The sequence below is a fragment of the Salminus brasiliensis genome, chromosome 4 (assembly GCF_030463535.1).
Source record: "Salminus brasiliensis chromosome 4, fSalBra1.hap2, whole genome shotgun sequence".
Lineage (NCBI taxonomy): Eukaryota > Metazoa > Chordata > Actinopteri > Characiformes > Bryconidae > Salminus > Salminus brasiliensis.
The window spans coordinates 40,305,670-40,415,882 of NC_132881.1; the positions used below are offsets into that span (position 1 = coordinate 40,305,670).

The following is a 110,213-nucleotide window of genomic DNA, read 5'->3' on the forward strand; positions in this document are numbered from 1 at the left end:
TCCTCCTCGATCACGTTACTTCACTTAGACCCATGTGACGCGCCAGCTGACCAAACCTGCAGCAAAAACGCCAACAAACAAACAAACTAACAAAAATACACTGAAATCTGATAACAAGTAATGCTAGATCTAATGTTATTCTTAACACATATTACTGAGCACATACTAATTATTCAGTTCCCACTACTTATTCTTTAAGTAATAAATAATTATTCTGTATCTACTAATTATCTAGTACCTAATAATTATTCTATAAGTGTTAATTAATCATTCTACTATGAAACTATGTAATGTCAAGGAGTAGAAGAAGCCTATGTGGCCACATTCAGGCCTTGTTGAAAGGGTAAAACTAGTGTGACCCCCCTTTTTCCTTTTTTGGGGTCCATAAAGAGAAAAAGAGAGAGCAGGAGATAATTGACTGCCGCCTAAAATACGCCTAACACAACTGTAAATCCATAAAAATATACGCAAACATTTTTGCCACTTTACAGGACAATAAAAAAGCTAGCAACTTTCAGTGGTCAGTATAAAAATATTTTATTTCCATTTTGTCATTTTTGAGCATTTCTACAATATAAAGATCAACTGCCAGACTCAAATGAAATGTAAAAATGAAAGATAAATAAATAAAAAAAATAAACAACACATATACCAGGCTTTAGGACAGCAATAAAATCATCCACAGGACCATGTGGACCAGTGTCACACACAGTTATAACCTGTCACACACACCAGAAGGACTGAAACGTGTCCAGTGAAAGTTTGAAATAGGGTTTATTTTGCTTTTGTAATTTTTAGATTGTCAAAGAAACTAGAAAACATAAAGGAGATGACTGTATAGGTATTTTCTAAGGCTATTTATTGGACTTATAGTATATAAACATTAACTAATGTTGATGCATGTTTTAAGGTATTTTTGGTCCCTCCCATTCTCACACATAGACATTGGTTCTACAACGTAGGTCTACTTAAAGTCCCCCTGGCCCCCTGGATCCTAACCAAGATATGTCCATTTTAAAAAAAACAACAACAACAAAATATGGTCAGCCTAGATAAAAAAACGTAGGAAAGTTAATTAACCTCATTGACTTATTTAAAAACAATGACCGCTGAATATAACGCCTCTTACAGAAAAAGTGACCAGCCCCCCAAACTATTTAGTTTTACATTGCATTACAGGATTATATAATACATTTCTCCTATAAAACAGCTATTTGTAAAGCAACAACAAAAGTTTTGGGTCAGTGGCTTTATCTTGAAGCAGTTCAAATGTGTATGGAAGGTGAGGTATGCTTAATACAGCAAGATGTTTGTGACTGCAAGAGCTGCAACGTCAACTCTAGGTGGCAGTGTGTCACACAGAAGCTCAGTAATTCCTATCTGGTCAGTGACCCCTATGTGTTGCCCTGCAGCCTGTCATCACAATGAAAGATTAGATATCAGAGAAAGAATAAAGGAAGGTGGAGTATGTGAGAGGAGTAGAGAATAGAATTGGGGATACTCACCGCAATGAGGAATTGCATGTGGGACAACCAGTATGGTCAACCAGATGGCCAGCACCTGTGTAGAAGTTGGTAGATCATCTGTTTTTAATTAGGCCTACAGTATGCAAATAAATACACTGTCCCTTTGTGAGGCCCAGCAGTATGGTAGAGAATATCAACAGCACAAAAGCATGCCAAACACCAGAGGGCTTGAACCATGGAAAGGTACAGTCTTGGGGAAGTAAACATGACATCTTAAAAGGCCTGAGAATACAGTGGAGCTCAGTTAAGTCCATTGTAAAGACATGTCAAATATATGAAATCAAGGTAGATGTTTCAAAGCTGTGGTAGAAGATCTTACAGTCTGATACAGTCAGACAGACGTGGGAACATCTGACTTGATTACTAAACCTTACAAATCTGACAATGCACATCAGTCAAACAGCATTCCCGCTGGTGGCAGCATTATGTTAGTGGGATGCCAATCTGGACAGGACTGATGGTCTAATGAAGTTTCAACTGGAGAGGATGTTCCCCTTTCAACAGGACAAAATAAAATGTACGTCCTTCATTTGTCTTGACCTTAAACTGGACATCTGTGGCAACACCTCCACTCTCCACTGGAGAACTTTGGCAAAGAGATGTAGGCAGGACATCTGTGATATTAGAAAGAATTAATAGAGACCTATATAATTAAAAATCGATTTTTCTTTATTTAGTGGCTTGTGTTTCTTTTTTTGGTTCTGTCACGTTTATTGTACTGTGACTTGCAGAAAGGTGGACTGCAAATGAAGAATACTTGACTTCAAAAAGCTAGGTAACCCCATAGGCCACAATAATGTAAATAGCCCTTGACTGAGAGGGAAGCATAGCAGGTAAAAAAAAAATAATAATAATAAAAAAAATATATATTTCTATTAATCCCAGTACCTGAATTAATCAACAACCAGACTACTGGGCTACTTTAGACCATATACCAGCAGTCCATATTACAAGGGTTTGGCTTAACCGCTGGGATGTTAGAAAGTTATATAAATATTACACAGACAACACAGAATATGTCTAATGTACCTAACATAGCCCACATGAATTAAAGACATCTCCAGACTATTTTAATGTGACAAATTACAGGAACATGAGGAGAGGAGGGCATCCAAAGAAGAATATATATATATTTGTTTTTTTACTAATAATACAATATTTCACATTTTAAGATATAAAAACTTTCAGAGTTTATTCAGAGTGATGCCCATATGCCTGTCCAGAGATAAGATTATGAATTATAATTACGATATTACAGATTGAGTCCCTGTAGAGCACTGCTGTAAATGATGTATTATATTGTGCAGGCTTGGAAACACATAAATACCATAACATACTATAATGGTCATCTACTAATGAGTTATCTCTCATTTCTGGATATGAGCAGTACACGCAGTTGCTTATGGCCTCTGACCTACACCTCTGTTAATATTAGCAGAATAATATCTTATGTTACTAATTAATGACTTCTCTTCCAAAAAGAACCAATATAGCCACCTATGTGGCTCCATCTCAGTAAGTATGACCAGCAAGGCCAGATGAGCTGATTAGCTTTCATTATAATTCACTGTAATCTTAAATTTCGCTGAGCTCTTCAAAGAACATTAACCTTTATCTTTATCCAGTGCCTGAAAGTCCCTGTAGTTACTATAATAAGCCTTTTTTCATTAAGGAGTTAAAAAAGTCTCCAAATTTCCATATTGGACATTCCTTTAGCTCCTACATGCTCTATGAACTTGCCTAAGCGTGAACTATATAGCAGCAAGGTCGTATCACTTCTTTTGTCATGTCTAGCTCTTTTGGTCTCACAAACAGAACAGGTTCTGTTTCATATGTCTTAGTCATACTAAATGGAGTTGCTGGACATGAATGGGTTAAACCCTGGTAGAGGAGAAGGAGGAGGAGCAGGAATGGTCTGTAGGTAATGGGGCCTTGTGTTAGTCCCATCCCCAGGCAGCTACAGATAACAAAAGAATCACATCTTTGAAATATTTTGAGTACTTTCAGACACCATGGCAGTACAGAGACATTACTGAAGACAGTTATGGCCCTCTGACCACAACAATGCTGTCAGGGGGTTCAGTTATCCATCAACATGGCATTAGATTTCACTTCCACTGACTCACAATGGCATGTATCAGCCACACCAGATGATACATCCCACCTAATGTGATTATAGGACATCCATCAAAGGCCATTAATGACTGCATTAGTAAGGTTGTCAGTTGAAACTCAGTTGAGACACCGAGCAAGATTTCCATTTGATATTAAAGCTTGATGTGTCTTCTGCTGCATTATTGGCTATGAAAAAAAAACAGATTAGCACTACTGACATTAATCTCTTATTGGAAGCACATACAGATAACATTACAGTCTTATGCATTCCATAAAATTGCTTGGCTAAGTCATACACCAGTCAGCCATAACATTAAATTTGCTTGCTTAAAGAATACTTTGAAAACCCCATTTTCCACTCGATTTGGAAGGCAAATTAGCCAGCCTCCTTCATGTGAACTCTCCTATCACAAGCAATGACCCCAACACCATTTAAGAGAAGACTGCCGCATGTCTCCTGCAGCACATGTGAAGCCAGTCATCACCTCTTTTTGAACTCCCGCTGATGCAGCATCGCTAGAATACCAGTGCACTTTAAGGAAAGTAAGGCTCTACAGCTCTGATACAACAGCTAACAGATGCCTGTGCTGACATCAAACCACCCCTAAGATATTGTGCTCTCTCAGATTCCGGCAGCTGATGGCAAACAGCATGAACCAAAGCAAACCAAATGTGACAGTGGCAAGGAAAAACTCCCTTAAAGCTGGAGGAAGAAACCAAGACTAAGAAGGGGGGGGGGGGGGGGGGGTGGTAACACTATGCATGTACCCCTTCATGCCCCAAAACAGCCCTGACCCATTAGGGCATGGACTTCACAAGCCCTCTACAAGAAGGTGTGCTCTGGTCTCTAGCACAGAGACATTAGCAGCAGATCAATGACATTAGCAGCGGCCACCTGTTGTCCCTTCTTGGACCACTTTTGGTAGGTACTGAACACTGCATACTGGGAATATCCATCAAGACCTGCCAGATGTTTAGGAGGTGCTCTGACACAGTCATCTAGCCATCACAATTAGTCTTTTTTCAAAGGGACTCAGATTCTAATGCTTTTTTTGTGTTTTTAACACAAACTTCAAAAACTGACTGTTCACTTGCTGCCTAATCCCTCCCTTGACAGGTGCATGGTAATCAATGTTCTTTACCTGGCAGTGATTATAATGTCATGACTGATCTGTGTACACTCCACACATGACTGAACTGCACTGCACTGAATTAAATCAATGTTTTGTTTCCCAGAGGAGCAAATAATATAATATAATAATTCATAATAATTCAACATTAATAACATCAAGATGCAAGTCTTACAGTCACGTCATAAAGTTTGTGCTGTCCTGGTGAGATGACTGACGCTTTCTGGGGTTTTCTAATTGAAAAACACACCCCCTGGTTTGTTTAACACAGTGCCCTGAATGGTTATGGCACATTTTATATGCTCTGTTGTATTTCCAATATCTCAGCTGGAACTTTTTGGTTAGTAGAATGTTCTCGTCTTCATGGTAGTCCTCAATGTTTCGACTTTTGGTTCTTAGAACATTAAAACTGTCGAGTTTTCTGGAAGTTCCTGTAATCACCAAGCTTTCATGCATACATTAGCACATGTACATGCACGGATTTGTATATTTTTGTATTTATTGTATTTATTGTCTTTGTACTTACTGTCTATGCTAGCTGGCTTGTGTTTTGTCTATATTTACCAACTGTTGTATCCTGTCCTACCTATTCTGCCCTGGAGACTGCCCAGAGCCTAACAGTGTTTGGTTGTACTGTACAACCCTGTTTTACTATAATGGCAATAAAGCAGTATTAAATTAAATAGAGTTTTTATTTATTTATTTATTTGTTTGTTTGTTTTATGTTTGGTTGTTTATTCTCACAGTTGAATATGAATTTTCACATTTGGTTGGCATATTTTGAAAAGCAATCATTTGAACATTTTTATTATCAGTGTAAATTCAGAAAATATTTAATTCCATGTTTAATTAAATGCTATACATTACATTACAATAATTACAATACATGAATTAAATATTATTTATCAATGTGATATCACTGTGATTATCTATCAGTTTGATCAGTGTTATTATTGTACTGTATTGTATTTATTGTGGTTTTAAATTTGGGAAAGCTTCTTCAAATGTTTCCATAATGTTATTTTTCTGGGAATAATGTGTGAGAAAGTTCAAATAATGCTGTGATACAATCAGAACCAGAACCAGGTTTATTGGCCAAGTACGTTCACACACACAAGGAATGTGTTCAGGCTGTTAGGGACTCTCTAGTGTTAACAATATACAGCTACATATCATTTACAGACAATACACAATACACAGAGAACAATAGTGTGCACAGTATACAAACCAGTATTATTCTGTCACACATTTTCAAAACGTTCCTGGAACATAATTTCTGTAATGTTACAGACTAACCTGTTTAACACCTTTTTTTTTTAATTGCTGAATGTTCCTATCATGTTCTCTGCTGGCTGGGATGTTGTATTTAGTAAATCAATAGAAATAGTGCTCTGAAACTCGCAGAGTTTAAGCTTGTTTCCTGTAGACGGTTTGCAACTTGTTTTCAAGACAAATCAGTGAAATCATTTGAACAGGGTCAAATCTCTTACAGATGTCTACAGCTCCTGGAGAATGGACGTTGATCAGGGCAGTGATAACAATGACATAGGGCAAACAATTCCAAGACAGAGTGGACATGGGAGGTCAAGCATAGTAAGGAAATGAAGCCACTGATTTCGCAGCACAAATGAAAATAGTCCCCCTTGATAAAAAGAGAAGATATAGATCATGGCTTTTTATAAGGACCTATGGGAGAACTGAGGCTGCCCCTTTTTCTAGGATGGGGACAGTGTAGTGTTTACTACTCAGCAGGCGGGGTGGGGTGCTGCAGTGCTGCTACCCTGATGATCACTTCCTTTTTTTGTTGCAAGACATGTTGTTGTTACTGTTGTTAGAATTGCTACAGGAGACAGGATTTGCACCAAGGTCACCAGAGCTTGTGACAGGGCAGGTTCTTCCAGTTGCTTAAATGAACTTTACCGTTGTTCTGATCCCTCTTCTGCAGGGCTGTAAGGCTCCAGCCAGCCAACGAAGACAAGCGCGTGCCATTGAAAGAATGAACTTCAGGCGCGGGGGCGGGGGCGAGACTGCGCGAGAGAGGGTTCCTGTCAGTGCGGTTGAACACAATTAATAAATAAATACTTTCACAATTTTAATATTGGAAAGGATTTAAACCGAAGCTTTAAAGCTGCCTGATTAAAACCTGCGCGCTTCAAACAGCTGAAGTTATAAAGTCAGGAGGCTGTACTGAACACAGTGGGTAGAAAGTACATGTTTCAGAGTAAAAGTACAAATTAAAAATAAAAAAAAAAGTAAAAAGTAAAGATCTACACTGTAAACACTTGTATGGCGTTTTCTTTTTAAATAATTGTTCACAAAACCTTGTAAAATTACAGAAGTTTTCTGTAAATGAACAACCCAGCTGTTATATTATATTATATTATTAAATTATATGTATTTCTTATTTTTTACGAACGAAAACTATATTATTTATACAGCACTTCTGATATCTGCTTTCTGTTTTTTTCCATATTCATAATTTAAGTCTTTTTCTTTATAATTTTTGAGTAAATGTTATTAGTTTTATATTTATGTGCACACTGTAAAAACGGCCTGTAAAGTCAAGTATCCTCATTGAAATTTAATGGAAAAACGAAATATTTACAGGCATTTTATATGTCGTTTTTACGTTTTTACAGATTTGTATTTTTTTAATTGAACACCTTCAGAAAAGTGGCAGTGCTGGAGGCAAATACCTCTTTCCCATTGGCTCCTGGCAGCATTATTTACATACAGTAAATATCGTGAGTGTCAGAGAAGCTGTTAGACTCAGGTCTCTACAGGTTGTCCAGTTGAAGCTACAGAGGTAGTGAACACGGCCTCTGAATTGCCTGTAAATTAACATAAGATGTTTATTGGACAGATTTGTTCAGCCAGTCCTCGTCTAGGGGCGGGGTTTGTTGATGCGGGTGGGCGTGGCGTGGGGGATAGGTGTTAGGATAAGCGCTCGAAGTAAAGCTTTCTGCACGGAATTAGGGATTCCTGCCCGCTGCTGGTGAGTCCTCTGGCCTGTTTGGTTTGTTTGGAGTGAGAAGTCTGGGTTTCAGTTTATTTCAGTAAGATGTGTTACTTTAGTATGAGGTGTGTATTTTCTGCTCATGGTGAAAAACAGCGCTGTGTGTGTTTATCAGAGAGGGAGCTCAAAGCCTGGATGAAGTCTTCAGCGCTGATGATTTAGGGATGTTGTAGCTGTAGTTGGCTGTAAAGCTGTAGCTTTAAAATCATTCCGTGTTTTAAACATCTGGACGCTGGACGTGCTGCCTGAGGTCCCGCCTGAAGCCCACTCGTTTAGATGTTTATAGATAAGTGACGTAAAACGGACCTATCAGTCCATCTGCTCAGAGACAATCTGCCCTCCGTGGCATCCAGCGAGCCAACAGTTATGCATGGTTACAATGATGGTATTTGAAAAATACCCCAAGATTTCCCACCAGTTAATGAAATCACGTCCAAGCATTTGGGCAGTGACTCTATGTTCTGTCATTTTGCCTCTGTGCACCTCCTCTAATTCATTTGAAAAGCCATAAGCAAGATATGATCGAAGAGTAAAGTTCAACCACTTACTACTTACATCTATTTTATTACATAGGCCCTCTATATTCACAAGCTCAAAGGGAATTGAACAATTACCCGATAAGCAGTTTCATGACCAGGTGTTATCTGTTCCCTCATTATTTGAGGACATATGGATGATATTAAACATCTGGAGTTAGTTCCAACTGTTGAATTTGCACTTGGTAGCTGTTCATGGTCATGGTCATCCAAGTCTCAATATGGAGTCCAATGAGGTGTTCAAATTCAGCTGACAAAAACTAAACAGACCTATTAGAGAGATAGCAGATAGCAAATGAGTTGCCATTTTTAAAAATGGTACATTCTTTAAAAAAGAAAAGTGCACTGGCAATCAGGACCAAAGGCAACTAAAATAGATGATCTCAGAATTCTCTCCATGGTGAAAAAACACTCTTGTAGACTCTTGAGTCCAAAATTAAGCAATGTCCTCATAAATGCATACATACAGGCTTTACTTCAACATGCAAACGGAAATATGCAGAACAGAAATATTAAATTAGACCAAGAGAGAGGATCTATAAACCTCGCCAAGCCCTGGAACTGGAAGATTCTTTGGACAATTGTTTATTATTAGTAGTTTAGTATTAAGAGTGTTAAGAAGGAAAGGGCCCATGATCTGAAGCATATCACATCATCTGTCAAACATGGTGGAGGCACTGTTACGGCATGGGCGAGTGTGGCTGAGAATGGAACTGGGTCACTGGTGGTTTTTGTTGTTAATGTGACGGATGAAAAAAAGTAGCTGGATGAATTCTGGGGTGTACAGAGATATACTTTCTGCTTCCATTCAGTTAAATGCTACAGACAGTGTTTCTGTCTGGTGTACAGACAGATTTTTTTTTTCAAATTTCACAGTGACTATTTATCTAAGATAAATACATACATGTTGGATATGGGTCCTTAACATTTTGAGACCAAACTTCGTTCACTATTCAGTCAACTCAAATGACATCGATGACACTAACTGGAATTTCCTCCCATAGAAAAATGTGGAGATTGTGGATCCTTCTCTGCACTGCTTCTTTGGCAGGTAAGATAATTCAGTTCCTGATCAGTCCTAGACATTCAAAGATTCAACGAGTTACATATTCTTAGATTGCTTATAGCTTTTCTGTCTCCTTTGGGCTCATTTGTTGTACTAATTAATTAATCTTCCTCTCTCCCCTTAGAGTCACAAGCAATTAAATATGTGGATGTGTTTTTTGGACATCGGTTATCCCTCAAACTGTCGTCAATGATGTTAGGCTCACTGGAGTTTACATCTTTGGATGAATCCCAGCATTACACTGTCAAGTCCAGTTTTCTTCCCAGCAAACGGGGAAAAGTGACAGGATCTGGAGATAATACACGATACACTATTACCTATGTGAATTTTGATGATCAGGGAACCTACATACAGAAGAACTTCTGGAACAAAGTGACTTCTATCACCAAAGTTAAGGTTCTGCGTAAGTGACTTCGGTCTTTATCTAACACGTCCTGCTCACCTCTTTTATTCTTTCTCCACCCTACTCCCTTTCTGTTTTGTATCACACCTCTGTTTTCTCTATAGAAGCTTTACATTGATTCACTGTCTAATACTCCCCCTCCCAATGACTTTAAAGCCAGAAGATCCTACTGGAGTTGTGTGGCTGGTGAGACATTCAGCATTTCGCTGGACGGCATTAGGAAGGATGAAGCCAGTCTCAGGTTCTCCAATGAAAATGTGAACATCATGCTGGTGGAGCGAGGTTCATTTGTGGGGAATCTTCCTGACTACTTTGGTCGGATCAAAGTCACAACCACCAGTATCCAGGTGCTCAAAGTCAATGTTTCAGATGTGGGCAACTACACACTCTTTGATGGTCAGGATCGTAGGGCCGTGACCATCAGAATGTACCTCACTGGTGAGTTTCTACCTGTGGTCTCTCTATGGTTTCCTCTTTCTCTGTTAGTCAGAGTGATACAAGCAAAATCACAGGAATCTGCTAGTTGATCAGGAAAGACATGTTCTTTAGCTTTAAATTACTTGATTAGCGAAGACAGGTGCCTTCTTCAGCTTGATATAGGGTGACTAGACATCATCTGTTTCCCAGACATGTCATTTCGAGGTCTAAAAACCTGTCAGAGTGACAGAGCGAGTGAGTGAGTGTAGGCGTAGCGAGCACCCTGCTCATTCTGTATTAGTGCTCAGTAGACCTATCAGTGTTGTTTGTGGGCGGGATTTACAGCTGACCTCGGCTCTATCTCTCTGTCACAGTGTCTGTCAGTTCAGGTGAGTTCTGCAGCAGAGGCTACTACTAGTACTAACGCACTATCCCTGCCTATTGTCTCAGAATAAAGACAGGGTCTAAACGGTGACTGTTCTATTGCCCCTGGTGCTCAGATGGCTGTAAATGACAGGTTGAGGTTAGTTAATAGGTAGTTGCATGTTTTTTAAGGTATTTACGTCCCTCCAACCTCAAACACATACACATTCCTACAACTCCCCGACACAATATCCTAACCGCGGTGGACGCCTGTGTTTCCCCAGTGTCCTCTATTTTGAAAAGCAAAATATAGACACCCTAGTTTAGAATTGATGATTCTAGGCTGAAGTTATAAATATAAAGTTATATTAGCTTACTAACTGGCTAAGAGAGTGGATTACTGACTGACTGCCTAACCTTCTTGAAATGCACATGCGCAATAACTACTTTTTCTTTGCCTAGAAGAGGCATTTCCATTTAGCCACAAAGTTAACATGTATCTCTGCTGATGAGAGGAGATATAATCTTAGATAAGCTGAGGTTGGGTCTCTTTGCTTGAAATATTGTTGTAAAGGTGCAAAGACATTACTGTGGAATTCATACGTGTGTCGCTGGCCCTGCCCAGCATTGCTAACGCAGCATTAACATTCCTACTGCGAAGTTGACCTCACTACTATGAGGTCCTGGGCCCTTCACATGTAAAAACTAGTAAATATGTGGTCTACATCTTAAGACTGTGAGGGCAAGGCTGAATCCTTTACCGGACAGGGTCATATGAAATGGGTATGTGGAACATACTAGATGTTATTTTATGCCACAGAAGCCTTCAAAATAAAGAGCAGATATTTTAGTCCCAAACTGCACCTAAGTAGTCAGTGGCAGTCCAGTAAAGGTTTTTTCTTGTTTGCTTTAAAAATCTATTGAAAGCTCTGTGGAGAGGTTTATATTTTGCGTTTATGGACTAAAATATGTTGTAAAATATTCTAAACCTGTATTTACAGAGATAATAGTGGTATCCTGTAACAGTGCAGTGTTGTTAGAAACATTAGCCTTGCATGTATTGGTCTAGACTAACGAAGCATACTTATTGGATACCAAACATGTCTTGCCTAAATGTGCTGGAAATGGTAAATATCTGGAAGGTAATTGGGGGAAACAATGTATAATTAAAAAAAAATAAAAATAAAAATAAAAAAAATAAAAAACAATATATATATATATATATATATATATATATATATATATATATATATATATATATATATATATAAAATCTCACCCCCGTGATTGTTGTGTCATTAAAGTCAACATTTCTTGTAACCTGATAGACACTGATTCCTAGTAGATTGTGAAGACACACTTGAACAGGAGCTGAATGGCCAGTGATTGACAGTGGCTGTGTGTTGCCCTGCATGGATCCTTCACTAAAGAGAGGAGTCTATCTTTAGAACAGACTGTTATGACTGCCAAAGACTAAATTCCAACTGTTTTAGACTATAGCTACAGCTGTTAACTTTGGATTATTTTTGAAATATTGTCTTTAAACTATTCCTTAATCTTTAAAATCCAAACTGTTCCTGTAGTTTTTACTTTGCAAAATTCTGCACTCATCGTTTTTCTCCGTCTTTGTGTAGATCGTCATGGGGGCATTGATGCAAGTCCTCTTTTATCTCTTCTGCTGCTGCTGGGCATACCAGTTGGAGTTTGCTGTTGCTGTAGGAAGAGGATCTTTAAAAAAAAGAGCAGTCAATCCACTGCTATGACTACAATCCAGTCTCAAAATCTGGTTTCCCCTCCGGGACCACCGCCTGATTACATCAACGCTGTGGGTTCTACTGACCCAGGCCCGGTAAGATCCCAGCACTCAGGAGAGCAGAGTGATGCATATATATCTAACATGGCAACATGGTGAAATTACATGGCAACATGATTCAAATACATAGAATATCATGTTTTTTATGTTGACTGATTTGAGGTTTAGCAGTGGAGCAATAGTGGACGCACACTATATAATAATGGAGTTTAGATGATTAATCAATACTTAAAATGTGTCTGTGTTTGAGTCTGTGTGTTAGAACTCTATAAACCTCTGTAATATGCTTTTTTATCTATCCATCTAGATGATTTGTCTCGAATTGGCATAATGGAGTTAATATTGACTGCTAGCTGAAATGCTAGTCTTATCAGAACACTGTTTACATGCAGTCTCACATCTTGTAGTAGCCAATGAAGCTCACCAATTTAGAATCAAAGCATATTTTAGTGGAGAATTGGCCTAATTAAAGTTTGCTACCTACATAAAACTTATAATAATAGTATAAATTAAGGCGTTCTGAAGATTTATCATGCTTATGTTCTGTAGTGTCCCAGTTAAGCTCAGCTAAATCAACAAAAAGCTAAATAACTGCTCCCACCATTGTAGATAAATATATTTGAGTGATTTAGCATTTAGCATGCAAAGGTAGTTACGTTGTCTTTTATGATCAAAAGTGCTGATGAGGTTAAGAGTTATTATGACTAATATTTAGGTCTTAGGTCTTTAGCCTTACTGGTTTTAGTTTAAGTCTGTAGTTTATATTGGTTTTGATGTTTTTTCTAGTACACTCCTGGCTATCCTGCTCCAGGTGAGAGTGAGGTTTACCCTCCTCCCAACCCTGCATATCCGGCTCAGCCACAGTATAATGGGGAACCTGCTATGCCCCAGAATCCTGTGAGTCCCATACATATATTGGCACACACATATACACACACACACACACACACAAAGAAACATGTAAGAATTAAAACAGGTCTGTGTGAAGGTCAACATTCCTCTGAGGTGTTGCGATAGATCGATGAGTCAGCTACTGAGGAAAGATCCGGTTACTTATGTGGTTACTTATGCTGCAGAACGAACCTGCACTGGGGCAGTATAAGTTCAGGACTATATTTTGTGAACAGTTAAAATTGCACCACTTAATGTCCCATTATCTGTCAGAAATGCAGCCCCGCCTGTTGCTTTTGCAAAACCATCATGAAAGAAGTTTAGCCACCACTTAAGTACCCTATCGTTATGTTCAGGGTAATCTCTTAAAAAATAGCATAACATATTTAATAATTTACCATAAGTTTGCTGATAAATGCTTTGCTTCCACATGCACAGAGAGATTATTCATAGCTTGGGTATTAAAGGTAGGGTTAACAGAGAGAGCTGCAAGGGTTTGAGGTACAGTTGTAATGTGTGCACTGTGGTCAGGATCCCTGCGTGAGACAGACCCATAAACATGAGATAAACAGTGTTTGAGAATTAGTGTATGTTTTTCTTTCCCCCCGTTCCCACCCTTCCTTGAGCGTCCTGCTCTTTTCCTACATCAGGAGGGAAATGTAGTAGAACGTATCTACATAAATAATAATAAACATGTAATGTACATATAAAATAAACTGATTAGCCATAACATTAACACCACATCCTTGTGTCAACACTTATTGTCCATTTTATCAACTTCACTTGTTTTCCTTCCCCCTAGGATCTTCTGGCTTCCTTCCTCCCACCCCCCTTGAGTGTCCTTTTACTGAAGTAGATATATATATATATATATATATATATATATATATATATATATATATATATATATATATATATGTAGTATATAGTATATAGTATATAGTAACAAACATCAGGTAAAACAGAAGAAGGAACTATGCATTAACATAAACATGCATACAAACAGAAAAATAAAGTCAATAAAATTGTAAATGAAAGTGAGATGTTTACAAGATAATATTAATATGAACAAGAGGCATAAAAAGGTGTAATAGAGGCAGATGAAACATGTAGAGTAAAATACAATAAAGTACGGATTCCAAATAAAGTGGAACTAGCAGCAGTATGCTTCCTATCTAAAAGAATTCAGATGGTCTGCTGCTCGGTACGGAGCAGCAGAGGCGAAAGATCTATCACCAAGAGTCCGGTGACTGGTCTTTGGTACCACAAGCTGGCCAAAGCGCTGACGGCAGGGAGCAAGATTGACAATATAGAGTTAAAAGTTCAGAAACGTAAGCTGGTAAAGTGTTGTGTGTTGTTATAACACCTTATAAGTGATTCACGATAACACAGGTAACCAGTGTAGGTTTTTGAGTAAAGGTGTGATATGTTGGTGGAATAGTTGTATATCATTACTGTTGTGTAAAAAATGTGAATTTTACAGGAGAAGAAAAAACCCATCCTAACTTTTAACTTTTAAGTCTGTATAAACAGATTTGATTCCAAGTCATTTTGAAGGATTTTCTATTGGCACATTCATCATGAAATTCTGACACGAGGTAAAGAACACTGTTAGTTCCACATTTTGTCAGTTTTTTTACAAGACAGCAACAATACATTGCATATCATTGAAAACCATCTGCATATAAATAGGGCTGTGCACTACAATGGATTGTAAAACTGCAGTGGGCATCCCTACCTTGTGAAAGGTGAAACGATCCGAGAAGGCATTTCTTGTGTGAACTTCTCACATGTAATGTGACATGCTCAGAGGAAAGCGACCAGGATGGCTCGGGATTCAAACTCATGACTCCTGGCCTGTAGTAATAGCACATTAGACCACTGAGCCACTCAGAGCACCTTGGTGCTAAATTTCATGAATGGTTGAATGTTCAAATAAAGTGTAAATAGTTGTTTTGAGACAGGAGATGCTAAAGTATGCTAAAGTGAAAAAAATTACTGATATAATTAATGGAAATGTTTGCCTTTAACCAGCAGGTCCCTGCGTCTGGATATCCTTCTGACAAGCCCCCTCAGTTGACTGGCCCTCCATACAACCCAACTCCATACAACCCTGCTGTACGGTTCTCTTTCATTCATACATGTGTTCCTCCCTAATGAGAACTGTTCTGCTTGCATGTTCATGTTAATTATGAAATGGGTTTGTTCATATTGTATTAGTGGTATTATTGCAAAATGGAGGCATTTAGGAATCACAGCCACTCAGCCGCGAATTGTCCGACTACGTAAAGATAAAGAGTGGGGTCGCTGGGTACTGAGGACCATAGTGCAGAAAAGTCTCCAATGCTCTGCTGACTCAATAACTGCAGAGTTTCAGACCTGCTGTTAAAGCTGCAAAAGGGGACCAACTCCATTCTGGATTTAGAATAGGATGTCAAAAAAGCTCCTGTAGGTGTCCCAATACTTTTGTCCATATATATATATATATACTATAAAATAAAGTTGCTTAATATGTGTTTTGATTGAAGTTTGCTGACAAAGATGTCAAGTCCCATTAGAGATGTTTTGCCAATAGAATAAAATTCAGTGTAGCAGATAAACGTGAACCTATCATGCTTAATGCCAGGCAGGGACTGGAGGGGTATAAAGCTGTGGATCAGTAGAACTGTTCCTTGGAATGATGGTGCTCCATCCTATACATTTGGGATGAGTTGAGATGGGGTAGTAACCATCCAATCTCCTTACTAACTTTCTTGTTGTTGAATGCATTCAATGAATGAGCAGGTGTCCGAAAACATTTGTCCATTTATTGTGTATATACTCTTAACAATAAATATGTCATAGTGGTAGACAACATACATTTCCTTGCTGTTTCTGTCCATGGTGTGCCTGCTTGCTCTGTGCCAGTCGACAGGCAAATAAAGGCGAATGAACCACCTCCTACTCATCACATAAAGGAAGAGTAAAGGAAGGTAAACACGCTGGTGTTTTGTTCGGAGTGGTCTGAGTGTGTTTGTGATGTTGTGTTCTAGATGTACACACCTGGCTATCCCACTCCAGGTGAGAGTCAGGTTCACCCTCCTCCTCCTGACCCTGCATATCCTCCCCAGTCACAGTATGGTTGGCAACCTACAATGCCCCCTAACCCTGTGAGTCACACACACACACACACACACACACACACACACACACACACACACACACACACAAAAACATGTAAGAATTGAAAGAGTTCTGTGTGTTCCACATGTTTGTGTTAATGCATTGTTAATTAGCTGTGTGTGTGACTGGTTGTGCTTGCAGGGCTTTACTCCAGTGATGTACAGCGCCCCTGCTGGCTCTGAGACAGAGGGAAATAAACTAAAGATGAATGAAATGTCTGCTGCCACTCCTCTGCTCACACCTTCTCAGACTGAGGTAAGCAGGGGGGGAGGGTCAAAACCTCAACCCCATCTCTCCTCTTCTTTATACTTCCTGTTATATCATTTCTACATTTTATTTCCTGTAAATGGAGCTATATTATAAAGAAGTATGATTTATAAACTTTTTATTTCATTTATTATTAAGTGCTCGACTGTGCTTGTGCCTCTTACTTTATTATCAAATACTTTAATTATGGTCATTACTCAATGGCAGGGTATTATAATCCCTGAGACGCTCTAATTGCGTTTGGGCAATAATATAAAAATGAACTTAGTAAGGGTGAGAATCTCCACGATACAAGTTAATCATGATACTTTATCCACTGTGAGATTCTGAAACCTGACTGTTAAGACGTGCATGCCATAATTAGTGCACTTAGTCCAATACTATCAAAATGTGATAAAAAGAGAATCCCTGCATAGCAGGTCACCATTGTGATGATGTCATATGGCTGCACTGGACTCATTAGTAAAGCGTTTCTCCTGGATGAGGTCACTCTACAGCTTAAGCTTACAGGGCTGAATTAAATTTGAATTAAATCTTATATTCAGCTTATACTTCACTTACTGGAGAGAGAGAGAGAGAGAGAGAGAGAGAGAGAGAGAGAGAGAGAGAGATTTGACTGTGCAACAGAAATATTATATTATATAACATATTATAACATATTATAACATCAATTAGACATGCACAGTTTATTTAGACACTTTTTAATTGGACATGTTCACCACGTTTTTGTAGTTAAAATCTTTCTTTTAAATGCTTTTATATATATTATATATTTAACAATCCATTCAAAATTACACAGCGGCTCACTGGCTCATATTTCCGTTCTTGCCTGTTCAGGACGTTTAGGTTTAAAACCTGAGCTCTGCAAACATTTCTAACAATGGGAAGCAGGAGTTCTTGTGGCCTTGTTACATTAGTTTTCACCAGAAGTATTCAGTTCCGGTCCTGGAGGGCCTGTATAGGGCCGGTGTCTGCACAGTTTAGTGATTTTACAAACGTTTTTCCATCAATTTCCAACAAGATTTTTTGCTGTAAAGCATGAAAACATGGTCGTTTATATCAAAACATGACCAGATTCCTTCAAATACATTCACATCTCAGATGACATATTTGAGTAGTCTGGGATCTCTTGTAAAGCATTTGGCATGTGTTTCTGCAGAAGGTATGTTTGAGCAGGGAAATCACCAAACTGTGCTGAATATCTCATTGCTGTCATACAATCCTTGTTTTTCGTTTTTTCCAGTTAAAATGTATGAAATGTATGACTTTTTAAACATTCCATTGAAAGTTAGGACGTTTTTTTGGTCTTATGTAAAGTTATACGAGGTTTCTGTGTGACAGTGACAATATGTATATTGCTCCCGTTTTCTCAACACATTAATAATCCTTCATTTCCCCTGCTAGGTAGGACCTCCTCCAGCACCCTATACTGGCACAGACGTCCTCAACTCCTCCAACTCCACTCTCCAGTTCAACGTTGACACTGGAAAGAGCTCCACCTACAATTTTCTGTAGTCATTCCAGCCTCTGCTGCACCTCACAAAGCCGTCACCATAAGAGATGGAAACTCAGACAGAACTTTTTACAAACACTCGTTGTCTTTACAGTTTGACACTCGGGGTTGTCAAAAACACAGATTCTCACTCTTGTCTTCTCTTGTGAAGGGAGGGTAATTTAAAGTGAGTTCTGATTTTTTGATTTTACTATTAGGAGTTAGCATATCAGTAAGATAGATTGAATGGTGGATTCTTGAGTCCAACTCTGCTGAGAGTTTGCTGAGTCAAACTCTTCAGTCCAAAGAGTTGCCTGAGAATGAGACTATCAGACTCACTCAAGTTGAGGTTCATTTGAAGTGTTTACACATTTGTTGTTACTTTCTTTATTTTAAGTCACAGTGCATGTTTTTCAGTTACGAATGTATACCATTATGTGCATGCAGATAATTTTACTGTGTAAAGTGAACATATTGCACTCTGAATGACCTTATATGAAAGATTAGTTACAGTCTTGTTCTTGTCCTTGTAGGTAAGTTGTAGTTGAGGAATTCCTCTGCAGTGGCTTTATACCCCTAGTGGAAAAATGCACTTACCTGTTTTTAAAACATTTTATGATTTGTTGTATGTTAATAAGTACTAGAAAATGTATGTACTTATTAAACAAATGTTAAAAATACATTAATATATGCTTTCATCAAATTTAGATCTACATTTAAAGCATTTAGCAGACGCCCTTATCAGAACAAAGTACAAAAGTGCTCTGCTGTTTACATCCAATGCTTGCATGTAAACTTTGATCACACTTTTAAAAAATATTATATAGTATATTTGTATAAATACATATACAAACACTTTGATGTATACTTTTTTAATGTATACTTTTTAATCTAATTTAATATACTTCTTAAATACTATTGTACATTTTTGCAAAATGTATTAAATAAAATGTTACATAAAAGTATGTATTGAGGTATACAGTAATATAAAATGTTGTTTTTACCCAAATAAATGAAGTTTGTTGTATGTGAAACTGGATCTATCCCACATATTATTCTACTGTTTTGAGTCAGGTGAACATTTGTGATCATTTTACATATCTTCTAATAATTGAGTTTATTCAGTTGCCATTGACAAATAGACAGTGATTGGTCTTGGCAAGCTTAAAACTGGCACACACAAAAAACATAAACTGCACTGATGCTGGATTTAATCATTTCTCTCATATTGATGCTTTTAACCAGTTAACACTTCAGTAACTGGGTATGTGTAGAATACAACCTATTAAGAAAACCCACAACTTTCCCATTTTCTCTGTTGCTGTTCATATGTTAGTTAGGTAAAGTCAGACAGAGGTCTTCAAACCTTGATGTTGAATATTTCCAGGTCTGGATTTTGTATTCCTTGGTAGATGTTAATCCACATGGCCAAGAAGTTCTGTTCCGTTAACCTAACAAAACTTAACAAACTTCCAGCACTGAAAACTGGGTTGACCATCTTAATATAAATTAAATTAAAGTATATTTTAGTATGCTTGTAATACACTCAGTGTATAGTAGTGACGCAGTTGTATTACTTATTATATATGTTTAATCTAAGTTTATGTAAAATATGGATTTTAATACATATGCAGTAGAAATCTACCTGAGTATACTTAAAATAGTTCTATTTTAGCATAGCTTTACTGGAGCCACCCAGGGCTTGCTATATAGCAGAAAATAAAAAGGCATCATTTAATTTTTCTGTTTGATCCATCTGTTAAACTGTCCAAATATGCAGGTGTGTACATTAGTGGGATTGACTGCTAACAGTAATGAAACTTTACAAAGAGAAATAGTTGGAGATTTATCAGAGTAGTGCAGGATATGTAGTTTAATCCTACATAATGAAGCTGGTTGTTGTGGAAGAATGGAACAATGTGGTGGTGAGACCACTCCACATGGTCAGTTTCTCTGGATTTACTATGTATAGGCATGTGTTTGAATAAAATGAAAATTATTCCATAAACTATTACAACACTTCTCCCAATTTCCCCAAAAAATTGACTGATATTTAGAAAATGTGTTTGTAGATGTCACAAATGCTCAAAATAACAAAACAGTAACCATATTCTTATTCATATTTAAACAATATAATTTTAATGTAACAATATGATAACATTGCTGTTGGGTGACTTTATGCCATTCCTGTTGCAGAAATTCAATTAACTCTTTATTTGATTAAATGACTAGAATTAAATGACTGGAATTAAATGACTGGAATTAAATGACAGTCATATGTGCAGACATGCTGATTTAAGAAAAACAATTGGAGTGATCTCTAGACTTTTTGTCCAGAGCTTTGTATTTTACAGGAAGGTTCTTAGGCCGTTATTATCATATTTAGGAAAGTTGATTGGAAGTTTATAGATTTTTTTCTTTTCTTTTTTTTAACAGTGGACAAAGGTGTGCTGAGAGAGAAAACCCAGCTAAAATAGTTTGGTTAGTACAATGTTACATGATTGGTCTATTTATTATATGGGCTTTTGGTAGGCATCAAAAAGTACATTTTGTACAGTCAAATCAGGTTTATTGTTCCATCACTATTAATACAGGTGAAAAATGGAGTAAAAACATACAACATGCACGTCTCTTTTAGTAGTAGAAACACAAATATACAACTTAAAACACCGAATACAGAATATATACATGTTAACTAACTATATATACTCTTTACAAACACTATCCATACACTATACATACAATATATATTCACTATACTTACTCTATCCATACTCTATACACACTATCCATACAGTATACATTTACTATACGCACACTATACATAGTCCATCCATACACTATCCATACACTATACATTTACTATACACACACTATACATAGTCCATCCATACACTATCCATACACTATACATTTACTATACACACACTATACATAGTCCATCCATACACTATCCATACAGTATACACACATTATTGCACTGTTTAAATTCTACAGTTTTAATATATAATCTGGAAATGTTTACATTACTTTTTACATATAGAGAAGGGATAAGATGGGAATGTAAGTGTACAGTAGTGTGAGTGGGGAGAAGTGGGTTCAGCGGGTTCAGTGGGACTGAGCTGTTGGTCACAGTTACAGTAACTGGGGTTGGTAAAGATAGTAGATGTAAATGCATAATAGATGCATGTAAACGAACAGGTTTGGGAGCAGTTTTGGGTTACAGGACTGCAGGTCTGTTCATTCTCTGCTGGTCTGTTCATTAAAAGGAATTCCTCAGCCAGTCCCGTCTAGGGGTGGGGCTTGTTGATGCGAGTGGGGATGGGGATGGGGGTGGGGATGGGGGTGGGGCAACAACGCCCTGCTGGACGTGTTAGGATAGGAGCTCGAAGTGGAGCTTTCTGCACCGAGTTACTGATCTCAGCTCCGTTATAAGTGAGTATTCTGGCCTGTTTGGTTTGTTTCGAGCGAGTTTGGAGCGGGTAGCCTGGGTTTCTGATTATTTGAGTAAAGTGTTTCTTAGGATACAGTGTGTTATTCTTGCTGACGCCAGAAACAGCCCTGTGTGTGTTTTCCCGTCATTATCAGAGAGGGAGCTCAAGGCACTGAATGAGGTTTTCAGCTCTAGAGGATGTGCCGTGAGAGCGCTGATGGTTTGCAGATGTTGTTTAGGGCGGAACTGCCTCAAATTCACGAAGCTGCAGACTGGAGAGATCAACAGGATTTCCCCACAAGTGAACAGGCGAACAGCAGACTTTTCAAGCTGAGCCCAGCACGTTCACTTCTACAGCCTGCTTAAAACACACACACACACACACACACACACACACACACACACACACACATATATATATGCTATATTTACTCTTATGATCTTTTTTCTAAGATAAATATACTAGTGCATCTCAGAAAAATAGAATATCATGAAATGCATTGTGTAAATAGCAAAAGATGTTTATTTTATATTCAGTAAACATAAAGTGATACATTTCTTTTCTTTAAAAAAATAAGTATGTCAAATTATTAGGATGCTTCATAAGATCGAACAGAATACAATACAATACAATATAATACACTTTTGACAAAGGTGTGGCATGGAGGCAGTCAGCTTATGCCACTGCTTAGATGTTATTGAAGCCCATGTTGCTTTGATAGTGGCCTGGAGCTCGTCTGTATTGCAGGGTCTGGTGTATCTCATGTTCCGCTGGACAATTCTTAAAGGGGTTCAGGTCTAGAGAGTTGGCTGGCCAATTCAGCTCAGTAATATCATGGTCAGCAAACCATTTGGTAGTCGTTTTGGCACTGTGAGCTCTTCTGATAGATGGCTGTGTTAACTTTGGAGTTGATAAAACATAGTGGACCAACACCAGCAAATGACATGGCACCCAAAATCATCACAGACTGTAGAAACTTCAAACTGGACTTTATGAAATGCAAAATTTCCCTTGTCTGAAAGGAGAACTTTGGAGCACCTGAGCAACAGTCCAGTTATTTTTCTCACCTGTTCTCAACCCTGCTGCTTGTGCACCTTTTTCTACCACATTGTCCCCTTCCAGACAATTTTCTATTAATATGCTTTGATTCAGCACTCTGTGAACAGCCAGCTTTTCCAGCAGTGACCTTTAATGGCTTATCAATGATGATCTTCTCCATAACTGTGGTTGTGTGTGCTGAGCAAAATAATGTGAGATACTGGGGATAATATGAAATTGAAATAGGCTACTTTATATGGAATGATTAAATAATGAGAAAGGTTACCTTTTTTAATTAAATTATGAACAAAAATGAAACCTTTTTGTGATATTCAAATTAGTTTGGACTTGTTTCACTATTCAGTCAACTACAAATGACATCATTGACAACAACTGGAATTTCCTCCAACAGAAAAATGTGGAGATTGTGGATCCTTCTCTGCACTGCTTCTTTGGCAGGTAAGATTATTCAGTTCCTGATCAGCCCTAGACTTTCAAAGATGCAGCCTAGAACATGCGATTACACAGTCCAAGACTAGTTGTCTTTTCATGCGATGCATTCGGAAGTAAATTAGTTTACCAGTTTTTGGTGAACTGAATGAAAATTGATGCTTACAGAGTACACCTGCTAGTTAGGTACTCATCAAATAAAAAAAATTAGTTACATTTTCTTAGACTGCTTAGTGCCTTTCTGTCTCCTTCGTCCTAAAATCCAGTACTCTTCTTCTCTCTCTTTAGAGTCACAAAAAACTGATTATGTGGAGTTGCCTTTTGGACATCAGTTATCGATCAAGCTGTCGTTAACACGGTCAGACTCACTGGAGTTTACCTCTGTTGATGAATCCCAACATTACACTGTCAAGTCCAGTTTTGTTACCAGCAAACGGGGAACAGTGACAGGATCTGGAGATAGTAGGCGATTCATTATTAGCTCTGTGAATTTTGATGATGAGGGAACCTACATACAGAAGAACTTCTGGAACAAAGTGACTTCTATCACCAAAGTTAAGGTTCTGCGTAAGTGACTTCGGTCTTTATCTAACACGTCCTGCTCACCTCTTTTATTCTTTCTCCACCCTACTCCCTTTCTGTTCTGTATCACACCTCTGTTTTCTCTATAGAAATTACAAGCTTTACATTGATTCACAGTCTAATACTGACCCTCCCAATGACTTTTAAAGATAAAAGAGGCACCCGGGATTGTGTGCCTGGTGAGACACTCAGCATTTGGCTGGACGGCATTAGGAAGGATGAAGCCAGTCTCAGGTTCTCCAATGAAGATGTGAACCTCATGCTGGTGGAACGAGGTTCACCTGTGAAGAATCTTCCTGACTACTTTGGTCGGATCAAAGTCACCAGCAGCAGTATCCAGGTGCTCAATGTCAATGTTTCAGATGTGGGCAACTACACACTCTTTGATGGTCAGGATCGCAGGGCTGTGACCATCAGAATGTACCTCGTTGGTGAGTTTCTACCCGCTGTTCTGGAGATGGTTACCTCTTTCTCTGTCGCTCAGGGTGATGCTAGCAAAATCACAGGATTCTGCAAGTGTTACAGAACTGGCAGTTAAAGGAATATCTGATCAAATGATCATGATCTATCACTGGCCCCAGATAGAGTTGAGCAGAAAAGACATGTTCAGTATCTGAAGGTTCCTTTTTTAGTTTGGAATGAGAGATGCTAGGCTAACATTGCTAACAAACACTGGACTTTTTCATATTCATTTATTTGCTTTAAAACAATCTGTCAAAAAAGATACATCAACAGGTTTGTTTAAAAAATAGTTTAGTACTAAAGTAAATCGCAATGCATTCAAACAATCACATCAGTTTATCTGATCGAGCTTTGAGTGGGTTGAGAAACATTTACTGGCATAGAGATAAGATCTAAAGAAGCAAACATCTGAGTCAGTGTTCATATTACTATGATTTTTCCCCAAAGCTGTCCAGTGACCTAGCCTAAGCATTTGGGACGCTAAATTATCCCAGAAATATTTGCGATAAAAATATTACTGTCATTTAAAAACCATTTTATGCCACTGATAGACTGATAATATAAAAGCAAATAAAGTTCTATTACATCCAAGAGCAGTGAACTTTTTATCATTAAGAATATTCAGACATTGGAACGGTATTGTACCAAATATCTACTGATTGTAACTAAATTATAGATAAATAAAATCCACACACAGGCTCATGTTAATGGGCCCTGCTTGCTTAAAAAGCCTGTGTCCCGCTGGCAGTTCAAAAGTGATATTACAAAGCAAGTGTTCCCACATTGAAGCTGTGGATTGAGGCTTTGAAAGTAAATTTGGACTCACTATTCCAAACGTTTTGGCTGGAATTATGCAGTCTTTAGGGAAAAACAGCTATTAGCTTGGAGTAACACCTCTGCTGCTCACAGACTTGAGCTTGCCGCCCACAGAGAGCAGACAAGAGAATATCATTGACGTCATGAAGTAAACACAGTGAGCAATATCAGCAAAAATGATTGCGGTCATGTCCATAGATTGTACGATAACTTAATTATTGTGACAGAACTAGTGACTAGCTGCACAGGTCTTGGAGGAAGCATGTCCTAGCTTGTGAAATGGGGAAGAGCTAAGCTGTGTCCAAACTGTGCCCTATTTACTTCATAGTGCACTACTTTGGGGTTCCATCATTTTGTAGAGGGTTAACATAGTGCCACATTTTCAGTGCACTATAATAATCCTTCAACCCCACAGTGTATATAGTGTGCAAATACTGTATCCTAGCAGATATGAAATACCCATAATTCACAAATGCACCACATTATTTCAGACAAGGTGTAGACCACAGTTTCAGACACAGCTCTAAATTGTGGGTAGAAATTGGCAAACACTAAACTAGGAGGAAACTGGGTGAAAATATAATACCACCCTTGTAATTGTTGTGTCATTACAGTCAAAATATGGCTTTTTCTTTTAACTGATTCCTAGCAGATTCTGAAGACACACTTAAACAGGAGTTGAATGGCCTGTGATTGACAGTGGTTGTGTGTTGCCCTGCATATATCCTTCACTAAAGACGGAAGTCTATCTTTAGAACAGGCTGTTATGACTTACTACTTTAGACTAGAATGTTAATGGACCTATAGCTAAACAGGGACTGCCTTGTTTTTATTGTGGATTATTTTAAAATGTTGTGTTTGGACTATTCCATAAATCTTTAAAATCCAAACATCACTCTATCACTCTCTATATGACTATATTTTATTTAATTGTTTTATTTTCTTTGCATAAATAAATGCATGGCTCCTCTTTGTGTAGATCATCATGAGGGCATTGACGCAAGTCCTCTCATGGCTCTTCTGCTGCTGCTGGGCATACCAGCTGGGGTTTGCTGTTGCTGCCGAAAGAAGATCTTTAGAAAGAGCAGTCAATCCACTGCTATGACTACAATCCATTCGCAAAACATGATTTCCCCTCCAGGACCACCGCCTGCTTACAACCACCCTGTGGCTCCTGTTGGCCCAGGCCCGGTAAGACCCCAGCACTCAGAAGAGCAGAGTGATGCACATATTGCTAACATGGCAATGTTCATATTTATATAAAATATATATCTGTGAGTGAATAAAATATATATCTGTGAGTTTTTTTTATTTTGACTGCCTTGAGGTTTAGCTGTGCAGCAACAGTAGACACGTGTGTGTGTGTATGTGTGTTTTCTTATGTGGGTGTATTATACGCAGTTATTATGCGCGTTAACTGACAAACTGGTCTGTTCACTGGCTCATTTTTTGTCTTTTAGAAAGCTTTGGTTTATGCTTTCTGAGGCTTCTGTTTTGCTGGTGGTGTTTAAGTGACAAAACCACCCCATTTTTACAGATAATATTCAGGGTGTAATACTGGAGTTCTGGGCCAAAGCTGAAATACAATATTTGAACAAAAGAAGTCAAGTTCTAATGAATACAGTATTTAAACAGAATAATCCAAACATTCCCCATAAAGAAAGAGTCAAATCCATTTGGAATCTGACTTATATGTGTTTGCTCTGACTGTGTTTGGGATGTTTTTCTAGATATACACACCTGGATATCCTGCTCCAGGTGAGAGTCAGGTTCATCCTCCTCCTCCCAATCCTGGATATCCTGTGCAGCCCCAATATGGTAGGGAACCTGCCATGCCTCAGAACCCTGTGAGTCTCATTCTTACACACACACACACACACACACACACACACGCACAAAGACGCATGTAAGGACATAAAAAGGTCTGTGTGAAGGTCAACATTCCTCTGAGGTGTTGCGACAGACTGATGTGCGTAACTGAAGGAATGGTTTAGACGTGTTTAATCAGCTACTGATCTTTTCCTGAGATAGTTTGAGTTGTTTGATAGTCACATACGGGTTCTGTCTCACAAAGCAGGATTTTTTGATTGACTAATTTTAAACATTTTAGGCCTACATTGTTATGGCAACTCATGCTGCACTGCTAACCTGTACTGCGGGTATATGAATCAACCGTGACGCTTGCGGTATTCGCTTAAAAAAAAAAAGCATATCATATGGCATAATATACACTATATATCCACATATTTGTGGACACCCCATTCTAATGGATACATTTAGATACTTTTAGTTATACCCACTGCTGAAACAGATGTGTAAATGCACACACACAGCTTGTCTAGTCCCTGTAGAGAAGAATAGGACTCTCTGGAGAAGATAAACATGAACAGCATGGATTGGGGTAGAAGGATATAAAGCTCCCCCATTCAGCATTGAGCTGTGGAGCAGTGGCACTGTGTTCTCTGGAATGATGGTGCTCCATCCTATACTTTCGGGTTGAATTGGGGAGTTGAGGATGAGGTAGGGTGGTAATCATCCAACATCCTGACCTTATAGATGCAATCAAGTCCTCACAGCAATGCTCCAAAATCTGCTATTGATCTAATTTACAGTATCAACATGAACATACTGTACTACTTTATTAATACACACAAACACCCAATTGTGGCATAGCTGGCATCTTAAAACTCACATTTATATGTAATTATTGTAATGTGTTTATTGTCTGTTTTGTTTATTGTCTCTGCTCCTTGTCTTGGGTTCTTGATCTGTTGTTCCGGCACTACTGTCCCATGTTTTATTACCTGCTACTGCACTGGAGATTGAACTCAATTGAATTCCTTCAAAGGGAGACACTTTGGCACCATGCCTAATGCCATGCCTGGGCTGGGGGCGGGGGGTTGGTAGTGGGTGATCATTCTGGCGTCCTGGCCTCACTGACGCTCTTGTTGCTAAATGCAATAAAATCCTCAGACAGGTCATCCAACAAAAGCAGAGTAAACTCTTTTTTGCCCTTGAAACTTGCCCGAAACTTGTCCATGGTGTACCATAAGTTACCATAAGCTGTTAAATGCTTTGCTTCCACGTGCACAGAGAGATTATTCATAGCTTGAGTATTAAAGGTAGGGTTAACAGAGAGAGCTGGAAGGGTTTGGGGTACAGTTGTAGAATGTGTGCACTGTGGTCAGGATGCCTTCGTGAGACAGACCCATACACATGAGATAAACAGTGTTTGAGAATTAGTGTATGTTTTTCTTTCCCCCCGTTCCCACCCTTCCCTGAACTTCCTAGCATTACTCTTTTCTTACATTAGGAGGGAAATGTAGTAGTGCATATCGTCACTGTACAATGAAAAACTCTCCAAAACAGCAACTTTACAGGAAAAACATTCTTAACTTTCAATGAAAAATGATTTTATTTATTTAAGTTATTTTGGAGCATTTCTGTTGGTCCATTTATCCTGAATAGTTACAGTGTTCGGATTGAGGTGGTACATAAATTCCTCTATTCAGAAGTGACAGAAGGCTAGAGCAGAGTGCTTCTGCTGTAAAATCATGAGATGTCTCTTAGTGTGTCAAAGGAAAAGAGGCTTTGAGAAAGATGCTTTGAGAATTGTGGGAGTTTTTTAGTGAACATTGCACATAATTTTATCAGGAAAAGTAACCTTTCAAAGTAATAATGGCACAGCTGGAAAAATAAAATTAGCTTTGTGGTTGAATAAAGATTTTGATCAGGGTAATTCAGGGATAATAGTAATTTGGCCCATTTCTATTGATCTCATTTGCTGTATAATACTGCAAATAATGAATATACTGTACTCCTTCATTAATACACGCAACCATCCAATTGTATTAGCTGTTTATTATTTACCACTGCACCAGAGATTTAACTTTCTCTAAAGCAGCATATGGCCCAAAAGTGTTATTACAAATTATAGAAAAACTATAGAATGTTTAGCAAAGAATAGCCCAACCAGTTTGTACAGACGTCCCTGTAGTTACTGAGTATTTTTAAAGGGTGTGAAAAAATGGGGTAAAAAGTCCTATTTATTAGGATTTGTTATTTGTAAGGCCTGACTATCAATTTTAATTGATATATATTGTTGCTGGAAAAGAGCTAATATTGAAAATAATGCTTATTCAAAGACCGCAGGGGGGTCTTGTCTTCTAGCTGAAATGTTAAGCTGCCTGAACTCCCGCCCATGTTCTTAAAGACCAGTCATACATTCCTCTCCCATTATCCTCCATCATTCGCTGAGAGCATGTCCTGTCTACGTTATCAGGCAAAAAGGATTGTTTTTTTCTGTATGATCGGAGACTGAACATTTGAATTTTTGATTTGATTGGTTATCCTGGATACAGCTGCTAGACGATCTTGGTGTGCTATTAGTTTGCCTGTCTTTTCACAACACCCCACTGGCCAACTGAGATTTGTTCCGTTTTTAATGTGAAAAGCAGGTGGTGAAGTACTGCATTCATAGACCACCTACAGATGCCTATGCATGCCAACACATGTACTTTGCCATAATTGTTGTAGACCAGCCCACATCGGCCACATGTGTTGGCATGCATAGGCTAGTGTCTTTGAGTGTTTTTTTGTCTGTTTGCCTTTTTAGAGTGTCTGCAGTGGTCTAAAAGTCTGAGAAAGGATAAGAGTTGTCTGATTTTATTGTCGGGGTTATTTTAGGATGAACAGCAGCAAGACTTATTGACTCTTTTCTGCTCGAAATAAATGACATAGTTACTTACTATGTTGCTTACTCAAGGATATGGAGCATGCTGAGGTTGTTTTTGATAAGGCGTATACAGTATGCCAAAATATACAAATATGATTTTAATGGCTCTGTTTGTCTCTAACCAGCAGGGCCCTGCGTCTGGATACCCCCCTGCCCAGCCTACTCAGTGGACTGGCCCTCCATATAACCCGGCTGCTCCTGCTGTATGGCTCACTTTCATTCATACACATGTTCCTCCCTAATAAGGACTTGTTCTGCATGCATGTTCATGTCAATTGCGGACAACGTACCACCAACATGGCTCCTCCTACACTTCACATATAGGAAGGTAAAACACGCTGGTGTTTTGTTCGGAGTGGTCTGAGTGTGTTTGTGATGTTGTGTTCTAGATGTACACACCTGGCTATCCCACTCCAGGTGAGAGTCAGGTTCACCCTCCTCCTCTTGACCCTGCATATCCTCCACAGCCATACAGTGGGCAGCCTGCCATGCCCTTTAATCCTGTAAGTCACACACACACACACACACACACACACACACACACACACACACACACACACACACACACACACATAAAAACATTTATTATTTATTATTAAAGTTCTGTCTGTGTTAATGCATTGTTAATTAGCTGTGTGTGTGACTGGCTGTGCTTGCAGGGCTTTACTCCAGTAATGTACAGCGCCCCTGCTGGCTCTGAGACAGAGGGAAATAAACTAAAGATGAATGAAATGTCTGCTGCCACTCCTCTGCTCACACCTTCTCAGACTGAGGTAAGCAGGGGGTAGGAGCAAGGTAGCACCACCTCAACCCCCCTCTCCTCTTCTTTTCATTTCTACATTTTATTTCCTGTAAAAGGATGTATATAAGTAGGAAGTGTTGTGATTTATTTATTTATATAACTTTTATTTCATTTATTTAATTTATTAATACAGCTGTTCGTGTGCTACTTATCAAATGAACTTTAATTATGGTCATTACTCTATGTCAGGGTTTTTTAATTCCTAAGACGTTCTAATTGCTTTTGAGCAATAATATAAAAATTAACTTAGTAAGGGTGAGAATCTCCATGATATAAGGTTATCGTGATACTTCATCCACAGTGAGATTCTCATATTTAAAGGGAAACCTGACTGTTAAGACGTACATGCCTTAAATACCGTACACATCCAATATTATCAAAATGTGGTATAAAAAGAAATAAAATTTTTGGTTTATTATTAAAAAAACATGACAAATCCTTCTGTAGTAAGTCACCATTGTGCTGATGCCATATGGCTGCACTGGACTATGGGGTCCTATCGGAAATTAGATAATCAGTAGTTTTTTTGGGGTCACTCTATAGCTGAAGCTTGTTAAACGTCTTCACTCTGTGGAGAGAGAGACATAGGGTACAGTTTGCTAGCAGAGAGAGTACTTATCTGTACTTGTCTGTACTTAATCATAAATCATGTATATTTGCTTGGTTTATACTAAATCATTTAATTAAACATGCACCATTTTGTACACTTTTTAATTGGACATGTTCACCATGTTTTTGTAGTTAAAATATTACTTTAAAAATATTTTATATTTATTATATATTCAACAATACATCAGAAATGATACAGCTGTGCCAGGAATCTCGAACACTGGCTCAGGGATTCTGATTTCCGTTTTTGTGTGTTCAGGAAGTTAAAAGGTTTAAACTGAGCTCTGAAGACATGTCTAACAATATCGCCACTGCCTGAAACCATCTGCTCACTAGAAAGAAGCACTGCCATCTTGTGGATTAGGACAGCATTTTAATATAATGTTAGTTTAACAGTGTTATATATATTATTGTGTTCAAATTTTAAAAATAAATTAATAACAAAATTTCTGAGCTGTGAACTAATATTGTAGTCATTACAAGCAAAACCTCTGCTAACACTGCAGGCATCAAAACTCGAAAACTAAAATCTGTTAATAATTTTATCTCAATTAACAACATAGTCGGGTAACCTAGGATGACTTGAAAATACCAACATTCGGCATGTGTTTCCTGTCAATCCTAAAGGTTAATCTGTTCATTGGCAGGTGTAGTACATAGGTGGGTTTTGATCAGGGAAATTACTGCTAAACAGCAGCCTTCCAGGACCAAAACTGCAGAACACTGCTGTACAAAATATACTTTTTGAGAAAATATCATCAAAATGTAACATAACATTAATACTAAAGACTGTGTCAAAAGCTAAAGCTCTACGAGGTTTCTGTGTGACAGTGACAATATGTATATTGCTCTCCTTTCCTCAACACAATAATAATCCTTCATTTCCCCTACTAGGTAGGACCACCTCCAGCACCCTATACTGCCACGGACGTCCTTAACTCGTCCAACTCCACGGTCCAGTTCAACGTTGACACAGGAAAGAGCTCCACCTATAATTTCCTGTAGTTACTCCAGGCTCACAGAGCTTTCACCAGAAGAGATAGGAACTCTGACATTTAGAACTTTGACATTCAGGTTCATGTTATGAATGGAAACCCAGACCCTGTTTAAACACTGGTCATTTCACATGTCTTGAGTATCAGGATTATATCTGGATAAGCATATCGGCATATCAGTAGAAAATGGATTGCATGGTGAGCTCACGGAACATGGGCTGCTTTTGTATAGTGCTGAGTCAAACTCCTCAGACCACAGAGCTGCCTTAGGATGAAGCAGCTATCAAACTCACTCAAGTTGAGGTTCACTTGAAGCTTTATAGCATTTTTGTTACTTTCCTTACCTTCAGTTGTTGTGAATTTAGAAATTTCTATTACAAATATGTACATTATGTGTATGCAGCTAGTTTGCTAGTTCAGACCATGCCCTTAGTTTAGGATGATTTGGGAGAAGACTGTAGAAGAGGGGGGAGAACTTAGAAGAGCTTTGGGCTGAAGTTCTGGTGGCTTCTGCTTTGTGGTAGGAAGCCAGTCCTCACTCTGACAAGTGGAGTGAGGAAAGATAGAAGACAGGGTTAAAAGCGAAGTGATGGGGTGGTGGAGGATTGTACAGACTTGTCGGACTACGTAGACAGGTAGTGATGTAAATTACAGGAATAAATTAGGGAGAAGGGGCTTAGACATGTTCCTCCTCCGACAGTTGTGTGTAAATGTAACATACTGTACTCTGATACTGTCCAGGAAAATGGGCATATCAAAGATTACACCCTGTTCCTGTTCAGGTGTAAAACACATAAAATACAATACGTAGAAGTACTGTAGACACAAAAAAAGGTTGTAGGCATAGTATTAAATTCTTTCTGATGCACTTAATAATTAAAGAGCATTGAGAGGAGAGTGGCTGTACGTTTACAGGTAAATATACCAACACTAACAGTTACAGTTCAGTTACAGTTTTATCTGAGCTAAATTAAAAAGGTGATGCTGAGTTCAGCACTACCTCACAATGTCCCAAATACAGCTCTATATCTCCAGCTGTACATACTTGACACATGTGGTTCTTGATCTTCTTACTGTAATGGAATATATACTTGACACTGAGTTGCCAGTTTATTGCCAGTCTTTGGACAAATCTCCTAAGCATGAATTTTGGAAGAGGCTGGATTGAATGTTGTAATGTACAGAAATGACTAAACCTGTGACCGGATTACAATCAAATCACTCAAATCACATTTGGAAGTGGTCAGAGACGGATCTTGCCACTTTTAATACAAGTGTAAACGGAATGCATTTTCTTTGATCGGATTCCATAAAAAAAAAATAATAATAATAATAATGTGAGTAATAATAACTGTGGATATTCGTGTGCTTTGTGTGTCTGCGTTTGTGCTTTTACTGCTGTGGAACCTCCACCGTTACTCTAAACTGTTCACAGTCTCCTGGAGCAGGACAATTTTTATGAGAAACCATTGTTTACAGGAAGTCAAATGGATTGATGTACGTGTTGGTTTGCTTTATAGGAGAGTAAAATCAGATCTCATCAGCCTTTAAGGAGCCTTTAAGCACAATGCTGTGTATCTCATCCTCAATTTTGAGTGTTTTTTACTGAGTAAGAGGGTTTTCTTTTTGACTGAATTTTCATTGTCCCATTTCATTTTATTCCATTTTACTTTATTTAACTCTAGGAATTAATATTATTTGTCTCTTGAGTGGTAAGAACAAATTCAGTCCTGTCCAGTTCTGACTAGTTTGGAAATAAAGTCTGCAACTTGAAACTTGACAACGTCACCACTTATCATAGTCTTTGTCTGTAGTCAATTTGAGACACAGGGTAGTGCTTAGCCCATTCTGAGACATCAGTCTGCACACCTGGTTGGTTGGTTTGATCTGCTTATTCTTGCCATTCCTTCTTGATTTGACCACAAACTTCTTCAGTCTACATGATCGCTGATCACTGATAGATTTAGCTTTTTACTCTATTCATGGAAAGAATATAATAGAAAAGGTATGTGCCCAGGACAATAGTCCAGGTTTCTGAGATTCACACCTTTAAAGTAGACAGACCCATTTCAGATGGGTTGTTTCTGGTAGAAAGGTTCATTCAATATACAGGAGTCGTATTCTTCATATTCTCTGTATAAATGCAATCTTGAGGTAATAGTAATGGATTGTCATACCAATATTTCCTATATGATTATGTAATCTGTGCTGTCATGGTTATCATTCACGTTTAATCAGTACCAGCAGTAAGACTGCTGTATATTTAAAACTGTAGAAAGTCTGTTACCTCTACTACTATTCAGAAGTACTGCACTAACAGTAGGATGTACTGTATGCCTTAATAACACAACTACCTACAACTGCCTAGCATTGTATAATGAACTCACTCAGAACTGCAGTTTCGTGACAAGTTCAGCCATATGAGTAAGTCTGGGATTTTAAGTGTGCTCTTTAGGAAATGTATACAGATTAGTGAACGTAATAAAGTGAATAGTTCTGCCTCAGCTGTGTGTTCCCTGTACTTCATTATATCCCTTTGAACTATAATCATGAATTGTAAATCACCTAAAGCAGCATTATGCAAGAAATGCTATGTCTTTCTCCTGGGCCCCCCTTACAGTCAGTTACAAGTGTAATTTGGGCTTTGAGTCACCCCTACAGGAGGACAAGCTTACATGTGTTTCTGGACAAGTTCAGACATACAGAACCATCTCTGGATGTAAAAAGAAGCTTGTGGATTGAGGAGCTGGAGTAATATTACAGGATTTTACACTGATATGACTCAGGTTACGCAGCGTTATGCAATTCTCACAAGTGTTATTCTGCCTGCTTCAGTAATGTTGCACAGTGCAGTTGGCAGCAGGCCGAGCCCGGAGTAGCAGCAGCAAAAAACAGCAGCAAACACCATTCCTCTAATCACAGTCAGATGAATGCAGAAACTATGAATGAGCAGGTGAACTCACACTTATTATATCTGTATATATTTCCATGTTATTACATTTCACGTGGCCATTTACAGTTATCAAAGCATTTCACTACTAGCTGTACCGTGTATGACCATATATGTTTAAAAAAAAAAAAAAAAGATTTTATTTGATTTGATCATATCAGCGGTGCAACTCTGGGACTGGCTAATGCAACAGGCAGTGAGCTGTGAGATTTATATTATATATAATCATATTAGTCATATGAAGTTGGCCAGCAGTAAAGGTCCAAGATTGTGTAAGATACTGGAGGAGGATGGATTGAAAATGTTTTGGAGATGCCAAGCAAGTTATTAATTTCAGAAAAATATAACTTCTGGATCTCCTCCTGTCAAGGGGAGAAAACTCAATAAGCCAGTATTTACAACACAACAGTATTTACTCATGATCCCCATTAACATTAAATTACATAACCAGGATAACCAGGACACAATGCATTAAACTCTTATCTCTTTAATGCATTAAACTCTCATCACTTCTATATGTGTAACACTTAGCCTGCATGTGCTAACTCACATTTGATTAATTAATTAATTAATTAATTAATTAAATTTTTTATTTTATTTCACTGACACTGCCAGTCACGACAAACACAGAACCAGTGTAACACTTTACTGGAAAACTGCAGTTCACTGGAAATAAAAATGCATGACAAGCTGCACCCATCCACCCACTTTACCATCCTATAGAAATTGCAGTGTGAGCTGGGAAGTCCAGCGGAAGGTGAACACGGGACACTGAGTTTAGTTGGAACTCGCAGGAGCGCCTCAAAATCGCAAAGTCACGTACCATCTCTATCAGCCCATCATATCCGCTGGCAGAACCCATGTCTGTTAAAGTCTCTTACAAGCTTCAGATATCTGTGTTTAATATGATCATAGGATGGCCAAAAAAATTAAGAGCATTGCTTAGAGCTAACATAGACTAGAACACTAGAATCAGTGGTGGCTCAGTGGTCAGAGTGCTGGGTTTGTAGGGTTCAATACATGGGCCCACAAAGCTGCCACTGTTGGACCTTTAAGCAAAGCATTTAATGTTTGTCCAGTATCAAGACAAGTACCAAGAAATGCAGATAGCAGCATGATTAGTGTGCAGCGTTTGATAAAACCACTCTCAAGGCTGCTGTGGACCTTTATTAAAAGTTTTAGAAATTTAAAAAAACTTCTGTTAGCAGCTAATTATGCCAGTAAAGTGTTACACTGTACATTTTACAATTTTCACGGAATAAACAGTTTCACTTAATAATTCCTGTATAGCTGTCTGCAACAACATTAAATGATAAAATTCATAGTTTTTTTTTTGTTTGTGGTAAAAATAAGCAGTACAGCGCTGTGAGCACCCAGTTAAAGCCTGAGTGAAGTGCACTGCTGTAATGGAGGAAATGTAATGTAACAGATGCTTTGCAAATGTTTAAATTTTCTAATTGCATTTGTATATTTTTTCAATTGTTTATATTTTAGTTTATATACACACATTACTGAAAATACTGTTAATTTGTAAAAAATCTCACTTAAGACATAGGACCATTTAACTGAAAAAAAAACCCCAACAGCCTTAATGTAATCACTGGTCTGAAACTACAGAAGACCAAAAACCAATAACCACAACCAACAGGCTTCTCAGCATCAGTGCTTGAGCAATTCTGCACAGCACAGTGTTCCTGGATGTGTATTGCATCAGATGTGGGTTGAGGGGTAGCATATGGGCATGCAGTGTGTGTGCTTACGCTTACCTTCTGTTCTCTGCACACTGTTTGATCTTTTTTTGGCCTCAGGCAATTACACAAATTAGTAATAAATTTCATAAATTATTTTACTCCGCTCATATTTGATAAATAAATCCATCCTTCTAAATGTATCTTCACTTAAATCATACACATTTTTACATGGTCTATACTGAATGTGCTATTATTGCATTAGTATTGTACGTTCTGTGAACTTCTCATATCTAATACTTAAGCCCTATATTCCAGATGTAGCCAATGTGGCCAGGACTGAAGTGATTTCAAATAAAGCCTTGTTGCATCATACCATTTCAAAATGTTGCTGTGGTTCAGATGGTGGGCTGTCATGTTTCTCTTCCCATAAATGGTATCTTATGCAATGTTTATTGCAAACTTTGCTCATGTCTATAATGAGACATGCTATCAGATTGCTCTCCTGAGGACTGTTCTAGATTCTTGTGCCACCTGGTTCTGTGAGTTTAAATCTTTTTTAAACCTTTTTCTGTTTATTTTGCTGACTCTGAAGCTTTGTAGTCTATGGAAAAGGGAAGTCCTCTGGGTCAGTTGGCCCAATCAAAGTCAAAGTCGAGTCAAAGTGAACTTCTATTGTCATTTAGACTTTACAGCAGGAGTTTCTCCAGGCTCCAATGTGCAAATATAACACAAAATAATTACACTCGACAAGTAGACATATCAGACAGCACTGACAGACATAACATATACACAGAGTAGAATAACATAAAAGCATATATTAAAAATGATCACACATACTAAGATTGCATTTGTTTACAGTGATTTTTGCACTTGTTTGTCTGAGTGTTTTGATCATTATAGTTATCAGTGTTTGTTATAACAGTCTTTTTAAGTACCATATCAAAACATTATTTTATTTTACCCTTCAAAAGACCTAAAGTCTATTGACCTATCTAAAGACTATCTAAAGTTACACTGAGGGATATAGGTTATATTAATTTGATCACTGTCGTTTTTGCAACTACCAGTAGTGCAAACATGTGGTGGTTAATTTTACACATTTTTGTGATGTATGAGAATGATGTAGATATGATAAGACTTTGAGATGCAGGAAGAAAATGCAGATATATGAAAATATTTAAAACAAGCAAACTAAAACATCTGTCCACCAGGAAACTTTGCCCATATAGCATCTGGCCTGCTCAGTTTCTCGGAATGCAGTAAAGGAGGAGTGACTACGGTAAGGGGTGGGTAACAGCGTCAGCTCCATTTTTGTGGGGTTTCGGATAAAAGCCCTCAGTGTCTCTGTAGCTCATAACAGAGCACTGTGAGACACCCTGCACCCTGCACCCTGCACTCCAGCTTCAGATCTGAGTGAGTATTCTGGCTCTTTGTTATTATTGACTGTGCTGAGTAGATCTAGAGGATGTAGCACTTCTGGAGGGAATTCTTATGAGCTGGAAAAAAACACAGCAGTTTCTTCAGCAGCTTCTTTTTTGGCAAAGAAAGTGTATTCATTTAAAAGACTTCGGCAGCATATGCAGAGCTAGAGCTAGTAAAGTAAAAAGGTGGTAGTTTTGTTGGAAAAAACAAGAGTGCATGAAGTTCACACATCGGTTTTGACAATGTAGAACATTTTTATATTCTCACATGCCTTTCATAGTGAAACAATATTTTATTGTAGTTTTGACCATGTGGTGTGTGATTTCTCTGTTTGTCCACATGTAGAACAATGTGGGGCTTTGGGATCTTGCTCTGCGCTGCCATTTTTACAGGTAAGATCATTTTTACAGTCCTGCACATTCATAAATACTAGCTTGAGGCTTCCTCTCCAAAGACAAGAGCAGTTTAAATGTAGGCAGTGCATTAGAAAGCTTTTTTCATAGTTAAGTTGTTTAAAACCACTATATACCACTTAACAGGGTTAGTTTTTGGCACTGAAATTATGAATAAATAAATCATAATACACAAGTTATGCATGTGCTACTACTACTACTAATAATAATAATTCTATATGTATATCTATGATTTAGTAAAAAAATCTGTAAAATATGTCAACATTTTGTGATAAATAGTCCAACAGAAATGCTCCGAAATTACTTGGAATAAAATCTTTTTACTTTGACTTCCATTAAAAATTTGTATACACAAGGGAGATGAGGTTTTCATCTAGTGCTTACCAAACCACATCTGTCTGGTTTTATTACTGTGTTTCAGTCTATAGCAGAGTAGGATTCTTCATGTCTTAAATAAATATGTTGACCTGAAATGTACCATCTTTCCTCCCTCCCTCTACAGAGTCCTGTGCAGATGAGACTGTGTTTTTTGGCCAAAAGCTAAGTGTTGCGATGTCTGCTATAGCGAAGAAACTGGAGTTCGTATCTGTGGATAAATCCCAGAATTACACTCTCTGGTCCAGCAGTCAAGGGCCCAGAAAAGGAAAGGTAGAACAATGGTCAAGCGGAAAGAACTTCATAGTTAATTCTGCCAGTTTTGATGATGAGGGAAACTACACCGAGTGGTCAGACAACTGGTCTTTTGTCACTACAGTAAAAGTTCTTTGTAAGTTTAAAGTTCTTTCTAAAGCCTTGTATTCTCTTCATTTTATATTCATACAAATTATATTCATACATATGTTATTATTTTGTATATTGTTTAATATTATATTATTATAATATTGTATTATTAAATATATATATATATTTTTAATAAGTTATTTAAATAGTACAAACTTTTCTTTGCGTCTAATATCCAATTTCCTGATTGCTTTTAAAGCCTTAATTGACACCAAGACATGTGAGGTTGGTCAAACTCTGACCATTTCACTGGATGGCCTTAGAAAGGATGACGCTAGTCTGCATTTTTCCAGTGGCGCTTTGAACCTCATGCTGGTGCACCAAGGCTCACTTATGTGGAATTCTAACTTCAAGGATCGGATTAAAGTGACCAGCAACAGTATCCAGGTGCTCAAAGTTAAGGCATTAGATGTGGGCAAATACACGCTCATGGATGGTAAAGGTCGCCCTGCCAAGATCACCACATTAAAAATCAATGGTGAGTTCCTGCCCTTAAAATCATCCCATCACACACTGAAGTCCCTGCAACAAATAGCATGGTCACCTTTAACATGTTTAACTTTTAATATTTTAATACAACCTTGAACATGACTCTACAAACACTGCATCGGCCCAAGAATAATTTTATTTTAGAGATCCAGGCTGGACGGGACACTATTCTACTGGTGTCAACTAGAATAGTTTAGGACTCATTGGTAATTTTCATTGTACAAGGTTAAATCTGGTCTCTGCTGTTGATATGAGCACAGACTGATATATGTGTTTATTTAATTACTTTTAAAAACCTGCTTAAACAAACCACATTTAATTTTAATCTTAAAATGGAATTGGTTCATTATATCTGTGAGATTTTAAAGATCATATGTTGGATTAAGGTTGTTCACTTTTCCTCTCTCCTCACAGACCCCTGTACTGGTAAAGTGGATGTGCAGTTTGGTCATCAACTGAGTATCAAGCTGCTGAAACAGGTGACCTCAATGTCATTGACACCTGTGAATAAATCCCAGAATTACACTATCTGGTCCAGCAGTGTCAAGCCCAATAGAGGAAAAGTGGAGGGATCAGGGAATAATAGGCGCTACGTTATCAACTCAGTCACTTTCGAGGATCAGGGAGACTACACCCAGCAGAACACATTCAAGAACGGGATTTGTGTCACCAAAGTAAAAGTTCTCAGTAAGTGAACTTGTTTTTCATGCCTCATATTCTTTCTGAACACCCCTGTTTTCTCTAGAATGGTTGCTCTAAATAGTAAAACTTACTGAGTCTAATATTTCATTTCCTGATTGCTTTGAAAGCCTCCACTGACACCAAGACTTGTGAGGTTGGTCAAACTCTCACCATTCCACTGGATGTCATTAAGAAGAACGAAGCCAGTCTACGTTTCTCCAGTGATGGTGTGGACCTCACACTGGTAACCAGAGGCTCACCTGTGTTTAATCTCAGGGACTTCTCTAAAAGGATCAACGTGACCAGTAGCAGTATTCAGGTGTCCAATATTCAGGTGGCAGATATGGGAAATTACAAAATCTTGGACGTTAAAGGTCGTGTGGCCAAGATCACCACTTTAAAAGTTATTGGTGAGTTCCTGTTAAAAAAATTGCATTAATTAGTAGTTATTACAATGAATTATTTTAGCACGTTTAAAGGTGAAGGAGGGAAGTGCATTAAAGTAATGAAGTAGTTTTAAGATTTTTAAATTATTGTATTTGTCTTTAGTTCCACACATTTACAATTACAGTCTTAAAACATGACTCTGCCGACTGCATTAATTCAAGACTGTATATTTTATTTATGAGATCTGAAATGGACACTATACTACTGGTGACTAGTATATATGTGATACATATCTAAGGTCTTATGTTGGGTTAAACTTCTTTATTTTTCCTCTCTCCTCTTAGACCCATGTGTTGCTAAAGTGGAAGTGAAGTATGGTCATCAGCTGAGTATCAAGCTACTAGTACGAGTCAACTCTCTGGGATTTACATCTATGGATATATCCCAGAATAACACTATCTGGCCCCAGGGTGACCGGTCCAGCAGAGGAAATGTGGCGGTTGATAAGAGGCACTTCACAGTTAACTCAGCCAATTTTGATGATCAGGGAGACTACACTCAGTGGGACAAACAGGATAATAGGATTTGTGTCACCAATGTAACGGTTCTCAGTAAGTGACTTCAGTCTTTATCTAGAATATCATACTTGTACCTCATCAGCTTCCTGTTTATATTGGATGTACTTTGAGTCTAATTCTTCCCTACCCAATTACTTTAAAAGCATCAACTGACACCCAGAAACTTGTGGCCGGAGAGACACTCACCATTTCACTGGATGGCATTAAGGAGAATGAAGCCACTCTGCACTTCTCCAACAAGGAACATGTGGACCTCATGCTGGTGAAGGGAGGCTCACCTGAGAGGAACCTCAAGGAACGGATCAGAGTGAACAGCACTATTATCCAGGTGCTCCGTGTCAATGTGTCAGATGTGGGCCAGTACGCACTCTTTGATGGTAAAGATCGCAAGGCCAAGATCATCACTTTAGAACTAACTGGTAAGTCGCTGTCATTAACACTGTCCCACCTCTGTGTAGCTGTCAGTATTATCATGTAATCAACAATGATTGTTTTCTTCTTAACGCTTCCTTCTCTTTGTGTAGAACCTGTCAACTGGAAGGCTGTAGGCATTGTCAGCATTATTGTCGTGGCTGTTGGGCTGCTGGGTGGTGTTGTTTTCCGATGCTGTTGGAAAGCGCGGAAAGGACCCGACTTTTCCAACGGAGTGCTCTGAGAAATTGCTTCTCCCAGGCTGGACACCCACCTGCAAAATACAGTCCTGCAGCCACTGGTCCCAGCATCCAGATAGAGCTGTCACACTTCTATACAGAAGGTCATAGTCATATAAATCATAGTAATGATTTATAATAGGCCTTAAGTATGGATAGTGTACTAGATACTGAAGCTCTGAAGCTTGTGTTGAACCTCAACACTCTACCGTGAAGGACCGTATTGATGCATGGTTCATTTTTTCAAGTCATACATGATCTCTGTCCAGGACACAACGGGATAATTGCTTTGGAAACTGAGTAAGAAAAAGGGAACCTAGCACAAGTTTCCATTGTTCCCTGTTTTGCACATTTTATGCTTTATGTAATAAAATATGCAGCGGGTCAGTGAAGCACTGGGCTATTGATGATAAGGATATGGGGTTCGATACCCGGGCTTAGCAAGCTGCCACTGTTGGGCCCTTGAGCAAGGCCCTTAACCCTCTCTGTCTCAGTCTGCTTTCACAGGCATTAGGAATTGAACAATAAAGCTAAATTTAGGGTAAACGTTAAGCTCTGTACCTTGTGTTCAGCAAATGAAGCTCAAATGGCCGTAAATCGAATATTATACATCGCTCAAATGTGAATACTTGATAAATATTGTTTGTAAAATAATGTGGTCCGGGAACCTGTAAGTTCAAGAGAATCTTATTTTTATACTGAGTGTAATTTTTAAAGAAATTACATGCTTTTAATAAAAAAAGAGAAAAACTATTTTACATGTGATTCTGTCTTAGCTGTGTATCTTCTACTTAATTTAATTCCTAGAGCCATGTTTATAAAGCACAAAGGATATTTACTGCACCACTTTAAGAAAAAAATATTAAAAACTGTGTATTTGTTAAAGAACATAGTAGAAATGTTCACATAAATAAGAAAAAATAGATAAGTACTCACTGGTGTCTGAAAACCGACCAATTTCAAAAACCCTGTCTCAGTTTTTTTAGCTCTAACTGCTACTTTACAACACTTACTATCAGAACCTCAGTGGAGCTTTCAGCTCATTAGCAGCTTGCAGACATTAGCAGTCTGTGTATGTCCACGGCACAGCTTGTCTAGTCCCTGTAGAGAAGTATTTAAAAAGCTCATAATTACCTGAACACACATCTTAACCAATTTGGAAAGTTATTTGGACAGTAAACAAATCCACGTCTTTTATGATTTCTACTGTTCTATCATAAAGACATGGACTCTGTTAATGGATTCTTCTTCTTTGCTCTTGTTCACCAACTCGGACATTCTCCAGAACCTTGATTTATGCCCCCAGATGGGTGGTGGCATCCCTCCTGGAAAGATGGCCAGCAGAATGCAGTTAAAAACAACGTCAGCTATTCTCATTTCTGTGGTGTTGACACTGGCTCCCGTGTAACTGATAATCAGGACAAACATGGCATTGGCAAAGGTGATTTGAGTGACACATCATTTATGAGATACAGGCTTTTGGGTGATTTCAGAACCAGCAGTTGGTCTCAAACATGGCAGAATGGACAGATGTCCTAGAGCTCCATTGCTAAGCGTGCTGGTGCTACCTCACTGAAATTAGTGTTTTTTACTGAAACAAGTCTTTCCAGAGTTGAAGTGGGTGTGCAGGGCAGGCGGTACTTAAGAACCAGGGCACAGTGTTACCACAGTCTTAATTATTTGTTAGAGAAGTGGGTTTCTTTTTAATTAATAAACACAGTTCTGCTCAGGCATAATTGTGTTACAGACTCTTAATAGAACCAGGTCTGCTGTCCTTGACTTCAGTCTTTTCCAAAATATTATATCATACATGCATTTCTTTACAGTGAAAGTTTAACTTCAGGTAAAAACATCTGTTGTTAATACATGGTGTGATTCTCTTGGATACAGTATCATGACACTCCTGACACTCAAAGTCAGTGTTTTTTTTTTAGATCATTTGCTTCACTTTTATTTACTCTTAATAGATCTAAGATTGCTAAATCACAGTTGCCCTCTACTGGCAGACTGGCAGAAATACTTAAGCACCTTGTATTAATTATGTAAAGAAAGTTCTTCTGGAATGTGAACTTTCTGGAGGCTTCAGAAAGTATGCCTTTTCTTATCAACTTCACTCTGATGCTGACTTTAAACAGAATTGTAAAACCTTTAGGGGAAATATTACCTTTTTGGATCTACGTTAAAACAAGTATGCTAAAATAATTCATGTGTTCAGGGTTGCACATGAAAAGAATACACTGATTATCCACAGTAAGATGAACTAAATCAATTCTTGCCAAAAATTCTTGCCATTAAAATACAGCAACTGTGATATGTATGCAATGTATTTTATTCATGTGTAAGCTAGCAATTGAGTCATGTAGTATTAAGAACAGTTTAAAACCTAAAAAACTAAAAAAACATCAAAAATGTGCAAAGTTAAACCTGCTGAAAAGGATAATAACAATATATTACAGATGTGTCGTGCCTGCCCCTGTTCTGTCATGTCTGCCTTTGCTTTGTGTTGCTCCTAAGCACATGGCTCATGTCCATTAGTGCTCCCACCTGTGTCTCCTTTGTAACCACACCCCCCTTGTTACACTCCCAGGTGTTCCTCGTAATCCTTCCTATAAGTACCCCTTTGTTTCAGCCTTCCTTTGTCTGGTCTCGTGCATGTTCATGTTGGCTTTATGGTTTGCTGACTTGGCCTGTTTGTGTGATTCCCATATTGTTTTATTTGGTAATCTTAGTGCTTATTTGGTTTCTGTTTGTTTTGTTATATTTTCCTCCATTAATGAATATCCTGCAAGTACATCTGTCTCCAAGCTTGACAAACTGTGACGAGATGTAGCCAAAGTGGCCGAGACAGAAGCGACTTCATGTAAAGCCTTGTTACATCATACCTTTTTAAAATGTTGCTGTGGTTCAGACGGTGGGCTGTCATGCTTCCCTACACATAAATGGTGACCTATGCAATGTTTATTGCAAACTTTGCTCATGTCTTTAATGAGACGTTTTAAAGAACTTCTGTTAGCAGCTAATTATGCCAGTAAAGTGTTACATGTTGCATTTTGCCATTTTCACTGAATAAACTTTCTATTTCACTTAATACATGTTATATTTTATTTACTCAGCTTCTCCACATATTTTATTAAATGTATCAGAATTTTCCAACATGGCTTAAACCCTCTCACCCAATGAATCTACTAATGTAGTTTTATAAGTATCTTATAAGTTTTATAAGATACATGAAGTCATTTTTGGAAAAATACATTTAGGTTCATTTTTTGTTTGTTTTATATGTCATTATGCAGCTTACTGAAAAAATGCATGACCCTTTAACCCACTTTACCATCCTATAGAAACTGCAGTGTGAGCTGGGAAGTCCAGCGGAAGGTGAACACGGGACACTGGGTTTAGCTGGAACTCGCAGGGGCGCCTCAAGATGGCAAAGTCACGTGACTTCACGGAACGCCTCATTGCGTCATGCCTTTACATTTTTTTTTTTGCACGCAGGGTGGTCGCCGCTAGGTGGAGACCCCAACACCAACCCGGGTCCGATATATACAGCATATACCTTGCTTACATCACACCATTTCGAGACATGCTCTCAGACTGCTCTCCTGAGCACTGTTCTAGATTCTTGTGTCACATTCACCACCAATCTTTTAAAGACTATGTTTGTTTATTTTGCAGACTCTGAAGCTTTGTAGTCTATGGAAAAGGGAAGTCCTCTGGGTCAGTTGGCCCAATCAAAGTCAAAGTCGAGTCAAAGTGAACTTCTATTGTCATTTAGACTTTACAGCAGGAGTTTCTCCAGGCTCCAATGTGCAAATATAACACAAAATAATTACACTCGACAAGTAGACATATCAGACAGCACTGACAGACATAACATATACACAGAGTAGAATAAGTAAGTAGCATATAGAATAAAACAGAAATTATTGCATATACTAAGATTGCATTTGTTTACAGTAATTATTGCATTTGTTTCTGAGTGGTTTGATCACTATAGTTATACCAGTGTTTGTTACAATAGTCTTTTTAAGCACCATATCAACACATTATTTCAAAAACCAAATGTAAAAGAAGAAATGAGCCCTATGATGAAAGACTCAACATCAATTCATAATCCTAATTAAGACCCTTAATTAATTGAGAGTCTATGGACCTGTTACACTGAGGGATATAGGCTGTAATTTGATCACTGTAGTTTTTGCTAGTAACTAGTAGTAGTACAAACACGTCTTGTGGTTAATATTACACTTTTTTATGTCTGATGTATGAGAATGATGTAGATATGATAAGATATGATGGGATGCAGCAATAAAATGCAGATATATAATAAAACAGCTGCCAGCTCTTGTCTTATGACCAACTGTTCATGTAATTCATGTAATTCATTTAATTCATTTTACACAATGCAATCAAATCCTCACAGCAAGGCTGCAAAATCCTCCCCTGAACTGTAGAGAGACTCGTTTTAACACCCTTGATTCTGAAGAAACAGTGCAGTATGTTCAGTGTGCGGGACCCAGCCAGAGACCACCGTCCACCAGGAAGCTTTGCCCATGTGGCGTCCGGCCTGCGGAGCTGCAGCTGGATGCTGCTCAGTTGCTCAGAATGCAGTAAAGGAGGAGTGACTACGGTAAGGGGTGGGTAACAGCGTCAGCTCCATTTTTGTGGGGGTTCGGATAAAAGCCCTTAGTGTCTCTATAGCTCATAACAGAGCACTGTGAGACACCCTGCACCCTGCACTCCAGCTTCAGATCTGAGTGAGTATTCTGGCTCTTTGTTATTATTGACTGTCCTGAGTAGATCTAGAGGATGTAGCACTTTTGGAGGGAATTCAGATGAGCTGAAAAAAAAAAGTGTGTCTGCTTCTCATTATCAGAGTGAACTCATGTTCAATCCATGAGGATGCAGATCACCAAACTACAGCCTGTAGAGATCAGCACGACCTACTTCTCATAAGTGAACGATTGCGCAGTAATGTCAGTTAATGCTTTTGCAGTGAGTTGAGGGGATTAGGATGGCTAGTTAATGTTATAATGACTGTCCCCGGACCTGACTTGGCCAGTGTAAGTAATCAGAGAGGGCTACTTATCTATCCTAGTGCGCCTGCGTGAGCAACACCGTGGAGGAGGGGGTGTGGAGCTGCGCTGGATGCACAGCTTCTTTTTTTTTTTTTAGCAATGAAAGTTGTATTTATTTGTAAAGTGTTTATTTAAAATACTTCGGCAACATATGCAGAGCTAGAGCTAGTAAAGGATTGTTAGAGTGGTAGTTTCGTTGGAAAAAACAAGAATGCGTAAAGTTCAGCAGAACACGACGTCCTGAAAACAACAGGAGAACCACACCTTAGTTACTGACTTTCTACTGAGCCCATTGAAGTATCATAGTAGAAAAATGTATTTACAGACTTACATTATACAATAATGTAATACAATATCATGTAATAATTGTAATAATTTTACATATCATGTAATGTAATAATTTTAATTAATTTTACAAATCCTAAACTCCAACTTGTTTAACTTGTAATATTGTTGAAGTTAAAGTGAAGAAATGCTTGTTTGACTTTTTGTTTTGTAAAATATACAACTCATAAAAATTCATAATGCATAATTTAATGAAGTCACTGATGTGTGTGAGCGTAGGTGTTAAGCTTGTTGCAGTGGATTTAGGGCAAAAAACACTGCATCACTGACTCTGAGATTGTGTTATCAGAACTCATTACTGTGTTCAGTCTGAACACGCTGCCTGTATTAATAAAAAAAAAACACTGACCTGCTGTCTTTAACTAGATTAACTTGACAATAAGTTTTGATACACATCAGTTTCGACAATGTAGAACATTCTCACATGCCTTTCGTAATGAAACAATATTTTATTGTAGTTTTGACCATGTGGTGTGTGATTTTTCTGTTTGTCCACATGTAGAACAATGTGGGGCTTTGGGATCCTGCTCTGTGCTGCCATTTTTACAGGTAAGATGATTTAATAAGCCCTGCACATTCATAAATACTAGCTTGAGGCTTCCTCTCCAAAGACAAGATGTTTTAATGTAGGCAGTGCATTAGAAACTCCACAGAAACTGTTAATTCGTAGTTCAGTTGTTTAAAACCACCATATACTACTTAAGAGGGTTAGTTTTTCCCACTGAAATTATGAACAAATAAATCCTGTGCATGTGCTACTACTACTACTACTACTACTACTACTGATTCTATATGTATATCTGTAATTTAGTAAAAAATCTTTGTACAAATGTCCATTTACATTTTTGGACATCATTTGAATGTGGCAGTTCTGTAAAATATGTCAACATTTTGTGATAAATAGTCCAACAGAAATGCTCAGAAATTACTTGGAACAAAATCTTTTTACTTTGAGATGAGGTTTTCATCTAGTGCTTACACAAACCACATCTGTCTGGTTTTATTACTGTGTTTCAGTCTATAGCAGTGTAGGATTCTTCATGTCTTAAATAAATATGTTGACCTGAAATGTACCATCTTTCCTCCCTCCCTCTACAGAGTCCTGTGCAGATGAGACTGTGTTTTTTGGCCAAAAGCTAAGTGTTGCGATGTCTGCTATAGCGAAGAAACTGGAGTTCGTATCTGTGGATAAATCCCAGAATTACACTCTCTGGTCCAGCAGTCAAGGGCCCAGAAAAGGAAAGGTAGAACAATGGTCAAACGGAAAGAACTTCATAGTTAATTCTGCCAGTTTTGATGATGAGGGAAACTACACCGAGTGGTCAGACAACTGGTCTTTTGTCACTACAGTAAAAGTTCTCTGTAAGTTTAAAGTTCTTTCTTGTATTCTCTCCATTTTATATTCATACATATATGTTATTATTTTGTATATTGTTTAATATTATATTATTATAATATTGTATTATTAAATATTTTTTAAATATGATATATATATATATATATATATATATATTTATATATATTTTTTTTAATAAGTTATTTAAATAGTACAAACTTTTCTTTGCGTCTAATATCCAATTTCCTGATTTTTTAAAGCCTTAACTGACACCAAGACTTGTGAGGTTGGTCAAACTCTGACCATTTCACTGGATGGCCTTAGAAAGGATGACGCTAGTCTGCATTTTTCCAGTGGAGCTTTGAACCTCACGCTGGTGCACCAAGGCTCACTTATGTGGAATTCTAACTTCAAGGATCGGATTAAAGTGACCAGCAACAGTATCCAGGTGCTTAAAGTTAAGGCATTAGATGTGGGCAAATACACGCTCATGGACGGTAAAGGTCGCCCTGCCAAGATCACCACATTAAAAATCAATGGTGAGTTCCTGCCCTTAAAATCATCCCATCACACACTGAAGTCACTTCAATAAAAAGGTATTGTCACATTTAAGATGTTTAACTGTTAAAATGTGAAGTAGAGAAATGCATTAAAGGAATTATGTAGTTTTAATATTTTAATACGACCTTGAACATGACTCTACAAACCCTGCATCAGCCTAAGAATAATTTTATTTTAGAGATCCAGGCTGGACGGGACACTATTCTACGGAAATATTTCTTTTTAACTCACACATACACTCACATACAGATAAATATGTGCATATGTATACATATATATATATATATATATATATATATATATATATATATATATATATATATATATATATATATACACACACACACAGACACGCACTATTTCATCTGTATATATATATATATATATATATATATTTTTTTTTTTTTTCTATTTTCTATATTTTCATATTTTTATATTTTATTTTTTAACTTAAATTTAACTTAAATGTAACTTATTCTATTTTTTTTTATTTTATTTTTCTTTTGCACTTTTGCACTTTACTTCATTAAGTTTAAATTTAGATCTTTATTGTATAGCTTTGATGTGGGCAGACTGTCAAAAAAGCATTTCACTGCAAGTTATACTGTCTATTACTATGTATGTGACAAAAAATTTAATTTGATTTGATTTGTTGTGTGTCTACTAGAATAGTTTAAGACTCATTGGTAATTTTCATTGTACAAGGTTAAATCTGGTCTCTGCTGTTGATATGAGCACAGAGTGATGTCTATGTTGTTTATTTAATTACTTAAAATGAAACCTGCTTAAACAAACATCCATTCATCCTGAAATGGAATTGGTTCATTATATCTGTGAGATTTTAAAGATCATATGTTGGATTAAGGTTGTCCACTTTTCCTCTCTCCTCACAGACCCCTGTACTGGTAAAGTGGATGTGCAGTTTGGTCATCAACTGAGTATCAAGCTGCTGAAACAGGTGACCTCAATGTCATTGACACCTGTGAATAAATCCCAGAATTACACTATCTGGTCCAGCGGTGTCAAGCCCAATAGAGGAAAAGTGGAGGGATCAGGGAATAATAGGCGCTACGTTATCAACTCAGTCACTTTCGAGGATCAGGGAGACTACACCCAGCAGAACACATTCAAGAACGGGATTTGTGTCACCAAAGTAAAAGTTCTCAGTAAGTGAACTTGTTTTTCATGCCTCATATTCTTTCTGAACACCCCTGTTTTCTCTAGAATGGTTGCTCTAAATAGTAAAACTTACTGAGTCTAATATTTCATTTCCTGATTGCTTTAAAAGCCTCCACTGACACCAAGACTTGTGAGGTTGGTCAAACTCTCACCATTCCACTGGATGTCATTAAGAAGAACGAAGCCAGTCTACGTTTCTCCAGTGATGGTGTGGACCTCACACTGGTAACCAGAGGCTCACCTGTGTTTAATCTCAGGGACTTCTCTAAAAGGATCAACGTGACCAGTAGCAGTATTCAGGTGTCCAATATTCAGGTGGCAGATATGGGAAATTACAAAATCTTGGACGTTAAAGGTCGTGTGGCCAAGATCACCACTTTAAAAGTTATTGGTGAGTTCCTGTTAAAAAAATTGCATTAATTAGTAGTTATTACAATGAATTATTTTAGCACGTTTAAAGGTGAAGGAGGGAAGTGCATTAAAGTAATGAAGTAGTTTTAAGATTTTTAAATTATTGTATTTGTCTTTAGTTCCACACATTTACAATTACAGTCTTAAAACATGACTCTGCCGACTGCATTAATTCAAGACTGTATATTTTATTTATGAGATCTGAAATGGACACTATACTACTGGTGACTAGTATATATGTGATACAAATCTAAGGTCTTATGTTGGGTTAAACTTCTTTATTTTTCCTCTCTCCTCTTAGACCCATGTGTTGCTAAAGTGGAAGTGAAGTATGGTCATCAGCTGAGTATCAAGCTACTAGTACGAGTCAACTCTCTGGGATTTACATCTATGGATATATCCCAGAATAACACTATCTGGCCCCAGGGTGACCGGTCCAGCAGAGGAAACGTGGCGGTTGATAAGAGGCACTTCACAGTTAACTCAGCCAATTTTGATGATCAGGGAGACTACACTCAGTGGGACAAACAGGATAATAGGATTTGTGTCACCAACGTAACGGTTCTCAGTAAGTGACTTCAGTCTTTATCTAGAATATCATACTTGTACCTCATCAGCTTCCTGTTTATATTGGATGTACTTTGAGTCTAATTCTACCCTACCCCATTACTTTAAAAGCATCAACTGACACCCAGAAACTTGTGGCCGGAGAGACACTCACCATTTCACTGGATGGCATTAAGGAGAATGAAGCCACTCTGCACTTCTCCAACAAGGAACATGTGGACCTCATGCTGGTGAAGGGAGGCTCACCTGAGAGGAACCTCAAGGAACGGATCAGAGTGAACAGCACTATTATCCAGGTGCTCCGTGTCAATGTGTCAGATGTGGGCCAGTACGCACTCTTTGATGGTAAAGATCGCAAGGCCAAGATCATCACTTTAGAACTAACTGGTGAGTCGCTGTCATTAACACTGTCCCACCTCTGTGTAGCTGTCAGTATTATCATGTAATCAACAATGATTGTTTTCTTCTTAACGCTTCCTTCTCTTTGTGTAGAACCTGTCAACTGGAAGGCTGTAGGCATTGTCAGCATTATTGTCGTGGCTGTTGGGCTGCTGGGTGGTGTTGTTTTCCGATGCTGTTGGAAAGCGCGGAAAGGACCCGACTTTTCCAACGGAGTGCTCTGAGAAATTGCTTCTCCCAGCCTGGACACCCACCTGCAAAGTACAGTCCTGGGGATCCTGCAGCCACTGGTCCCAGCATCCAGATAGAGCTGTCACACTTCTATACAGAAGGTCATAGTCATATAAAACATAGTAATGATTTATAATAGGCCAGTAAAAGTATGGATAGTGTACTAGATACTGAAGCTCTGAAGCTTGTGTTGAACCTCAACACTCTACCGTGAAGGACCGTATTGATGCATGGTTCATTTTTTCAAGTCATACATGATCTCTGTCCAGGACACAATGGCATGATTGCTTTGGAAACTGAGTAAGTTTAAACGGGTCAGTGAAGCGCTGGGCTATTGATGATAAGGATATGGGGTTCGATACCCGGGCTTAGCAAGCTGCCACTGTTGGGCCCTTGAGCAAGGCCCTTAACCCTCTCTGCTTCCCGGGTGTCACAGATATGGCTGCCCTCTGCTCCGGGTATATGCATTCACTGTCCCTGTATGTGTGTGTTCACTGCACAGATGGGATAAAGATGAAGGCCATATTCCATCTGTGTCCAACTCAAATGATGAATATATTTGTCTTGTCTGGTCTTGAGCTCAGCATCACATTTATTGCTTTAAAATGTTTTAAATCTCTGATGTTACCAATGTGCACTGGTTTTAAAGGCTCTGAGTGATTAACCATTTTGCAAACAACGCAAACATCACCACTTGGGACAACTTCAGTCTGCTTCCCCGGGCATTAGGAATTGAACAATAAAGCTAAATTTAGGGTAAACGTTAAGCTCTGTACCTTGTGTTCAGCTCTGTACCTTGTGTTCAGCGCCAATGAAGCGTAAATGGTCGTTCATTTTATATTATACATTGCTTAAATGTTAATACTTGATAAATATTGTTAGTAAAATAATGTGATCAGGGAACTATTTTGCATGTGATTCTGTCTTAACTGTGTATCTTTTCTACTTCATTCCATTCATAGAGCCATGTTCATAAAGCACACATGATATTTACTCTGCACAACTTTGAAGATTTTATATAAAAAATAAAAACTGTGTATTTCAGAATCAGAATCTCTTTATTTCACCAAGTATTTTACACATACAAGGAATTTGTCTTGGTGAGAGCAACACGTATGACAAGTAACAAAAAACACAGAACACAGTCTTAAACTAAAGGAAAATGACGCTAAACAATAAATAGGGTAGGGGATAAATGAAAAAAGTAAAAAGTACTAAAGGTAATAAAGAGCTGATATTTACAGAAAGTAAAGAGCTGATATTTACAGAAAGTTATTTGTTAAAGAACAAAGTGGACATTTTCACATAAATAAGAAAAAAGGTAGACTGTAAGTACTCACTGGCATGACTCTGGTAACTATCTGAAGTGGACCAATTTCAACAATCTCAGAGCCTCAGTGGAGCTTTCAGCTCCTTAGCAGCTTGCAGACAATACCAGTCTTTATAGGTCCACAGCACAGCTTGTCTAGTCCCTGTAGAGAAGTACTGCGAATAGAATAGGACTCTCTGGAGCAGATAAACATGAACCTATGCCAAGTGTGATGTGAGGGGTATAAAGCCCCCTAACTGTGGAGCTGTGGAATTGTGTTCTCTGGAATGATAGTGGTCCATCCAATACTTTTGGGATGATTGGGGAGCTGAGGATGAGATGTGGTGGTAATCATCCAACATCCTGTAATTACTAATTACTAATAACTAATCTTTCATCCATGTCTTTTATGGTTTCTTCTGTTCTATAATAAAGACATAGACTCTGTTAATGGACTCATTTTTCTTTGCTCTTCTTCACCAACTCTCTCTGACGTCTCTCCAGAACCTTCATTTTTGCCCCCAGATGGGTGGTGGCATCTCTACTGGAAAGATAGCCAGCAGGATGCAGTTGAACACCAGGTCAGCTATTCTCATTTCTGTGGTGTCGACACTGGCTCCCGTGTAACTGATAATCAGTACTACCTCACTACATTTTTTTTTACTGTGCTTCATGTTTTAGTGTTTTCCCTGCTCCCAACTCAACTGTCGGGAGCCAGAACTCCCAACAAATCAGAAACAAGTCTTTCCAGAGTGGAAGTGGGTGTGCAGGGCAGGCGGTACTTAAGAACCAGGGATTGGGACCTGGGCTACATTGAGATGATTTATCATTACTGCACTGCACATTTTGAGAACGACTTGTGGGCAAAGGGTCTGATAATGTCTGCCAGTTTGTTTTCTTTCTCTGCCTAAGCTTTGAACATTAAACCTCTCCTTTCCACTTTGGCCTTATCAGTTCTAACTTGTTCGTATTGTCTCTGCAGATTTTGGATCTGCTCTTCTTTTTCCCTTTGATTACAGTCTTTCTGTCTAAGCTTAACCATCATATCCCACTGCTGTGTCTCCATGTTCCCTTTGTTCTGCAATTCTTCATCATACTTTTGTCGCAGTTCATCCTCTTTCCTTCAGATGGCACTCTCCACCGGCTGATACATCTCATTCGTATAGAATGTGCCTCCATTCGTCTCTGCCATCTGCTGGATCTTATCAAACAGTTCCACAACCTGCTGTCGATTCTGGTTCACATTGCTGAAGACATAATAGCAGCCCCTGCACGGTTTGAGGAGTCCCTGTAGATCCTCACCAGCCTTCCTGATGAACTCCTCAATGGGCTTATCCTTCAGTTTGTCTCCATGAGTAAACAGGACCATCATATGCCTGGATGCTCTCTCTCCAAGAATAGCCTGGTTCCGTTCTACAGCTTGCTTCTCCTCCATGGTGAAACGGCCTAACGCAATGACAAGGAGGAAGACATGAGGTCCTGGAGAGGAGAGTGTGATGCACTCCACCAGCCGTTGCATTAGTGAAGTCTCTGAGAGCTCTGTGTCATAAAGGCTGTTCGTGTCAATGACTGAGATCCTGGTTTCCACCTCACTGCTCTTTTGAGACTGTCTGGTCACCGATTGGGCAGCAAAGTCCACTTTGAACTCGGGCCTGGTGAATGGTATTTCCTGAGGCCCTCTTTCCTGTTCCAGTCTTGCCAACCAGGACAATGCTTAGGTCCTCCACTGCCACAGATAAACCAAGGGTATCAGTGTGCCTGAAGTAGCACCTAACAGACTCGTTCATTGTATTTTACTGTGAATAAAATAACAGTTCTTAAGTGATTTGAAATGTTGAAACATTCACCGATCAGCCGTAACATTAATACCACCTGCCTAATATTGAGCAGGTCCCTCTTGTGCCACCACAACAGACCTGACCATTCAAGGCACAGACTCTGAAGGCTGTCGTGGAATAAAAACCCAAGAATCGATAAGGCAGACAAGAATATGCATTGAGTAGCAAAGTGTTATTGAGTCTGTTAGCAGTTCAAAACCACAGTGCAGACTGAGGTAAAAACATTTAACATACATATTTATAGTATAGATTAGGGAGTTGAGAAAAGGGAGGAGGAGAGGGTGTGCGTGCCACACTGACGTCTGAAGAGATACATTGTTCAGGTCGCTGTGACCCATAGGTCAGAGTGCTGGCGTCTGAGAGGACACATTGTCCGGGTTGAGAGGTTACTAGCAGGTCAAGATAGGCTGTAAATACGTCAGGTGCACTCCCAATGCAGCTGTAATCTATGCTAGGAAAAACAATAGTGTTTCATGGAAAGAGAAGAGTGATTTAACATATGCCGTATAGGCAGTTGCGAGGCCAACACATGATTATAGTTAGCACACACTATCACCAGGCTAAGCATGATTACAATGAATGAGTGGATTTTAAATTAATCTATTATGAATCAACATAAAATTATAATGTGGTTATAATATGTTTTTCCATAACAAGGCCTTCTGTGGTATCTGACTTGGCAGCAAATCCTGTAAGTTGTGAGAAGAGGCCTCAATGGATTACATTAATGAGCCTTATGTGCCCATGTCCTTTATTGGACCACTTTTGGTAGGTATGGTCCACTGCATACCAGAAAAGCACTTCTTTTACCACATAACCTTCAAGACTGTTCAACTGCTTTCTAATATCCCACCCCTTATTAATGTTTTTTTCCCTTCAACTGTCAGTGGTGTTAATGTTATGACTAATCAGTGTATTCCCAGATATACAGTAAATCCTTGTACAAAATGAGACCTACTTGTTGGTGGTTGAGGTTTGCTCCACTTTCTGATACAAATGTCATGATGATTGGCTGATGCTCTTGCTGTTAATAAATAACCAGTCTTAAATATTGGTTACAGATGTAGGTTCCTTTTAATTAATAAACACAGTTCTGCTCAGGCATAATTGTGTTACAGACTATTAATAGAACCAGGTCAGTTGTCCTTGGCTTCAGTCTTTTTCAAAGTATCATATCATAAATTATTTTTATTACAATAAAATAAATTGTACATTCCAAAAAAGGATGTACATTCTGTATAATGTCAGGTTCTGCAGGTAAAAACATTTGAGGCTATTAACTGTTGTTAATACATGGTGTGATGCTCTTGGATACAGCATCAATGCTAGTACCAGGGGTCACTGGGTGATTCGGATTTTTTAACTATGAGACACCCTCACCCAGGTGAATGGGTCCGGCCTGTACCCAAGTTGCCTGTTTTGGATTGTCTTATTTAATCCAGAGCCTTCTTGAGGCTTTTTCAGCTGCCTATGAGGGTTCCTCTGATGGCTTTTCTCTTGTGCTGTTCTAAAGTACCTGGAAGGCTGTAGGCATCTAGCACTACACCCTACCCCCTCCTCTGAGGAACAGTAAAAATAGATTTTTTGCTTTAATTTTATTTACTCTTAATAGATCTAAGAGTAAATCACAGTGTCCTCTACTGGCAGACTGGCAGAAATACTGGCAGAGATACTTAAGCACCTTGGATTAACTACATAAAGAAAGTTCTTCTGGAATGTAAACTTTTTGGAGGCTTCAGAAAGTATGCTTTTTCTTATCAACTTCACTCTGATTGTATAACACTCTGGTCTGTATTTCAAATGCATGACTGAAAGCATGATAAATCAGTGTTCTGATAACATGTGGGGGAGATTTGTCAGATTTTAGATCCAATTTTAGTGCCAAGCTTTAAACTGCATTCGTTATAATAGTATGGTAATGAATTGACCAACATACCTGCTTGGTTCTCCTGTCTTGAAGTTGCCGTTGTTAGAACATGCTAACAGTCTGATATCTGCTAGAGCTCTTGTTGATTTTCGCACCTGCAGTCTATGAAGTCTTGTTGTGACCTTGAATGCAAGATAATGCAGAATATAATACATGAACAATGTAGTTAACGCATCAACAGAATAACCAAAAATCTTCAATTTGTTCAATAATCAACAGAGAAAGGTGAGGGGAAGCGTGATAACTCTTAATCCTTTGTCTAAGCTCCTGTGGAGACAAAGATCCAGCAACATGAGACTCTATCTGAGCTCCTAAATACTCCTCCTCCCAGGTGTAGGCTTTTGTGCTTGACTGGCTGTGGCAGCCGCCTGCTGTTGCCCTCTGGTGGCAGTTGGTGAAACTTGCCTGGAGCCAGTTCTTACATTCTTCTATGGCAATTTTGGTTGCACCTCAACTGATAATTGGTTGAAGCACTTTTGGTATTTTGGTACTCTAAAATGTACAGAAGTGTAGCCCAGAAATGTATCTTTTACAGTGTAATTGTTCAACCATCCTAGCATAGCCAACACTATATATGGTAGGTCCAGTGGCCACTAAGTGCCACTCAGTACACCTTATAACATTTTCTAATGTGTCCACTGACAAACTCTTAGTGAATGTAATTACTTCCTACAGTATAATGTGTTTGGTCAAGGTCATATAAGACACTCTTCTGTTCTACAGATTTTAGAACGTCTGAAAATATTCTAGTGGGAAAAGCTGGCTGTGTGAAAAGTATCTCAAGCAATACCATCTTGGGTGAAGAGAAATTCACCTCATGTAGTTCCCGCGCTATGGCCAGGCGCTGTGACTGGTTTTATGGCCAGTGTTGTAACCACAGGGTCCATGTGGTGGACACTCCAGGGTTGGACTATCCAGAGGTGATCACAGAAGCTTCTCCTGGACATAGACTGGCCCGCTCTGGTGCTTCATGTGTTTCTGCTGGTTGTGGCGAGGTTTTTGGGGAGAAATGCAGAGACTTTACCATAATCCTCTTCACTCATGAAGACCAGTTAATGTGCTCGGGGGAGACGTTCCTCCGAAACAGCTCCTCCAAAGGTACAGAGACAGATATCATGTGTTCAACAACAAAGTCAATGATCCAAGCCAGGTTAGAGAGCTCTTTACAAAAATAGACAGAATGAGAGTTTTCCCAAAACCACTTTATTTATTATCCAAACAGACAAGTGAACCTGCACGAGTCTTCTGAGTTTATATTTAATGTTGGAAACAGTAAAATCCTGATTTCTGTGGTAAATTAGACAAGAATGCTATCAAATACTGCAGAAATATTTTAGTTTACCTTTTTTGAAAGGACCACATGCAAGCTTCTTGGATGGCAATGCCAGAAAAAAAGCCATTCTTCTGACCTAACCCACCCTATCCAGGAATATCTGTGAGATGGTCTGGAGAGAGTCCACTGGAAGATTTGCAACTCAGGCAGGTTGTACAAAGTAATCAATACGACTGGGGTAGTTAATAAACACATGTTGGATATGACCTTTTTGCCTCTTTACTGTGCTAGTATTTATGGAAATATCTGGAAAAAAAGACTACAGTTTAACAGTCCATTATCTAGAGACTTGTTGTAAGTTACCACTGCTTTGACATAAAGTGTGTTGTGTCCATAAAATAAACTTTTAGAGAACTTGAGTCGACCCACTAATAAAAACAAACATCTCAGTGTGACAATAAATGTGACCCTTTTATTAATAACTAAATAAATAAACCATCAGTTTAACAGCTCAATAAGGAAAAACAAAAAAAAAGTCATATACAGTTTATTGTCTAATTTTGCCTCATTATTGGTGCACTAGAGCCATGAGTCCGCTAATAAACTCTCTTCCAAAAAGATCCATGTTCAATTCATGCACACATTTGCCACTAAGGCCTTCATTAATGTCTTACAGACTAGTCAGTGTAGTTTAGGATACAGAAGCACTGCACATATTTACATCATCTAAAATGGCTATTCCTGATGTTCAGCTACACAGAGACCTTTTATTTAGTTCCTGAACCCTGTAGACATGTCTGTGAGAGAGTAATAAAGACAAGAATGCAGTTTGAGTGGGCTGAGAGAAATATGTGTGCAAATGATTTGGGTGATCACTGACATCAAGTGTTTGTTAGCAGTGTCTGCCTCATCTAGCTCCAGTTTAAAAATAAGAAAAAGAAGCACACTTTACACACCAAACATGACTTAGATAATCATGCACATCCAATTTGTCACTGAACCATTTCTACAAGAAAAATTATTTGCTCATATCATGCCTCAAAAAGGGGTAGAACAAATATTGTACGCAGGAGATACTATAACATAAAAATAGATCATATAGATTAAAATAGAGAACATTAAAACTGCAGATAGGTGCTAACAATTTAATGTAAGTTATATTCAGGTATCAGCAAATGTATACAGTTTGGAGTTTGAGCATATGAGGTTTTACTATGAGTTCTCTGATTATAGCAAATTTACTGCTGTATGATAGAAGCTGTGATAAATGCTTCCTTCACTTTCATTTATATTATGCCAGAGACAAATACTATATAACATTTGTTAAAACTAGCTGAGCCACCAAAGAATAGCCCCATCAGTTTTTACAGAAGTCCCTGTAGTAATACACCTTAGTGTGTAATAAGCCTTGGAGTGTTATGGGGTTAATCCTCCCAGAAGCCCCTCTTGTGCTGTAGGGCCTCGATAAGTTTATCTCTGAGTGTTTGCTTGGTTTGATACACTGGAAGCTGCAGCAGGGAATGGCAGGTAAGGGCCTCAGGCAAGTGATCTTGGGTGGAGTTTAACAGGGGGCAGACCCTCATCTTCACTTGGTTCATACCAAGAACAGGCACTCTGTCAAACCCAGTCAAAAACACTGTAAAACAAACAAGATGTGATGCCATTACAAGCTGTACTCTGTGCATTTAGAGAAACATCAAAAACTCTCCTCTGGATAAGGAACAACATTTATGTCCCTTTTCATCCATTTTATTTACCAGTAACTGAGAAACTGGTTTATGTGGGAGGTGAACCATTCCCAGCACAGAACTGACACTGACACTGTAGGTGCATGATAGTATGTGCGGCAATGGTGAGTGTGTAAAGATACAGCAGCGTTGCTGGGGTATCACAGCTAGGGTGACAGTGGTCCATCACCTAAAGACATCTAGCCAAGAACAGCTGTTGTCACAAGCTGATCAAAGATAAAGGGCTAGAGACAGAGATGTTGTAAAAACATGCAGAACTCTTGTAAAATGAGAAAAGTGACTCACAGAGGAAGGCTTTCTTGTCCTTGAATGACAGCTCCTCAAACACTTCCCAGAAAGAGATAATAGTTGAGTGTCTTGCATGGAACGATCCTTCATAGGTTACATTCTGTCCAATATAAAGAAAGATAGGCATTGTCAAACATAAAGCCACTGTTACTGTCAATCCTCACGCCTGCCGATCCTCTAAATATACAAATTAAGCACTGGATCAAGTCCCCAATCTCCCTAATGTGGAGACCACACCTTTTTGAGGGTTTCCCAGTCATATTCTTCTGTGCCCACCATCACTCCTCTCAGCTCCTCTGGCTGGAACAACTCCACCACGTCTCGGTCACACACCTTGTAGAAGCCCCTTCTGAACTCCTCAAACACTCGCTCCACTGACTTGTTCATGGCAAAATCCACATAGGCATCCACAAACGTCTTTCTGTCACAGAACAGTGGCATGCAGATTCCATTATAGAGATGAATAGTGATCTTTATGCAAGTATGTACTTCAAGGTTTCTTTAAGGGTCTTGTAGTACAGGCATTGGCACTACATTGAACCATGACAACCCAATTTACTGTTTGGATGCTTAAATGGTTCTTTGCCTCATTAAAGGAATGGACATAAACATACATATTTTATTTAGCTCCACTCTCTCTCAGACTATACCTGTCTCATAAATGTACATATCAAACAATTTCTACAGATCCCTCCTGTCTTTGTATATTCTATATTTTGTGTATATTTTGTTTGTATTTTGTATTTATTTAATGTAATTTTTCAACATTTTTCATGTTTAGTATGTATATAGTTTTGTCCTCCTGTAGAGCATCAACCTGAGCCTTGCCTTTCTTCATGGTAGACAAGAGTTGACATATGACATATGCCGTATGACAAACTACACCAGTAAGAGTCCTGGGGCAAGGCACCTAAAGCTACAGTTACCTGCCTGTAAAACATGATTTAACTAAAAGTTGCTCTGGATAAAATCAGCCAAATGTTTTAAACATTAAAAAAAATTTTCATTACAGCATCAAAAAGGTTCATTTATAGATCCTATTCATTTATAGGTACTATTGACCACCTTTATTTGATCTCTCTAGGAGAGGCTGTTATCTCTCTTCTTTTTCTCTTTCTGTGGTCTTTGTAGCAGATCATGGAGACCCTAGATGACCTTGAGTGGAGTGGAGGAGTGGTGATCCTTAGATCCCCTAGACATCTGACGCTTAAAAACTCTTTAATAGCTCTAAATAACAGAAATTGTATCTACATCTTTTTTGTGTGGCTTTTCCTTTTTATATGTTGCGGCCGTCTACAGGATGTTTCTACAAGTCTACAAGTGTTTCACAGACACTGTTGTTTATTTTAATTTCAAAACGTTAAACTAACTTGTTTGAGCTTGTGATGACCTTCTCAGGCTCATTCGGATCCAGGTCGATGTCTTTGTTGTCCCAGATAATCTACATTTCAAAAGACAAATAAAATATTACTGTAAATAATAGTAAATCATTTAAGAAGCTAGTCTTTCTTGCACATTACCAAACACTTACTGTGAAAGGCATCTCGGCGCTATGAACATCTTCATCGCTGTAGCCCAGTATGGACTGAAGGCTCCTATTTATAGAACATGTAATAGCCATTAAAGAATTAATTGTAAAAAGCTCAGAGATGGTGATAAAGGTCTAGGGGAATTTAATCACCTAGATCAAAGTTCAAAGTTCTTACTTTCCAAGAACAGGGCTGAATTCTGTTAGATCCTCAAGAGAAGGCTGGATGTTGACAAGCTTCTTGAACAGGGCTAAAGGAAAGGGCAGGTTCACCACACTGTTGTTATAAAAGGCCAGACCGCACAGGCACCCAAACAGATAGTACCTCTCCGCTGGCAAACTGGGCTGTTGGGATGAAAAGCCAAAGTGAAAAAATCACCTTCACAACATAGCTGGCAAAATGAACAGGAACTGTAATAAGGAAAATCATTGGAGTGTAATAAAATGTAGTATTAGTTGAAAAACTGAAAAGAAATGAAAAGAAAATGAGTTTGAACTGAGAGATGAACTCTGTTGCATACTCACAGTAACTATTTAAACTAGGCCTGTCCCAAACATGAACTAACTGATGCCCCCTAAACACTCCAAGGCTTATTGGACACCAAGGAGTATTACCCAGTAACAACAGGGACTTCTGTACTGGTGGGGCTATTCTTTGGTAAGTGTGTGATAACACTTTTGGCCTGCCAGTGAGACATGGGATTTTTAAGGGGTTAACTGTCATACATTATCACTAGGTTGTTCTTACATTAACAATGGATACACTGTATTACAATACATGTCCACTTGCAACTTTGCCTAATGGTGAAAAACTTAGGTAGTAGGTTTTTACTTTACCCAAATAAGTTTGGCCACCACATTGCTATTAACCAATCAGGTGAGAGTAGATGACAAACATTCAACTTAAACCAAAGGGATAGAAGAGCAAAAACAGCTAGTTTTGTCTATTCTTAATATATGCAACTTTTACATAGTATGTAACTGTTAACAGTGAAGATTTAGAGAAAAGACATTGGGTTGGATGTGGTTCACTGAGAAGCCCAAATTTAAATCAAACACAACTCATAGGTTACATGCTAAGGTACCTTGCTAGTGAGGTTAAGCAGACTAACTTGCAAGAAGACTGCACATTAAGCAAATTCTTTAATAAAGCATAAACATGTGTGTCATGTGAGCTTTAGTACAACATTAAACAAAAATAAGATGGCATATCAGTTTGTTTTCATGTTCCCAGATCTGTTAGATGTGGTTATCATTGTGTTTCTCATGGCCCACACATGTCAAACTCCAGGCTGTGTGGGCCATAACACTGCATCAATGATTCAACTGATTACCAAGGTATTTGTAAATTGAAATCAGCTTAGGCTAAAGGTTGTCTCTGTATATGTACAGAGTGAAGGTTATAAAGTGCAGAATATTGCCGCTGAGTGGAAGTACAAGGCAGGTGTTTTTTTTAGTAATGTGGATAATGAGTGTCTCTGTTGTACCTCAGAAGGAAACCAGATCAGTGTTTCTGTGTCGTTGTACATGAACATTTCAGATTCTGGCATCAACAAATCACGAAACACATTGTGGAAGAAGTCCCTTTTATTAACGTCTGTCTTTTCACACTTCTCAGAGTATATCACCTGCAAATCAACCACAAATAAACACACATATTAACATTATGACTACTGTAAAAGCCTTAGAGTCACTTTATGATTACGGATAAATGTAAACACACAATATTCTCTGCTCTTAGCGTAACCCTCCTGTTATTTTGCATTACACACATACTGCGTGTACTGGGCAATGTGATCCAGAAACTAGAGGCTACAAAGGGTAAAACTACAAAATGTATATGTATATATATATATATATATATATATATATATATATATATATATATATATATATACATATATATATATATATATATATATATATATATATATATATATATATATATATATATATATATATATATATAATTGAGACATAATATGATTTTCCAATTTCTTCCAACCACACGTGGACAGGCACACAGGCGGAAATGTACATGCACACAGGAGGAAGAGAACTCCAGAGCTCACTTCCATACAGGGGCAAGTTAATTCCAAGGGCCTGTGACTGTTAGGGGCCCTAACAAATGTATTAATTCATTATTAGTTGAGTACTTTTGCCACATTGTGGGGCCCAGCGTTATAGCTTTTCATAGGGCCCAAAATCACAGGCAGTGCCCCAGCTTTTATTTGGCTTCTATGCAAAAACATCAATCAACCTCCATCCAGTTTTAGCTGGAGAAGTTTAGAGTGTGAGATCTCCCAGGAGAGGAACCTAACTGAGAGGAACTCTACTGCATATGTAGGACTGAGTTCAGTCAATGTCATTTGTGTCAAATATGCCATTTCTGTTTAGTTTATACTGCACATCATGATTTAGTAGCACTGACCATGTCATAAATCCTAAAAGTCAAGGACGCTTTTAACCTATTATTCAACTAATTAACCTGTGTGATGTCATTTCTAAATGATAAACGTGCTGTAAATAACTACTAATTAGATGATTTTAAGAAAAGACAAAAAGTGCATTTGGATGAGTTGGACCAATGGCCAGACATACCTGCAGACATCCTTTCAGAGCAATACCATCGGCAGTTTTCAGCTGACTGAAACAGTCCTCCAGGAGTGCAGTGCGTCTCAACTGCAGCCTGAAGCAGCTCTACAATCACAGCGTTGGTATTTTAGAGGAGAACATTAACAGGATAATTTAGGATTATGTGAGAGAGGAATGTAAATCTACAGACAGAGTACATACCCTAAGTTCTCTGATTTTCAGAAGGTTGCATTTGGCCTCCAGGTTAAAGATGCAAGGACTGGACTTCAGACGATTTAGGATGTGCTGCAAGAATGGTAATGAATGCCACAATGATTCATATTTGGACTAAAATATTCTTATTTGTGTTGCTTATGCATGTACTTGTATAGAATACCCACCTTCACATACTGTATATTTGCAAGCACTACAGGGTTGGGAAACCAATTACCCCACGTCATATTAACAGCTTGCAACTACATGTAAAAAAAGAATTAAGTGTATGCAGAATTACAGCAATGGATGTTCACCAGCAACAGTCTCTTATAGACTCTTACAGTTGTGGACAGTATGATGAACACCATATGTTATCAACATAAACTTGTATATCACTGAATGAACAAATAAAAAATAGGATTATACAAACACACATGGATTAAACCAAACATGAGTTTTTGTAAAAAGATTTACAAGATTTGTAAAATTCTCACTAATTCTAGAAGGGAATTGATCTCATAGATGAAGAAATTTGTGGGGGTGATTTCTCTTCGGCTGCTGCAGGATGCCTATAGATTAAAAATAATCAAATCAATTTATAAAGAATGTAAAACACTTTTTAAAACTCTTCCCTATTTCATCACAATATATTCACCTTGTAGACCAACTGTAGGACTTTCACAAACTTCAGTAGATCTTCATCCAAGGAGTTTTCTTGTGGGTTAAATGCTTTCTGATATAAAATGTCTGCTGACGGTTTACGAAAGAGCTCCACCAAGGCTTTGAGGACGTCACCAGGGAGCTCAGACCAGTAAGTTTCTGAAACACACCAAAAAGTGAACCCAAACATCATATTTCCTTCTGTGTTCAGTACAGAAAATGTTTGAATATGTACTGTAGTGTCAAATATATCATTCACACTTACATATACTTTATACTTATATACCATCATCATAGAGCTTACCCAAAACCTGGAGCAAAGAAGGATTCAGCCTTAGGATAGCAGAGGCCCATTCATGAGATAGCTTTGTCTCATGCTGAGATTTGTTCAGCACTCTGAGGAGTTCAGGCAAGATGAGGTAAACTCTAAGAGTTTCAAGGCCAAAAGCAGTGAAGCCCAGAGATGGAAGCAGATTATTCTTCACAACATTCTCGACCTGAACCAAAGGTATCATTAAAAAAACATTAAAGGCCTGAAAAAATATGAATATACAACTTTCCGAGAAGAAAATATGACAGATACACATTACACTTACAGGAGCTTTTTTTCTTTGACACCCCATTTGAAATCTAAAGGTCTTAATATGGAGCTGGTCCCCCTTTGCAGCTCTAACAGCAGGTTTGGAGCTTTGCAGTTATTGAGTCAGCAGAGCTTTGGAGACTTTTCTACACTATGCTCTGAGCTTAGCTCTCTGACCTGATTCCGCTCTGTAACTTTATGTGGTCTGACACTTCTTGTGGTTTCTAAATGCTTCCACTTTTCAATAATACCACTCATAGTTGAACCACCATGGCAAGGTGCTTGATTTTATACATCTGCGGCAGTGGGACTGAATGAAACACCTACATTCAACGATTAAAATATGCGTCCCAATACTTTTGTCCACATTGTGTATATATGCAATTACCATTGTAAGACAGTTTGCCTAAACCATCCCTCTGATACTGTCCAATAGGAATGTCTGGACCACACACTTTTAAACACTTTTAAACTGTTAATGGTGCTGCTGAGATCTAGAGTGAAGACTATTTAGACTGGAAAACATTTGGGCTGTCGTCTTTAAAAAACATGCAAGTTAATTATGATGGAACTAGTCCTGGTTTTTGTGAAACTTTCAGGTGCTTTACCTGCAACAGCACCTTGTCCTTCTCAGCTAACCGCTCAACAGCAGCTCTAACTGATTCCAAATCCAAACCAGAGAAGCTTGTGGAAGTCTGATAATGTCCATCACAACTGTGTACAACAAACAGAATCAATGAGTAGCTCTGTAGTTGCTCTGTAGTTCCAACTGCATGGTATTAAATCTGACTGAATTACCCTTTTTTAATGAAGCTCCCATTCAGACATGCTGCAGATGAGAACACAGTTTTGATTTCTCTATGAATTAGAAGGGGAAAACAAGAAGATATACAACAATATAAATACAACAACATAATAAATCAGAATGAGCTGTCTAGTCTTTCTAGTAACACAAAACAAAAGTTATTCAATTACTATACTCCCATATATTCTCTTTAATAGCGTTCTGCTCCTAGTACAGTTTACAGTTCATATTATTCACAATGCAGCATAATAACAACTTTACTTGTAAGGCGCTGTATGGTCTAGATACAGTAGATATATGGTGAATGTCATGTGTGTCTGCAGTCACTACAAGCAGCATTATGAGAGAACTGATATTTCTTGCTCCTGGGCTCCCCCTACAGTTTTGAAGTGGAATTCCAGCTTTAAGCCATCACTAAAGCACACGCATTTCTGGACATGCTGCGAGATACAGAACCGTCACTGAAAAAAGCAAGTGAACGGAGGCGGTAGAGTAATATTACAGGATTTTACACAGATATGACTCTGGTTACACTGCGATATGTAGCTCTCGCAAGCATTGTCCATGAACCCGATGCAAGTTACATAGTGCACTAACAGCGTGCCAAGCTCAGAGAGGCAACGATACAGACACTCTCCTTCATACATGTCAGTGGAGCATCAACATACTACAAAATGTTGCTTTAAACACTCACTTCTTGATGGTCTTCCACTGCTTTGAGTCACATTCAGTGATCCATCTGTTAATTAGTCTGTCCTCTAATATCAAAATGCCCCTCCCTAGGTTTGGCTCTGGCTTCACTGAATCAGTTTCCTGTAAACAGATTTGCAAATAGTAGAATTGCAATAAATATGCAGCCATTAACTTGCTTCTAGTTAATAATAACCTATTTCACCATATATCACCTGCCGAGAGCACAAGACCAAGGAATGATTCCCACCAGCAACGATCTGCTCAACTGTCTGGTCGTGGTTTGCCTCTAGAATTTAAACATTTGAACATTTCTTCATTCTGAGCTGGCAGTTTGTATCTGATTCAAATGAAAACTGGCTTATTAATACCTGGTGGCAGATGTACAGGTAATGGCACACACTGATTGGTCTGCTGCCCATTTTCCAGCTGTCCTTGCTCTCCACGTCCAAAGGAGTAGATTGTTTTTGATGAATGAACCAGTGCTAGAGTGTGTTGTCTTGAATTTATGGGCAGAAAATAAAAAGTTAACTGGAGTAATCTATTGTCTATAGAGTCTGTAAGTAACTGGACCATGGCTATGCAGAATATTAAGGTGTTACATGGATAGTATTATATACAATATTTAAACTTTTTATTTATTATATTACATATATACAGATATTATATATTATAGTCACTGCCAAAAGTAAGTAAAGTGAAATGGAAAAGTATGTTAATGTGATGTATTCATCCATCTAGAAATGATGTACGCTATATGTCCAAATGTTTGTAGACACCCTTCTTAATGTATGCATTCCTGTGCTAATGCACACATGCACAGCTTAGAAAAGTGTTGACGTGAGCTAAAAGGGTATAAAGCATTGAGCTGTGGAGCAGTGGTATTGTGTTCTTTGGATTCACATCCTGGCTTCACTTATGCTCCAAAATCTAGTAGAAAGCCTTCCCTGGACAGTAGAGACATGTACTCCAACAGAAGCAGAATACAATCTTTTTAATACCCTTGATTTTGGGAACATGAATGTACAGGTGTCCCAGTCCCTTTGTCCATGTAGTGCAGATATTTGCATCAAGTAAATTCAATGTATATTATAATGCAGATGATTTCTGCCCGGCCTGTGATGAACCCCTATTTACATTACTGATTATTTACAAGGCTTTTTTTATTTAATGGTGGTCTTCAGTTTAATGTAAGCTTGGGATGGTTGAACAGTCAAGACCATCCCACCTTTTGGCCCACAATTGGTCCCAAATGTTTTTTTTTTTACATGTTTAGGGTCATATGACTAAACCTATATATATACGTAAATGCCATTAAATTAAAGCTGATTTTTTTAACCTTTGGACTAACTGCGGGGTCACTGTTTTATTTTACAGTAAATCAAGTATGCTGATGTACAGAACCACCAAAAACATTGCATACGCTGCGTAAAGATGCATCATATCAAACTGTGTGGGTCGTATTACATCAAGATCCATATTGACCCATGGGTTAAATGCATAATTCCACTTTTATACTTAACAGCTGCATGTTAATAGTCCGACAACTTTAATAATGCATATATATGAAGAAAATCTACCTTCCACAGGTGATCTTCGATACCTTGGACCCCCAGAGTCCAGCAACCACACGAGGCCGATGTTCATCTGTGAGGGAGTTATGTCCAAGCTGCCCATAACAACCTGATCCAAATGTGAAAACCGTTCCCCCCTGAGGAAAAAATCATTTGACATCCACTTGTTTCTTAATTATATGTTTTTAATATTAGATTTATATAACATTTTAATAGCTGTGTTACTATTGTGGAAAGCACTTAAAATAGAAAGAAAAATGAATGGACATTATTTTAGTGGTAAATCCTAATGAGACGCCCTCAATCATCCCACAACAACAAACTCAGATCAAGTACACAAAAAAAGTCATTAATTTCAGTTAATAATTTCTGAAAAATTTTGGTATTGGGGGCTTAAGATTTTGTTTTATATAATAGTGCAAAATTATGAACATGCATGCCTCGTTTGAAAAACTGAGAAACCTCATCTTCATTTATTTAATTGTTTTAGGCATTTCATATTCATCTGATATTCTATGCATTTGTATAAATTTTTAATAAAATGTTTACATGCAGTGGAGTCATCTCAGGCCCCTGGCAGTCAGAGGGCCGTGGGCACTTGCCAGGTCATTTAACCATCCCATGTAGTAAAGGATGCACAGCACATTTAGTCTAGTAAGTACCTTTGACAAAGTGGCAGTGTGTTCCTCTCCACATGAGATGAAGACTGTTCTCTTGAGGCTCAGGTTATTCACACAGGCTGGAACATCCCTGTCTGTGGCAACAAGCCAAAAAGGCACACATGGGAAGAATACAGAGAAAATACTGTAATACTTTCAAACACGCTCAGGTATTCAAAAGTAAAAGGTAAACGATTTAACAGATACACTAAAGAGTCTCAGGGCTTAAAGTTAGTAAAGGTGGGTCTGCAATGCCATAAAATGCAGTGCATATAAATATGATATTGTCTGAACTGTTGCATTGCACAGCATCACACTTGCTCAGCATTAGTCCTTCTGCAATTTGCTGCACTGTTGCTTCTCATGTTCTTCAGCAGTGCAGGCTACGAGTTTGGTGTGGCGAACAATGGGTTTTAGTGATATAAATCTGATTGGATGTTTTAATAATTAAAAATAAATAAAATGTGCATTATACAGTTGCAAAGTTGTAAATCTCCCAAAACTATATTTAGGTAAAGTAAGTACTTTAACAAATTACTGAAGTATTTTCCATCTGTACACATGTTCACAATCAGCAGGAAGTGCAAAGGCATACAGACACTTCAAACAAAGCAACCTAGGTTTCTTGCATAGTTGCATTAAAAAAAAATGTCTAGACGAACTTATTAGCACAACACAGTGACAGCATACCGCTGGCTTGATTTATCCAGTTAACTGTCATGGTGGACCAGTTCTCCACCATTGCCCCCCTTAGTGTTTTAACCGCCACAGTAATGTAAGAACGCATGTTGTAAACATACAGCAGGACTGTGTGTTTGAACAGCGCTGGCTGGGCTTCGGGATTTAAGTTCACGTACTGGCGTTGAGTATGTTTCTGGCTTAAAATACTATCCAACACACTAGAATGTAGAATTGGGGCAACTCATAGATATGTAAGATATGTAGATATATAACTCATAGATACACTTATTTATAAATTATCAGTTGATGTTTTCTTACAAAGTGGCCAGCACAATTCACATTTTGCAGTGAAGTTCTAAAAAGAATCAAAGGACAAGCCTTACCCTCAGTGTCCCCCAGGCCCAGCTGTCCAGCATTGTTCCTGCCCCACCCAAACACAGCTCCAGAGAGAGAAAGGGCAAAGCTATGGTCTCCTCCTGCACTAATCTGAGCCAGCGGGATCCCATACAGAGACTTGAGGGGCTGAGGAGAATTGGGATTGCGTCTCCCCAAACCCAGCTGACCCCTGGAGTTCTCACCCCACATGAACAGTAGACCATCTAAGAGGACAAGATCACAATATCACTCTTTTTAAGCCAATGAAGAGTTTTAAGAAGACTCCTCATTTGTTTATAATGTTATAAACATTTGAATATTCATAGAGTACAGCAAGTCAGCAAATAAGCTTGATATCATCTCCAACCCTAATCTAGCACTGCAGGGCTCAAACAACTCACTGACAGGGAAACGAAAGCTAGCGCTGCAAGCTGCTGAACTTTGGACCCCACACTATAGCTTTTAGTCAGAGAAAGAGATCAGAACCACTTAAACAATGTTCTTCAGCACCATCTAAACATCTGAGTCGTAGCAGTTAGATCGGGGTTGGAGATAAAAAGCTCTTCTAATGTAATGCATTATTTATTTACTTTCACATTTAATCAGAATTGTGATGTAAATACCGTGGGTTAGTGCCATGCAATGCCGGTTTCCACATGCAACTTGAATGATGTCTCTACTGGAGAGCTCCTTGATGGGCCTGTGAAACAGTAACATATATACAGTAATGTGCAAAGGGCTTTAGCAGTCACGATTAACACAACGTTTATGTGCTTTTCTTAGTTTACTTAAATCAAATGTGTACATTAGTCCCACTCAAACCAATTTGTAAACGAATAAGTAAAGTTAATTAAGAGTTAGATCAGATTAGATTCATTCATAATTTGAAATGCTATGCTAGGTAACATTAGCAAGGTGCTAACAGTGCGATAGCGATGGTGTACAAGGCCGGTGTTCTGTCGAGTTGTCCTACCTTATTGAAATGTCCTACCGTAGCACTTATTTATAGATATAGCTGTCTATATCTAGTAACTCATAGGGAAACAGCGTGTTCTTTGTTCCCTTTTTTGCTAAGACCAGTGATTTAACAGAAAAAGGGCATTAACGCAAATTACTCTACAGGTGGGATCATCTCATAGACTACTGTGCACATGTTTGAAACATATCCTCCACGATTCTGAACAAACATGCACAATTTAAACATGTGGATGGGATCAAGCAATTAACATTAAAAACATTACAAATACCAAGTTATCTAACTCTACTGATGAAATGCGGAAAGTCCAGGTAGGATGAAATTATGGGCGGACCGCCAAGCACATGAATCATGACGTAATATTGATGTGAACATGTGGAGTAAGCCTTGGTAGGACAGTTCGATAGGTAGGATGAATTGTTAGAACACCTGGGCAACCAGCATGGAAACCCTGCAGGTAGTGATTGAGAATACCATGCCTGAATTTGAAGGGTGGAGCTTCTGAAGGAGCACTAAAGGGAGGGTTTTTTCTGTTGAGGTCAGATATCAGCTGTTGTTCTCCAGAATAGTGTAAACTGCCTTTAATGTTTGTGAAAAAGTTAACACCTACTATAATATTATAACACTACACTATAATATTCATATCAGTACTATTAATGCAATGTATATAGTGTAAAATATTATTTAATGTTTTGAGTAGTATCAGTTTAAGTCTCATTTATGTTAATTATATTATTATTATTATTATTATTATTATTATTATTATTATCATCATCATCATTATTATTTACATTTAAGGCATTTAGCAGACACTCTTATCCAGAGCGACTTACAGAAGTGCTTTGCTATTTACCCAAGAATAACCTCGGCTAGTGTCAATAGGCAAAAAATTCAAAGATACCTCTAAGTTAAGACACTACTAAACACAAGCCAATAAGGTGACCATTATTATTATTATTATTAATATACCGAATACATACCCGCAATTATTAAACTGGTCCATCCAAAGAGTTCTGCCTCCGTATGCTAGAAGGACAGCTTGTGTTTCTCCACAGCTCATCAGTCTGATTCTGTCTTTCAGCTTCAGACTCTCTGAGAAAGAGACAGAAAAGCTGACTCTGAGACACAGGTCCACTCACTCACTCACTCACTCACTCAGTGCCCCAGGTCCACTCACTCACTCACTCACTCAGTGCCCCAGGTCCACTCACTCACTCACTCACTCACTCAGTGCCCCAGGTCCACTCACTCACTCACTCACTCACTCAGTGCCCCAGGTCCACTCACTCACTCACTCACTCAGTGCCCCAGGTCCACTCACTCACTCACTCACTCACTCAGTGCCCCAGGTTCACTCACTAACTCACTCACTCAGTGCCCCAGGTCCACTCACTCACTCACTCACTCACTCACTCACTCACTCAGTGCCCCAGGTCCACTCACTCACTCACTCAGTGCCCCAGGTCCACTCACTCACTCACTCACTCACTCAGTGCCCCAGGTCCACTCCCCCAGGTCCACTCACTCACTCACTCAGTGCCCCAGGTCCATTCCCTCAGGTCCACTCCCCCAGGTCCACTCACTCACTCACTCACTCACTCACTCAGTGCCCCAGGTCCACTCCCCCAGGTCCACTCACTCACTCACTCAGTGCCCCAGGTCCACTCACTCACTCACTCACTCAGTGCCCCCGCTCCACTCCCCCTGGTCCACTCACTCACTCACTCACTCACTCAGTGCCCCAGCTCCACTCCCTGTCCTGTCCCATACATACTCAGCCTGCCGCACTGCCCGCCATCCTGGGGCAGTCTGAGGACGGACACGTCCCCCTCTCCTCGCACGAAGCCCACCAGCCACTTTCCGTGCGCGATCTGTTTGATCCTGGCCCCGGGAGAACAGAAGAAGACACCGGACTGGCTCTTCTTCACTCCATCAGGCTTCACCAGCCCGAAGCCCGCTCTGACGTCATCCCCCCAGTAGCACAGCATCTTTGAGAAGGTTCTGTGGAGCGAGCCGGCGGCGTTCTGAGGGCTCGCGCTAAGGGCTCGCGTGTTATTAGGGCTGAAGTCTCTGTGACGTTCAGGCGCGAGAGCGAAATGGAAAACGAAACCGAAAGTTAGTGTCGATCTGAGTAGCTCTTACACACACACACACACACACACACACACACACACACACACACACAGACACACACACACACACACAGACACACACACACACACACACAAACATTGAATTAACCTCTATAGTGCTGAATTGACGCCTGTAGTTCACAGGTAGAACATAATGAAATGCAGAAATGTAAGCTTGAAGGGAGAGGAATTAGAGGTTATTTCTCATCGGGGGTTCACAAGCGATTCACGTTTCCATCAAATTACAGAACTGGTGTTACACTGAAATTCTGTGGTTATAAAGCGCACTGTGGCCTCATGCAAATGCCAGAATTGCTGTAAATCTGGATGGATTTGACATAATAAAAACTACCTTCTTCCAGCTACATAATATTGCCAAACTGCGTAATGTGCTCTCATTAAATGATGCTGATAAGCTGGTGCATGCATTTATAACATCAAGATTGGATTACTGTAATGCCCTTCTGTTTGGAGGTTCATGCAAATCATTAATAAATCTCTAACTAGCGCAGAATGCAGCTGCTAGAGAGCTCACTAGGGCTCACTATGGGAAATCTGACCATATTAGTGCCATTCTCTCGTCCCTGCACTCACTGATTACCAGTTTAATTCTGCATAGATTATAAAATACTCCTTCTGACGTATAAGTCACTAAACAATATTTTGGGGACCTTCTTAAACCCAACCACCTAGCCCGACCTGTTGGAAGATTGCCTGCTGAGGTCCCCTCTACCTGCGTCAAACCACCCACCACCACCCATAGCAGACCAGCGGTTCATCTGCTTACCACTGCTACCTGTTTAATGACCATGTTAAAACCCAAATGGACTCTTTAACTATCTGCCACTATTAATATCACCACTATTAACTATCTGCTGTATCTGGTTTGGTAATTTTTATCATTAATGTTTAAATAGTCTGGCCAGAGGAGGACGGGTCGGGTCCACCTCGTGAGTCTTGGTTCCTCCCAAGGTTTCTTCCTCCAGCTCTGAGGGAGGTTTTCTTTGCCACTGCCGCTGTTGGCTTGCCTACTGGGTCTTTGATCCTTCATGTCGTACATTATTTCTTCTTTTTTCTTTGTCTCTGTCTTTTATTAATGACTAATTATGTAAAGCCGCTTTGTGACGACAACAGTTGTAAAAAGCTATACAATTAAATCTGATCTGACTTGACTTGACTTAAACCCTACAACCCATCACGTACACTTTGTTCGCCAGACGCTGGCCTTCTGTCAGTTCCTCGCTTTAGAAGAATCAACGCTTTCTCTAATGAAGCTCCCCAACTCTGGAATAAACGTCCTATTGGTGTTTGGGACACAGACTCCCTCTCAGTGTTTACGTCTAAATTAAAAACCTACCTTTTTGCTCAAGCTTTTGGACAATCCACCAGTGTACTGTACTGTTTCCCTTGCTGATGTGTTTTCATATTAACACTGTTTTGTATGGGTCTGATTACAGGTCTGATTATAAGTTTATAAGCACTGCTGTCTCACTGATCTACTTCTCTTACAGGCCGTAAATCAGTCTGTTCATACTCCTAAACACTTCTTCATTTTCTCCTTTCTTGTGCTGAGCTGTCCCCTGTGTCGGCTTGAGTCCATTTGTGGTTGGCTGCTCGTGCCTACCCTCTGGATCCTGTCCCGCTGTAAAACCTCTACATTTCTTCCCCCCCTTTCTGTTTATTTCTCTCTCTTATTCCCATGCACTGAGATGCCCAGTTCCAACTGTTCAATCCCAGTACCGCCTGACCTGGCTCTCCGCTATCCTGCTGCCTGCTGTCCTGCTCTGGGGCCTCGCATTAATTTATCCTCACCTCACTGCATGACTATACTTGTGACTTGTTTCACCTGCATGGACTTTATCATTTCACGCACATTTTCATATTTTATGGCTTGACGCCACATTTACCATTTCCCCCTCCTTTTTATTCTTGTTTTGATTTTTATTATTATCTGGTGCCGAACAGAGGAGGATGGGTTCCTCTTTTAAGTCTAGGTTCCTCTCAAGGTTTCTTCCTCTATATCTGAGTTTTTCTTGAACCATTGACTTGCTCAGAAGAGGCTCAGACCTGGATCTCTGAAAAGCTGCTTTGTGACAACATTCATTGTGAAAAGCCTATAGAAATACATTTGAATTGAATTTCAATGGGAAAAACATGAGCGATAGTGCTGAATTTACCCCAAACCTTCAAATAAATCTTGGAGAGTGAAATCATGTTAAATTTGATCAAAATATCTAAAAGCACATGTGTTTTAACATGTCAGAAGCAACATAATAAATACATTTTCTGTACTTTTTTAGATGTTTTAGGCCATTTTCTCCAGTGAAATTGTCTCTCCATTGGCAGACATAAATATACAGAGAATACATTTTCAAGAAGTATTACTGCTAACAGATCACACTTTCACTTCATAGTAAGAAACTCTTATAGTACGCAAGTCATGGTGCCTCCCTCAACTGACCTGGTCGGGTACTGCATAGTGCCACGTGCATGTACCCAATGTTGACATTTGGACTGGCCACACCACGCTACTGCCGAGCCCCTTCAAGCTTCACCCCTCACCTGATTCTCAACAGAGGGCACACCTGTGTGTAGTGGAGCTCATTAGTTCTGCTATAAAGATTCAAGAGGCCGGATTAAAAAATGAATAATAAAAAAAAACTAAGAATCTTAAAATAAACATAAAGACGATCATATTCAATTAAAAAAATGTTAAAAGGAATTCCTGAAAAAAAAGATTTTCCATTATCCAGTTAAATCCGTTCAAAATGGAGGAAAATCAAAACCAAACTAAGGGTTAACAAATCACTAAACAAGAGCTAGAGGTGAGGGGGAGGAAACAGGAAAGCATCCTCTTTGGAAAATCTGAGACCCGTGCCATTATGTTGGGAAGCCACTATATCCCTCACGTAGACTCTAACTGTACTTTAAGAACAAACTCCACTTTTAATCTTAAATTAGACATTAATCCCTGTAGGCTAATTAAAACATTGGCAACAATAATTTAAACCTCTGAACTTTTACAGTGTGAGGCTTTTGTAAGTTTAAGGAAATATAAGAACACAGGCCTTATTTACCAGTGGCAAAAAAAGTTTATTTTAAAAATCTGCTCACTCAGTTTACACGAAAACTCAAGCTTTTGAGGACAGTGAGGTTCATCATCATAAGAACAGAGCTGTGAACAATTCTGCACTTTATTAACACAGCATGAGTCTGACATGCAGTTTTTGTTGGGATTGTTAGAAGGTTTTTAGTCAGATATTGGTGAATATGGCTCATATTTCTTAAGAATACCAATTTAAAAAAATGCACAAATAAAAACAACTACTTTTATGTTAAATATGAAGTGAAATATCATTTAAGAAGCACATCTAAGAAGAATGTTCTAATTGGGACACGCTTGTGAATCTGATCCTGGCTTTGCAAGGCTTCTCTGTGAAGTCTTTACCTGAGATCTGAGCCTTTGCTGTGTTTTAGTTCTTTGTATTCCTGGTTTTGACTCCTTGCTTGTGTTTCCTGGATTTTTGCTCATGGAACCACCTTCAGTGTCTGCTTGCTTGTGTGATGCCCCCTCACCCTGAATAAAGCTCTATATCACATCCAGCCTGACCTCATCTCCCCAGTCATTACATACAATCTCAGATGAGAAATATTAGATATGTAGGCTAGAGTTTGGATTCCACTTGGCAAGATGTTTTTGTGTTTAAAATGCTGAAATAATCTACATTTACATTTATGGCATTTAGCTGACGCTCTTATCCAGAACAACTTACAAGGTTCCTCGTATTACAGAGTCGGGCCAATGTTGTGTTAGGAGTCTTGCCCAAGGACTCTTATTGGTGTAGCACAGACCGGGAATCGAACCCCAGTCTTCCACATGGTGTGGTAGCTCACTGGTAGGTAGTGGGGCTATCTGTTCCGCCACACCAACCACATAATAAACATCATGAACATTAAACTAACAATGTACTGAATAAACTGCTAGTGTTAAATGGAAACTCTGCTAAATGTATAATGTAAATATTATGAATGAATGAATATCTTCAGTTTAAGGAATGAAACCTAAAGGTGTTGAAGTATTACTTCACAGTTCCTGTAATATGGAGTCAATAAACATCACAGCTGTGAGGAAACGAAAGTAACTCTGTTCATTCTGTATGATCAGTAGCACAGAAAACAGGCTGAAGAACAGGTTTTCATTCATTCACTGTGTTTTTATACTTTCATTTACTGTGAAGTGACACAATTGTTATGTAAGGGTGTGATAAACAGATTCTTAAGCCAAAAAGGACACATGAAGACAGAGAACCACATCCTAATATTTAAATATGACCTGTAGTTACTTAAGAGTATCATTCAGAGCTCATCTTAAGGCTTATTAGTCCATTAGTTTGCAACTATTAGGATTTATTTAGTATTTAATATTAAACTAATATGTTATATAAGCAAGTCTGCAGGTGTGTACGGACCAACACAGTTTCTAAATACTCATTACATATCTTTGATCAATGAAGAAAAGCTATTTGAAGTTACAACAAGCAAAGCAGATTTCTAGAATAATCACAATCACCCTGAAGCATCAGAAACGAGATGTTTTATAACAATAAAACAACACGCGTAAGCACATTGCAGCAACCTGTCTACTCTCTCCAAAAGCCTCTGTTGTGGTTTAGGGCTTCAACAAGCTTGTCCTGCAGCCGCTGCTTGCTCTCATACTGAGGAAGCATGAGCATGCAGTGACAGGTGAGTGACTCCGGCAGGTGGTTCTGGGTGGAGTTGAGCAGGACAGAGACGATCATTCTGACCTGCTCCATGCCAAGGATGGGTACGCGATCACAGCCCGTCAGAAACACTGGGAATAGGAACAGAAGAGGAGACCTGAGTGGGCTTGAAATAGCACTGCATAATGAATGGAAAAGGTCAGGCTACTCGCTGGGTACACTGTTAAAAAGCCGTGCATTCAGTTTACCTGATTTAGGTGTGTAGGGGACAGGAGAGAACACTCAAAAATATTATGTTTTTTCATTAATTATTATTAAGTATTTCTTAAATTCCCTAATTAACAATAATAATGAAACTTTCTAACTTGTGTGGACAATAAATCAGCCAGCTGAAATCAGAGTCAGTGCAAATGTGAGTTGGGGTTTACAGTATCTAGGGATGTCCTGATCCAGTTTTTTGTCTCCTTATTCAGACTAAATACCTCAATTGTGAGTACAGGCATTACCAATCCAGTCTGATTTTTGTGATCTATAGATAATATAGACAAACTAGTTGCTTTGGTAGATTATTTTTTAAATTACCATTTTCAATGTGTTTAATATCTCATATTCCAGTCTGACTGACCTCCCTAACGATTTAGCTCCTATTATTTTCAAGCGCTGCAGTGAAATAACTTGTGTGAACTGCGTATAGTAGCAAAAAGAAGACTCTTAGACTCTGTTTACACCTGGTAACTTTACGTGACTGATATCCTGATGAGCTTTTTAAAATCAGATTGTTGTGTCAGACAGAATATGCAAATCCACCCATAAGACGGCAACCAGTTGTTTATTCGCTCAGTCTCTTTCTGTGCTGTGCTAAAGATGGCTGCTGTCTCAGAATTCACAATTTACTATGCTGCTGTGTGTTTCTTCACACTTGGGAAAAGGCAACAGCTTTGCAGTCCATGCTGACATGTTATAGCAGTATTAATGCAGCTGCCTCTCCAAGATGGATGGGTTTATACTGCTATAACGTGGCTCAAATGCGTGTTAAACCACCTCCTGACGTGGTTTGACCAATCTGATTTGTACCTGTTTTAAATGTGTCTAATTCAGATACAGTCCTGATTCTCACGATGCATAAATGAGGTCTTAAACTGAGTGAGCATCACACATGGCCCCTTCTTTACCAGTCAAGATCAACAGTACAATGGCGACTACTAATTGTATAGTGTTGTGAAGGCCCTAAAATTCCTCTCGGTTTTCGACATTAACAAACTGCTGGACTCACGGAGAAAGGCTTTCTTCTGTCCATCTGTCAGCTCCTCAAACACCTCCCAGAAAGTGACAATGGTAGGGTGTTTCAAGTGGTACTGTCCTTCATAAACCGTGTTCTAAATGTAACAACATGTGGACGTTCAGTGTGCTACCATAACATGGTCCCATTATATTGTATTGCATTGATCAAACTGGAAGAAAATGAAGTATTTCGGACCTGTCGAAATATGTCCCAGTCATGTTCTTCTGTGCCCACCATCACTCCTCTCAGCTCTTCGGGCTGGAAGAACTCCACCACGTCTCGGTCACACACTTTGTAGAAGCCCCTTCTGAACTCCTCAAACACTCGCTCCATGGACTTGTTCATGGTGTAATCCACATAAGCTTCAACAAACTTCTTTCTATTAAAATAAGCATAGATATGAAAGAATCTGTAGCCAACAAACACTCAACACCTTATTTTCATACTCCTACTCCTGAACTTCTACTCGCTTGCCAGTTTCGATGATCCACTATATACATTCAGTAGATATACAAATACAGGCTATAGCACATCCTTTGCTGCACAATTAATCCCCACCCACCCAACCCTACTATCGATGGTCAGTTTCTGAGCTAAGAATCTCTGAAAAATGTGCAAAAATATGCACAAAGAGCGACTCTGTGACCAAAAACTGAGTATTAAATAAGAGCTAGAGCATGGCTAATTCAAATTGGGCATCAGCATCAGATGGACCATAGACACATCACTGAGACTGACAGAGCACTACACACATCCACCTTTACCCTAAGAAAGAGTAATCCTGAGTGTATATTATTAATACTGCAGGCATTTAGTATTATTAAAGTTGACTTTGTGGAAAGAAATACACGTATTGTAAATTTGCACTAGTCCAATTTACTTGTTTGCACTTGTCACCAGTTTCCCTCTTTCCTGGGGATCCAGCTCCACATCAATCCCATCCCAGTGCACCTGCAGTTTACGGGAAAAGATTTATTCATTGCTTAGAAAAGCCAAAAAAGCAAATGGGTAGACAGATGTTCTACTTAATGTAACTGAAATATCTCATACACAGAAAGACAGCTCCATATTCTCAACATCCTCATCAGTATAGTCATCCAGTAGATATCGCAAAGACCTGAGGAACACAATCAGAGAAACAAAAGCAGTCCAGTTACTGCCCCTCAGACAACAGTAGGGTTATGCACATCTACAGGGTTACCATCAACCAATCCAAACACACAAGAAAAGCTCAAATACAACAACAATTGCACATAACATACTCAACAAATGATGATTTTAGGGCTGTCATGATTACTGAATTTAAAACAATTAGCTAATTCCAAGTCATTTTATATTATTTATACTTTGATCTATAAAATAATAGTATATCTAATTATTTATAATAGAAGTACATAGTTTATAATATGTTTTAGTGTTTAGCTATGTTTGTTTATTGCATTTGCTGATGTGAGCAATAGTGACAACCCTAGATCATTTCTCAGTAAAGTTAGAGTTTCCAATTACATACTCTCCAATTACAGGTCTGAACTCGATCAGGTCATCCAGGGTGGGCTTCACGTTTACCAGTTTCTTAAACATGGCCAGAGGGAAGGGCATGTGCACTATGTTGCTGTTGTTCAGAGCCAGGCCACAGAGGATCCCAAACAGAAAGTACTGCTTAGATTCTACCTTCGGCTGAAAGAAGGGATTCAGAGTGAGTCAGTCATGCATCTACTGAACAACAGGCATTACTGAGGAAGTGGAGTCAAGTAATGAACTTTGTACCTTGGATGGGAACCAAATCATTGTTTGGCTGTCGTTGTACATGAACATTTCTGAATCTGGAGCTATGAGCTCATTAAAGACATGGAGGAAGAAATCTCTTCGGTTGACGGCTGTTTGTTTGGAATCTTCAACAAAATGCACCTACAGGGACCACGGACATCACAATGAGTATAAGTGTTAGCAAACATCAACACCATGAACAATTCATTGTCAACAAAAGCTAACTTTGGTACTAAATGATTTGTTTTTTATGAGTTGCTATGTAAATTCATTAGTAAAAATAGTGAAGTAATTTTGAAATATTAATTAATTAGGACAAAATGCTCACCACTAGCTCTTTTTCGAAGTTGTCATGGTCAGTGTTAGAAATCTGTCTGAATGTGTCCTCCAGCAAAGCTGTGCGTCTCAGTTTAAGCATCATGATGGGTACGGGGGCCCCTGAAGTGTATAGTTTCTGTTGCAGCCCCATCTTCACCTCGTTGTGAATGACATGGTGGGTCATCTGTAATGCATATTTAATTCTGATATTACAAAAAGATATCTTATCATGTCAGACCTGTAGCCAGAACCACCATTGGCACAGGCTTCAGTAGGCAGGATAGGCTAGACTGCTTTGAAGAAACTGCATATTTGGTGTAACTATGCTTATTTTCTAAGATCTCCTCATAAAAACTATTTAGATGGCTACGATAACAAGTATAACAGTAACAGGATTACCTTTGTTATAGCAGCATCATAGTTCAAAACCATGATCTTGCTCTGCAGATCCAGGAGAAATGGGTAACGGCAGAAAACAGGAGGTGTAGCGTCCACTTCCTCTCAAACATAAGGGAAAACAAAAGTATTCATAAGAAGGTGCTGCATTCAAATGAACTAGTTCACTTCACTTTTACATTCTGGTGGTGCTTTACCTTCACCTGCCCCCATTTAATCTGCCGCCACAGTGTAACGTCCTGCTGGAGTAACAGTTGTAATGCACCAATCTCTTCTATGTAGAACTCACTGATGGGAACTTTCCTCGATTTCTCTGCCCTTTTGTTGCCCTTTGAAATAAGTATGTGAATCAACAATTATTGATCTGCTACTGTGGTCTCCATCCAATATACTGAGCTTTAATCAAAGTCATTTTGTTTGGAAGAAAGAAGCAAGGCTGAACAGGTGCAATCTCTTCAACTAGCTCTACTACACATTGTGCCGAGATGACCAAGCAGGGACACCAACAAGACATGGGATTAATCACAAAAAATAACTTGTTCTTGTTACAGTCTTAAAACTTGTGTTATGCTAGGCTAGGCTAGGCTAAGATATGGGCCTAGTAGGGTGGGTTCAGTGGGGTTATCCACTGTGCTAATACCAACTGATCTAATAATTGTGTAGATCCTAAAGGATCCAAAAAACAACTTGAAGCACTGACCCTGTAAAGATACTTGAGGACTTCCAGCACAGCTCTTACTCCAGGGATATATGTTAGCCACACGTTAGCCTTCAAGAGGAAGGAAAGTGCACGTTTCCACATGCAAATGTGTTTGGTCATCATAGGAGCTTCCATGGAGGACCAGTGGTCTTCTACAAGGCACAGAGAAAATAACCATCAGACATTAATTCCTTAACTTCAATAACTATCAATTCAAACTAGCACAATAATCTGACATCTATCTCTGGGGAGGACAGGTTTAGTGCCTTGGATCCTCTTTTGTCCTTTCATTCCTCAAAGATCTCTGGACATAAAGTCAAGCTATGTAACAACATCCTGCTTTTACAGTATGAGAGCAATAAAGGGGCCACTAAGTGTTTCGTCTCTATACGATGAGCTTTCTCTGTGCATATGTACGAGCTATGGCAGTTAATAGTATGCATCTTAAGTAATATCCATCAATCTTACTTAAGGTTTTCATGGCAGTGTCATTGAGCCTTGTTATGGCCACTGCTAACGGCAGCACAAGCTCGATGACGTTCTGGTCTTCATGAAGAATCGAGCATGTGGGCAGAACTAGGAAGATCTCTGGACACCTCATCACTGGGGCAGCAAACCAAAGGTTACCCACGAGAGGAGTGAGGTTTATCTGAGAGAACAATAACACTATTTGAAATTGAAAATATTTCGGTACAATGGTTGACATAGAAGCAAATTGACGCTGTCCAATGAAAAACGTGTATCTCCAAAATGGCGACTTTACAGGAGAAGGCAAAGACGGAGATACATGGCTTTTATTGGACAGCAGTGAAATATGCTACTCATATGCTACAGCTTCTTAAAAGCATATTTGGGATTACCCCAAATGTAGTCAACTGACATGTTTGATACCTGCAAAAGTTTTGTTAACTAGAGCAACAAGGTCAATATTATGATCTACTGTATCTAAAGCAATAAACTTTAGATGTCAATCACATCTTAACCAGCTGACTACATGATTATGAGAAAAGCCTGCATATTTGATTTTTTGCTGTTTACTTCTAGTAAGATTGTGAAATGCATGAAATGTCCCATTATGCAAAATTTTACTTATTTTAATTAAACATAATTAAAAACTACAACTACAAGTTTTTTGACTCAACTGCTTTCTTGATCCAAGGAATCTTCACCAGCTTGTCGAAGTTCTCGCTGGCAGCATCTAAATCTACTGTCATGGAGCCTGAAGTACTCCTACCAGCAGCTCCACTACGGATGGAAAAATATTCAGTCAGTCAAAACAGAGGAGACAGAAAGACTTAAAGGAGCTTTAGAATTCATGTATCTGGACAGATTTACCTGTCTTTCAAGAAACAAGCAACGAGATTTGAACTTGTCGAAAAAGTCAAGCAAATCTCCCTGTGGTAGAAAAAAAGGTAAAATGGCAGGATTCAACTATATGTGGTACACTGCATCCACTGGGAACACCACTGAAAAGTCTATAATCAAGATTCATTAGATACCGTTTAGCTTCCTCTGTGTTTCTGTCCCTCTCTACCATTGAAACCCATCTCTGCACTTGGGCATCATGTAGTTTTCCAATCGGCTCTCCAAGAACAGAAACCTCAACAAAAAGGAAAAATCATGACTACGTAATTTTAAACCCAGACGTTGACTTTCGTTAAATTAAATATTAGCTTTTAACATTCCTGTTTTAGGTCAGCTTTAGCTTCCCCAAAAACTTTTAAATAATTCTGGACAACAATTAAATAAACAATATTTTATCAAACTACTGTTTGCTAATTAAAGCATGCAGTATATTTACCTTGGGAGGAGGAAAGAAAAGGACATTGGAATTCCAGCCAGAAGAGATCCTCATTTCTATTTTAACAAAAAGATATTTATTAAAAAACATTTCCATATTTTAGAAAGTATGATTACATGCCTGCCCCCTTACAAGGTGGATCTACAGTTAATGCACCGGTTCTATACAGAACCATGACAACTACATGACTGCGTACATTGTTTTTAGCCTGGTATTTACTCTTTGCCTGGTGCATAGAATCAGGGTCTTCTGCATGAAGGACAATTTGCTGTATATATTTATGTTTGTTTATATATATGAATATAAAGTATACAGGTGTATATAGATGCTTTTGGATATTATACAGAACCATTTGTTTCCACAAATTATAACATATTTTGTTAAAAAAATATGTAAAAAATACAGGTTCCTGTACCTGTGGGTATCTTTCCCACTGAATTCCTCCAGGGTTCTTTCAGCCTTACAGGCCTCAGGCTATCCTCTGTGCTACCGTTCCCCAGCTGACCTGTGACCCCACGCCCGAATGCAATGAGGATACCAGATGGCATCAGAACCAGGGTGTGGTAGCTGTTGAGGTATGAGTTGATAACAATGAATTACTCTGGCATTGTACATTCAGTGATAGTGACATGTACGCATACAATTTACACAGATCACAGTCTACTCTACCTTTCTACATCTACATATCTGCAGCTACAGTTCTTCTCCTGATGGAGTTTCCATGGTACAGTGTGTGTGAAAGGAATAAAGACAATACCTCTTTGTCTTCTGAATAATATAAAAAAAGAAAAACACTAGGAATGGGCCAAGGACAGGGGTTCATGGGAAGTTCATTATGGTGTTTACCAGATTTAGCCTAATACTTGTGATAGCACTGAAAAGTCTATTGAACCTCATTATAATTTTTGATATGCATGAAAGTGCACTGTATTATTGGGCACTGTATATCTAATTGGTTTGATTTGCTGCTGTGAAATGGAGGGGGGTGCAGGTACTTTGCATTGCAATGTGAATGGGGTGGGGCTAGCCGCTGGTAGACTGAGTGGGTGGAGATATGTGAATAGGTTGATTCTCATCAGATCAAACAAAATAGCTAAAAAAAACTGCAATGTGAAAGGGCGGCGCTAAACTGTGGTAGGCTGAATGAGTTGAGACATGTAAACAAGTCGATTCTCATCAGATCAGAGAAACGTTTATATATTACTTCTTTATTTCAGTAAAGTGAGGGATATTACACAACAATTTCACCTTTAAGTAAACTCTTAATTAAAGCGAAGTAGAACATAGACTTCAAGTTTAGGATCTTAATAGGAAGTTAATATTTTTTAAGTCATCTTTGTCCTTAAATTTTATAAATATAAAATATTAGTTTGTTCAAAAATAGAAAAAGTAATCTTGCTTAAAGCTTTGAAGTAGAATAGACTATTATTTACAGTGTAGTGTAAACAAAAGCACAGTATTACAGTATCTTTAAATTAAGTGTTTACAGTCTCGCATTTGTTCATATCGGTAGGATTGATATTGTGCAAATAAATAAATAAATAAATACCCATTTGTTGCACCCCTAGCCCAAAATTCAAACCTATGAACATGAACGTCCTTGTGTATCATCTTTTCTTTGTTTTCTTTTTTTATATTCTTGTGAAAGCACTTAAAATTTAAAGTGTCATATAAGCATGATGATTATTATTAGACTGTGACTATCTAATCCTTTTCTTAGCCACCAAATTTGACTTCTTTCTTCGGTCACTTAAATCCAATTTAACAAGCAAAATAAAGTTCACAGTTTAATAACTGTGAGTAACTCATTCAGATCATATCTGTGTGAAATGCCATTACCTGCCACAGGTTACTTGTTTAGCTGCTCCGTCAAGGTCCACAACTTTCCTGGGCAGGAGCTCCTTGTTACTGGAATTGTGTCCAAGCTGACCATATGTACCATCTCCAAAAGTATAGACCTCTCCATTCTAAAAACAGGGACACACTTTCAGGGTGGGGTGGGTGCTGCAGGATGCAACAGTAAATGAGGTGTTGCGAATCTGTGTTGCGAATCCGTGTTTATTTTCCCTCGTGTCTTTCAGTACCTTAGTGAGGACGGCAGTGTGTGCAGCTCCACAGCTGATGTAAGTGATTGGCAGCCTCCTCAAAGCAGGAACGGCACATATTCCAAAGCGACCTGTCACATAAAACGTCATGTTAAAAGACCTTAAAGAAGAAAAACCTGTAAATGTGGCTAAATGGATGAAGGCTAATAGCACACAGACTGTAACAATGCCATTAGCAGGTCAAACTGTCATTTTCCAAGTGAAACACATAATCAGAGAGGGTTGTGAAAAGTGGCATACACTGAATTTTGGAAGGTCGGGAGCTGAGGTGTGTCAGAAGGGCATTTGCTGGGTGGGGGTCCTACTGGTGAGTTTGTAACAGAATGTTTTCGGTATATAAAAAACATGCAAGGTTTAGGTCTGCAAGGTCTAATTCTGTGGTATTCTGTACGCAGATCTGGGTTAGTTATAAAAAGTATTGTGTGACAAGCCTGTGTAATGTCCAGTAAGGCTGTAGTGGGTGGGGCTGAAGGCCTAATCAGGAGCATTTACACTTATGTGGTGTGCTTGTGGCAGTCTTCTCTTTTATTCTTTTGCTTTTGTGTCTAAGGCAGACTTTGGGCCTGTTTTCTTTTAGGTATTTTTGCTATATTTTCCTATTTTCTTTGCCTGATCTTTTATTTTTATTTCTCATTAAATCTAATTTGCCCAAATTCACACACTTACGCACTGTGTGTCCCCCTTGTCATGATGTTGAGACAGTCGTGACAAATATCTCTTCATGTTTCTATTTTGCTGAACGAAATGGTGCTTTATGTGACCAGGGACAGGGAACTAACAAGGTATCATGTTCCTCCTGATCTTAAAAAAGTGACAAATGGGCAAATGGGTGTGCAAACACACTTTACCACAGCTGCTGACAGACTAAGGAACCAGATCTTGTATGTGATGTTATAATCAAAAAGGTGAATATCTGCTCTGTTCTTAAAATCAGTTGAAATGTCATTCTGAAATGATTACAGCACCTTTGTCATCAGTCCTTTTGAGACCCAGCTGTCCTGCACTGTTTGCTCCACAGCAGAAGACTTGCTCTGAATAAGAGAGGGCCAGAGTGTGCGCTCCACCAGCAGAGATCTGAATGACTGGTACTCCGGTGAGAGCCCGGACCAGAGCAGGGACAGGCTGCAAGGACACGGTTTTCCCCAGCCCCAGCTGACCATAGTTATTCTGGCCCCAGGAATACACCTCACCACCTAAAAGAAACAGTTCCTGAACCAATGAGTTACACCATCTTTTTTTCCCTCATCAGTATTGTTTATTCTTAACATTTATTTTTATGAATGTAGGAAAAATGGAAGGTCACAAGTAAACGTGTTCATAGCTGTGACATGACCAGTTTACCAGTGTTTTTAAAGTACATTAAACTTTTGCTTTTACATTTTACAATATGGGCCCTTTAATGTTTTCCTCCCACCAAAGAAGGTACCTGATCATCTGTTGGCTGTCCCACACACACACTCACCTTTTGTTAAAGCCAGAGAATGTATATTTCCACAAGCAACCTGTACCACTGGTATTGGTAGGGGTGATGGTATTTGAATCAGTCTGGAAAAAACAGATGCAATAGAAAATATATAGTGAAAATCAGGATGTTTGAGCAACAGCGAGGAGATGAGGAGGTCTGGGCATTTCATAAGAATCCCATTATTACAATTCTAGCATTTGCAGGAAAACCCAGGGCAGACCCAGGCCCTGCTGGAGGGATTTGTTAAATAGCTGTATTGGGAAGGTCTGGGGATCTCTTAGACTTTAGTGTATAAAAAATACATTTTTAATACAATTTTTAATTTTAATGTATTTAATATTTTTTATTTTAATGATGAGTTGATTTTTACTGATTAATTAAATGAAAAACTTAATTTAATACACTTTAGAGGAGGATAATGAATGGGAATAAACAGAGAGAGAGAGAGAGAGAGAGAGAGAGAGACAGAGAGAGTAACAAGGATTTTATGTTCTCTGTTCTCTAATGCCTTACACTGGTTTGGGGGATTTTGACACTGGGCTGTTGATGCCAAGCTGGCCTTCTCCACCTCCTCCCCAGGAGAACACCTGCCCTGAATCACACAAAGCCAAACTGTGCTCCTGACCACAGGCCACAGCGGCTACTCCCCCGAGACATTCAATAACTACAGAGAGAGAGAAAAAGAGAGAGAGAGAGACACAGACACAATAAATGTTTCCATCTTAAAGTGTATATAATATAATATGATATAATACATGCACACAGGTTGTATAACCTCAATAGAAAAGCACTGACAATGAATGGCAGGCTCTAGGGCAACTGCACATGAGCCTAAGGTTACATTCTTGAACGTTCTGTAAAACAGAGCCACTTCAAGGACCCCAACCCGCCAAGCATCATTGGTTTTGGCAGGTGTTTGTTCAGTCCCATGTCATCTCAAGGCTTGACTACAGCAGCTCTCTCATAGCTGGTCTTCCAATATGTGCCATCGTGTTTTTGCAACTGACTGCAGTCGCATGACTCGTCCTTAATCCCCCTAGTTTTAGTCATGTCACTCCTCTGCTGCTTTCTCTTCTCTGACGTCCTGCAGCTGCTCACCAGACGCTGGACTACACATCCAAAACAGAGCGTCTGTCTATCTGATGGCAGTGGTCACACTCTGGTCTGTAGCTGGAGTATGACTCGGCTTGACCCACTGTCCCTCAAGGCATGTCTAAGACAACCATCTAGACTCTTTTCTAACCTGGTGCCAAGTTGGTGGAATGAAATGCCCTTGGATGTCCAAACAGCCGAGTCACTTGGTATCTTCAAACGCTGACTGAAGATCCACCTCATCTTCATCATCAAACTAAGCACTAATCTTGAAAGCTTGTGATTTACCATTTTTGGTTCTTTGAAGACCCATGTTTATAGAGATGAATGAGTGCAAAGAATCTTTTAACGGTCTACAAAATCTTCACTTGATATAAAGGTTCTTTACCAATTTGAAGGTTCTTCCCACTCACACATCCTCATTATAGACATGGAACCAAATTCTTCATGGAACCAAAAGTGGTTCCTCCATGGCATCACCCAAAGAACCATTGGATGCACTTTTCTATTCACACACTATCCTGTTCACACTAGCTATGGACAGTTTTCTTTAGGGATGCACTGATACCACTTCTTTCTTTCCGATACTGATACCAGATTTTTAGGTATCTGCCGATACCGAGTACTGATACCAATACCAACTCTGATTAAATACTTGATAGCTGGCTTTAAATCCTGATGTTTACAGCGTTCCACTTTTTATAGGTTGTACATTTTAAATATCTTACCCCAAATAAGACATAATGAGATTAAGAATGGCATTCACTGGTTGAGTAACTGCACATTTTAACCATTTCAGAGAAACATGGCCACAAAATGCAGAAACACGTACATATAGGAAGGCATAATCTTGCTAAGCTCGACCAACAGCTTTTTAATTGGTGTTTAAAATTCACATTTCAGAGCAGTAAACAAAAAGTGCTTATGCAGCAATTTCGCATTCAGGTACACGTCTCTGTGTAAAAGGAACTAAACTTCAGTGCGTGGCTTTTAAACAAGCTGCTGAAACTCAACTTTTGGTTTCAGAACAAAGAAAACGTCACATGGAAAGAAAAAATGTTTAAAGTCCCATTAAATGTCTGGTAAAATGGTAATAACTATTTATGACTGGCTTTTACTGGTTATGTAAATGATTGGTTTCCTAACAAAATATGCAAACAAAAATGTTCTATGTAAAACAATATATAATAAAATATATGGGGCATCAGTGAGCTTCATGGTATCTGTGCTCTCTATTGCTGATACCCATACTGTGTATAAGTGCCAGTCTCAGCACCGATACAGATACAGTACTGGTATCGGTGCAACACTAGCTTTCTTAACAAACCATTAAGAACTTCTGTGGGTCACTCTGGATAAATCTCTGCTAAATGTCACAAATGTAAAAGTAAACCCTCACAGCAATGTTCAACTACCTTGCTGCAGAATCAGCCTCTACTCTTCTTGGAGAGTTTCGTTTCCCTGCAAGAGCAGAGACTGGTCCTGCAGCAAAGCCTGACTGACGCCCTGAACTGGAGAAGAAACCATGGAGGAAATATCTACAAACGTCTGGACAAGCTGATAGGAGAAGTGTTTGATAACAGTCATGTGGAGACACAGAGCTGTGACAGCGCATCCTTTTCCTCGAATGGAGCACACCCAAAGTTTCAGCAGAAGCGCTTCAGAAACGAAACTGAAACAGCAGCTTTTATCTGGAAGTTAAATAAACGACTGAGAACATTCAAACACACCATTCAGCACTGAGGAGAAAGCTGGGAACATGGTGATGGACAATTCCCACTTCCACAATGACACCCACTTACTTTCTCTGTTCGCCAATTCTGGGCATGTATGATATCAAGTAAACAGCCCAAAACAACCAAGAGTTCAGGTCATGTCGTGGGAAAACGCTACCTGGCAGCTTCGTGTCTTTGCTCTTCGCTCTCCCGAGCTGGCCCTTGGAGTTTCTTCCGCAGGAGAAAACTCGACCATTTTCAGTCAGAAACAGAGTGTGTTGCTCCCCACACGAAACACTGACAAGCGGCTCATTAATCACGCCGACAGGGGTCGGTTCAGTGAGGAAAAGCCCCTCGGCTGCGGGTAAGAGGAGCTGCCCTTTGGACGCATCTCCCCAGCAGAACATCCTGAGAGTCGCTCCAGAGACTGAGAGTGAGAGAGGAGCTCCGCTGACGGTGAAGAGGTCCAGCTCACTCCGCCAACCCTACCGCCTCCTGCTGACAGCCCTGAAGTCAGGCACTGAAACGCAGCCTGTTATGCAGACTCCTGATTCAGAGCTACTGGTTCAGTGAGTGATGGTAAACTGAAGGGAAGGTGGTGCGCAGGGTTTATAGAGTAATAACGAAGAAGTCTTAAAGATCACCTAAATATCACTGTTGGAAACATAGCACGTCATTAAATGTGATCAAATGTGACATTTGTTAGAATTATGATGTTTAAATTGATTTAACTTCTTTTAAGTTTGCAAATGTTTATAAGTTATGAAGAACAAATCTCAGGCCATGTTTGCATCCACGACTCTGAAGACCTCGTTCATGTCTGGCCAGCACAAATACAGAGCTCTAGCCTCCAAGCCTGGTTTTAGTCTGCCCCAGGTTGACTTAAGACTTTCACTATTCAACAGGGATTTGAGATATCAATGTAACTCGTTCCTGCAGATTTCTCCTGTACAACATCCGGAGAATTCGACCCTTCCTCTCTAGAGACGTCACCCAGGTGCTTGTTCAGTCTCTCGTCACTTCCAGACTTGACTACTGCACCTCTCTTCTGGCTGGTCTTCCTCTGCGCACCATCAGGCCCCTGCAACTCATCCAGAATGCAGCGGCACGGGTCGTCTTCAACGTTCCTAAATTCAGCCATGTCACTCCACTGCTGCATTCTCTCTTCACTGGCTTCCTGTAGCTGCTGCCCTCATCAGATTCAAAACCCTGACCCTGGCCTACAAAGCCAAGACTGGACCAGCCCCTCCATACTTGATGGCAATGGTCAAAAGCCGATCCGCACCAAGAGCCCTTCCAGCTTCAAGTACGGTTTGGCTCGACCCGCCATCCCTCAAAATCCACGGAAGACAAGCGTCCAGGCTTTTTTCTGTCCTGGCACCAAAGTGGTGGAACGAGCTGCCCCTGGGTGTCCGAATGGCCAAGTCGCTCGCTGTCTTCAAACGCAGACTGAAGACCCACCTCTTCAGAGAGTACTTGGACGAATAGCGAATAGAGTACTATGGTCACCTTATTGACTTGTATTAGTAATGTCTAAAGCTTAGAGGTGTCTTTGAACTTTTAGTCTATTCTAACTAGCTGAGGTTTTTCTTGGGTAAATAGCAAAGCACTTTTGTAAGTTGCTCTGGATAAGAGCGTCTGCTAAATGCCTTAAATGTAAATGTAATATCTTAATAATGTCTGGTCAGACTCTAGTGGGCATTAGTGCACATCCTAAATGAACTTCTAGTCTCCTACTGTAGAGAAAACATGGTTCTCAACCTGCTTTCATACCTTATCATTAACCGGTAACATATTGGCCTGTTGCAGTATAGCATACAGCAACAGTAGCGGAGGATCTAGGGGGATCTGGAAAGACTTTGAAGAACTTGTCCACATTGGGTCATGAATGAGGTCTTTAAATCCCTGCTAAATTTCACTTTACTAATTGTTACCTGTGTACTGAATTGCTCAATATGCCAGTTGTTGCCGGTTATCTAAGAAATATGACATGAGCTTGGGCCAAATTAAATCAGGTTTTGTGTGTAGTTGTTTTCCTTAAGAGAATCTAGTCAAGAATATACTCGAACCCAGCCTACCTTACTAGTACAGGGGAAACCCAAGTGCTCTGTACAGTGAGATACTAGTTCTAGGATGAGTATTTGTTGTGCTGTGATTTATGTAATTATTGCCTTTAGTAGTCGTTGATAATGTGGTGTTAGAGGTTAAATCTACAGGAAGGTGGAATCTAGGTAGGCCTGTGAGCACAGGACTTGGGAAATACTACCAGAACAAGCCAGGTGTCAGGCATTTCCAGTGAGAGGGAAAACAGCTAAACACTGATTTGTGGACTTATTCCCTTCAGAAGTCATTGAGGTAACGCAAGGTAAACACCTGGTCAAGGTAAACACCTGGTCAATGTAAAGTAGAATAGCCTACCTTACTAGTATAGGGGAAACCCAAGTGCTCTGTACAGTAAGATACTAGTCAAGTAAAGTCAAGTCAAGTGGGTTTTATTGTCATTTACATACAGAGTACACAGTGAAACGAAACAACGTTCCTCCAGGACCCTGGTGCAACATAGACACAGTGCATACAGAACACAAGTGCAACACAATACAAGTGCAGACAGACAACACAACACAGTACAGACAGAGAATAATAAATAATTGGGGGTAGTGTGTGAATTATGCAGTGTGTAATAAATATTGAGTCCAGTGAGGTAGTAAAGTTATTAGTGCAAAATGCTTCCCATATTGTCTGGGGTAAATGGCTGGTATGTGTGTGTGTGTGTGTGTGTGTGTGTGTGTGTGTGTGTGTGTGTGTGTGTGAGAGAGAGAGAGAGAGAGAGAGAGAGAGAGAGAGAGAGAGAGAGAGAGAGAGAGAGTGTGTGCATGGAACAGAAAAAAACATCAGTTCAGTCTCTGGGGTTGAGAAGTCTGATGGCTTGGGGGAAGAAGCTATTGCACAGTCTGGTTGTGTTGGACTAGTTCTAGGATGAGTATCTGTTGTGACCTCACCCTAACCCAACATGAGTAAGGTATTTAAAATCCCTATTAACGCAGGTTTTACTCATACTCAGAGCTCACTATTTCAAACTGTTTGCTAAAAGAGGTTAAGTAATTAAACTATTTTCATTACATTTGCATGACATGTTTGTATGTACTGGTATCACTATGTATATGTTATTAATCTATAAAGCATGAGATAACATAGAATACACAGCAAATATGTGGAGGTAAACAGTAAACTCCCTTTTTAATTTACTGCCATTCCAAATCAGCTCAGAGTAAGGAGGCGACTTCAGCCGGCGAATAAGAGGCCAAATTATTTAGGGGTAGTGAATAAGCAGCTAGCACTTCAGCATTATCACATACGGCCCTACTTCCAGTTCCCGGTACCAGTAAAGGACCCCAGCGCATGGAGAGACAGGGGTTCCTCCCTAGAGACTAGATGTTGGGTTTAAGCACTGGTTAAGATGTTTGTGCGAGATTTAGCACAATACATTTATATTATATACATTTATATTACTTTTATTTATATTTTGTTTAGAAAGTATATTTCATGAAGAATAATCTTTAATTAAAGTTTTGTAACATGCATGCAACAAGTCATGGCGTTATGAAAGGCATCAGGCAATAAACGTTGAGTAACCCTACAGTACTCTGCACATTTGGCCCGTGTGATCACGCTGCTCGACATGCAGTTGGACGCCAGTGTTTTTGTGAACGGGGGTGCGTCCGGATTCCAGCACCGATTGGCTAAACTGCACGACAATCAAACACAAAGCACCAATCAGCTTATCGAGACGCTGTGCGAAATGGGCGGAGTTTTAATTGGCCGCCGCAGATCGCTCTAGTGTTGTGATTGGCGGACAGGCGTCTGTTGATGTTCCGTGGGCGGGGCTTGCGGTAGCTCATACAACTGCTGGAGGTCTTTCATCGCCATTTGGTCAACAGCGAAAACCCGCTCGATACGAGGAGGTAAGTCATGTTCGCACCTCTTAAAAAAGAGACCTGGCTAGTTTTGTGAAAGGTTGGTATGTTGGTGCGCTTGTGTATGTGCACTAACACCAACGCCAGCGGATTATTTTAACGGTTTAATGGGTGAAATGAAAGGGTTCGGCCATTTTGCAGGGAGGCGTTGGTTGACTGGCTGGTGCTATCTGTCTACTGTTTCCACTGTTTACTGCACGGGCTGCTTCTGCAATGCCTGGCCTCTGTCAGCTGTTGATTTATGGTTCTAGCAGGTCACTGGATTGCAGTAGGATAGGGAAGGTGGAGTTTGGGGTATTTTGGGGACCTAACCTAGGCTGTGATGTTGCGTCATGCTTGTGTACAAACCCAGTCCTCTTCTCCGCCCCACCGTAGAAAGTCCCACAGTTAAGACTCCGTTAAAGGTGGATTAAATAAGACGCCTGTTCTAGCCTGGTTAATGTCGGGCTGTTTTTGTGTAAGATTTAAAGCTGAAGGATCAGATATTAAATGAATGTAACTGGGAGGCGGTGCCCTGTTGACGCTGCAGCTCCAGGCTGCCTATTGTATAAGGGGGCGGTTCAGGCTCAGGTTCTCCAGTCCTGCCCCCTACCACTGCCCCCTGTGTGGCAGCTAAAGCCAGCCTGCTGTGATTCAGGTAATTATTGTTTGATAATGTGGTGTTAGAGGTGAAATCTACAGGAAGGTGGAATCTAGGTAGACCTGTGAGCACAGGATTTGGGAAATACTAGCAGAACAAGCCAGGTGTCAGATTTTTGGACTTATTCCCTTCAGAAGTCATTTGTTTTAAAAAAACACTGTACAGCGAAATGTGTCCTCCGCATTTAACCCATCTGGTAGTGAACACACACTCACACACACACATGTGTTAGGGGCAGTGAGTACACACACACAGATTGGCTGCCCAGAGCGGTGGGCAGCCAACTCCAGCACCCGGGGAGCAGAGAGGGTAAAGGGCCTTGCTCAAGGGCCCAACAGTGGCAGCTTACCAAGCCCGGGAATCGAACCCACAACCTTGTTATCAATATCCCGGTGCTCTAACCGCTGAGCCACCACTGCCCCAGGTGAAGTGGCAGCTTACCAAGCCCGGGAATCGAACCCACAACCCTGTTATCAATATCCCGGTGCTCTAACCGCTGAGCCACCACTGCCCCAGGTGAAGTAAGGTAAACACCTGGTCGGTGTAAAGTAGGCCTGAGATCAGGGAGATGAACATGCTGAATGAATTGATGATGTGGAGTTAAGAGGTTAAACCTTCAGGAAGGTTAACAACATTCAGGTTAAACTAGTACCGAGAGCAGGGTGGTCTAAAAAAAAATATGCAGTACAGGATTTTGGCAATTTAAAGTAATGGATTTCAGTAAGAGAAAAGCTATAGATCTTTTGGTACTGTCCTCAACATGAGCCTAAAGGGGCTCTCTGGTCGTAAGGAATAAACATGCCAGCTACAGCCATGCCTCAGTGGTCTCCAGTTTGAGATTTTCATTGGAAACCCCCCTTTTTGATGATGGTATCTTGAAGGTGGGTTAGATAACATTGGTCAAACTGGTGAGGCTGGAGGATGCGATGCTAAAATACTCCTTCCTTGACTCACAACAACAGTGGAGCCTTTAATGTGCTTTACAGAACCATTTAAATGAACTGGGTCTTTGTTTCCTTCAAGGATTCTTTTGAAAAACATCTACAAGTGGTTTATTACTGTGGAGAAGAACCATTTAGCCTGACAAAGAAGGGTCCTGGAGTCCTTAAAGACCCCCCCCCCTGTTTTATGGTGTAGGAATAGGCTTTGTGAAATAAACTCCTGGAGTCCCATCTTATGGGAAATATGAGGATGTGAAAGCTGTAACACACTGAATGCAGCACAGATAAACATGCAAATGTGGATGCAATGGATGCAAGATTCAGTTAGAAAGCCCAATCCACATTTCTGTTAAACTGCTATTGGGGAATCCCACATGAAGGAGGCGAACTCCTCGTTTTGACATTTGTTACGGCTCTAGTTGCTGATCCAAATGTACAACACGCACCACTGTGTGTCAGTTATCAACATGACGTAGCCCAGTCCCCTCCTCCAGTCCTGTAATCCACCTTCACAGCACAGAGGTTGTGACCATGCCAGAGCCAGAGTTTTTTTTTTGCTTTTTTGCCGTCCAATTTAACAGCCCAAGTGTTGGCCTTCCTGATCATCCACATTTTTACTCTGTCCCAACTCCCAACACAAGGACAGAGCACAGCTGGTTTGAGAGCCACTGCTGTTTGAGACCCCCTGCACTGCAGACTTTTGTGGTTTCCTGTTGTCCTAACACACCTGATTGAGGTCATGAAGGACTTAATCATTAGCTGGTTCCGTGACCCACGTGCAGTGAAAACACTGCTGTGAAGGTGGATTACAGGACTAGAGGAGGGGACTGTGCTACGTCATGTTTATTATTGACCCACAGTGGTACGTGTTGTACGTTCGGATCAGCAGAGCATGTAGGCAATCGTTTTGTTTTTATAGGCTCAAAGTTCCAGTATGACCTCTGCCACAAAAGCATTCAGTTGTGAGTAGGTAACTCTGGTTGTTTTTGTGCTTTCCAGGACACCCTGGCCTTATTTTGAGTGGCTGTGACCTACTTGCTGTTGACTTGCTTGCCAGGACTTAGTTCGGAGCAGGTGTTCAGAATTCTTTGGTCTGTGAGCAATGTCAGTGGCCGTACTGGTGCGACTGGCCACACATGGTGGGTCCCGGGTGTGCCGGAGGGTCGTGCTTAAGACTGGCTGGGCCCCTCAGGACGACCCGAGACGAATGGTCCACAGCCCGTCAGAGGTTCGTCCTAGCAGCTCTCGCTTTGACCCAGACAGCAGCGGCCGCCCCACCACCTGGGACTCTTTCGGGATCTGGGACAACCGCATTGATGAGCCCATCCTACTCCCTTCCAGTATCCGGTACGGCAAGCCCATCCCCAAGGTCAGCCTGACCAAGGTGGGGTATGCATCGCAGATTGGACAGCGCAAAGAGAATGAGGACCGCTACCAGCTGTCACAGCTGACCAACAACATCCTGTATTTTGCTGTGTTTGATGGGCATGGGGGAGCAGAGGCCGCTGACTTTTGTCACAAGTACATGGAGCAGCATATTAAGTAAGTCTTTGGTAATGAATGGACGTTTTGTGGGAAGAGAGTTTTCTTGGAAACATTTTAGTAATACAAAACTGTCTTGGCTTGGATATATAGAATGATTTGCTAGTACAGGTTTCAGGTGATTAGTTGCATGTGGGTGAACATTTTCACCAGCACCTATCACCTGCATTTTATCTCTGCTTCCAGCAGCAGGGTGTCAAATTACAAGCTGCACAGTCAGCATGACATTGCTGTCAGAAACAGAGAAGGAACAGAAAACATGGGTAATTTTTCTCTCTACTAAGGCAGGAATGAACCTTCATAGACATAAACATGCCCAGAATGATACACAGAGCAGGTGATTGTTTGTTAACATGACTGAGAAATCTAATCTGTAAAACATGTAGAATGAGGTTAGAAATACAAGGCTAGTAGAAATACAGGGCAAGTAACCCATTTTATTCCTAAGTGATAAAATTGCAAAGCAGACTTCACCAAAAGGAACTTCCAGTGTATCTTTTCTGTCATTTAAAACACTTTCTAATTAATCAAAATACTTGTTGTTATTATTATTATTATTATTATAAAATTTTTAGATAAATCTTAAAAAACTATGCAGACTGTTGTGTAGTTTAAAACAGCATTATGTGAAAATTGGTGTTTCTTGCTCAGGGGCTCCCCCTACAGTTGGGAAACATCCCTAAGCAAATGTTTTACACATGCTTTTTTGGAAAAGCTGACAGAAGCAGGTAGATGAAAGAAGCATGTAGTAACTGTAACTGACTGTAAATGACTGTAACTGATACAGTAGTGTAAAATAACAGGATTTTACACAAATATGACTCTGGTTACGTGGTGTTAAACCAGTTCTCACAAGCTTAACCCTGCCCACTTCACCAAAGTTACATAGTGCCGTTAGCAGTGTGTCAAGCCTGTTGTGGCAATGACAAACATGCTGTTCTCCCTATCACGTCAGAGTCAATGGAGCATCACAATGATTTTTTAAATTGGTATTATAAGGTATAATACAACATAATGCTGCTTTAATGTAAATCTGCATTGCTTTAGGTTTTACTGTATAAAGAATTATTTATTAAAACAACTGAGCTAACCCTTTTTGGGACAGATCTTTAAAATGTGTGAACGAATTCAATACGCAGGTCCTGTCTCTGTAGACCCACACTGGATTCATGCTTCTGCATTCTTGTTTCAGAGACCTCGTGACGGAGGAGGACAACTTGGAGCTAGTTCTAAAACAAGCATTTCTCAACGTGGATAAAGCATTATTAAGGCACTGTCACTTCACTGCAGATGGTAGGTTCCCTCTCTATACAGTTTAGAGAGCGGGGTGGAGTGGGGGCTCATTGGTCACTGGGAGGGGGAGAGGTTGGTGTGGTCAGTTTGCTAAATAGGTAACTATTTTAGGCCAGACTAACACCATGCTAGACACACTTCACATTGTGCAGTAGCGATTTATCATCTCCACTTAGCCATGCTGTAGATTCCTCAGACGCAGTGCCAAGAGAAATGCTGTGACCCTGAATAATATCCGTATCTGTAAAAGGTAGGCAGAGGAGCCTATTCCGCTAAAAGCACTTGTGGTGTTTTCAGTATTTTGTGCTGCTGTGTAATTGAATCTGATTACATGCTGGCTATAATTCTGCCATGTGAACAGTTTCTAGCATGACTTTTTCAGGTTAAATCAATCTAATTGCTGTTATCTTAACTTTGTTTAAATGGGAATTTCACAGATTAAGAAAAAAATGCATAATTAAATGTTTTAGATGTAAACAGTTGATCAGAGTGGTTTGGTATAAATGCTTTTAGAGAAACACAAATCTGTCAGAGTGGTGATGATAAGCAGGTTAATTAACAAAATGGTTATGAATACACTGCTTATTGCCAGATACATTGGTTTACAAATAATTTTGAGATTAGGATTTGGCCTAAAAGAGATTCCATTGTATCATTGAAGCATGACTAGAGTGTTAGCTTCAGGTCAGCATACTAGCACATGGTTAGAGCGTAAAGCCAAGCTTGTGTGTTGTATGTTTCAATTTTTTGTGAGGTTCAGTGCTGATGATGAACTACAGATTTAAACAGTATCACATACTTGTCAACCACACATTTCAGCCAAAATGTATTAATTTAATTAATTTAGACTCTAATTCAGAATTTTGTGAATTGTTACACCCTAGTATCCAAAAACTCTTCTTTTTCAGATACCACAATTTACCACAATTTTGCCAATAGCATTACAGATAAAAGCTATACAAGTAGAAATGTGCACAAATTGGTATTTTCTGCTACAGTTGTAACTCTCTTTAACCCCACTTCTGTAAATACAAATCATGCTATGAGCATCTGCTTGTGGTCAGCTATAAACATGCATTTGTTGACAAGCTGAAAGATAAAGTACTGGCATCTGTAGTGAAAGAAGCATGTGGACTGAGGCGGTATAATTAATATTACAGGATTTTACACAAATATGACTTTGATAACGCAACGTTAGACAGTTCAGTAGTGTTCCGTAGTGCAGTAGAGTGACACCGACTGAGATACCCATTCTCCCTGTTACAGTCAGTGGAGCATCCAAATGATTATGAGATATAAGAAGTAATTTATCAGTAAAATGGCACATTAAAGTTGCTCTTAGTTACTTCGCCATTAATTTGTCTTTGCATTGTCAACATCACTAACTTTGTAAAGAGAATCAGTAAATCAGTTTCAGACTTTACACCAAACCACTTAAAATCATTGTTTATTCCTCAACAACTGATTTATGCACACTTTTTCAATCAAAGAATTCCCTTTGACGTTATTTCAAAAAGCATATTTAATATACAACCTTTGCTTGCTCATGCCTTGGCAAAGGTTTGTATTTGGGTTTACACAATTTTCCTTGGCTCCAGCTCTTTATTTACTAATGTAGTGATAATAACATTAAGTTGTGTTCGTATTAGTAGTATATCCTCAGTGAAAGATTATATTTTGAGCCACAGAGTGTATTCAGCTGACATTCCTTTTAGGCAGTTTTAAAAACCAGCACAGTTACAAGCTCTGTAGCTCCCAAGTGTAACACCGTCAAGTCTCTGATAGAATTGACACCAGCCATGACGCTCTTTTACTGTGTGGCTCATTCATGGGCCCTGGTGCGTGCAATGTACAATCTTGCCCTGTGTGTGTGTGCGTGTTATCTATGACAGCTGCGGACCCAGCTAAGAACCCATAAATGCGGCAGCTCTGCGCTCCCTTTTTGGAAGGCGAGGGGCTAGATTGGTCCAGCGGGTCCCTGCGTGGACTTCTGGAAGGTTCCTCAACTTTCTCTCCCTTTCTTTCTAAATCTCTCTCTTCTCTCTCTAGCTACCTCCTGTTCTTTAACACACATGTTTTCAAAGACTAGATTCATCATGTTGACAAAGTTGTGTGCAGGGCTTTTCTGTGTTCCAGCCAGAGTCAAATTATTCTACATCCTTTTATAGCAGAACGGTACTGGTTGCTTTGAATGTTTAATAAAGGGAGCCTTTTTTTAACTGAAGGCTCTGGAAGGCAGCTTTTTATGAGAGTTTCTTTGTTGAGGTAGCGGCCATTACTAAACACAGTTCAACTACATGATCTTTATGAACTTTAGCACTCACCTTGAAAGTGAACTAGCGTGTGACAAGTCAGTGACGCCTACTTGCTAGCTTCTTCTTGCTAGTCTAACACAATATACGCTAGAAACTACTGACCTATTTCTTAGAACAATAATGCAACACCTCACTGGAGTTATTAGGTACAGCCCAGACATGATTAGTTTCATGTAGGGAGGAGAAATACTGCATTATTACATCTGTAAAAATGTATCATGAAGCCCCATTAGTGACATCACTTATTAATAATCAATAATGTTTATCCCCAGATAATGAAACATTGAGCAAGAGATAATTGTGTCTGTACCTGACTGCATTGGTCATGGTGGTATTCATTACATACAAGTTACGCATTTCCCTTGCAGCAATACACACTATATGTCCGCTCCTAATGAATACATATAGCTACTTTCAGTCGCACCCGTTGCCGACACAGATGTGCAAATGCACACACACACACACCTACACCCCCACACCTGTCTAGTCCCTGTAGAGAAGTACTTCAGATAGAATAGGGCTCTCTCGAACAGATAAACATGAACCTACTGGCACCATGCCTAATGCCAGGAATGGGCTGGAAGGGTATTAAAACTGACACCCAGCGTTCCCTGGAATGATGACGCTCCATTTAATACTTTTGGGATGAGTCCTCACAGCAATACTGCAAAATCTAGTAGGGAGCCTTCCTAGGACAGTGGAGACAGTTGCCCGAGCAAACGAAGGATAAATATGGGTTGGAAAAGAATATATATATATAATGTTTATATAGTCGTATTAAGTGGATGCAGTGTGCTAGTATGATAATCACTCAACATCAATGTTTTCTGTAATTCTACTTGTTTTAATGTTCAGAAGTAGAATGATGCACATCAGCTTCCTTTTGGACACATGGAATCCAAGTAATTGCTTCTTTGTGTCCTAATATTTAAAAACTCTCACAATCTCAGGATTTCGCAGAATATTTACCAGCATGGTGATTTGCACAGGGTTAAAATAACATAGGGTTGTTTCTGTGGCTCGTTTCGTATCACTGTTAAAAGCCACTGAAATCTTTTTTAGCGTGGAAGCATCCCAACCCTATAAGTAACAAGCATTGCAATTTTTGACTGAACCAAAATTACTCAGAAATTACAGAAATAATCACATCCTCCCACATGAAAAGCTAATCCTGTCTGAATAGTACTTAAGAGTTGAAAATCGAGATCACTCTGCGTAGAAACGAGGATGTGGCTTTTTTGCCAATTTAATGCACAAACTGTATCCTGCAGCTGGTGGTGGCTGTATGCTTATTTTTCTGCTTCTGCTAGTTATGACTGCTTTAGCAGCTGCCGTTTCCCCCCTTTAGGCCCTTTTACTGTTTGGCATGCTTGTTTTTGTGTTCATGATCTATTTCCCAAGTCATCCTTTTACCACTTTACCCCCAAAGATACTATTTCTTTCTGCATGATTTGATTCTTCTCAGCTTTTCCTGCTCATCCTCTCTTTTGGAAATTTCCTTAAGTAGCCCAACACGACTTCTCCTTCTTTGTCATACTTTGGAGTACAACAAAGTGTGTGTGTGTGTGTGTGTGTGTGTGTGTGTGTGTGTGTGTGTGTGTGTGTGTGTGTGTGTATATACATATATATAAGTAAGAGAGTCAGAGAGAGAAAGAGTGTGATTGAGCGTGTGAATACAGTGTGTGTTCTTGGAATTATTATTGCTCTGCCTATAAATACACATTAGTGATCCTCTCTGTATGTTGTCTCTCTGTGTGTATGTGTGTGTTTATGTAGTAGTTAAAGCATGGCTACATGTGATGGTACACGTGAGTTTCCTCAGCACAGTGCAGAGGTTTTAATATTATTCCCTGTCTGCTGTAACGCGTGGGCTTTGTCTCTGGTGCTTTGCAGCGTCTGTGCTCAGCTCGGGCACCACTGCCACAGTGGCTCTGCTGAGAGATGGCATCGAGTTGGTGGTGGCCAGTGTTGGGGACAGCCGGGCCATGCTCTGCCGGAAGAGCAAAGCTGTTAAACTCACCATGGACCACACACCAGAGAGGAAGGATGAAAAAGAGAGGTGAGGGGTAATCTAGCACATTCAGAGTACAGTTAGAGGGAAGGTAAGATCTGCTACGACCAAATGTCTGTGGATGCCCTTTTTGCTGAGTGCATTAAGCTGCTGTAAGTTGCACAAAATGCGTGTGTAGTAATGCTAGTAGAAATCCTTCTTCACTGGACAGTAGAGACAGTTATTTTATTGTTTTGTTTTTGTTTTTTTCTTCTTCAGTATGCTTGATTTCAGAAGAAACTATAAATGAGGAGGTGTCCGAACACTTTTGGCCATTTAGTGTATGTTCATGATGCACAACGTTTATCACAATACTTATTACTTTTATTATTATTATTATTATTATTATTATTTTGTCAAGGAGCTATAGTATTCTTGATTTAAAATAATTGATGAGCACAAACTTTGTATGAATCTTTATAAGTCAATTTCTATTATCTTCCAAACCCTTAACTTTGAGGCTTGGTGGATATGCAAGTTTGTCATTTAGTGCTCCAGTGCTGGTCCTATTAGAACACTGCAGGTTTGTGCTTTCTTGCTAAAACACTTAATTATGCAATATTGCATATTCCGTAATGTTATCTGTGCTATAAATAATCTAATAAGGGAATTATTAGTTCAGCTATGGAGCATGAGGATGCAAACTTTTAGAAGAGGTGCTTAGTGTCTTCAAGCCTTTTAAAGAAACTAGTGGAGTTCTGTCCAAAAGAGACCATTGTCTAACCGGTAATTCAGTTGTAATTCAGTTGTGCAGAAGCGTCAATCTGTGAAGTGTAGAAAATAACTGATAATTGAGTAACTTTCTTCTCACCCTGCCTGTGTGATGTAGGATTCGTAAAGCTGGGGGCTTTGTGACATGGAACAGTCTGGGACAGCCTCATGTCAACGGCAGATTGGCAATGACGCGCAGCATTGGAGACTTTGACCTAAAAAATTCTGGGGTCATTGCAGAGCCGGAGACCAAACGCATTTCAGTAAGTAGCCTCTCTGTACTTTAGACAGCTGTAGACAGAAACTGGTTTTAGAGCTAAATGACTTCATTCATATTCTACTCGAAGTAGTGTTGGAATGAACGCTTATGCTCTTCTGTCCAGCTGCATCATGTCCACGACTCCTTCCTCTCCCTCACAACCGATGGCATCAACTTCATCATGAACAGCCAAGAGATTTGCAATGTCATCAACCAGTGCAATGACCCTAAAGAGGCAGCGCAGCGAATCTCTGAGCAGGTATATGGGGTTTCTGGGTCATTTTTCAGGCAGAATATGCATGGTTCACATGCATTCTGAAAGTCCTGGTACATTAGAAAATTGCTCAAATGTCCTGATAATTTTAGTTAGATCCTGGAAAGGCTATTGAGCCAATGTGAGATTTTAGCAGTGCACTGAGATGGCAGTACACAAATCTTTGCCCTTTTTTAATGACCCACCACTTGTGTCTGTTTTGCTCTCTGTCTCTTAGGTTATACAGTATGGTGCGGAGGACAACAGCACAATTATTGTGGTGCCGTTTGGGGCGTGGGGCAAACACAAAAGCTCTGACGTCAGCTTCTCCTTTAGCCGCAGCTTTGTGTCCAGCGGCCGTTGGGCATGAATGTAGCAGACCAAGAAAAAGAGACAGAGGGAGTGACTGAACAAATAAGCAGGCCAGGTGGGAGAGTGATCCTGGTCTGACTTGACCAACGTGCAATACTGTCAGTTCATGGTGTTAAGGGAACAGGAGGAAAAGACCATCCATCCAGACCAGCATTCACCTCTGTAACTGTTTGTTTGGACCACAGCACACTTCATAACCTCTTAATTCTGATGAGAGACAGTGAAATGATTGACATAACTCTACATCGGGCCTCATTAGCAATATATCCACTGTCAGTCAGCATCAGGGCACATAAACTGCTTTTGTGAGGAAACGGAGCACTTTAGTGTGCATGATCTGCACATTAACCAGTATTCCTGCAGCTACGACTGTACACGACCAGCGGCTCAAAAGGCCCTGTCAGACATATAGACAGTTCTGTACTTGCTATATGAGTGGTTGCCATAGTTTTACCTCTTATACTTGTAAGTGTATATATTTTAGGATTGTGACCTCCACATAGTTGTGGACCACAGTCTTTCTGTAGTTTTCAAGCACATTTAGTAGGTCAAATTGAGGCTTTCACTGCAAATAGATGAAGACAGTAGCACTTTCTCCTTTGAGGTCCACGTTAGACGCCTGTCTTGTTGGCTGTCTAGTATTTCAGTGGTTTGAAACACTTCTCCCTTCGTATTCTATATCTCCCTTTTTTTCAACATTTGAGACATCCCAGCTTAAAGCAAATCCATCCTTTAGACAACTTTGACTATACCTAGTTGTATTAGTCACAGTAAATGCTTAATCGTCCTCTACAGCCATTGCAAAGCAGTTTGATGGAATTGTTTGGTCCTAAGCCCACATCTCTGACCTGTCGCTGTAATGCAATATAATGGTATTGACAAAAGCACATGGTGAAATTCTTCTGCAAAAATATAGGGGGGATGTTTTTTTTCTGAGAGCTATGCTTGAGTGATGTGTGGGACAGCCCAGCCCAGCCAAACATGGTACATAGGTACAGTTTCTGTTTTCGCAAGATGTCCGATATTTATGTATAGAAACCATTTTTTTGCCTTCTCTACCTGCAGTATGTTGCAAAACCACTGTCAAATCCATATGCACTGTTTAGTCTGACTCAGCTTGTACATTACTCCTGAAATTCCTAAAGAGGAATTTAACAGATTTTTCATAACGTCTGCATAATTCCATAATTTTGAGATGTGGACATTCCTTGGCTTTTATGGCTACAAGGGGAGCCATCTTGAATATAGCTAAATATCCAATATTTCACATTTGAGGCTGTATGAACACTATATGATTATTTAACCAATTTCCATAGTTTTCACATCTTTCACTAATTTGAACCAGGGGATTTTATATTGGCAGATTGTTAAACTTGTTTTGGAATATTCTTCATGAAATGAGTAAGACAAGTAAAACACATTCTCATAAGGAGTTGAGTAGTAGTGTTTAAACAATCTCAGAATTATACATATTTCATATATAGACTAGATTTAAGATTTCCTTTCCCTGCCACACAATGCTAACAGTTATGGAAAGATGTGACCTAGGTGGTTCTTCCTCTGAGTCATATGAAGCCAGAAAACTGCATATTCTCAAACTGCTGCTATCACAACAACATTGGTCAGCTGAACTCACTTGAAGGAAAGTGTTAACCAACAGTTCAGTTTTCTCTACCACAGATTGCCGTTGCGTTACCGATGATTGGACCAGTGCTTAGACAGCTGGGCTTTTTGAGAGCTCTCAATTTCAAATGGTTAACTGTAGAGAAACTTAAGATGTGACTTCGTTACAGTGGTGGTCAAAGGAACCAGCAGAATCTCTGTATGCCCACAATGTAAATACAACCAAATATTGATTTCTTTTGCTTCTTTGTAATATTGATTAAAATGTGCTATAGCTTTGGGGCATTAAATGCTTCAGATCTGGTTCCTTTTGGCTTAGGCTGTTTCTCCAGAATGCAGGCTTCTCCTGCAACCACTGTAATTTTCCTGTGGTTTCATACAAGTGGTTAAATTATGCAGATATGTTGGGAAATCGTTGGTCCTTCCTTGTAAAACTGATCAAACAGGGGTATGGTTAAACTTACCTGGGGTTTCTGTGCCTGATGAATATACTGATCATAACACTCAGATCGTCTTAACTGTTCAATAACTCTCCCTGTGCCATCCAATCATCATCTTTCTGCTGAGATGCTTCTGGCCCCCCCATGGACCCCTGTTACATTTAGTGAACTGATGTGTTTATCTAGTGCCTTTGTCTTAATGTTCTCCTCTTCTATCATAATCACAGCGATTGTGGTTCAGGACACTTCTGTGGACATTTAGAAACTAGGAACTAGGACCTGAGCTTACTCATTGGTAATACACAGACGGGCTTGTATGCAATGGTCCCCCTAAGTGCATTTGGAACAGGTATGGTTTTGTATAATATGTTTTGTATATAATAATATTTATATATTTTGATGTCAAAGAGAAATGGCTGTTATATATATCTAGAAATATATCCACTGTTGTATAGATGTGAAAGTATACTCGGCTTTATTAAACATGTGTGGATCGGGACCCTCACGTTTGTGAATATGAAGGCAGGTCTGCTGTGATGTTGGAAATGTCGGATCTAAAAAGCTTCCGTTTCTGTACTGTAGTCCGAGTGATTCTTTGATGTTGAGAGCCATACGGACGTGACCTTAGAATGTGAGCATCTCAGTTGGAGGTATTTTTAAAGATGGTCATGTTCGAGTCCTTTTATTTTATGTAGGCCATGATCAATTTTTTTTAATGCAGTGAATTTTCAATGCGAACAGCATTTGGTGTCATTTTAGACATTTGTTTTCCTTTCAGTGTTCTTGGTTTTCCTTCTCTGAGCTCCAGAGCCCGATACGGGATACAATGAGATGTGAACAAGCTGGGGTCCTGCTGTACAGCTGTACAGTGCTGTATGTCCTGACTTACTTTATTCACCTCTGATGATTACCGCACCCTTTTATGAGCCCAACAGAGTGTCTCATAGCAGGAAATGATGTAACTCTGAGGATTGTCAGTCCTTCAGAGAGGTGATGTAGATGAATCGCACTGTTAAGCTAGCTCTGCTGAAATCAATGTGAACATGTATTTTATGAAGAATGTTGAAAATAAGACCTGTACGTTTACTACTTCACTGTTGCATGTTATTTGTTTTGTTTTTTTCTGTTGACATTTTAGGATTCATGTTCTTCACCTGAAGTCAGTGAACTGCAAATGTGTTTTGGTGCAACTTTATTTAGGAAATTATACTCATGAATAAAGCCTGAGCAGAAACTGGTTTGAAGAATTGATGTGGTTTATTGATGTAAATGTAAAATGATGGATTTGCATTTACTAAAGAAACTTTATTGGATTCTTATTTTGAGATATTATAGTAACGAAATACATACATAAATACAGAGAAATCTCATTAAATATAAGGTGTTGTAATAATGTATTATGATGATGATAATAATAATAATAATAATAATAATAATTATTATTATTTGTTTCCTTTGGGCTGACCACAAATGTTTGCCCCTGGTTTCACTAGAGCTGGGCAATATGACAATATTTTATCATATTGTGATCAATTCTGTTATCGTGATGCACAATATGCTTTTCTAATTAACACTGATCAGCTGCAGGTTTCATTACAGACAGTGTAATTAGAAGAAGTGTTTCATTAGAAGAAGTTCAGCAGGTGTTGAATAAAATCACTGTATTCAGTACTGGAGAGGATCTGAATAGTAGTTTATAAGAATCTGCCGCTATCCAAAGGTTTACTATGTTGTATCTGATTACTTTCAATTACCTTTGCATGACATGTCTGTTTAAAGCCATATATTTAAATAAAGCTCATCAAGCTTTGACAACAGTAGTGTCTCACAAACACACACACTTGCTTAATTGATTAGAAACAAACGTGGTAAGACAGTGATCTTGTTTAGGCTGTAATGCAATCCTGCTTGTAATCAATCATCTTTTTTTTTTTTTTTAATTTACCTGTAATCTAATTACTTACTTTTTTTACTGTAACTTTACATGTATTCCTTTGCTACCCAACACTGCCAGACACAAACACAGGCATCATGTCTTCCAGTGTTTAATCTGAAAAATACTGATGTACTGATACTAATACTAATAGCTATATGTTCAAATGTTCGTGGACACCACTTTTAATGCATTCAGCTACTCTAAGTTTTGCAGATTTGCACATGCACACATACAGCATGTCTAGTGCCTGTAGAGAAGTATTGCCAATAGAATAGGAATCTGGAGCAGATAAACATGAACCCATCGGCACCATGCCTAATGCCAGGTGTGGTGGGCTCAAGGGATATATAGCCACTTGTTGTCTAATTCATCCAGATAGTCTTGTGTTGATTGTGAGATTC

At 39.2% G+C, this 110,213-nt stretch overlaps 6 protein-coding genes and 1 pseudogene across 9 annotated transcripts; 4 read left to right on the forward strand and 3 right to left on the reverse strand.

Moving 5' to 3' along the window:
• The first annotated feature begins 21,562 nt into the window (after positions 1-21,562).
• On the forward strand, positions 21,563-34,613 carry LOC140554217 (uncharacterized). Of its 3 annotated transcripts, none has more exons than XM_072677079.1 (10): positions 21,563-21,632; positions 23,082-23,128; positions 23,408-23,686; positions 23,851-24,132; positions 25,959-26,170; positions 26,710-26,826; positions 29,840-29,917; positions 30,104-30,217; positions 30,374-30,487; positions 32,020-34,613. In XM_072677079.1, exons 2-10 carry the CDS (start codon positions 23,086-23,088, stop codon positions 32,128-32,130), a joined length of 1,350 nt encoding a protein of 449 aa, XP_072533180.1. In that variant the 5' UTR covers positions 21,563-21,632; positions 23,082-23,085; the 3' UTR covers positions 32,131-34,613. The 3 variants fall into 3 exon arrangements, with proteins under 3 accessions (XP_072533180.1, XP_072533179.1, XP_072533178.1); XM_072677078.1 differs by having other exon boundaries at positions 21,622-21,632; positions 23,034-23,128; XM_072677077.1 differs by lacking the exon at positions 21,563-21,632 and having other exon boundaries at positions 22,754-23,128.
• A 3,826-nt stretch (positions 34,614-38,439) lies between these two features.
• Positions 38,440-42,837, forward strand: LOC140554218 (uncharacterized). 2 transcript variants are annotated; one of them, XM_072677080.1, is made up of 8 exons: positions 38,440-38,575; positions 39,099-39,362; positions 39,576-39,854; positions 40,280-40,552; positions 40,675-40,956; positions 41,278-41,544; positions 41,655-41,930; positions 42,036-42,837. In XM_072677080.1, exons 1-8 carry the CDS (start codon positions 38,533-38,535, stop codon positions 42,164-42,166), a joined length of 1,815 nt encoding a protein of 604 aa, XP_072533181.1. In that variant the 5' UTR covers positions 38,440-38,532; the 3' UTR covers positions 42,167-42,837. The 2 variants fall into 2 exon arrangements, with proteins under 2 accessions (XP_072533181.1, XP_072533182.1); XM_072677081.1 differs by lacking the exon at positions 38,440-38,575 and having other exon boundaries at positions 39,331-39,362; positions 39,670-39,854.
• A 3,822-nt stretch (positions 42,838-46,659) lies between these two features.
• Positions 46,660-52,261, forward strand: LOC140554314 (uncharacterized). Its single transcript, XM_072677199.1, has 8 exons — positions 46,660-46,798; positions 48,683-48,946; positions 49,181-49,459; positions 50,375-50,647; positions 50,770-51,051; positions 51,373-51,639; positions 51,750-52,025; positions 52,131-52,261. The coding sequence occupies exons 1-8, from the start codon at positions 46,660-46,662 to the stop codon at positions 52,259-52,261; spliced, it is 1,911 nt and encodes a 636-aa protein (XP_072533300.1).
• A 2,223-nt stretch (positions 52,262-54,484) lies between these two features.
• LOC140554315 (GTPase IMAP family member 4-like) lies at positions 54,485-55,364 on the reverse strand (annotated as a pseudogene).
• Positions 55,365-58,541: 3,177 nt separating this feature from the next.
• On the reverse strand, positions 58,542-74,047 carry LOC140554934 (E3 ISG15--protein ligase HERC5-like). Its single transcript, XM_072678464.1, has 24 exons — positions 73,744-74,047; positions 72,950-73,061; positions 71,617-71,693; positions 71,002-71,217; positions 69,941-70,032; positions 69,285-69,415; positions 68,076-68,203; positions 67,920-67,993; positions 67,709-67,827; positions 67,008-67,067; positions 66,818-66,923; positions 65,934-66,126; positions 65,625-65,788; positions 65,464-65,538; positions 65,155-65,229; positions 64,976-65,059; positions 64,781-64,879; positions 63,667-63,807; positions 62,358-62,524; positions 62,183-62,246; positions 62,022-62,092; positions 60,889-61,072; positions 60,649-60,751; positions 58,542-60,251 (listed from the first exon to the last, which is right to left on the reverse strand). Exons 1-24 carry the CDS (start codon positions 73,955-73,957, stop codon positions 60,040-60,042), a joined length of 2,961 nt encoding a protein of 986 aa, XP_072534565.1. The 5' UTR covers positions 73,958-74,047; the 3' UTR covers positions 58,542-60,039.
• Positions 74,048-78,294: 4,247 nt separating this feature from the next.
• LOC140554933 (probable E3 ubiquitin-protein ligase HERC4) lies at positions 78,295-91,911 on the reverse strand. The gene is made up of 23 exons (XM_072678463.1): positions 91,642-91,911; positions 89,170-89,320; positions 88,654-88,736; positions 88,157-88,384; positions 87,171-87,262; positions 86,926-87,053; positions 85,502-85,653; positions 85,087-85,142; positions 84,785-84,885; positions 84,621-84,680; positions 84,428-84,530; positions 83,754-83,934; positions 83,286-83,437; positions 82,783-82,914; positions 82,589-82,687; positions 82,200-82,373; positions 81,872-82,012; positions 81,615-81,781; positions 81,155-81,221; positions 80,985-81,055; positions 80,300-80,483; positions 80,096-80,198; positions 78,295-78,953 (listed from the first exon to the last, which is right to left on the reverse strand). The coding sequence occupies exons 1-23, from the start codon at positions 91,868-91,870 to the stop codon at positions 78,742-78,744; spliced, it is 3,066 nt and encodes a 1,021-aa protein (XP_072534564.1). The 5' UTR covers positions 91,871-91,911; the 3' UTR covers positions 78,295-78,741.
• Positions 91,912-95,340: 3,429 nt separating this feature from the next.
• ppm1kb (protein phosphatase, Mg2+/Mn2+ dependent 1Kb) lies at positions 95,341-109,114 on the forward strand. Its single transcript, XM_072678465.1, has 7 exons — positions 95,341-95,425; positions 98,018-98,560; positions 99,753-99,853; positions 104,062-104,227; positions 105,048-105,192; positions 105,313-105,447; positions 105,680-109,114. Exons 2-7 carry the CDS (start codon positions 98,121-98,123, stop codon positions 105,809-105,811), a joined length of 1,119 nt encoding a protein of 372 aa, XP_072534566.1. The 5' UTR covers positions 95,341-95,425; positions 98,018-98,120; the 3' UTR covers positions 105,812-109,114.
• Positions 109,115-110,213: the final 1,099 nt, after the last annotated feature.

What these genes read in the sequence shown, in the direction of transcription:
- LOC140554933 (XM_072678463.1), bottom strand. Translation starts at nt 91,870, where the DNA reads ATGTTCTGCTGGGGAGATGCGTCCAAAGGGCAGCTCCTCTTACCCGCA. An exon ending in ACACTGCCGTCCTCACTAAG is followed by an intron (nt 87,054 to 87,170) that starts GTACTGAAAGAC and finishes CCCTGTTTTTAG; the next exon opens with AATGGAGAGGTCTATACTTT. An exon ending in AACACAGAGGAAGCTAAACG is followed by an intron (nt 84,681 to 84,784) that starts GTATCTAATGAA and finishes TTTCTACCACAG; the next exon opens with GGAGATTTGCTTGACTTTTT.
- LOC140554217 (XM_072677078.1), top strand. Translation starts at nt 23,044, where the DNA reads ATGACATCATTGACAACAACTGGAATTTCCTCCAACAGAAAAATGTGG. An exon ending in CTGCACTGCTTCTTTGGCAG is followed by an intron (nt 23,129 to 23,407) that starts GTAAGATTATTC and finishes CTCTCTCTTTAG; the next exon opens with AGTCACAAAAAACTGATTAT. An exon ending in CTGCCATGCCCTTTAATCCT is followed by an intron (nt 30,218 to 30,373) that starts GTAAGTCACACA and finishes CTGTGCTTGCAG; the next exon opens with GGCTTTACTCCAGTAATGTA.
- ppm1kb (XM_072678465.1), top strand. Translation starts at nt 98,121, where the DNA reads ATGTCAGTGGCCGTACTGGTGCGACTGGCCACACATGGTGGGTCCCGG. An exon ending in AGGAAGGATGAAAAAGAGAG is followed by an intron (nt 104,228 to 105,047) that starts GTGAGGGGTAAT and finishes TGTGTGATGTAG; the next exon opens with GATTCGTAAAGCTGGGGGCT. An exon ending in CGCAGCGAATCTCTGAGCAG is followed by an intron (nt 105,448 to 105,679) that starts GTATATGGGGTT and finishes TCTGTCTCTTAG; the next exon opens with GTTATACAGTATGGTGCGGA.
- LOC140554218 (XM_072677080.1), top strand. Translation starts at nt 38,533, where the DNA reads ATGTGGGGCTTTGGGATCTTGCTCTGCGCTGCCATTTTTACAG. An exon ending in CACTACAGTAAAAGTTCTTT is followed by an intron (nt 39,363 to 39,575) that starts GTAAGTTTAAAG and finishes TTGCTTTTAAAG; the next exon opens with CCTTAATTGACACCAAGACA. An exon ending in CACCACATTAAAAATCAATG is followed by an intron (nt 39,855 to 40,279) that starts GTGAGTTCCTGC and finishes CTCTCCTCACAG; the next exon opens with ACCCCTGTACTGGTAAAGTG.
- LOC140554934 (XM_072678464.1), bottom strand. Translation starts at nt 73,957, where the DNA reads ATGCTGTGCTACTGGGGGGATGACGTCAGAGCGGGCTTCGGGCTGGTG. An exon ending in TGGTCTTGTGCTCTCGGCAG is followed by an intron (nt 67,828 to 67,919) that starts GTGATATATGGT and finishes ATCTGTTTACAG; the next exon opens with GAAACTGATTCAGTGAAGCC. An exon ending in TGAAAATCAGAGAACTTAGG is followed by an intron (nt 64,880 to 64,975) that starts GTATGTACTCTG and finishes CTGTGATTGTAG; the next exon opens with AGCTGCTTCAGGCTGCAGTT.
- LOC140554314 (XM_072677199.1), top strand. Translation starts at nt 46,660, where the DNA reads ATGTTCAGTGTGCGGGACCCAGCCAGAGACCACCGTCCACCAGGAAGC. An exon ending in CACTACAGTAAAAGTTCTCT is followed by an intron (nt 48,947 to 49,180) that starts GTAAGTTTAAAG and finishes GATTTTTTAAAG; the next exon opens with CCTTAACTGACACCAAGACT. An exon ending in CACCACATTAAAAATCAATG is followed by an intron (nt 49,460 to 50,374) that starts GTGAGTTCCTGC and finishes CTCTCCTCACAG; the next exon opens with ACCCCTGTACTGGTAAAGTG.